The sequence below is a fragment of the Amphibalanus amphitrite genome, unplaced genomic scaffold (genome assembly GCF_019059575.1).
Source record: "Amphibalanus amphitrite isolate SeventyFive unplaced genomic scaffold, NRLGWU_Aamphi_draft 001587F_arrow, whole genome shotgun sequence".
Classification (NCBI taxonomy): Eukaryota; Metazoa; Arthropoda; class Thecostraca; order Balanomorpha; family Balanidae; genus Amphibalanus; species Amphibalanus amphitrite.
The window spans coordinates 30,531-138,845 of NW_024883080.1; the positions used below are offsets into that span (position 1 = coordinate 30,531).

Sequence of the window (108,315 nt, forward strand, 5' to 3'; positions counted from 1 at the left end):
TCAGCGTATCCTGTTTGGTCTATATGCCCATTTTGAGCCGATTTGAAATTGTCCGGAATCCGCATGCAGATTCGGAATTCGGAAATTCCGGGAAAAGTTTCATATGTGCCGCGGAACAGACTGCGGATTCGTGATCAGCGTATCCTGTTTGGTCTATATGTCCATTTTGAGCCGATTTGAAATTGTCCGGAATCCGCATGCAGATTCGGAAGTCGGAAATTCCGGGAAAAGTTTCATATGTGCCGCGGAACATACTTCGGATTCGTGATCAGCGTATCCTGTTTGGTCTATATGCCCATTTTGAGCCGATTTGAAATTGACCGGAATCCGCATGCAGATTCGGAATTCGGAAATTCCGGGAAAAGTTTCATATGTGCCGCGGAACGGACTTCGGATTCGTGATCAGCGTATCCTGTTTGGTCTATATGCCCATTTTGAGCCGATTTGAAATTGTCCGGAATCCGCATGCAGATTCGGAATTCGGAAATTCCGGGAAAAGTTTCATATGTGCCGCGGAACGGACTTCGGATTCGTGATCAGCGTATCCTGTTTGGTCTATATGCCCATTTTGAGCCGATTTGAAATTGTCCGGAATCCGCATGCAGATTCGGAATTCGGAAATTCCGGGAAAAGTTTCATATGTGCCGCGGAACAGACTTCGGATTCGTGATCAGCGTATCCTGTTTGGTCTATATGCCCATTTTGAGCCGATTTGAAATTGTCCGGAATCCGTATGCAGATTCGGAATTCGGAAATTTCGGGAAAAGTTTCATATGTGCCACGGAACGGACTTCGGATTCGTGATCAGCGTATCCTGTTTGGTCTATATGCCCATTTTGAGCCGATTTGAAATTGTCCGGAATCCGCATGCAGATTCGGAATTCGGAAATTCCGGGAAAAGTTTCATATGTGCCGCGGAACGGACTTCGGATTCGTGATCAGCGTATCCTGTTTGGTCTATATGCCCATTTTGAGCCGATTTGAAATTGTCCGGAATCCGCATGCAGATTCGGAATTCGGAAATTCCGGGAAAAGTTTCATATGTGCCGCGGAACGGACTTCGGATTCGTGATCAGCGTATCCTGTTTGGTCTATATGCCCATTTTGAGCCGATTTGAAATTGTCCGGAATCCGCATGCAGATTCGGAATTCGGAAATTCCGGGAAAAGTTTCATATGTGCCGCGGAACGGACTTGGGATTCGTGATCAGCGTATCCTGTTTGGTCTATATGCCCATTTTGAGCCGATTTGAAATTGTCCGGAATCCGCATGCAGATTCGGAATTCGGAAATTCCGGGAAAAGTTTCATATGTGCCGCGGAACAGACTTCGGATTCGTGATCAGCGTATCCTGTTTGGTCTATATGCCCATTTTGAGCCGATTTGAAATTGTCCGGAATCTGCATGTACGAGATTGATATCAATCTGCATGCAATTATACGAACGTGAATCATGGAATCATGGAATCGCGCGTAACCGGACAAATCTTCGTATGGCAATTCTTCGTCGCGCAATTCCTCGTCCGCATTTCTTCGTCCGCAAATCTTCGTCGGCGCATTTATTCGTGTCGCATAACTTCGTCTCGCATTTCTTCGTAAGCGCAAATATTCGTAGCGCATTTTTTCGTATCCGCATTTCTTCGTACGCGCATTTCTTCGTCAAGCATTTTTTCGTCCACGCATTTCTTCGTCTACGCAAATCTTCGTCCGCATTTCTTCGTCCACGCAAATCTTCGTCTGCGCATATCTTCGTCCGCAAATCTTCGTCCCCGCAAATCTTCGTCCGCAAATCTTCGTCCGCATTTTTTCGTCCCCGCATTTCTTCGTCTACGCAAATCTTCGTCCGCATTTCTTCGTCCACGCAAATCTTCGTCCCGGCAAATCTTCGTCCGCAAATCTTCGTCCGCAAAACTTCGTCCGCAAATCATCGTCCGCAAATCTTCGTCCGCAAATCTACGTCCGCATTTTTCGTCCACGCATTTCTTCGTCCACGCAAATCTTCGTCCGCAAATCTTTGTCTGCGCATATTTTCGTCCGCAAACCTTTGTCTCCGCTATCTTCGTCTCCGCAAACATTCGTCCACAAATGTGGTTCAATAAAACCATAAAGAAATATCAGACCATCAAGTGATTGACGAATTTAATGCATGGAATGGATGATCGAAACTTTTGAAGTCAGGTAGATGAGGTCTGTCAGGTGAAGCTATTGTATTTGAGAGCCGAGAATTGAAACATTTCATATCATTTGTGTCCCGGACATTTTTTTTCGCGGTCGATGAATGACAATATAATCTCTTGTACCCTCGCCGGCATAGGCGGCGAAACGGGGAGCCGGGAGGGCACCGGGGCACCGTTCCCCTCTTTGATTTTGGCATTTTAACAGTAGCCCTATGGGCGTTGCATGGAAAGAATGGGACTAAAAGTCGGCAGTGCCGTGCCGTGCCCCCCCCCCCCCTAATTGAAGGTGTTCCGCCGCTACTGCTCGCCGGACCTATTTGTTTTCTACATACACACCGGCCGAGGGGGGGCGGGTACGACCCCCCCCCCCCATCGCCGTTTCGCCACTGGTGGAGCTAGCGCGTCGCGGAAAAAACGAGCGTGTGCGCCGTTACGAGACGCAGAGGTTAATACCCGATTTTAAGGCCTTCTAGGTCAGGGGTCGGCTTACAGCCCGCGGGCCGGATCCGGCCAGGAGGGTGACGGTTGGATCCGGCCCGCGACCATCTGACGTCCGGCCCGCGGAAGTTTTGTCTAGAAGTAGAATTAGACAAAAACACCCGCAAATGGTGTTTATAAACTCATGAAGTGTGCGAAGGAAGAACTATTGTGCCAAAGCACATTTAAGTCACTTTTATATCGGAGTCGATTTCTGAAGGAACCGCGGGCCGGAACACGATGTAAGTCGCTGATACCAGCCGCGGGCCGGACGTCAGCTGGTCGCGGGCCGGATCCAACCGTCACCCACCTGGCCGGATCCGGCCCGCGGGCCGTAAGCCGACCCCTGACCTAGAAGGCCTTAAAATCGGGTATTAATCTCTGCGTCTCGTAACGGCGCACACGCTCGTTTTTTCCCGCGACGCGCTAGCTCCACCAGTGGCGAAACGGTGATGGGGGGGGGTCGTACCCGCCCCCCCCTCGGCCGGCGTGTATGTAGAAAACAAATAGGTCCGGCGAGCAGAAGCGGCGGAACACCTTCAATTAGGGGGGGGGGCACGGCACTGCCGACTTTTAGTCCCATTCTTTCCATGCAACGCCTGTAGGGATCATCTATGCGATTTGTCATTTCATGTTGTCATTTTCATTTATGTCACCGCTTTATCAATCAATCTGTTACCTCTTGTCAATTGCGCGTCAAGTTTGTTTGTCATTTGTAAACCGGCCTGCCGCTGGCCTCAACCTTCCTGCTAACCGCTGTGCCATACGCTATAGAACGTGTCGTGCAAAGGTCACGGCGGCACCCCTGAGGCGGCCGCTGCCCGTACGTTTAGGAGCCCATTGTCGTGACGTCATGACTGTGGACAAAGGTCGCGGTAGGGGCTCTCCCGGCAGCCGGACGGTGACTCATACGTTAAGCTTGTCTCTCGCCGCGCCTGCGGGCATATTGGTAGTACTAGGGACGGCCAGCATGTGACCGCGGTTTTCGGCGACATTGTCAATTCGTTTCTCGACTCTGCTGTTCGCTGCAAGACCAATACACATAGAAAACGGCTCGGGCATTTGGAGAAGAGCGGCTACTCTGAGGCAAGGGAAGAACACGGAGATCACGTCGGGGTCACCAATTGTCGTACTGCGCTGTGGGTAGCGCGTGGCTGGACGGACGGTCTGTGACAATCTATTGATCTGTGGCTGATCTATTAGAGTGTCCGTCCGAGAGCCGTACGACGGCTGACAGAGCCTGGGGGTCGCGAACTGGTGTGGTAACCGTTACGCCCACCTGGGACGCCCGAGTCGGTACGGCACTTGCGGTGTCGTAACCGGATCGGCGGGAACCAGCAGAACGCTGTTGGACCGGCGGTGAAAGTCGGAACCGAGCACTCGCCCACCAGTGGGCGTCTGGTCGAGCAGGTCTACCCGCTAAGGCAGCCTGAGCACGAACCAGTGGCAGGGTCCGATCAATGACCGTGGTCCGACCAGGGTGTCAGCGCAATGGCCAGTCAGAGGCGTCTTTAAGGGCGCAGAAGCCCACCTCGGTCGACTGTGGCCGGTGCAACCTAGTCAGGTCGTTTGTGTGAATCTCCGTGTTCTTCCCTTGCCTCAGAGTAGCCGCTCTTCTCCAAATGCCCGAGCCGTTTTCTATGTGTATTGGTCTTGCAGCGAACAGCAGAGTCGAGAAACGAATTGACAATGTCGCCGAAAACCGCGGTCACATGCTGGCCGTCCCTAGTACTACCAATATGCCCGCAGGCGCGGCGAGAGACAAGCTTAACGTATGAGTCACCGTCCGGCTGCCGGGAGAGCCCCTACCGCGACCTTTGTCCACAGTCATGACGTCACGACAATGGGCTCCTAAACGTACTTCCTTGAGGCCAGCGGCAGGCCGGTTTACAAATGACAAACAAACTTGACGCGCAATTGACAAGAGGTAACAGATTGATTGATAAAGCGGTGACATAAATGAAAATGACAACATGAAATGACAAATCGCATAGATGATCCCTACACGCCCATAGGGCTACTGTTAAAAGGCCAAAACTAAAGAGGGGAACGGTGCCCCGGTGCCCTCCCCGTTCCGCCGCCTATGCCGGCGAGGGTAAAAGAGATAATATTGTCATTCAACGACCGCGAAAAAAGAATGCCCGGGACACAAATGATATGGAATGTTTCAATTCTCGGCTCCCAAATACAATAGCTTCACCTGACAGTCCAGACCTCATCTACCTGACTTCAAAAGTTTCGATCATCCATTCCATGCATTAAATTCGTCAATCACTTGATGGTCTGATATTTCTTCATGGTTTTATTGAACCACATTTGTGGACGAATGTTTGCGGAGACGAAGATAGCGGAGACAAAGGTTTGCGGACGAAAATATGCGCAGACAAAGATTTGCGGACGAAGATTTGCGTGGACGAAGAAATGCGTGGACGAAAAATGCGGACGAAGATTTGCGGACGAAGTTTTGCAGACGAAGTTTTGCGGACGAAGATTTGCGGACGAAGATTTGCCGGGACGAAGATTTGCGTGGACGAAGAAATGCGGACGAAGATTTGCGTAGACGAAGAAATGCGTGGACGAAAAAATGCGGACGAAGATTTGCGGACGAAGATTTGCGGGGACGAAGATTTGCGGACGAAGATATGCGCAGACGAAGATTTGCGTGGACGAAGAAATGCGGACGAAGATTTGCGTAGACGAAGAAATGCGTGGACGAAAAAATGCTTGACGAAGAAATGCGCGTACGAAGAAATGCGGATACGAAAAAATGCGCTACGAATATTTGCGCTTACGAAGAAATGCGAGACGAAGTTATGCGACACGAATAAATGCGCCGACGAAGATTTGCGGACGAAGAAATGCGGACGAAGAATTGCGCGACGAAGAAATGCCATACGAAGATTTGTCCTGGAATCGAATCGCGCGATGGAAAAGAAAGGAAAAACAAGGAGCATTAATTGTTTATTGTGTGATGGGAATCTTTTCTATTTGCTGACGTCATAAGAATAACGGAATTATGAAAAACATCTGGTTTAAGTTTTTAGTTTTTACTTGCTTTTTTCCTGGCTTTTTGAACAGTTTCCACATTTTTGATTAGCTCAAATGCACTAAATCAAACGCAAATACAGAAATTAGCTTTCTCATTTCAAACGTTATCCACAGGATGAAACTCGACATTTCATTGGTGACTATTTTGACGTAATACATTTAAAAGAAATGGCTACTATCCTGGACAAAAATGGTGGGAGCGTGACAAAACAATGCTACCATATCACAAAGAAACACAGGAAATTTATATTGCATAAAAAGCTCTCGTCCGATAAACAGCGTAGCCATAGATATATATCATGTAAGATAACTGACCAGTATAACGCCTTTGGGGGCGACTAACGGAGCGAGCGAGAGGGTGGGCCTTGCACGTGCGAAATTGCGAGGGTGTACCTCCAACTGACTTGTGCACGGCACCCTACTAACCGGTCTCTAGCGATGTGCCAAATTTGGGCACAATCGGCCCAGCCGTTCTCGAGATCTGGAAGCGGCACCCTGCACGTGCGCACGTGCAAAATGGGTTCCAACTGACTTGTGCACGGCACCCTACTAACCGGTACCTAACTGTGTACCAAATTTGAGCGCAATCGGTCGAACCGTTCTCGAGATCTGGAAACGACCCCTGCACGTGCGCACGTGCAGCAGCACCCCAACTCTGGCACATGGATATGCAGTGCCTAGTGGGTGCCTACCTACATGCCAACTTTCAGCGCAATCGGCCAAGTAGTTACCGAGATATTGCAACAATTGCAAAACTGACACCTCTTCGTTTTGCACGTGGCACGTGCATAAGGGGTCACCCACATGCATCGGGAATAGTCCAATACTTGGTAGAAGGAATGAAGCTACCCTACAAAAATTACCGCATGTAAATCGGTCAAGTGGTTGCTGAGATATAAGCCTCGCAAAAGCGTCCGCACGGCCGGCCGGCCGGCCGGCCGCTCATACTCAGAAATTTCCGTTAATCTAAGGAAAGACTACGCTCGCTTCGCTCGCTCCGTAATAAGACCAGTATAGCGCCTTTTGGGGCGACTAACGGAGCGAGCGAGGGGGTGAGTCTTGCACGTGCGAAATTTCGAGGGGGTACCTCCAACTGACTTGTGCAGGGCACCCTACTGACTGGTCTCTAGCGATGTGCCAAATTTGGGCACAATCGGCCCAGCCGTTCTCGAGATCTGGAAGCGGCACCCTGCACGTGCGCACGTGCAAAATGGGTCCCAACTGACTTGTGCACGGCACCCTAGTAACCGGTCCCTAACCAGTGGTCGATAAAACTTCCAACGTGCCAACGCTCGTTGGCGCAAGATATTAGCAATACTTGGAAGAGCTGGAGACAGTCCGCCCGTCTACATGGATGCTTCCTTACGCCTAAAATGCAGCATTGACTTATGACTTTCTAATCGTCCGGTGCTGTTATCGGCTGCTCGGTACCGCGTGTATGTTCCCTCATTCACTCCTGGTCACCCTTCGGTCACCCCTCGCTGGTTCGGGCCAGTCGGCTATTTTTATCCTCTTTCCGGCTAGGCCACCCGCTAAGCTCCCGCCGTGCCGCGCCGTCTGCGAGGGACCTGACCCTTCTGCCGGCAGAGGTTTCTCCAGGTGTCTCCAAGGAGCCATCGTAGCGCTAAGGGTGTGCTCCCCATACACATGCATTGATTTTCGCCCTTACTAGCAGGGCCGCTGGCACGCGTTGGCAGCGCCCCGCGGGCATTTTTTCGCTTAGGGTCATTTTGTGGTAAGGAGGATCAGAAAATCACCCTTCCAACTTTCTCCAGGCCTGGGTGTTTTATCGAGCGCGCCTGAAAACGCACAGTGGACCGGAATCACACTTCGATTGCGTTGCTTCGTAGAAGGTAATACGATCAAAAGTGCGCTCTTTTCTCAATCAATAAGGACAAGTGCGTTAAAACACACTTATAAAGTTTTAAGTTAAAAGCTTTAAAATGCTAAATTTCAACATTTCTACGCTGATGATAATCGTTAGTTGTTTCAGACTTTGGCATGAAAACGTAGGCATTCAGATCCACCGTGTGACCGGTCACCGTACGCAGTAGTGTGATGGTGTGAGTTGGGGAGTCAAGGCCGTGTGGGGAGAAGGTGAGGAGATGCCGGTGTGCCGACGCGGCAATTGGCAGTGATTAGACAGTTGTGCATGCATTGTTCATCTAGCATATCATTTGCTTGGGCAAATTTATAGGCATGGCGCCTGTTTATCCGTCTAATTCAAAGGAAAGGTGTGAGTACCAATACTGGTCGTACTTTTCATAGTCATAGTCCAGGTCCTGAAATGACTGGCACTTGAAATTTTCAGGATATGTCGCAAGAGGCTCATTCCCAGACGTTGTGCCAAATTTTGCGGCGCTACGCGACACCACCTTTTACAAAAAAAAAAAACTTAGGGAGGCTGCATCCCCCCTCCCGCCAGGCGAGGGCTAAGCTGGAGACAGTGATGGGACTAAGATGTTCGTTGGAGCAACTCCAAGCATTTTATCGACCTCTGTCCCTAACTGTGTACCAAATTTGAGCGCAATCGGTCGAGCCGTTCTCGAGATCTGGAAACGACCCCTGCACGTGCGCACGTGCAGCGGCACCCCAACTCTGGCACATGGATATGCAGTGCCTAGTGGGTGCCTACCTACATGCCAACTTTCAGCGCAATCGGCCAAGTAGTTACCGAAATATTGCAACAATTACAAAAGTGACACCTCTTCGTTTTGCACGTGGCACGTGCATAAGGGGTCACCCACATGCATCGGGAATAGTCCAATACTTGGTAGAAGGAATGAAGCTACCCTACAAAAATTACCGCATGTAAATCGGTCAAGTGGTTGCTGAGATATAAGCCTCGCAAAAGCGTCCGCACGGCCGGCCGGCCGGCCGGCCGCTCATACTCAGAAATTTCCGTTATTCTACGTAAGACTCCGCTCGCTTCGCTCGCTCCGTAATAAGATCCAATGCCTACTATGCATTTCAGACCCCATGAGACCCTGTTTTTCGGCGATTATTTATTTAATATTTGTCCAATTTGCTTCAAATTTTCACAATGCACATTATAGCTCAAGCGCCAATTTTTGTCAATATGGTCTCTTAACAAAATATCAAATTTTAGGGTACTTGTCGTTGCCTCGTAATGTTAAAATCGGCCCCGTAAATCCGTCAGTGGAGTAGAGGCTATCCGTGCGTAGGTGTGACGTCACAAACACGTGACCATTAAGCTCCGCCCTCCCGGCGGACGGGGCGGTGACCTTGGCCGGTCAGTCGACTGCGTGGAGCGGGCGGGGCAGTAGCTGTCGCACCGGGGCGGCTCGCATGGAGCGAAGCTGCCGTGCAGTTGTCGTTGCAGCCGTAACTTCATCGAATGAGCTAAATAGTTAGCGCGCATAAGTAACGCACTAGCTGAAGCCCTTGACTTTCCATTTATCACAAATGTATACGTACACCTTGTTCAGTCACAACAAAATATCTATTTCCACACAAGATTCGGGGCTTGTGAAAAAAGCGCACATAAAAAACGCTGTTGATTTCAAATGATTGCGTAAAATTATGTATCGTGTCAGACTACGTTCAAATTGCAAAATAGAATCACCATTAATAGGATGCAATTTATGTGTTTGATATATGAAATTTGATTAGGAATGTATGCCGGTGTGATCGATTCATATCATCCCGGTGCAACATAAGCATTGAACACCTTCAGGAGTAATCCATTTTGTCATCGACTTCGGTTGAGGAGGTCGCCGGACTAACTTTACCCCCAGATATTATGTGTTGAAATGCAAACATGAAAAGTAAAAGCCTAGAGAATAGAGATAGTTACCTCACCATTGAGGACATACCTACTGCTACATAAGTTTTGCAAAAAAAAAAAGTTTTGTGTTTCTTGATGATCGGTCTCGTGTAGTGCCCAACGTCCGCCTGCCACATTCCTATTTCTTTCTGTGCACGCCTTAACAATATAACACACACACATGACATTCTACCATACGACACATTACGCTTCTGCCCCACCCGGCGCCCCGCACCGCTTCACGAATCACGAATACGGTCGTCTCGCTGGAGCGATGCCCCAGGCAATCGGCCGTGCCCGAGACTCTTCATCCTACCCTGTTGCTTTCTGCGCCTTCCTCAGAAACATCTATTGACGCTGCCAAATATATCAATATTTTTTGGTCATGCAGAGGCTTACGCATGATCTTATAGGTAATCGGGTAGTGACCTGACCCAACCTGACGATGAGATAGGTGCAACTCCGGCTTAAATAAATATTCAGAGTTCAAGAGTCCATCTATCTTTCCTTCTACGGCCGGTTCCGTTCCAATAGATCCTAGCTTTGATTCTGATCATTCTGAATATTCTGAGCTGGTTCGACGTTTAAATACCAAAATAAGGAGAAGAGGACACCAAATGCCCTCGAACGGATAATTTTTTGGCTTTCGTCCCGAAACAACGTTGCCAGCTTAACTTGTCTTCATTATGTGGTCCCGCTGCGACCTCTTCGCGGTGCTGACACCGACTGAAGCCATAGGCGGCGGAACGATTTGAGACAAGGGGGGGCACCATGGCTCAAGGAGCCAAACCTAGGGTACCCCCAAATCCTGTTTTCTCATCGGATTTAGGCCACTTATTTTTCGTCACAGCCCTGACACGATGATTTTTTTTTTTTACTAAACGAAAATTGCAGTTCACCCCCGTATGCAGGGGTGTACCTAATTTTATATCTCTTTGTGGGGGCATATGCACCCACAATCCTGAATTATGCCCCCACAATGATGAAAAAGCACCCACAAGTCTTTTACAAGGCTGCAAGCGTCCTTTCGAGAGCACGGTGCCCTTCGCATGCTCTAACGGCGTCCTCCTAACCGTCTCGCGTTCATGTACCGGGGTTACATGAGCAAGTAAATGCGTATCAGGAACGGATTTTCCTATTCGCTCACCATTGTAGTCCGTTTGTAATGCGTATTAACTCTGCTCATGTAACCCCGAGCATGGATAGCGTTTTTAATCATCACTCGGCGCCCTTCTGGGAGAATGGCGCACTTTTGACAGCACCGCGCCATTCTCATGGTCTAACGGCGCCCTCCTGACCGTCTCGCGTCCTTAGGTCTCTGTTCACCGTGCATCCCTCGACTATTCGGCGCCCTTCTGGCCTCTCAGCGCCCCTGAACCACATATAGCGTTTTCAATCACTCGGCACCCTTTTACGAGAATGGCGCCCTTTTCATGATCTCAAGGCGCCCTCGTAACCATCTGGCGCCCCCACGTCCCCACCAACGTAGCACTACTGACTGTGCGGCGCCCTTCTGGCCTCTTAGCGCCCCTAGACCACATAGCGTTTTCAATCACTCGGCGCCCTCCTAAGAGAATGGCGCCCTTTTCATCGTCTCACGGCGCCCTCGTAAGTCGTAACCGTCTGGCGCCTCCACATTTGGTGCCCCTCCTACTGGATGGCGCCTCTCTACATATTTTTTACGTCCTTCCGGTCAGTTTCCACTTTTAAGCGTGTATTTGCTTAGTCAGACACGTCACTTGAAGCGCCATTCGGCTAGCAATGTTATCAAATTCGGTGTTAATTTAGGCTCCCACATAAAGAATATCTATCGCGCCCCAAAACGGCCTGGCGCCGGGCGCCCCTACAGCTGGGCACCCACAATCATTTTAGGAAAATTACACCCCTGCCCGTATGTGTGGTTAACTTTAAGCTGATCCTCAAGTACCTATGTGTTTGTCTCTTCCTTATTGTCGTTTGATAAATTCCATTTATCCTACATGTATAATTCCCAAGAAGCCATCGCAGTACTAATCAGTGGCGAATCCCAGGGTGGAGGTCACATGTGTCATGACTTAGGGCCTGGGGTCACCACATGCCTGCCAGGAGCACCACAGGCCTGACAGCCGACAGGGGCACCACAGGCCCGCCAGGGGTGCCAAAGGCCTAGCAGGGGCACCACGGGCCTGTCAGTGGCACCACAGGCCTGTCAGGAGCACCATCGGCCTAGCAAAAGCACTACAGGTCTTCCAGGGGCACCACAGACCTGCCAGGGGCACCAGAGGCCTGTCAGGGACACTATCGGCTTCGCAGGGGAACCACCGGCTTCTCAAGGGCACCATGGGCCTGTCAAGGGCACCACAAGCCTGTCGTTGGCAATTTAGGATTGTCAGAGGCACCACAAACCTGTCAAGGGCACCTACGTTCTAACAGGGGCACCACAAACCTGCCAAGGCCCAGGGACACCACATGCCTAGCAAGGACACCACAGGCCTGTCAGGGGCACCACGGGCCTGTCAGGGCCCATGGGCACCTAAGTCATGTCAGGGCCCACCGTAGGCTTGTCAGGGGGCAGGGTAGGTAGGTACCACAGTCTTTCCAGGGGCACCAGCGGCTTAGCAGGGGCACCAGTCATCACATGACTAACCAAAAATAAAGCAAAAAAAAAAAAAACTGAAAATAGGGCACCACCAAAATTAAGTGGGCGAAATCCGTTGAGGTTTTAATTTTGGGCATAGGTACTAGGTAGGGGCACCACTTCGATTCATGAACCTCCCCTTTCCCGAATTTCCCGAGTTTTCCCGAATCCGCCCCTGGTACTAATACATCAAATTTAAGGGGGGGCACCTTGCTATTGGTGCCCCCCTTGCAGAATCCAAGGGGGGGCACGGTGCCCCGGTGCCCCCCCCCCCCGTTCCGCCGCCTATGACTGAAGCGGCATAGACCCATCGCGGTCACGGCCGGTGGGCGGAGTCAAGTTGAGCACGGCGTAACGTGATTGGCCAGCGCTCCTATCCAATCCGGTGCGGCAACGAGCGAGCCTCTATCCGGGTGCAAAAACTGATTAACATCACGAGCCAACGACAAGTGCTCTAAATTTTGATATTTTGTTAAGAGACCATATTGACAAAAATTGGCGCTTGAGCTGAAATATGGTCTGCCAAAATTTCAAGCTAATTGGACAAAAATTGAAGAAATTATCGCCGAAAAACAGGGTCTCATGGGGTCTGAAATGCATAGTAGGTAGGTACTACAAACCACATGATCTCTCTCTCGGAGTGCAGGAATCAGAGATCAATTCGAATTAACTCGCCGGCACAAGGGGGGTGATGCAACCCCCCCTTAAGGTTTTTCGCGAATAACTCGCGTAAAAAGCGGCCGATCGCGACGAAACTTTCAGTACCCTCGCATTGATCAATTTTACACCTACCCTCAAAATTTCATGACCCTGACCCAAATGACCTTTGACCTGCGACCTCTTTTCCGAGACCCTGTTTGGCCGGAATCGCGATTCGGCGTATGTCGGCTCGCATTAGCCGCGCGTTTGCAAGCTTTTCGTGGTTTCAAACGTTCAGACATGTGATTTGATGTTGCTCCCATACATTAGGGTGGGTGTCAAGGTCACCTGAAGGTCAGGTCAGGTCATTGACCTTTGGTGACCTCGGGTGACCTCGGTTCACTTTTTCGAGTTTTACATGTTTCTAGGCTAGTTTTTGGAGCTGAATTCGAATTTAGCAACCATTTGAACATTTACGAAGTAGTTTTGGTGTCTTCGTAACATGTTACGAAGCTGTCAGAGGCGGTTGACACGTATTACGAATACCCGTCACAACCCCTACCGGTTGACCTGACCTGACCTGACCCGACCTGGTCTAAATGCTTAAAGATATCGTCTCTGATCAAAACTAACACGATATTCGTGATCAGCACCCCGGAAAACCACATAGCGGCCACACTTTACGACTTCTAACAGGTCCCGATTTTCCCGGTTTTCGGGTCATTGACCTGAGCTGGAAGGTCACCCGATGAGTGATGACCCAGGACCTTAAAATTGGGTATATTGGCTTCCTCTCGTGACGGGCAGCACGCTCGTTTTTTTCCGCGAAGCTCTAGCTCGATCAGGGGCCAAACGCGAGGGGGGGGGGGGGTCGTACAGTCGTGTACCTACAGGTTGATGGTCCCCTACTCTTTATCCACCGGGTTCCATATGGCTCAGCATTGGCAGCAGCCGCCTGGTACCGGTAGGCTGTGCTGCATGACCCGAGAGTGAAGCGGCACAGTCTACCCACGCCGCTTGACATCGGCTCGGGTCGCCGGGTGGAGCGCTTTGTAGACCAGCTGTCGCGTCAGACCAGCGCGGGGGGAGGGGCTCGTCTCGGTGGTTGGCGTTGGTTGGCGAGTGGTGTGGGGCGTGCTGGTGGACCATGGGGGCTGGGCGGGTGTGCGTGGTCACTTGCTGCATTGCACATTTTGCGTCGCTTAACAATTGCATTCCTGTTTTTGCTAAGCAAAATGCACGGAAGACCCAGCGAATATAATTTACTTGTGCAATGTGCAATGTGCATTGTGCAAAACGTGATTTGGCACGGTATCGAGGCAACCATAGGTCTTGTGCCACATATATGCATGATATTTAGCCCGCGCCCCACTGGGGGGGGGGGCTATTTATAGCCCCCTCCCGTTTTTCTTCAATAACTTTCAAACCGCTTGACGGATCGACGCCAAACTTTCAGTACCTTTGGCTGCATCAATTTGAAACCTTGTGTCTAAATTTGAACTTCGTAGCTGCCATAGGTCGGCCGGAAATGACGTCAGAGTGACGTCATGTTCGTCCGATTTCGACGCAAAACATTGAACCACGGCAATCGCTCCCAAGAGCTCAGTTTTTAAGCTAGATCCAATTTCTTTGCATGAAAGGACTCAGAATTGACCGCGCTATCAAACTGCTATCTCGGATTTTCAAAATTTTGAAAATTTTGAAAATTGTATATAATAATATTCAAAATTTATATTTTTATATTTTTTCAAAAAGTTTTTGACTTTTCGGAAAAACCGGAATATATGTGACAACACGCATGATTATGACTAACTCTAGCAAGTTTTAGCTAAATATCTTCAAAAATGGCCAAGTTATACGCATTATTGCAAAAAAATTCACAATTATTAATTTTTTCAAATCAATTTTTCAGTACGTATTTGGCATCGTACACCAATATAAATGGCACCATCGTGTTCCTGAGCTCAAACTGCATCCAATAGACACCTTTTTTGTTGAAAAATCTCAACTTTAAAATTTGACCTTTTTTGACCTGAAAGTGACCTGACCTAAGCTAAATTCGACTCAAAATGACCTCGAATGACACAGACGACATCAAATTCGAAATCTATGGCCTAAATGGACCATAAAACATGTGTCACGTGACCGACGCATGATATAATATTTTCGTGACCTGTGATGACCTGACCCTGACCTGAAATTCAAAGTACAAGTTTGGTACCCTCAAGGTATCTAGAGCATCTGCTCACGAGTGTGGAAACCAAAAATGAGCCTGATCTGACTTGTAAGACGGCGGCCAGAGCCCAAAATGTGAACAAGCCAAAGTGCTAATAATATTTACTTTGACCTGACCTGTGACGTCATCGATGACCTCGAGGTCAATGAAATTAGGTTTCGCTCGACAGTTTTTCCGGGGATATCAGACGCCGTTTGAATTTTGACGATCGGCCCAGTAGTTTCGGAGTTAGGAGGGGGGCTATGAATAGCCCCCCCCCCCCCCAGTAGGGCGTGTTATACACAGACCCCAGTGGGGCGCGGGTTAGGCAATACGCTTATGAAAATGGTAGATTGATCGGATTGATCCTGGATGTCAATTCGTATGTTAAATGTCGACATGTATTAAATGAACGAATGAATGAATCAATCAATCGACAATCGACATGTAGATATAAAACCGTATAAATGGCTCACAACCACTAAAATCGAACCAGATCCTAACTCGGAAAAGTAGCCGGAGCCCCGATGAGGCTCGAACCGGGACTCCACGTTGAAAGTTTTGCCAATGATCCATCATCATTCCACCAAGCTAGAGCGACCGGTACCCGGAACCACAAAAACATTCATCGACTTTGCTGCCGACCCCCGGCCCCGCCGCCCGCCCGGCCAGACTTTGCCCCGGCCGTGGCCACCATCCGGTGTAGCTCAGCGTAGGAGTGCTAGACTGTCAAACTGACCGGTAGTGAGAGGCCCGGTTCGAGACGCTTCGCGTGCTGGATGTTTATTTCTGTGGCTATGCGATTTGTCCACTTTTCAGAAAGATTATTTTGGTGACAGGTCTGTTTTCTTTCTTTGCTCCAATTCATGAGGAGACCGCATGGACCCTTACCTGTCCTTCCGCACTCCACTTGGGAGATGAGTGTTTGAACCCTCCTGGGTTTTATGAATATCTCTAAAGCGAATTTTTGGAGGGTGGATTACGATCGGTTCTATGCAACAAGTGACCACACACACCCAGCCCCAGGTCCGCTCACTCCCTCCCCACATCACCCACACCACACTCCAGCCCGCCTCATCCACCGAGCCGAGCCAAATAGACAGGCCTGACCCTTACCCCCACCCCTCCCCCCAGCCGGTGTAACGCGGCGTCCGGTCAAATCGCTCTACCAGGCGACCCGAGCCGGTGTCATACAGTGTGGGTAGGCTATATGCCGCTTCACTCTCGGGTCATGCGGCACAGCCTACCGGTACCAGGCGGCTGCTGCCAATGCTGAGCCATAGGAACCCGGCGGATAAAGAGTGGCGGACCATCAACCTGTACACGACTGTACCACCCCCCCCCCCCCTTGTGCCGTCGAAGGACGCAAAATGGCCTGTGCCGGCGAGGGTTAAACAGCCGTCTGCAAGAGTCTGGTTTCGAAATTTGTGTCACTGATGCTTTGATTATTGATAGGGTTATGAGATCAATCTCAAATTTGATCGGGGAGTCAAAATTTGTAGCCGTGGGTGCGTGATGCCTAAACGTCCATAAGGTCTCGGTCACTGGATCTGAAAAGTGAAAACAAAGCTTAGTCCTTAGGGTAACTAAGGTAACTTGCTTTGGCTCAATGTCATAAAAATGACGGAGCAATGAGCATAGCCCCTTCCCCGCAACCCGTAGCGTCCAATCCACTCGTCCACACTAGTCCACCGTCCGGAGTCCACACTACTTCCCAGAACCGTCGGGCCAGGCTGCCTTTGGTGAAAGTGACATGCAGGATCAGACGACACTATCAGCGGTCAGGTTCAAGACGGGTGGGCCCGATGCGATTCCGATAATGTCTAGTCAGTAGTCACTAGTCACAGCCCACAGGGACCACAGGGAACCGGTTTAGTCTGCGGAGTCCCGTGGGACAGCGACGTTTGACACAGCGGCCATCGTTCCCACCGAGAGGACCTGCTGTAAAAGATGCATGACGCTCACACGATCACGTTCTCACGGCTCCAGCAACGCCCGTGTGTTGTGACAACCCAGCCCTGAGGGTGAACCGAAGTCGTTCCGTTCTGCTGACGGTCGTGTTCGCCAAACAGTCACTGCCGATATTCGCTGGAGATCAGAACACCCGAGCGAACCTCTGCATCAGGTATGAGTATTTAAAGGGACTATCCCACCTTTAACATGGGGTTTGAGTTGAGATAGCCAAGTTTGCGGCGAGGTTCAGAAACCACTATCTATCTAGGTTGCAACCCCCGCGGCCTCGTGGTGTTGAAGAAATTCGTTCCCTTCATTTGAAAATGGGCCTTGTACAGCCCTCTGCTCACTGCGTGGTAGGTTATAGTTGCTTCAGCGAAACCGGCCAATATCTCAAAGGCTCTGCTACCGAGTGCGCAGAAGTCCTGACGGAGGGACGCGCAATACCACACAACTTTGTTTGAACCCCTTGTTGACTAGACCTACCTCTCTGTGTCGCTTCAATACACAGAAGTCTGTATTTTCCGTCCTTAGACTAAGTTTTTTTGCCCCCCTCCTAGAACCGTCCCTGCCATGCCTTCAATGAGCTCAGCTGACAGCCGCTTACTACGGAATGGTAGTGCGAGTTGGGTGCGTAAACAGGCATGAGTCGGTGACCAGCGCAGAGGCTAAACCGGTCGGCGGGTCAGTCGACCGGGTGCGGTGGGGCGGGGAGGTGGACGCGGGCCGGGGTCACTTGGGTCAATAGCCCGAAGCTATGTCTCGGCCAGAAGCCGATCCAGACAGTCTGGCGCGACCCGACCAGGCCGTTCTAAAGCACAGGGACTAGGAATGAATTAGCCATTTTGCAGGATTGTTACAGGTTGGTGTCAAGGTTGGTGTCAAGGTCACGTGAAACTCAGGTTAGGTCATTGAACTTCGGTGACCTTGATTCACATTTCGAGTTTTACACGTGTCTAGGACAGTTTTTGGAGCTCATTTAGAATTTAGCATCCATTTGAACATTTAAGAAGCAGTTTTGGTGCCTTTGTAACATGATGCGGAGCTGTGAGTGGCAGTTGACACCTACTATAGATACCCGGCAAGAACCTACTGGTTGACCTGACCTGACCTGACCCGACCTGGCCTAAATGCGTGAAGACATCATGTTTGATCAAACCTAACATGATATTTGTGATTAGCACCCCGAAAAAAAACTAGCAGCCACACTTTACGACGTTCTAACTTCTAACAGTTTCCATTGTTCCGATTTTTGGGGTCATTGACCTCAGACCTGACCTGGAAGGTCAACTTATGATCTAGGACCTTAAAAATAGATATTTTTTGTTTCCTCTCGTCACAACAACACGTTCGTTTTGTCCGCGAAGCTCTAAGTCCATCAGAGGCCAAACGGCAAGGGGTATCCAACGAACCCCCCCCCCCTCCCCTATACGTTCGTGGCTGGCTAAACAACAATACGGGCGAGGGTTAACTCTGTCTATGGGCCACGTAGCAACACACGGTAAGCGACATTTGAAACAACGTTCAAAATTAAGACGAAAATATTTCGATCAGTTTATAGGTCAGGTTAACGGTTAGGTCACCAGATGTCAACAAAGGTAAAGTGGTGCATATATAAACATTTTCTGAAACACCGGCGCATAACTTAAATGAATCAATATTGATGCAGTGCCGCAGAAAAGCGCGTTCGATAGACCTTTAAACACTTTTGACTCAAGCAAGGAACGTGCAAGTTCAAGGTCATGACCTGTCCGGAAGAGGTCATGTTGCGCATCAGTCAATGCGCATCGTCGACCTAAGCACATCGAAGGTGTTTTCATTGCTCTAATCAAAGGCAAAAACCGCCGGGGACCTTTCATGACCTGCGATGGCCTCGGGGATATAAGTAAGGTTCCCATGTGCTATTGTCTTATTCAGTATGTCAAGTTTACTGGTGTCATGATATTTGAGAGTGTTTAGCATACCGTTTGTCTTGTAATACGTATTTCAATTTTCTCCAACTGACCAAAAATAGAGAGGTCGCAGATTGCCCTAAACTTAGCTCAGCGATATCAAAGTTACGAAATCAACATTTAATGCACACCGCTCTTATCAATCGCTCAAAGTTTCAAGGCGATCGTTCAGTCAATGTGGCTATGACGAGCATTTTAATTTTTTTCTGAGGCGAGGTCACTTTACGTGACCTACCTGGTGACCTGACCTTGAGAGGCATGGGCTTGAAACTTTCACAGCATGTGCGGGAAACTTGCATTAAGAGGTGTGCCGAAAACGGTTTTGCTCTGCGCTGCCGTTTTTTTTTTTACTCAATATCTGCGAAAAACGCAGGATACCTACGTCCAACCCCCCAACCCCCTTTCCCCAACGCTGGTAAGATATCTAATAATCTATATCCTTTTGAAAGATCTTTACTATAGGTCTTTCGAAAGCTCTATACTTAAGGAAAAGAATTTGAGCACCCTTAACTTTTCACATGGCACGTGCCACGACAGACGCCTTTAGATTTATAAATATACAGGGCTGCGGAGTCGGAGTAGGAGTCGAAGCCGACGTCGGAATCGGTTGGAGTCGACAGCTGTGACCGGAGTCGCAGTCGGAGTCGTAGTCGATTTTGGAAACCGAGACCGGAGTCAGAGTCACCGAAAATCTGCCGCCTCCTCGGCCCTGCCAGGTCTGCGGAGCCGGAGTCGGAGTCGGTCCTAAAAAATTCATCGACTCCGCAGCCCTGTCAATAGAAGTTAATTACGGCGTAGAAGGGATATTAGGCTGCCCAGCAAAAAAGAAAAAAGAAAAAAAAAACAGACCGCAGGGCAATCAGCCCAGTGGTTGCTTTTATATAAACCTCTCAAAATCGTTACAGGTCGGGCCGCTCATTCTAAGATTTTTTCCGTTTTAGTGAAAATACTTTGCTTCGCCCGTTAGCTCATAATCAGCGGACACCACCTCAAAAACACCAACCACTGGCCGTAACGCCGGCGCCCCGCACACCCTGCCGGCCCCGAGGGCACGCCGCGCCCCGTCTCGGGTCAACTGAGGTAGGGGATGGGGAGAGGTCCGAAGTCCAGCTGTGGTCCGCAGCTCAGGTGACCATCATTGTGCCCCGGCGGCCAGTTTCTGTGAACTTTGACCTACCGCTGGATACCCGAGGGCTCCCCTCCCCTATCAGCCGTAGTGAATAGCCTCTACCCAGGCAGTGCGAGCTATCACAACAAACGTGCGTATCTGGGCAGCGTGCGTAAAACTCCGACCTCCCCTCGCCAGGCTCAATTTGGACTTTCCCATTGGAAGTGGCGCAGTCAGGCTCAATCTGATTCGGGGCAGAGCAAATAGCTGAAAATTAACATTTTCCCTGATATCTGGAAATATAGCGAGCTTTCGAACGTGCCACTTTTAGGACGGGTGCAAAAAGTTGTTGTGGACATTTCCAGAGTATCATTATGCATCTCCGTCGCTTTACCTAAGTAAGAACGTAGGTCGATATTGCTGTGTGTAACGTATACCTACCACGCAGTGAGCAGAGGGCTGTACAAGGCCCTATCTTCAACATGGAGCGACCGTTAGTGTGACGTCACCTCGTTTAGTCATTCTGATTTAACCCGCGCCCCACTGGGGTCTGTGTATAACACGCCCTACTGGGGGGGGGGGCTATTCATAGCCCCCCCCCCCCCTAACTCCGAAACTACTGGGCCGATCGTCAAAATTCAAACGGCGTCTGATAGCCCCGGAAAAACTGTCGAGCGAAACCTAATTTCATTGACCTCGAGGTCACCGATGACGTCACAGGTCAGGTCAAAGTAAAAATTATTAGCATTTTGGCTTTTTCACATTTTGGGCTCTGGCCGCCGTCTTACAAGTCAGATCATGCTCATTTTTGGTTTCCACACTCGTGAACAGATGCTCTAGATACCTTGAGGGTACCAAACTTGTACTTTGATTTTCAGGTCAGGGTCAGGTCATCACAGGTCACGGAAATATTGTAATGGACACTGAATGGGTGTCATACTGAAGTTTGGTGATTGGAGTGCGGCGACGTCCCATATATCCCCGATAGCCGAGTGGGTAGGGTGTCTGGACGTTTGGCCGGCGTGATCAGTCGGTGGTTGCCGGTTCGAATCCGGCCCGGTCCTTTGCTTTTGTACCGTGCGCCGAGTTTCTGTCCGTGCCGCGCTGTGATTGGTGGTGGCATCTGACCCGAGGTCACGACCGGTGCGTGCCGGCGGTGGCGGTCAGTTTTTTGCGTGGCGGTGGCCGGGTAAGTGCGGGGACTCCTGTGCGGGGGACTGTTTGGGGAGGGCTCCTGTCCCGTCCGCTGACCGGTGCTGCTGCCTGGGTTGATCCAGAGGTGCTGCCGGGCCCAGCCATCTTGCCGCTCTGCTGCCCGTGTGCTGTGCGACCTGAGGTAGCGGCTCAGACGTACATCGCCCGGGCTGTGGGGAGCGAGATTTGTGCCGCGGGTTGGGTTGTCGGAGGTGCCTCGGGTGTGGTCCGAGAGCCACCGGCGACTGATTCCGCCGTTCACCATTCTTGCGTCGGCCGGCCTCGGGTAATTCCGGGACGTCCGACGTGGGAAATCCACGGCGGCTCTGTTTGGTGGGAACCAGTGGGTTTGGGGGGGACTCGGGTTTATTCCGGGCCCCGGGTTAAGCGGAGGGACTGTCGGCCTGACTGGCATTGACGGGGCACAAATACAGGCACAAAGAGCGACACACTTTTTACTGCTGAGGCTGGACGGCGGGGTCGTCGGATTCTCCGACAAAGCGGAACGACCGAGCACAACACTGGTGTCAGAAGTGGTCGAACCTCCGCTGCCCCACCATGCCTCCTGCAAAAAGGAACGCTCAGGCCGCTGCTGTTGATGAAGTGGATGGGGACACAGAAAGGAAAATGACCGACCAAGGAGCGGAATCTGCGCGACTAACTGCTCTTGAGGAACAGATGGGAGGTGTGACAGCAGCACTGGCCGATATCGCTGGGTATATCCGTGAACAGCCTGTGAAGAGTCAAAGTGCCGAGATTTCTGAGTTGGTTGACTCTAACAGGGCGAGATCATCAGCCACCAATCACTTTGCGCGGCCCCGAGAGTTCGATGGTTCTGTACCATGGGCATCCTACAAATCGCAGTTCGAGGCCATCGCATCTGTTCACGGATGGAACGACTCAGACCGGGTGGGAGAGCTGGTTGCCTGCCTGAAAGGACCAGCTCTTGAGGTATTCACTCACCTATCGCCTGAGGATCAGATGCAGTATGGTCGTTTGGTGAGTGCTCTCGACCAGAGATTCGGGCAGACGAGCCAGCATCTGTGGTTCCGTTCTCAGTTTCGAAGGAGAGCCCGGAATCCAGGAGAATCGCTACCGTCGCTGGCCCAGGATATGGAGCGGTTAGCGGCCCTGGCGTATCCGGCGGCAGAGCAATCCTTGAAGGACTCTCTGGCATGTGAGCAGTTCTTGGATGGCCTGACTGACGTGGAATTGCAGATTGCCGTTCGTCAGTCGCGCCCTGTAAACTTACAGGAGGCGCTTACCACTGCCATTGAAATCGAGGCGATCCGAAAGTCTGCTGAGGCTGGTGCCGTTGGTGGATCGGGTTTCACAGCTCGGCAGGCTCGCACTGATGAGAAAGTTCTGAGTGATAACTCTGTTCCAAAGGCCAACAACACGGATGAGCTGCTGCAGGCCATCCTGCAGAGAATTCAAGCTCTAGAGGCATCGGTTGCCTCTCCCAATCCAGGACAGCGGCTCGGAGGACAGCGACGAACCTGGAGGAACTCAAATCAGTCAGATCCCGAGGGTTGCTGGCACTGTGGCAAAACGGGTCACATCCGGAGGTTCTGTCAGGAACGACGGACTCGAACACCAGGCAACTCGTACCAGAATCAGGGAAACTGAAAATGGCTGCCCGTGAGGGACAACGGTCAGCCGAACCGCAAAGCGAGTCCCCTCGTATTGTGTCCAGAGGAACAAGAGGCGCGGACAGCATCCAGGTGAATGGTTTTATCAATGGCAAGCCACAAGCTCTGGTAGTTGACTCTGGATCTAACTGCACACTCCTACGAGCTGATGTGTTGGAGAAGCCTGATCTGCCGGTGGTGAAAGAAGGCCTCTGTGACGTCACTGGTCGGCGCTCGCCACTCCGAGGTCCCACCACAATAGAGTTGGACATTGGTGGGCATCGCTTGCAGCAAGTGGTGTATGTAGCGGATGCAATTGAAGAACCCTGCATTCTCGGATTGGACTACCTGATAGAAAATCGATGCGAGCTCGACTTCAACAGCCGGACGCTGAAAGTCAGAAACACATTGGTGCCGCTTATCGTGGGTCCTCTGACGGCTGGCGGGCCACGAGCGTTCAGGGTCAGAGTAAAGGAGCCGTTGACACTCAACCCCAGTACGGAGATGATGGTGCCCTGCAAGCCGGAAGGCGAAGTGTTCGGTGCTCTTGGAATGGTGGACACACACGCCTCTCTACCGAACGGAGTAATGACTGGCCGAACATTGATAGACACCACGCGGCCCTCATTCCACGTTTTGATGGCGAACCTGTCGGACAAGCCTGTGAAGCTTCACAGTGACACGTTAGTTGGGATGTGCACAGCCGGTGGAGGTTATTGAGGCTGATGTAGATATGGTGAAAACGGAAACACCATCTCAGACTCGCCTTCCGGAACATCTCCAACCACTGTTGGATGGTGTCAGTCCTGACGTAACAGAAAGTGATCGAGAGCAAGTGCGAAAACTGCTCGAGGAATTCTCGGACGTATTCTCATCCAATGACGACGACTTGGGAAGGACAAACCTTGCAGTTCATCACATCAACACTGGCTCCCATCCCCCATCAGAGTATCACCACGTCGCATCCCTGTGAACAAGCGGGAGGAGGCCACGAAGATGATTGAGGACATGGACAGACAGGGTCTCATCGAACGGTCAAACAGTCCATGGTCGTCCGCTCTCGTTCTCGTCAAAAAGAAGGACGGCACTCTGCGTTGTTGCGTAGATTATCGTGCACTGAATGAGGTCACAGTCAAAGACTCGTACCCACTGCCTCGTATCGATGACACATTGGATGCGTTAACTGGAGCCAGATGGTTTTCAACATTGGACTTGAAGTCAGGGTACCACCAAATAGGCATGGCAGAGGAAGACAAGGAAAAAAACGGCGTTCTCCTGTGGAGGACTTTGGCAATGGAGGGTGATGCCGTTTGGATTATGCAACTCTCCTGCAACCTTCGAGCGGCTCATGGAAAAGGTCCTTTCGGGACTTCACTGGAAAACTCTGCTGGTCTATCTCGATGATGTGATCGTCTTCGGGAAGACACTGGACGAGGAGCTGCAACGCCTCCGCGAAGTCTTTCTGCGCATGCGTAAGGCAAATCTGAAGCTGAACGCAAAGAAGTGTCGATTGTTCAGGAAGGAGGTCGAATACCTCGGACACATTGTATCGCAGCATGGAGTCCAGACGGATCCAGAGAAGACTTCATCAGTTGCGAGCTGGCCCACACCGAGGAACAAGAAAGAACTTCGCAGTTTTCTGGGGCTCTGTTCATACTACAGGAAGTTTGTGCGGGACTTCGCTACCATCGCAGCCCCGCTACACGCTCTCACAAAGGAGAAGCAGATCTTCATGTGGGATGAGTCATGTGATCAGGCCTTCGAGAAGATGAAACAGGCACTCACAAGTACCCCCGTCTTGAGGTACCCAGATCCAGAGAGGGACTTCCTGCTGGATGCTGATGCCAGCAATCAAGGAATCGGAGCCGTCCTCTCGCAAGTCGAGGGGGGTCGAGAGCAGGTGGTAGCATATTACAGCAGAGCGTTAACTGCTTCGGAGAAAAACTACTGTGCAACCCGGAAAGAGCTACTGGCTGTGGTGGATGCAGTACGTCATTTCCATCACTTTTTGTACGGCACCTCGTTCATCATCCGAACAGATCATTCTGCACTCCAGTGGCTGAAGAACCTGAAAGATCCTGAAGGTCAACTGGCCCGCTGGCTGGCAAGGATCGGCCAGTATGACTTCAAAATTCAGCACAGACCAGGCGCGAAACACCTGAATGCCGACAGCCTCAGCCGCCGACCATGCAGTCCTGACTGCACACACTGTCGAAAAAGGGAGCCTGATCAGGTGGTCTGCCGAGTTGTGGGAGCTGCCGGGACGAAGGAGGCTTCTGACAAGGCGTCTGAAGACGACCTCATGACCAGGCAGCGGGCAGATCAGGACCTCGCCCCTATCATCAACTACAAGGAACAGGGACTGGATAAGCCCAACTGGGAGGAGATGTCGTCAGTGAGCACTGTTGCCAAGCGGCTCTGGGCTCAATGGGAAATGTTGCGTGTTCAGGATGGAGTTTTTCAGAGATACTGGGAATCAACAGAGGGAAACACAGGAAGTGGCTGGTAGTGGTACCCGCCAGCATGAGGGAAGGCGTGATGCAGGAGGCGCATGGATCTGTCACGGGTGGGCATTTCGGGAGCAAGAAAACACTGCAACGCCTGAGAACCAGGTTCTACTGGATTGGAATGAGGCGGGATGTTCAGGAGTGGTGCAGGGTCTGTGAAACGTGCACAGCAAAGAAGGGACCACAAAACGCACCACAGGCCCCGCTGCAAGTTCGAAATACAGGGGCCCCCATGGAAAGGATCGCTATCGACGTTGCCGGGCCACTGCCGACGTCGGCGTCTGGAAACCGCTACATTGTAGTAGTCATGGATTATTTCACCAAATGGCCAGAAGCATTTGCAGTACCAAATCAGGAGGCAACAACTGTGGCTCAGGTGCTCGTAGATGAGTTCTTTTGTCGATTCGGTATTCCATATGAACTTCATTCCGATCAGGGAAGAAATTTTGAAAGCAGAGTCTTCCAAGAATGCTGCAACCTGCTCGGCATACGAAAAACGAGAACAACGCCGCTGCATCCGGAGTCGGATGGAATGGTTGAAAGGTTCAACCGCACCATGGGCCAAGAGCTCGCCAAAAGGTGCAGAAATGGTCAGGAAGACTGGGACAAGCATCTGCCGACCATTTTGATGTCGTATCGCTCAGCGGAACATGAGAGTACCGGCTATACACCTGCGCAGCTGATGCTGGGAAGGGACCTGCGTCTCCCAATGGATCTAATTCTTCCAAATCCACCGGACGTGGATGAACAGGAAACGACAACACACTATGCGATGGCCCTCAGGGATCGACTCAGGGAGGCTCATGCCCGTGCACGATGTCAGCTAAGAATGACCTCTGAATCGATGAAGCTCCGAAAAGATATCAGAGCGACGACAGAGGCACTGGCTCCAGGTGACAAGGTGTGGCTGTTCAACCCGAAGCGCAAGAAAGGCCAAAGTCCTAAACTGATGTCTCCATGGGACGGTCCCTACGAGGTCGTTCAGAAGTTGTCTGCAGTGACATATCGGATCCAAAGGAAGAAGGGATCGGCCCTGAAGGTAGTACACCACAATCGGTTGTGGAAGGTACGAGGACCACCACATTTCAGCTGGCAGAACAGTGAGAAGACCAAGAGAACAGCGAGTGCTCCCCAGATGCCAAAGGAGCAGGAAGACCAGAGGCCTAAGACTGAAACCACGCAAAGCCCGCTGACGGCTTCAACGGCCCCAAGCAGCGTTTCTTCTGATAGACAGCAGGAGCACCAGGCCAGGGATGTGTCGAGAAGTGTGACTTCAGAGGATGTGGTTGAGCGGCCCGTTCATCGTCGAGAGCTTCGACGAGACCGTCGCCCTCCCGAACGGTTTGGGGATTACGTATGCCACATGGGTTTGGTGTAGATCTGGAGTTCAGTGGGAAAGTGGGAATGCCATTTAAAGTGATAGAGTTTCGGCAAAGCATAGCCCATGGGAATCCCCTGTTCGCGTAGGGGCTGGTGGTGCTGCACTGGGTGATATCTAGTCAGCCTAACTTTGGGGGCAGTTTTTTATCTTCGGTCGGTTTTCTCTATTGATGTTTTGCATAGTGAGTGCTGCGTCGGGTATGTTCTGACCAGCAGGTCACACCTCAGTGTGGTTCTGTCTCAGTTCAGCTATTACTAGGCATGTCTGTCTCACCTGTTAAGAAGTGCTAGCCACGACGGGTAGTGCCTAGACACTACCGACGGACGCTGGTGCCTAGACACACACACACAGTGATACTGATGTGAACGGACGCGATAGTGTGCTGGTTGTGAGGTTGTGTTTCGCATATGTTGCCGTCTGTTCCGAGGGCGGAACTTTTTGGGGGGAAGGGGGGTAGTGTAATGGACACTGAATGGGTGTCATACTGAAGTTTGGTGATTGGAGTGCGGCGACGTCCCATATATCCCCGATAGCCGAGTGGGTAGGGTGTCTGAACGTTTGGCCGGCGTGATCAGTCGGTGGTTGCCGGTTCGAATCCGGCCCGGTCCTTTGCTTTTGTACCGTGCGCCGAGTTTCTGTCCGTGCCGCGCTGTGATTGGTGGTGGCATCTGACCCGAGGTCACGACCGGTGCGTGCCGGCGGTGGCGGTCAGTTTTTTGCGTGGCGGTGGCCGGGTAAGTGCGGGGACTCCTGTGCGGGGGACTGTTTGGGGAGGGCTCCTGTCCCGTCCGCTGACCGGTGCTGCTGCCTGGGTTGATCCAGAGGTGCTGCCGGGCCCAGCCATCTTGCCGCTCTGCTGCCCGTGTGCTGTGCGACCTGAGGTAGCGGCTCAGACGTACATCGCCCGGGCTGTGGGGAGCGAGATTTGTGCCGCGGGTTGGGTTGTCGGAGGTGCCTCGGGTGTGGTCCGAGAGCCACCGGCGACTGATTCCGCCGTTCACCATTCTTGCGTCGGCCGGCCTCGGGTAATTCCGGGACGTCCGACGTGGGAAATCCACGGCGGCTCTGTTTGGTGGGAACCAGTGGGTTTGGGGGGGACTCGGGTTTATTCCGGGCCCCGGGTTAAGCGGAGGGACTGTCGGCCTGACTGGCATTGACGGGGCACAAATACAGGCACAAAGAGCGACACACTTTTTACTGCTGAGGCTGGACGGCGGGGTCGTCGGATTCTCCGACAAAGCGGAACGACCGAGCACAACAATATTATATCATGCGTCGGTCACGTGACACATGTTTTATGGTCCATTCAGGCCATAGGTTTCGAATTTGATGTCGTCTGTGTCATTTGAGGTCATTTTGAGTCGAAGTTAGCTTAGGTCAGGTCACTTTCAGGTCAAAAAAAGGTCAAATTTTGAAGTTAAAATTTCTCAACAAAAAAGGTGTCTATTGGATGCAGTTTGAGCTCAGGAACACGATGGTGCCATTTATATTGGTGTAGGATGTCAAATACGTACTGAAAAATTGATTTGAAAAATTAATAATTGTGAATTTTTTGCAATAATGCGTATAACTTGGTTATTTTTGAAGATATTTAGCTAAAACTTGCTAGAGTTAGTCATAATCATGCGTTCTGTCACATATATTCCGGTTTTTTCGAAAAGTCAAAAACTTTTTGAAAAAAATATAAAAATATAAATTTTGAATATTATTATATAAAATTTTCTAAATTTTCAAAATTTTGAAAATCCGAGATAGCAGTTTGATAGCGCGATCAATTCTGAGTCCTTTCATGCAAAAAAATTGGATCTAGCTTAAAAACTGAGCTCTTGGGAGCGATTGCCGTGGTTCAATGTTTTGCGTCGAATTCGGACGAACATGACGTCACTCTGACGTCATTTCCGGCCGACCTATGGTAGCTACGAAGTTCAAATTTTAACACAAGGTGTCAAATTGATGCAGCTAAAGGTACTGAAAGTTTGGCGTCGATCCGTCAAGCGGTTTGGAAGTTATTGCGGAAAAACGGGAGGGGGGGCTATAAATAGCCCCCCCCCCAGTGGGGCGCGGGTTAAATGGGTTTGTTCGTTGAAAAATCGCTTAAAACTTGGTCTGAACTTTGTTGTGGTGCCTACAGAGTAAAAAGAATCAGCTTTATGACAGTAATGTGGCCTGGGGAAGGAGGTAATTTTGGGCTGTGACGTCACATATTTGAAAGTTTGTGTTTGGAATATGGGAAGCCTAAGATGTTTAATGAAAAATAAATGCCAGAACCGTGTTCCTGGTCATCCAATCTATAAAGTCGGGCACAATTTAACTGGTTTTAACAACATTTTAGAAGGTGGGATAGTCCCTTTAAGACCAACAGCTGACCACTGAGTTGAATTATTATTCCGTGTCAGTGTGGTCCAAACTCCAAGCAAACGTCATCAGGGTACTTTGAGCCAGGAGCATCACCTACCAGAACAGCATTGCAAAGAGTGACGGCCGGGGGTTGATGCCTAATTGATACGGACCTTGCATAGAATCATCGTCTTGTTTATTGAATTGACAATTCCGCGCTATGAAGCTGGCATGAAGTACGAAAATAAAATATGTTAATGAACGCGTGCTGCTCGCTCATGACATAACAAAAAGGGATCGATTAACATTTTGAGCCCCTTAGGTCACTATTCGTGAGCTATGGGATTAATGTCGATGGTCAATATGCACCTTGAGAGGACGCGGACGTCGAATGGTATTCGGGCAAAATGAGTGCAACTGACGAGACTAGAGTCAATCAATTCTTATAAACAAATGCCGTATCATTACCTAAATATCATATATTGGGTCACGGTGTCATCCTAGGCCATATTCGTTACCCTGACTATATTTTGATGCAAATAAAGTTTTTGCGTAGGTATAGGCTAATTTGACAAATTTGGCCGGTCGCCGATCGGCACCAAAACATATTGTCACGTTCTCATTAACTCGTCGAAAATTGCTTGGGTGTCGATTGTCATTATCATTTGTCGTGCCCTCTATAAAGTTTTAGCTTCGTGGCTTGACGTAATCCGACAAACTTTACCTGCAGATGCGTCCTAAGGATGCTAAGGACACATACCTATGACTTTACTGAAGTCTTTAGTTCAATACCATTTTTGGGTCATCCTCTGTCGCATACAAAAACCCATGACAGGAATTACATCATGTTCTGGCCGGACTTGCTTCAATATCGATGTTTCAATGATCGACCTTCAATAGAACGTGTAAGGTGTATTTACGTAGGTAGATTATTTTTCGCCGTAGGCATACCTACGGCCGAAATACATAGTTACTCGATCTGTGCCTCAATTGTTTATGCGGCCAAAGATACTTGTACACGTTAGACTTTGTTCGGAGACTGGTTTTCTGTATGAACAAAAAACTGAGTACCTACGTATTGCAGGCGATATATATATTGCAAAATGTCACGTCCCGAGTCCCGACCGCCTTTCCAGCGATGTCGCTGAGACCAGTCCTGTTGGCTTGTACCCTTCTGCTGGCGCTCGGTGTCGTCCGAGGCCAGGGCAGCTGGTTCGCTGCAGATGACACGGACACCCTCTCAGAAATCGACTACGAGGAGGAAACCGACCAGTTCAGGAACAAACGACAGAGCATCTTTGATGTGAGCCGGGGTGAAAAATATACTTAAAAATCAAGCTGTGTTTTACCAAGAAGCAGCACACAGCTTGAACGTGAAATGTTTTTTTTTTGCCGGAACGTGAAATGTGTTTTCAATTCGCGGAAGTCGTTCAATCAAACTAAAAAAAAATTAAACTGTGCAATTCACACGTCCAAAACATACCTAAAGTATACTATCTGAAAGACGTGAGAAGTCTAAACAAATTCTATACTGTTCGTGTTTCTCATGTTCTCATGTACACCACCCTTTTTGTCCCATTCCAGGAAAAGGAGGAATTGCGCAGAAACTGCCTGAGAAAATCTCGGCAGGCGTGCTGTCCCCTGCTGAAGAAGGACGCCGTCAAGTTTGCTGCCTGTGTGAAGGACTACAGCTGGTCCAACAAGGACAAGGATCGGCCTGGCTGCCCTAACTACCCCCGCTGTCCCGGCTTCACACGGGGATGAAGCAGCATGGGCGTGTGAAGGATTAAAAATAAACGCAACCTGCCACCTGGGCACCGTTATCCCGAATCGCCCGACGTTGTTTTGTTTGGGTGTTTTCTATGATTGGTAAGATAAAACCACGAAGAGTCGAGGACATAGCGAGACATGAGTCAGGATATCTTGAAATAAAGGCTTTGGATTGAACATGCGGGTGTCGCAACTTTTGCGGTGGGTGGTAATGCGGCGCTCGACATTACCATCAGAAGTCGATTCGGCTGATGGTCCAAGTGACACGTATTAGGTAGGTAACCCAGTTACGCCAGCATGCAGTAAAAGTTATACCTAACATTGTTTACATAACATGGTAGTCCATTGTTTGTTTGTTTTTAAGCACACTCCACCGTCCACAGCAAACCTTGCTGCTGGTATGATAAAGTACGTACCATAGGCGGCGGAACGGGGGGGGGGGGGGCACTGTGCCACCCTTTGATTGTGACATTTTAACATTAGCCTTATGGGCGTTGCATGGAAAGAATGGGACCAAAAGTCGGCAGTGCCCCCCCCCCCCAATTGAAGGTGTTCCACCGCTACTGGTACGTACTACTTACTACTTAGGACTAAAAATGTTTACTGAAAGTAAACATACCTACTCCTAAGAGATGTCCTACTAAACTGCTCCTAAAAGATGGTTTAACCAAAACCTATTGCAAAATGTCCTACACTGGGTAAAATTAGAGAAATATTTCAAAAATATTAGGAAAAATATTTTTTTTTCATTAAATTACATGAAAAATATTGTGCACAATGTTACGTCGTACACTTAGTGACTTAGGTGTAAAGATGGTACCCGACAGGTGTAGGATGTTTAGCAATAGCTTTTATCACTCTTATTTTATCAAATTATCCTTCACAATACCCAAGGCATCGACAAAATATGGGAAACTGTGGCCTTACCTACGTATCCAGTTCTAAACCCAAACATATTCGGAACTGTATTAACCATAACTCCATGGATTTCCGCTATGCTATACCGTAACTTTCGTTATTTGAGGTTACCATATAACTTCGATTTGATGAACAGAATGTGATCTTCACGTAGATACCTATGCTCGGAGCTCTTTTGAAATGCACTGTGTTTCTAATTTTTGTGATGCTTCTCACTTCTTCATGTGGTGCCACCATTGCACAGGAGCTCTTGCACGGCCTTTTTACCAGTCGTTGACTGTCACGTGGTCAAATAAACCTTTATGTATGTATGTATGTATGTATGTATGTATGTGACACGGTTCACGGAACATATGGCTTCGGCTTCGCAGCACAGCATAACGTCATGCGCCTTCTGCTGGCGCATTGCGGTACAGCATATCTTCAGGCGCCTACTGCCAGTATATTGCGGGACAGTATAACTTCAGGCGCCTACACTAGCGTCATCTCGCGACAGGAATAATAATTTTGAGTAGCGTCATCAACTTATGGCGTCGAGACCTGGACAATGGACATGCTGTACATTTGCTGCCGTTCTAGGCTTCGCAGGGGCTTTGCCACGTTTTTGGGATTGCGGGCCGGGGTACAGAGTCCAGACCTCTCTCAATATATCTTATCTGGTCTACTTAGACCACCGCGACCCTCGCGGGGTGGCGGCACCCCAGTAACCGTCGTAGCTATAGGTATTAACCCGGCAGGCGGTGGGCCTACCAGCCACCTTCCGCGCGGTGGGGGGGGGGGCATTTTTTTGCCCCCCCGTATCTCCGAAACTACTGGACGGATCCGGAAAATTCAAACGGCGTTCGATAGCCCTGTCAAATTTGTCTAGGGAAACCAAATTTCATTGACCTCGGGGTCACCGATGACGTCACAGGTCAGGTCAAAGATAAAATGTTTCACCGTTCACGGGGCTTCTAGGGAAAGCGCTATAACACCGAGTAAAACGCATGTTGTCGAAAATCAGCGATAAGGCGTCAGTTGTCTAGTACATATGTTGCTATTAGAGGTCACTGGTCATACCAGGTCAGGTCACAGGTCAGGTCACCAAAGGTCACCAAGGGTCACCACATGAGCCCAACTTTACTAAGGTTATGCGATGCATGTTTTATGGCCAGTTTTTCATTTCCAACTCAATGGTGTTGGTTATAAGACCATCAGGTACGGTTTAGGTCACTGTCTGGTGGAGGTCAGGTCAAGGTCAGGTCAAATTTCCAAGTTGATATTTTTGCATAAAATGGGTATCGATTCGATGCAGCTCGTCACGGGGAGTCTAATGGTGGTCTTTGTTTTGCGCTACGAGGTCTAGAATTGCTAAAAATTGAGTTTGAAAATTTGACGTCATCAATTTTGAACAGTTTTTTCGCTATAACTTGGCCAAAAAAAGAGGTATCGATCTCAAATTTGGTATGTAGATAGAAGGTGGTAGGGACTATCACATATATTCCGTTTTTTTATTCAAAAAACTTTTTGGATTTTTTGGCTATTATATTCAAAAAATATATTTTTTATTTTTGGGGGTTAAAATCCAAAAATTCGAAAAACCGAAATAGCAGTTTTGTAGCCCTTTTCATTCCACACCTTTTATGTCTGAAACATTTTTCTGTATCTCTAAAGCTGTAGGCCTGACAGCTCTTCCTGCGAAACCTTTTTTGGGTCGAAAATGGCAAAAATGACGTCACTCTGACGTCATTAGCGGCCAACCTATCATAGCCTTTGGAAAAAATTTTGGTCACCATGTGCGCTAGCTGCTCTCGGGAGGGTACTGAAAGTTTGGTGACGATCGGCGCAGTGGTTCTCGAGATATATTGAAAAAACTAAAGGGAGGGGGCAAAAAAATGCCCCCCCCCCACCGCCTGGAAGGTTAATTGGTAGAGGAACACACTACACAGAACGATTTGACAGTCACCAACGCCACGCGCAGTGTGTGTATGCTATAGATATGTAGCCCGACCCTTCCAAGCTGTATGCTTATAAATCTTCGAATTAATTTCCATTATGATAGACCACACATCCAAAAAAAAGTTTACGACCTCAGAGCTGTAGTATAGATAAGAATTAAGACGGCACATACTAGAGCAGAACTTAGGCACATAAAATACACCGTGACGATCCAATGATTGACTTTTCTAGCAACTGGCCCTATATCATGTTTTTTTCCATTAGTTATAAGAAAAGAATGGGACATCACCTCATTTCTACATACAGTCCATTATGTTCACTTGCTTCTAGCATCTTAGATTTATAGCCAATGTAGCCATTTTTTCGATCGGTGGGCAGTAGATAACTTTTCACGATGTCGCAGCTCAGCCTGCTGTCATTGCGAAACTGCTGTCATCAGTTTTCCAGTCGACTCGACATCCAGATACCGATGGTTCAGTAACAGAGACCAGTGAGATGGTTTCACCGATTACCCTGTTCCAAGAAAAATGTGCAGTCCAATTAGCGAATTGGCCAACGCCTTTCAGGAATGAAACCGTGCGCCGCAGGTCTACTGTGAAACGATACGAGCTTCAGGACGGTAATACACATTAGACCTCAAATGATTTGAATGAGATGTCAGCACGTTTTCAATGATGTCTCATTTTCACGCAAATCACAACACCAGAACTCACGATTGTCGATTACGGTTAAAATAATATATTTGCCGTCCGCCATAAACTGGATGCATTCCACCAGCCGCAGCGGTTTAGCCTTGGTCGTAGCCATGGCAACCAGACGACGTAACCATGGTAACCGTCCAGAGGCTTCACATCCTCCTCAAACACGTATACACACTAACGTAGCAGCACCCCAAATAGTCCTTACCCACCCTCCCTCTCCCGCTCATCTAATTTAAATATACACAAACAACAAATATAAACCACTGTATATACGACTCGGTGTATCACATTACGCACCGAATCCATGTTCGAATCCACGTCGTATTCCGCCTTCGTCGAGCATGCATACCTACACGCTAGCATATCTGCAGTCTGCACTCTGCAGCTCTCATCTTTTAATAGAACATTGTGGAAATACTTTCTCCGCACCCAAGGAACGGAATCAAATCGACCTGGGATGGATTCCCTCCCGCAGCAACCGAGCAACAAAGACCACGGACCAACCGACGCACAACAGCTGACGTCATTGGATTGAACGGATGATGACGTCATCGTCACTCCCTCAGCCGAGTCAGTCGCCAGGAGGTATGTCTCTATTCTCGCACGTGGATGTTGGGGTTGAAGTGCGGGTCGAACATGGGGTCGTCGTCGGAGCTTGTTCCGGCCGCCAGCCAGCGCATAGCCGAGACAAACGTTACCAGCGCCACCACGACCAGAACTAGAACCATCAGATAGCGCCGGTAGATGGCACCAGCGCGCGGCCGTGACGGCGGACCGCTCATCAGCCTGCCAGCAAGGAACGCGGAGACTGAGTGGAGAGAACGGCGAGACCATGACAAGCGCTAGCGGATACCGAAATAAAGACCAGTTACTCCTGCCGCTGCCCAATCATTCCCTAATCTCTCCTCAAATCTTACTGAGCTTTAAAATTTAGCCTCTCCCTAGACTCCTTACTCGCCTTCCTATCTCGCCTTCCTTAGATAGGTCTCGTTCAGATCTGATACGGAGCCTTACTCACGACAGTCCCGTCCCTCTACCGTCCCTTAGACTGCCGTCTCGTGTCGCTGTGATTCAGCCCCTTTACGACAGCCCCGTCCCCCTGATCTGGCCAGGTCTTATCCTGCGACATTTCCCATCTTGCTGTGATTTAGCCCCTCTACCAAATCCCTCCACCCACCGCCAACTCCCGAGACGCTGCGATACAGTATTTACTGACCTCCACCAGCGCTGGAACCATTCCAGCGCCGAGCGGCGGCGGTACTTGTTCTCCGAGCTGTCAGAGTCCAGCAGGCTGCGACTCTCCTCCAGAAACCGGCGGTTCTCGGCCGCTGAAAGGGGACAGAGCGGCGTCACACAGGACGCTCTGACATGGGGGGAGGGGAGAAACTGAGCGAGGAATCACAAACGCTACGCTTGCATGGAATGGGAGGTAAGGAAAACACTCATTATGAACGTTTTCAGTTTCAGTTCAGTTTCATTCGATTATGAATTTCATGAACGTTATCTTTACTTTTTCACCATTTTGTGTTAAGAACGAGTCTAGTCGAAAATATTTGGCAAAGGTGAGCTTATGCACAGCTCGATTTCTAGGATTAACCTAGAGCAGCTTAGGTACCAGTTGAAAAATACCTCAGAGCTACCCTAGTTACTCGATCACAGAGCGCGCTATCAACTATAAATCACATAACCATTTCCACACTGCGGCGCGCCCTACGTCACCTGCGGCGCTGAGCTCGCGGTGGAAGGCGCTGCCCGACTCCATCTGTACCACGCTGCTGTCCTTTCGTGCCGGCGGCTCCTGCTCCCACGCGTGAGCTGGCGACAGGGAGAACACGGGTGTCAGCGAGCGGATTAACGAGGGTGACGGGTTGAGAGGGACGAGATGCAGGTAAGGAACCGAGTCAGGAGAGTATCATACTGACACAAATTACCAAACCAGTATAACGCCTTTTGGGGCGACTAACGGAGCGAGCGAGAGGGTGGGCTTGCACGTGCGAAATTGCGAGGGGGTACCTCCAACTGACTTGTGCACGGCACCCTACTAACCGGTCTCTAGCGATGTGCCAAATTTGGGCACAATCGGCCCAGCCGTTCTCGAGATCTGGAAGCGGCACCCTGCACGTGCGCACGTGCAAAATGGGTCCTAACTGACTTGTGCACGGCACCCTACTAACCGGTCCCTAACTGTGTACCAAATTTGAGCGCAATCGGTCGAGCCGTTCTCGAGATCTGGAAACGACCCCTGCACGTGCGCACGTGCAGCAGCACCCCAACTCTGGCACATGGATATGCAGTGCCTAGTGGGTGCCTACCTACATGCCAACTTTCAGCGCAATCGGCCAAGTAGTTACCGAGATATTGCAACAATTAAAAAACTGACACCTCTTCGTTTTGCACGTGGCACGTGCATAAGGGGTCACCCACATGCATCGGGAATAGTCCAATACTTGGTAGAAGGAATGAAGCTACCCTACAAAATTTACCGCATGTAAATCGGTCAAGTGGTTGGGTTGCTGAGATATAAGCCTCGCAAAAGCGTCCGCACGGCCGGCCGGCCGGCCGGCCGCTCATACTCAGTAATTTCCGTTAATCTAAGGAAAGACTCCGCTCGCTTCGCTCGCTCCGTAACAACCACGTTAAAGGAAATAGTTCACTTTTTAACATGGGTTTTGAACTGGAATAGCAGTTCCGTAGCTTGGGCTGAGACGAGCATAAATCAGGAGCTTTTACAGCCCAACGATCACCCTAGGCAAAGATATTCTATTTCTCGTCCCGAAAAAGGTGTCTTGCGTTGAGGATGTGTGCCTTGCATATATTTCCATCCAGTATGAAAAGAGCATGGGTCCCGAAAATTTTTCAGAAACTAGAGAAATTATCTACGAGAACTCTAGAGAAATTCTCGTACTGATCAATTAGGACATTCAGGGGAACATTATCAGATCGAGCAGATCGCCCAAATGCCGGTGGCTGCGATAATTTCTCTGTTTCTGAAGAATTTTCGGGACCCATGCTCTTTTCATACTGGATCGCGTGTGCCTTACAGAAACTGAAAAGTTCTTCCTATATCAAAATATAGAAAATAATATTTTGTTATAAAAAGGTTTTATTTTCTTTGCTGATTATTTTGAACATAAAAAATCATAAATCCGTTGCAAAAAAAAAAAATAATTTCGTGAAAGTGAACTATTTCCTTTAACTGGGGATAAGGGCGCCGCAATAGCAATTTTATATGACAAGGCGATACCCATACACATTACACAGCTTCGGAGCATTCAACGAACATGCGTGGAATTGATAGCGTTAAGCTGAATTCTTTCATAAATTGCAAGGCATGAGTGAAAAAAGTCAAGTTAGCTCATAGATTCGTTTTTTTAGCCGACTACGATAATGATCATCGACCAGTAGGACCAAAATGCAGGACTAACATCAATTATAGTTGACTTGGCACAGAATCAGCAAACATGAGATGTAAACACCGTTCCCCGTTACCCTTTTTATTACCGATTCCCCAGTCCCAGTTACCCGTTTATCCCTTCCCTCCCCCCTCGTCCCGATCCTCACGTGTGGCTGTTGGCGTCGGAACACTGGCGGCCGGCTCAACCGGTGGCGGCTCACTGAAGCTGGCCGGTGTGTCCAACTGGGGAACACGGGACGTGGGGGAGCGCGTGTTACCAGTGAGCCGATACGGCGAGTGGTGAACTTGGGGTAACGAGCATTCCGACGGAATACAGGGTTGGGCAGATAAATTGGGACAAATTGTATAATTGTATCGTCAAATTGTATACATTATACAACAGCCGGCGATGTAGTGCGATATGGACACATGTCTGAGGCCACACTGGTTTACAATCATAAGCTTACTAGAACAAACTTTAGTAAAATGCGCCTCACTGCAGAAATAAATCACCTCCAAAACGTGATGAATAATACCAAAAGCTGAGCCATACACACTGCGAAAGGGAGAGGGATCGCGCTCACCAGCGGGAGGCCGAGTCCGGCGCGCGCCCAGTTGACCTTCTGCAGCTGCTCGCGCAGCACGTCCGCCACGGGGGAGACCATGTTGGCTGGCGGGAAGAGCGGCGCCGGGCAGCAGGGACATCGGTAGCCGGCCGGCGCAGTGTTGGCCGGCAGCTGCAGAGCCGCCGCGTTCAGACATGACCAGTGAAACACGTCTGTGGAGCAGACAGGGGACTGTGGGTTACTGGTGTGCTGGGTTAGAGCCTAGAGGGTGGGGTGGTGGATAAAGGACATAGATCAGTAGAACCATGGTATATCAGTGGTAGATAAATGAAGGAAGAGATGCAAAGAACATGGTGTCTGGTTTCACTGGTTTCTGAGGACAACTTTGTAATAGGCACCAAACTTCATTCAAATACTACTACACAGTTCCTTCATTTGTTAATCCTGGACATTCTTATCATGCAATCAGTATTCCCTGTTGCAAATTGATGGTAAATATGTCAAAAGTGGCATACATTGCTTATATTCCAAATGCTGTCTTGGGCTAAGCTAAACGTGCATAAAGAAAGGAAATGAGCCACATTGATGACATATAAATGATAACTTTGCTGAAAAGAAAGTCCTCTTTTGTTGGTTGGTACTTGGTACTTGTTATTTAGCTTCCCTAAGACACTTACGGTAGCAGGTGAGCCGGACACAGTGGTGGTCCTTTAGGTCTTCCTTGCACAGTGGACATTTGGGGTCACAGTCACTGTCCTCTAGCCACTTCAGGTAGGACTGCACTATGCACTGAAACCAGAAAAGGGGAAAATGACCATCCATGCCATCATTTAGCTGTGGTACAGGAATGCTAACAACTGTAGAAATGAGCAGTCTAATGAATTAAACAGTGAACAACAATAGTCGTAAGAAGGCAGAATACTTAACATTAAATTTGTTTTAGCTTTATACTAGAAAATGCTTCATATAAGATAAGAGCCACATATAGACATAAGCAAACAATCCAGGGGTCAGGAATATCCAGACATAGTGAAAAACAAATAGGTAGTGCTTTTGCATTTTTTCTTTAACATATCTGAGGAAAAAGTATAATAAGATTAAAAAAGGAGGAACAAATCAACAAAACTGCTTTCCCTTACCTTTGGGTGGTTGTTAACCATACAATATTCACATACGTTCACTCGATGCTCAAAACAAAACTGATTAGTAACTTTCCTCTTACTACATTTGCATAAACCCATCTTTCTGTCTCAGAAGCAAAACAAAAATCAACCTGTTATTCAACCTCTGCTTGAGATGAATGGCATATAATCAACAACTAGCTTTGGGCAGGTTGATTTAATGCACAAACTCACTTACTAAGAGCAAAAGGCTGAAACGTGAGAACTTGAATAAAAACATGAAACATGTTCACATAGTCAAGTCGAGGAGTTAGAGTGAGTGCTAGCACAGCTATATCAATAAGTGTTGACAAGCAAAGACAATCGGCCGCAGCCACCCAAGTAAATTGAAATAGCTTTTTATTTTTGCAGTAATATGATGAGGTTGCCACAAAAATTTTTGAGAGCAATCTTGCGAATCAGTTGTCAACTAGGTCAAGGTACCTACTAATCTGTTGACAATATAATGAAAAACGAAGTTTTACCAAATAAAAATAATCCATAGATACTTTCAGCAATTAATATCAGAGTGAATGTTGACTGAAATCTAAGACGTCAAACCAATATTGGCCTGGTGAAGCCGAAGGTTCTGATAAAATTGAGCTTTCGATTGGGATCAGGATATAACATTCTGACATTTGAATGAATGAAACCTAATTCCTCGCAAAATCCTCTATTGCATGCATTCCACTAGTGAAAATACCATGAACTCCCAAATATCTTGCAAGCACCCTTGGCAAGCACCAAGTGTTATATCCAAAAAATGGCATGCAATTGCAATGTTCCCAACTTCAATACGTAATTCACAACTGTCGACAAGGCTGGCGCGAGAGTGTCAAATACGTGTGGTTGTAAACAAATCGAAAGACTGGTCTAAAATATAGCTAAAAATTATTGAGAGCTGAAAATAGAATCAGCGTTACAGCCACACCAATTGAACGATCGCCTTGAAACTTTCAGCAAATGATAAGAGTAACAGTGTGTACAATTTTTTTTTTATCTTGGTTTTTTGAAATCGATGACATACACTGTAAAAAATGATAGCACGTTTTGTGTTATATGGCCAAAAACGACTCGGTACAGCCGTATCTCATAACACGCCACCGTGTTTTCTCATAGGTACACGGTAAATCCGTGCTACATAACTCGGTATGAGTTTTGACTTTCCAAAAAGTGGTGTTCCGGAACTCGATAAAGACGTGTTACCGAGTTCGATAACTCGCCAACATGTTTCTACCGTGTCGAATAACGTGTAAAATAGCTCGCATTAAAGATGTTAAGTGTTCAATAACACGGCACTGGTGTTTCTGGGCTCGGATAATTATCGGCTACATAAACTTATTTGTGTTAACATATCCGGAAATTAGATGTTAGTAAACTCGCCATAAACGTGTAACGTGTTTCGTAGCTCGGTTCGTGTTCATATACTTCCCGTCCAGTACCTCCTTTTAGAATGTATATTAACGCAAAATGAGCTGCATTACACGATTCAATGATCACGTTGAATGAATATATGAATATATAATTCATGTGGACTTATTGCGATGAAAGGCGTACCTTCTTTGATGCAAACGGGGCTGTAACAGGCCCAGCCGCGTTTAAACAGAGGTAACGTTGTAATAGAATTGTGTTATGAATTAGTAGAATGTAGCGTACCTTGTGTGTGTATTGTGCGTGTGTGCTTATGACCGTGTTTGTGTGGGCGCGCCGAGACCGTGGGACCGGCGGGCCGCATTTCCTGCGCCTGCGGCGCTAGTTTTATGGCGCACAGCTGTGTGTGCACTGTGGACCGCCGGCCGGGCTCGGGCGCGCGGCGGCAGTTGGCGCCGCGACACGATGACGTAAGGAATACAGCGTGTGAGAGGTGGCTCGGTTTTCTACAAGCTATTTCGGCTTTGTGTGAGAGACAGAGAGTAAGAGCCATGAAGGACGAGAAAAGTGCGCCTGAGAGTGGAGTGAAGCCGGCGAGTACGGCGGACGCTGCAGCCGATCTCCGACTCATACCTGAGTTCGACGGAGCGACTCAGCCTGTCACAGAGTGGCTGGAGAAGGTGGAGCTGGTGTGCCGTCTACGTGGCATCGACGCGCTGCACGTCGTCGTTCCCCTCCGCCTAACTGGCGGGGCGTTCGCTGTCTATCAGCAGCTGGACGAGCAGGACAAGGCTGGCTACGAGACCATCAAAAATGGCCTGATTTCGGCTTTCGCAGAGGATAAGTTTGACGCCTATGACCGGTTTGAGAAGATGAAGCTCCGTCGAGGTGAGCCGGTGGATGTCTTCGTTGCAGAGCTGCGTCGCCTGTCCGGCCTGTTTGGCGGTATGTCAGACGGCGGCCTAGCCTGCGCGTTCGTGGCAAAACTGCCGGAGACCACCCGCCGTGTGCTTCGTGCAGGAAGCCGCGTCGAAAGCATGACGCTGAGCGAGCTAATCAGCCGGGCCCGAGCTGTGCTCGCCGATGAAGAAGAGACTGCCATGGCAGGAGCGACGGGAGCAGCAGCGCGGACGTCGGCGGCGCCGCCCCGCGTGACCTGTCACTCATGCGGACAGCCCAACCACCTGTCGCGGGATTGTCTCGCTGCTCGCGGTCAGCGGGAGCGCGGCGGGGCCCGCGGCGGTCGGCGCAGTGTGCGCTGCTTCCGCTGCAACCGGCCCGGTCATATCGCCTCGTCCTGTCCGGAAAACGACGGTGGAGAGGAGGGCTCGGCGCCAGCCTCCTCTCCCGGTCTCCAGTGAGCGGGGCGCTGCCCGTTGTGCGAGTATCGGTGGACGGCGCCACCTGTGACGCCCTGCTGGACACGGGATGCAGCTTGTGTGTAGCGCACGTGTCGGTGTGTCGAAATTGGAATCGAGACGCAGTGAGCGTGATGACGGTGAGCGGTGACCGATACTGGTGCGAGGGAACGGGTGTCGTGGAGGTGCGATCGCAATCTGGCGAATCGGTATCAGTGCGCGTGCTTGTGGTGTCACGGAAGCCGCTGGGCTTTGAGTTTATCCTGGGGATGAACGGCGTGAGTGCACTGGGTGGCGTGACGGTGAGTGCGGAGAACCATGTGAGGTTCGGAGCTGAAACGACCGGGGTGGCGGCGGTGGCCGAGAGACGGGTGCCCGAGACGGCGCCGGCGGCAGCAGGGGCGGTGGCGGTGGCCGAGAGACGGGCGCCCGAGACGGCGCCAGCGGCAGCAGGGACGGCGGCGGTGGCCGAGAGACGGGCGCCCGATACGGCGCCGGCGGCAGCTGGGACGGCGGCGGTGGCTGAGAGACGGGTGCCTGAGGCGGCGCCCGTGGCAGCTGAGACGGCGGCACTGGCCGAGTCGACTGCACCCACCGAGGCGGCGGAATCTGGGTCAGCGGCAATTGGGGCCCTGACAGTGACCGAGACGCGGGCAATGGCGGCGCCGGAGGCGGCGGCGGGTATATGGCGCGAGGAGGAGAAGGACTTTATTGTGAGCTACGATGAGAGCCAGAAAAAGTGGTCTGTGCAATTGAAATGGTGTGGGGATGAGCCAGGACAGTTGTTCAACAAGGCGGAGGAGTACTCAATACCATCAGAGGCCAGGCAGGAGTATGAGCGACAGCTCACAAAGTGGGTGACAAACGGATGGCTTGTTCCCTATGACGAGCGTGTCCACGGACAGGCAAAGGGCACAATACCGCTGATGGCGGTGATTCAGCCGAACAAAGACAAAGTGCGCCCGGTCATGGACTTCAGAGAGCTGAATGAGTATTTGGACTCGCATACGGCTGCCGCAGACGTGTGTAGCGAGAAAATTCGCGAGTGGCGCCGGTTCGGACGGAACGTGTCGCTTCTGGATCTCAAAGACGCCTACCTGCAGGTGCATGTGAGCAAGTCTCTGTGGCCCTACCAGACTGTTGTGTTTCAGGGCAAAAGGTGGTGTCTGACGAGACTAGGGTTTGGAATCGGCTGTGCGCCGCTGGTGATGAAAAAAGTGCTCAGCATGGCTCTCGGGCTGGACCAGAGAATAGACAGCGCGACATCCTCCTACGTCGATGACATATTTGTGAATGAGGAGGTCGCCACCGCAGCTGAAGTGAAGGCCCATCTAGAGAACCATGGCTTGGACTGCAAAGCGCCAGAAAGTGTGATCGATGGTGCCCGTGTGCTTGGCCTAAGGGTCTGGGGGGAGCGAGACGGGCTGTTCTGGAGGCGTGACAGAACCGACATCAGCCCGCCCCCTAAACTGACGAGACGGGCAGTCTTCTCTCTGTGCGGACGACTCACCAGTCTTGTTCCTGTGGCCGGCTGGCTCCGCGTGGCCGCGTCATATCTGAAGAGGCGTGTCACCGCTGTGTCCAGTGGATGGGATGACGAGGTCACTGACCCGGAGCTCTGTGCAATGGTCATTGAGATGGTGGAGCGTGTGAACACATCTGACCCCGCGCGGGGCCGGTGGGATGTCTCTGGAGACGGCGGAGGTGTGGTGTGGGTCGATGCCAGCTCCCTCGCCATCGGGGCCGTGCTGGAGATCAACGACTGCGTCGTTGAAGACGCCTGCTGGCTGCGGAAGAGCTCGGACACCCACATCAATCTCGCAGAGCTAGATGCTGTGATTCGAGGGCTCAATCTGGCACTGTCCTGGAATTTGAAGAATGTGACGATCATGACCGACTCGCGAACCGTCTATCACTGGCTGTCCGACGTCCTGTCTGGCAGAGCCCGTGTAAAAACCAAGGCAGCGAGCGAGATGCTAATTCGGAGGCGTCTTGAGACAGTGAAGAAGCTGGGTGAAGAATATGCCATGCAACTCTGCGTGAAATTCGTCCCATCGGCTGAGAACCGGGCCGACGCGCTCACGAGAGTGCCAAAAAAGTGGCTGACCCCGCAGGGCGCGTCGATGGTGTGCAGTGCCGTCGTCACAAAGCCCGACATCGCACGGATTCACCACACCAGCGGCCATCCTGGCATCACACGAACCCTGAGACTATGCAGGAGGCAGAGCTCTGACGTCACCAGAGCTCAGGTGCGTGCCGTGATCCGCCAGTGTCAGGCGTGCCAATCGGTCGACCCTGCGCCGCAGCGCTGGGTGCGCGGCACGCTAGGGGTGAACGAGTGCTGGGAAAGAGTGAGCATGGACGTCTGCCACGCCGACAATCAACTCTACCTGACCCTAGTGGATTGTGGGCCGTCTCGCTACGCGATCTGGAGGCGCCTAAAGCGACAGGACGCTGAGAGTGTCATCGCGCAGCTCGAGTCAATCTTCCTGGAGCGAGGCGCTCCCACTGAGCTGCTGACGGATAACTATCCATCGTTTCGAAGTGCCGTGTTCAATGAGTTCGTCAGTCGGTGGGGAGTCTCCGTTCGATACCGAGCAGCTCATGTCCCGTCCGGTAACGGCATCTCGGAGCGCAACCACCGCTCCATCAAAACGTTAGCGGCCAGAAAGAAGTGTTCGGTGGTGGAGGCGGTGTATCGCTATAACGTGATGCCACGCGCGGAGGATCAGAGCTCCAGCCCCATGGAAACGCTGTTTAATTACCGAGTGAAAGTCCCAGATGTAGACACGCCAGCTGATGCCGATATCAGCCGCTTTACGGTCGGGGACAAGGTTTGGGTCAGGGACCCGAGCCGCCGCTGTGACGTGGCCAGTTCACTTGGGACGGTGAGCCGTATTGTGTCTGTACAGTGTGTTGAGGTAGATGGAGTGCCGCGCCATGTGCGGGACCTGAGGCTGGCTGTTCTCCCACAGCCGGCCGAGGGCAGGAGTCCGCCGATCAGTGAGAGTGACGACGAGGGCGCCCCAATTATCTTTTATGAGCAGCGTGTCACTCCCGACGCTGCGGCTCGAGGCGAGTCGGAGGGGGCCTCGCACGATGGCGAGGAGTCGGCAGCTGCTCGCAGGAGCACGCGGGAGCGGCGTCCCGCTACACTGACGCAGTATGGTGATTTATAAATCAGGGGGGAGTGTAATAGAATTGTGTTATGAATTAGTAGAATGTAGCGTACCTTGTGTGTGTATTGTGCGTGTGTGCTTATGACCGTGTTTGTGTGGGCGCGCCGAGACCGTGGGACCGGCGGGCCGCATTTCCTGCGCCTGCGGCGCTAGTTTTATGGCGCACAGCTGTGTGTGCACTGTGGACCGCCGGCCGGGCTCGGGCGCGCGGCGGCAGTTGGCGCCGCGACACGATGACGTAAGGAATACAGCGTGTGAGAGGTGGCTCGGTTTTCTACAAACGTCTTTAACCGCAATAAATCGACATGAAGTATACATTTATACAACTCATTCCGCATAATTATTGAGGCGTGTAACACAGTTCGTTTTGCTTTAACACACATCCTCGTTAGCCAAGTACATTAAGTCTCAGAGTACAGATCTACTCATTATATATTTCAACAGATTGTTCACAGTTAAACAATACACATGCGCTCTGAGCCTCATCAGAAGTAACACCACGGCGGACGAGCAGTGGACAGTGGTCCTCCGCGATCAGCAACACTAGAAAGACACCTATGAACAACACGTCTTTGGGCCTGGCGATGGGAGAGGGTGCCGTTTCACATGCATTCACTGGCGCGGTCTTCAGCTTGTCGAGCCGATCGTCGCAACGATTTTTTTAACGACTTTCCGGTCGACATTTGGGAGAGCTATTGCGTCAATACTAGCTGGGAGTTCTGGGCGCTGGGGCATTGAATTTTCTCATTGAACACGGGGAACATTGCCGCACAAACTAGGAGGCGCACACTCAGAGGCGTGTTGTCTTCGGAGATGGCAGCCTCGCTTCCCTCCGCCCATGACACTAGCGGTACGAGAGGAAATTCTCAAAAGCGTCCAACTTCTCTTGGTTCGTGTCTGAAATAAGAAAAAAATAATGTCAGTAAATGACGAAGTGCATGAATGAACGGCATAATGATACATACTCTAACCTTCGCACGGGTGGGGGGTCGGGGGGGAGCGTTGGCCACACCTGCCAGTTTTTTGCGAGTGTAAAAAAATCGGCGAGCAGCGCTGCGAAACTTGGTATACCTAGCTTATAATACATCAATTTCACATCGTGAGTAATATTTTCGATCCCGGGTCACATAAGGTCAGGTCACAGTCCAAGTTAAGTGATCATGCCTCTTTAAACTTTGTGATTCAGTCATTTCTAAAGTAATTCGTACATCCCAGAAGTTTGAAACTCATGCTATTGCATGTCCGTGAAGTTGGCGACGTCGCCAGCGACTTTTCCAGCGACGAGCACCGATTTTAGCCAAAACCTCGTCCAAGGTCAATTGGACCATGAGGATCACGAAAATCGAACCCATTCACCCCTAAACCTTGACCTTCAAGGTCAAATTCAAGGTCATAGGACGGGGAACTGAAAAAGTGCCACTAAATATTGTCCGATCTTCAAAATTTTGGCACCAAAATGTAGCGCGTGCAAAGTTCTAGCCGCACATCGAAAACCATTTTCATCAAGGTCAAACTTCAAGGTCAAATTCAAGGTCAAAGGACGGGGAACTGAAAAAGTGCCACTAAATATTGTCCGATTTTCACAATTTTGGCACCAAAATGTAGCGCGTGCAAAGTTCTAGCCGCACATCGAAAACCATTTTCATCAAGGTCAAACTTCAAGGTCAAATTCAAGGTCAAAGGACGGGGAAATGAAAAAGTGCCGCTAAATATTGTCCGATCTTCAAAACTTTGGCACCAAAATGTAGCGCGTGCAAAGTTCTAGCCGCACATCGAAAACCATTTTCATCAAGGTCAAACTTCAAGGTCAAATTCAAGGTCAAAGGACGGGGAACTGAAAAAGTGCCACTAAATATTGTCCGATTTTCAAAATTTTGGCAACAAAAGGTAGCGCATGCAAAGTTCTAGCCGCACATCGAAAACCATTTTCATCAAGGTCAAACTTCAAGGTCAAATTCAAGGTTAAAGGACGGGGAACTTTAAAAATGCTACGTCACCAGCGACTTTTCCAGCGACGAGCACCGATTTTAGTAAAAACCTCGTCAAAGGTCAATTGGACCATGAGGATCACGAAAATCGAACCCATTCACCCCTAAACCTTGACCTTCAAGGTCAAATTCAAGGTCAAAGGACGGGGAACTGAAAAACTGCCACTAAATATTGTCCGATTTTCAAAATTTTGGCACCAAAATGTAGCGCGTGCAAAGTTCTAGCCGCACATCGAAAACCATTTTCATCAAGGTCAAACTTCAAGGTCAAATTCAAGGTCAAAGGACGGGGAACTGAAAAAGTGCCACTAAATATTGTCCGATCTTCAAAATTTTGGCACCAAAATGTAGCGCGTGCAAAGTTCTAGCCGCACATCGAAAACCATTTTCATCAAGGTCAAACTTCAAGGTCAAATTCAAGGTCAAAGGACGGGGAACTGAAAAAGTGCCACTAAATATTGACCGATTTTCAAAATTTTGGCACCAAAATGTAGCGCGTGCAAAGTTCTAGCCGCACATCGAAAACCATTTTCATCAAGGTCAAACTTCAAGGTCAAATTCAAGGTCAAAGGACGGGGAACTGAAAAAGTGCCACTAAATATTGTCCGATCTTCAAAATTTTGGCACCAAAATGTAGCGCGTGCAAAGTTCTAGCCGCACATCGAAAACCATTTTCATCAAGGTCAAACTTCAAGGTCAAATTCAAGGTCAAAGGACGGGGAACTGAAAAAGTGCCACTAAATATTGTCCGATTTTCAAAATTTTGGCACCAAAATGTAGCGCATGCAAAGTTCTAGCCGCACATCGAAAACCATTTTCATCAAGGTCAAACTTCAAGGTCAAATTCAAGGTCAAAGGACGGGGAACTGAAAAAGTGCCTCTAAATATTGTCTGATCTTCAAAATTTTGGCACCAAAATGTAGCGCGTGCAAAGTTCTAGCCGCACATCGAAAACCATTTTCATCAAGGTCAAACTTCAAGGTCAAATTCAAGGTCAAAGGACGGGGAACTGTAAAAATGCTACCTCACCAGCGACTTTTCCAGCGACGAGCAACGATTTCAGCCAAAACCTCGTCCAAGGTCAATTGGACCATGAGGATCACGAAAATCGGACCCATTCACCCCTGAACCTTGACCTTCAAGGTCAAATTCAAGGTCAAATGAAGGGGAACTGAAAAAATGCCACTAAATATTGTCCGATGTTCAAAATTTTGGCACCAAAATGTAGCGCGTGCAAAGTTCTAGCCGCACATCGAAAACCATTTTCATCAAGGTCAAACTTCAAGGTCAAATTCAAGGTCAAAGGACGGGGAACTGTAAAAGTGCCACTAAACATTGTCCGATTTTCAAAATTTTGGCACCAAAATGTAGCGCATGCAAAGTTCTAGCCGCACATCGAAAACCATTTTCATCAAGGTAAAACTTCAAGGTCAAAATCAAGGTCAAAGGACGGGGAACTTTAAAAATGCTACGTCACCAGCGACTTTTCCAGCGACGAGCACTGATTTTAGGAAAAACCTCGTCCAAGGTCAATTGGACCATGAGGATCACGAAAATTGAACCCATTCACCCCTAAACCTTGACCTTCAAGGTCAAATTCAAGGTCAAAGGACGGGGAACTGAAAAAGTGCCACTAAATATTGTCCGATTTTCAAAATTTTGGCACCAAAATGTAGCGCGTGCAAAGTTCTAGCCGCACATCGAAAAACATTTTCATCAAGGTCAAACTTCAAGGTCAAATTCAAGGTCAAAAGACGGGGAACTGAAAAAGTGCCACTAAATATTGTCTGATCTTCAAAATTTTGGCACCAAAATGTAGCGCGTGCAAAGTTCTAGCCGCACATCGAAAACCATTTTCATCAAGGTTAAACTTCAAGGTCAAATTCAAGGTCAAAGGACGGGGAACTGAAAAAGTGCCACTAAATATTGTCCGATCTTCAAAATTTTGGCAACAAAATGTAGCGCGTGCTAAGTTCTAGCCGCACATCGAAAACCATTTTCATCAAGGTCAAACTTCAAGGTCAAATTCAAGGTCAAAGGACGGGGAACTGAAAAAGTGCCACTAAATATTGTCCGATCTTCAAAATTTTGGCACCAAAATGTAGCGCGTGCAAATTTCTAGCCGCACATCGTAAACCATTTTCATCAAGGTCAAACTTCAAGGTCAAACTCAAGGTCAAAGGACGGAGAACTTAAAAAATGCTACGTCACCAGCGACTTTTCCAGCGACGAGCAACGATTTTAGCCAAAACCTCGTCCAAGGTCAATTGGACCATTAGGATGACGAAAATCGAACCCATTCACCCCTAAACCTTGACCTTCAAGGTCAAATTCAAGGTCAAAGGACGGGGAACTGAAAAAGTGCCACTAAATATTGTCCGATTTTCAAAATTTTGGCACCAAAATGTAGCGCGTGCAATGTTCTAGCCGCACATTGAAAACGATTTTCATCAAGGTCAAACGTCAAGGTCAAATTCAAGGTCAAAGGACGGGGAACTGAAAAAGTGCCACTAAATATTGTCCAATCTTCAAAATTTTGGCACAAAAATGTAGCGCGTGCGAAGTTCTAGCCGCACATCGAAAACCATTTTCATCAAGGTCAAACTTCAAGGTCAAATTTAAGGTTTGAAAATCGGACAATATTTAGTGGCACTTTTACAGTTCCCCGTCATTTGACCTTGAATTTGACCTTGAAGTTTGACCTTGATGAAAATGGTTTTCGATGTGCGGCTAGAACTTTGCACGCGCTACATTTTGGTGCCAAAATTTTGAAGATCGGACAATATTTAGTGGCACTTTTTCAGTTCCCCGTCCTTTGACCTTGAATTTGACATTGAAGTTTGACCTTGATGAAAATGGTTTTCCATGTGCGGCTAGAACTTTGCACGTGCTACATTTTGGTGCCAAAATTTTGAAAATCGGACAATATTTAGTGGCACTTTTTCAGTTCCCCGTCCTTTGACCTTGAATTTGACCTTGAAGGTCAAGGTTTAGGGGTGAATGGGTTCGATTTTCGTGATCGTCATGGTCCAATTGACCTTGGACGAGGTTTTGGCGAAAATCGGTGCTCGTCGCTGGAAAAGTCGCTGGTGACGTAGCATTTTTAAAGTTCCCCGTCCTTTGACCTTGAATTTGACCTTGAAGTTTGACCTTGATGAAAATGGTTTTCGATGTGCGGCTGGAACTTTGCACGCGCTACATTTTGGTGCCAAAATTTTCAAAATCGGACAATATTTAGTGGCACTTTTTCAGTTCCCCGTCCTTTAACCTTGAATTTGACCTTGAAGTTTGACCTTGATGAAAATGGTTTTCATTGTGCGGCTAGAACTTTGCACGCGCTACATTTTGGTGCCAAAATTTTGAAGATCGGACAATATTTAGTGGCACTTTTTCAGTTCCCCGTCCTTTGACCTTGAATTTGACCTTGAAATTTGACCTTGATGAAAATGGTTTTCGATGTGCGGCTAGAACTTTGCACACGCTACATTTTAGTGCCAAAATTTTGAAGATCGGACAATATTTAGTGGCACTTTTTCAGTTCCCCGTCCTTTGACCTTGAATATGACCTGGAAGTTTGACTTTGATGAAAATGGTTTTCGATGTGCGGCTAGAACTTTGCACGCGCTACATTTTGGTGCCAAAATTGTGAAGATCGGACAATATTTAGTGGCATTTTTTCAGTTCCCCGTCCTTTGACCTTGAATTTGACCTAGAAGGTCAAGGTTTAGGGGTGAATGGGTTCGATTTTCGTGATCCTCATGGTCCAATTGACCCTGTACGAGGTTTTGGCTTAAATCGGTGCTCGTCGCTGGAAAAGTCGCTGGTGACGTAGCATTTTTAAAGTTCCCCGTCCTTTGACCTTGAATTTGACCTTGAAGTTTTACCTTGATGAAAATGGTTTTCGATGTGCGGCTAGAACTTTGCACGCGCTACATTTTGGTGCCAAAATTTTGAAGATCGGACAATATTTAGAGGCACTTTTTCAGTTCCCCGTCCTTTGACCTTGAATTTGACCTTGAAGTTTGACCTTGATGAAAATGGTTTTCGATGTGCGGCGAGAACTTTGCACGCGCTACATTTTGGTGCCAAAATTTTTAAAATCGGACAATATTTAGTGGCACTTTTTCAGTTCCCCGTCCTTTGACCTTGAATTTTGCCTTGAAGGTCAAGGTTTAGGGGTGAATGGGTTCGATTTTCGTGATCCTAATGGTCCAATTGACCTTGGACGAGGTTTTGGCTAAAATCGGTGCTCGTCGCTGGAAAAGTCGCTGGTGACGTAGCATTTTTAAAGTTCTCCGTCCTTTGACCTTGAATTTGACCTTGAAGTTTGACCTTGATGAAAATGGTTTTCGATGTGCGGCTAGAACTTTGCACGTGCTACATTTTGGTGCCAAAATTTTGAAGATCGGACAATATTTAGTGGCACTTTTTCAGTTCCCCGTCCTTTGACCTTGAATTTGACCTTGAAGTTTGACCTTGATGAAAATGGTTTTCGATGTGCGGCTGGAACTTTGCACGCGCTACATTTTGGTGCCAAAATTTTCAAAATCGGACAATATTTAGTGGCACTTTTTCAGTTCCCCGTCCTTTAACCTTGAATTTGACCTTGAAGTTTGACCTTGATGAAAATGGTTTTCATTGTGCGGCTAGAACTTTGCACGCGCTACATTTTGGTGCCAAAATTTTGAAGATCGGACAATATTTAGTGGCACTTTTTCAGTTCCCCGTCCTTTGACCTTGAATTTGACCTTGAAATTTGACCTTGATGAAAATGGTTTTCGATGTGCGGCTAGAACTTTGCACACGCTACATTTTAGTGCCAAAATTTTGAAGATCGGACAATATTTAGTGGCACTTTTTCAGTTCCCCGTCCTTTGACCTTGAATATGACCTGGAAGTTTGACTTTGATGAAAATGGTTTTCGATGTGCGGCTAGAACTTTGCACGCGCTACATTTTGGTGCCAAAATTTTGAAGATCGGACGATATTTAGTGGCACTTTTTCAGTTCCCCGTCCTTTGACCTTGAATTTGACCTTGAAGTTTGACCTTGATGAAAATGGTTTTCGATGTGCGGCTAGAACTTTGCTCGCGCTACATTTTGGTGCCAAAATTTTGAAAATCGGACAATATTTAGTGGCACTTTTTCAGTTCCCCGTCCTTTGACCTTGAATTTGACCTTGAAGGTCAAGGTTTAGGGATGAATGGGTTCGATTTTCGTGATCCTCATGGTCCAATTGACCCTGTACGAGGTTTTGGCTTAAATCGGTGCTCGTCGCTGGAAAAGTCGCTGGTGACGTAGCATTTTTAAAGTTCCCCGTCCTTTGACCTTGAATTTGACCTTGAAGTTTGACCTTGATGAAAATGGTTTTCGATGTGCGGCTAGAACTTTGCACGCGCTACATTTTTGTGCCAAAATTTTGAAGATCGGACAATATTTAGAGGCACTTTTTCAGTTCCCCATCCTTTGACCTTGAATTTGACCTTGAAGTTTGACCTTGATGAAAATGGTTTTCGATGTGCGGCTAGAACTTTGCACGCGCTACATTTTGGTGCCAAAATTTTTAAAATCGGACAATATTTAGTGGCACTTTTTCAGTTCCCCGTCCTTTGACCTTGAATTTTGCCTTGAAGGTCAAGGTTTAGGGGTGAATGGGTTCGATTTTCGTGATCCTAATGGTCCAATTGACCTTGGACGAGGTTTTGGCTAAAATCGGTGCTCGTCGCTGGAAAAGTCGCTGTTGACGTAGCATTTTTAAAGTTCTCCGTCCTTTGACCTTGAATTTGACCTTGAAGTTTGACCTTGATGAAAATGGTTTTCGATGTGCGGCTAGAACTTTGCACGTGCTACATTTTGGTGCCAAAATTTTTAAGATCGGACAATATTTAGTGGCACTTTTTCAGTTCCCCGTCCTTTGACCTTGAATTTGACCTTGAAGTTTGACCTTGATGAAAATGGTTTTCGATGTGCGGCTAGAACTTTGCACGCGCTACATTTTGGTGCCAAAATTTTGAAGATCGGACAATATTTAGTGGCACTTTTTCAGTTCCCCGTCCTTTGGCCTTGAATTTGACCTTGAAGTTTGACCTTGATGAAAATGGTTTTCGATGTGCGGCTGGAACTTTGCAAGCGCTACATTTTGGTGCCAAAATTTTGAAAATCGGACAATATTTAGTGGCACTTTTTCAGTTCCCCGTCCTTTGACCTTGAATTTGACCTTGAAGTTTGACCTTGATGAAAATGGTTTTCGATGTGCGGCTAGAACTTTGCACGTGCTACATTTTGGTGCCAAAATTTTGAAGATCGGACAATATTTAGTGGCACTTTTTCAGTTCCCCGTCCTTTGACCTTGAATTTGACCTTGAAGTTTGACCTTGATGAATATGGTTTTCGATGTGCGGCTAGAACTTTGCACGCGCTACATTTTGGTGCCAAAATTTTGAAGATCGGACAATATTTAGTGGCACTTTTTCAGTTCCCCGTCCTTTGACCTTGAATTTGACCTTGAAGTTTGACCTTGATGAAAATGGTTTTCGATGTGCGGCTAGAACTTTGCACGCGCTACATTTTGGTGCCAAAATTTTGAAGATCGGACAATATTTAGCGGCACTTTTTCAGTTCCCCGTCCTTTGACCTTGAATTTGACCATGAAGTTTGACCTTGATGAAAATGGTTTTCGATGTGCGGCTAGAACTTTGCACGCGCTACATTTTGGTGCCAAAATTTTGAAAATCGGACAATATTTAGTGGCACTTTTTCAGTTCCCCGTCCTTTGACCTTGAATTTGACCTTGAAGGTCAAGGTTTAGGGGTGAATGGGTTCGATTTTCGTGATCGTCATGGTCCAATTGACCTTGGACGAGGTTTTGGCTAAAATCAGTGCTCGTCGCTGGAAAAGTCGCTGGTGACGTAGCATTTTTAAAGTTCCCCGTCCTTTGACCTTGAATTTGACCTTGAAGTTTGACCTTGATGAAAAAGAATTTCGATGTGCGGCTAGAACTTTGCACGCGCTACATTTTGGTGCCAAAGTTTTGAAGATCGGACAATATTTAGTGGCACTTTTTCAGTTCCCCGTCCTTTGACCTTGAATTTGAACTTGAAGTTTGACCTTGATGAAAATGGTTTTCGATGTGCGGCTAGAACTTTGCACGCGCTACATTTTGGTGCCAAAATTTTGAAAATCGGACAATATTTAGTGGCACTTTTTCAGTTCCCCGTCCCATGACCTTGAATTTGACCTTGAAGTTTGACCTTGATGAAAATGGTTTTCGATGTGCGGCTAGAACTTTGCACGCGCTACATTTTGGTGCCAAAATTGTGAAGATCGGACAATATTTAGTGGCATTTTTTCAGTTCCCCGTCCTTTGACCTTGAATTTGACCTTGAAGGTCAAGGTTTAGGGGTGAATGGGTTCGATTTTCGTGATCCTCATGGTCCAATTGACCTTGGACGAGGTTTTGGCTTAAATCGGTGCTCGTCGCTGGAAAAGTCGCTGGTGACGTAGCATTTTTAAAGCTCCCCGTCCTTTGACCTTGAATTTGACCTTGAAGTTTGACCTTGATGAAAATGGTTTTCGATGTGCGGCTAGAACTTTGCACGCGCTACATTTTGGTGCCAAAATTTTGAAGATCGGACAATATTTAGAGGCACTTTTTCAGTTCCCCATCCTTTGACCTTGAATTTGACCTTGAAGTTTGACCTTGATGAAAATGGTTTTCGATGTGCGGCTAGAACTTTGCACGCGCTACATTTTGGTGCCAAAATTTTTAAAATCGGACAATATTTAGTGGCACTTTTTCAGTTCCCCGTCCTTTGACCTTGAATTTTGCCTTGAAGGTCAAGGTTTAGGGGTGAATGGGTTCGATTTTCGTGATCCTAATGGTCCAATTGACCTTGGACGAGGTTTTGGCTAAAATCGGTGCTCGTCGCTGGAAAAGTCGCTGGTGACGTAGCATTTTTAAAGTTCTCCGTCCTTTGACCTTGAATTTGACCTTGAAGTTTGACCTTGATGAAAATGGTTTTCTATGTGCGGCTAGAACTTTGCACGTGCTACATTTTGGTGCCAAAATTTTGAAGATCGGACAATATTTAGTGGCACTTTTTCAGTTCCCCGTCCTTTGACCTTGAATTTGACCTTGAAGTTTGACCTTGATGAAAATGGTTTTCGATGTGCGGCTAGAACTTTGCACGCGCTACATTTTGGTGCCAAAATTTTGAAGATCGGACAATATTTAGTGGCACTTTTTCAGTTCCCCGTCCTTTGACCTTGAATTTGACCTTGAAGTTTGACCTTGATGAAAATGGTTTTCGATGTGCGGCTAGAACTTTGCACGCGCTACATTTTGGTGCCAAAATTTTGAAAATCGGTCAATATTTAGTGGCACTTTTTCAGTTCCCCGTCCTTTGACCTTGAATTTGACCTTGAAGTTTGACCTTGATGAAAATGGTTTTCGATGTGCGGCTAGAACTTTGCACGCGCTACATTTTGGTGCCAAAATTTTGAAGATCGGACAATATTTAGTGGCACTTTTTCAGTTCCCCGTCCTTTGACCTTGAATTTGACCTTGAAGTTTGACCTTGATGAAAATGGTTTTCGATGTGCGGCTAGAACTTTGCACGCGCTACATTTTGGTGCCAAAATTTTGAAGATCGGACAATATTTAGTGGCACTTTTTCAGTTCCCCGTCCTTTGACCTTGAATTTGACCTTGAAGTTTGACCTTGATGAAAATGGTTTTCGATGTGCGGCTAGAACTTTGCTCGCGCTACATTTTGGTGCCAAAATTTTGAAAATCGGACAATATTTAGTGGCACTTTTTCAGTTCCCCGTCCTTTGACCTTGAATTTGACCTTGAAGGTCAAGGTTTAGGGGTGAATGGGTTCGATTTTCGTGATCCTCATGGTCCAATTGACCTTGGACGAGATTTTGGCTAAAATCGGTGCTCGTCGCTGGAAAAGTCGCTGGCGACGTCGCCAACTTCACGGACATTGCTATTGCATGAGCTTGTCAGTATGAACAATTTGCATTTCTCGGAATTTTGATATCTGTGACCTAAGGTCAGGTCGATTTTGTGACCCCTCCATTGACTTGTCAATGGAAGAAAATTGAAATCCGCTTCTTTTGGCCGTAAATACTAGTGATGTCAATTACAGAAAATCAGGATACCGATACCAAACCAAGTACCAACCCAAACCATGGGAAAATACCGAAACCGAACCAACTTAACAATGTTCGGGAAATACCAACTTTTTACCAAATTCAAAGCCTCTTATACATTAGCGAGCATTCATAATACCAACAAAATACCAAAAACATTAGGATTGAAATATCAAATACCAAGTTGGTATCGGTTTGGTATCGGTATACCAAAAAGTTGGTATCCGATTGACATCTCTAGTAAATACCCTCAAACATCGGGACACAGATGAACATGGCATTGGCACAATGAACCGGAAAATTGCACCTGTGACCCCCTTTAATGCCTCTGAGGTCATCTCAGGTCACGAAACGAACCGTCTCAAACAGTTTCTGAAATTATGGGCGTAGGAACGGCTGGAACATTGTGGGTGCATGGGTGCAGAAATCCAGCCATGACCGGTGAAGCGGGGGGGGGGGGGGGGGCGACATCCGAGCGAAGGCTCGTTACGAAGGCTCGTTAAAGAAATCATCTGTGATCAAAACTAACATCAGATATTTGTGATCAGCACCCCGAAAAACCCGATAACAGCTTCACTTTACGCAGTTCTAGCAGGTCCCGATTTTCCCGACTTTTGGAATATTGACCTGACCTGGAAGGTCAACCAATGAAGTAGGACCTTAAAATTGGGTATCATCGGCTTCCTCTCGTCACGGGCAACACCCTCGTTTTTTCCGCGAAGCTCTAGCTCGATCAGGGGCCGAACGCCAGGGGGTCCGACCGACCCCCTCCCCCTCCCCCTACACATTAGAAGCTGGAAAACGCTGCAGACATTCGAGGGCTAATATTGTCAATATTGACTACCGCAAAAAGTAAAAGCGGCCAACTTAGCCATTTTCGAAGATATCGGGCTAAAATTTTTGACAGTGGGTCATCGGTTCGGTATGTGTTCAATCACATGCTCTATTTTCCTTTTTTCAGCACAAATGTAAGTTTTGAAGACCATCACTGATCACAGTAGCAAATGCTTCGAAAGATGGATAGTAGGCAACATATCCTGAATTTGCCGTGCTGCATGGGAAGTAGTGTTGATGAAAAAGGGGTTTTTGGTTCAGATTATTGTGGGTGCAGAATATATTGTCTGCGCCCACTGGATAAATATTGTGGGTGCAGCTGCACCCTTGCACCCATGGTTCCTACGCTTATGTCTGAAAACACCAGGAATGTGTTCAGCTTAACAATACGAATCGAATGACTTGCAACATGACCTTTTCCGTGACCTTGACCTGAGGTCAAATTTTTAAGTTGACCTTTTCGGGTCAACTTATAGGTTATTCGACGCGTCTCCCCGACGTCATTTTTCTTTGACCTATGACATCACAGGACGGCAAGCAAGGTCAAATTGTAGCAGTTTATAATGACAAACATTTCATTAAAGTGACTTATCATTTAAAAGAGACGACAAAACGTTGATACCTATTTAGTCAGGAAGAGAGGGGCAAGTATCGTAGATATTACTCTAGACTACTTTCAGTACCTAACAAGTGCTGAAAAAAAAAATCGGACGTCACAAGAACAGTCGCTTTTTATTTTTTAGTCTTTCAAATAACTATATCACTGGCAGTTTTACAGACACATATTTTGTTAATTTTTAGGATGTGTATGGTTACGAAACGGGAGATGTTCAAAACCGTGACACTTTTTTGAGACACCCTGTAAAGGCAATAAGGAATAAGGATCTCTCCGACATATGCTCCGTTTTTAACTTCCCTAAATTAAAAAAAAAAAAACTGGAGGAGTTTTGAGTGTAGAAATATCAAAATATTGATATTTCTTTTTCGGAAATTTTGTGGTAGCAGTTTCCTTTGCCATGCATTTTGTACCTAATGTGCGATTTTTGAGTCTTTTGATTGAAAATCTATTTTGTGATTTATTCCCGTGAACGACTTCTTTATTTTTTAGACGGAAAATGTCCGAACATGACCTCAGTTTGACCCCCATAACTCATGACCCGAGGTGACCTAGGACGCATTTTTTAGGAGTTGAGTGAAATTAATGTCCGGAGGAGTACTAGAATCGGCGAGTTAAAAATCGCGGCCGTTTTTGAGTTATCAGCGTAAAACAACAGGGGTGCCTCCCACTCCCCAGCGGGTCGCGGGCGTCGCGGGTTAAGCTCGCACCCTTTACTGAAGTGACCGTCCCTTGACCTCTAAATGGCCATTCCCTGCCATTATACTCTACACGAAACGAAAGGCCAACGTTTATAAACTAACACATACTTGACGATTAGGTAAGTTCACCATCGACTCTATAGTTAATACCTATTATCGGTAACGTCCAATATCAACCCTGATCAACCTAATAGCCAATGCACATCAAAACAAGATACCTATAAGAACCATCAAAATACAGACGGCTGAGTTTCGGCGTCCGGATCCGTCCGCCGGATGAGGCCGTCAGCCGTCGCTATGGCAACGGCCTGGCGCTTGGACAGCGGGACAGCTGACCACGGGAGCGGGACGAGAGAGGGAGAGCGCAGGGGTAGAGCGGGGCGCCCGGGCTCTCGTCGGATTTGGGTAATCGGTTATGCTTTTGACGATAATAAATATGTTAAACATGTGATTTTAATTTTCAATATCGGCTTCATATTATAGAAGGCAAAACCCTAGTCTACTAAAATACAACAGAGTCCCATGCAGACACTAATTGTGATTTGTGATATGTGAAATAATAAATCGGCAGAAATAGGACAATACCTTCTTATCCTGTTAGCAGTTGAGCCGCATTCATCAAGGAATGAAGTCCTGCCTCACAGTCTTGAGCTCTGACTGTGGGACTTGGAGATTTACCTTCATTCTGCTCATCTTGAGCCGTATTCTGAAATAAATAAATTGTGTCAGTTCGCAGCCAAACAGATGTCTACCTACTTCTTATCCACAGACAAATAGAAAAGCAGAGGGAGATACCATGGAAAAAGAGAGAGAGAGAGAGAGAGAGAGAGAGAGAGAGAGAGAGAGAGAGAGAGAGAGAGAGAGAGAGAGAGAGAGAGAGAGAGAGAGAGAGAGAGAGAGAGAGAGAGAGAGAGAGAGAGAGAGAGAGAGAGAGAGAGAGAGAGAGAGAGAGAGAGAGAGAGAGAGAGCAAGAGAGAAACCAGGCAGACTAATTATAACTAGCTGGTAGATACATGGCAAAAGTTGAAAAGGTACAGTCCAAATTATTCATGTAAGTAGCATGTTAACAAACGCACACATAGCCACCAGTGGTGGAGTGGCAGAATGAGAATCAGGGTCGAGGGCTCCTCCTTTCCATCCATAACGCCACACTAGTCACTACACGGATAATATTTATGTAACCACGCCTAAAAGGCCACTGATGTTATTGCTAAGAAAAATTTGGAGCAAGCATCACTTGTACTTACCAACAAGACGTCACACGCAGCACAGACACGACCTCCCTGGATCGCACAAAGATGGCGACTGAGGCCCGCGCGGCGCTGCATTTGGCGCGAAACTGAACCGAGTAAGTTAACAACTCACAGTGTTAATTGGTGTTAATGTCCCTCAAGATCGCGGCCCAAATAACCCCATTCGGATTTTTAAACTCGACGCAGAGGGGTAAAACACAGCAACAGGGGTGTCGTTTTCCGAAAATGATTGGTAGGGCCCAAAGGCGGCGGCCGGCCATATGTGACGGGGCTTAAAAGGTAGGGTACCCCCAAATCTGCCTTTCTCATCGGATTTCGGCCACTTATTTTTTCGCCCTGGTCATTGACAAGACAAACCAAAATCTAAAAAAAAAACATTTTGGAAGTCTAGGTCCTCAACGAGCTCCATGCACAAAACATGCAGTTAAATAGGCAGTTATAATAGGACACGCCTAAGAGCTGGACTTTTTGATGACGTCTTCGGATGACGTCATGTCGTGTGTGACGTTTCGTGAGCAGGTAAGGAAAAGTCACCACCGCTGGCGAACATATTGGTGCGGTAAATGGCAAACACAAATGCTGCGCAGAAAAGACAAATGTGTAACTTCAGACAACATTCGTTCGGACGACAATGTCAAGGCGAATCAAGAAGTTGTTCATGCGATTGTTAGTTATCTGTCGTGCTATTTAAGTATGATTGTTATTAGCAGTTGATTTGTGAAACGTATTATCAAAATCAATGTTTATTGAACGCAGATTCAGTTTATTTTCAGCTGTACCTAGGTACCCTTACACTTCACTCATCTCAAGCTGTTCAAACACCCTTGACAAAGTCGATTAAGATGAAATGTTCGGTATAATTTATACTGTGTTTTCTCTGCATTATTAACATATTCATCATATATACAATATAAGGGCCACATGCTTTTTACAGGGAGACATGTCAGACAGCCGAGTAGGATGAGGCTTCGTCAAGCGTCATTTTTAGCAAAGCTTTTCTTGCTTAAAATCCAGTCTGCAAAACATGGCAGGGCTTACACTTTGGCTTACACTTGATTCCCAGCTGTTGTGTCTTTGCTATGCGATGTTAAACATATAAAACATCTTACTATTCATGTATGCGCCATGACTCATGTAATCTTTTCACAGCCAAGACGCTCCTAAGGTACTGGGAATGTGGGGAGTGCAGCAGCATCAGTGCAGCACCGATGGTCGGATGCGACGGCTGCGATAAATGGTACCACTTCCGTTGTGCGGGACTGACTAAAGAGCCAGGTAAGCGCAAATGTTTTCTGTCTCAGTATTTTTGTTGCAGCTATAGTGATCAATGAAATATTTTCTGCACTGTTCAGCTAAACATGTATTTCAAACAATCTGCTTCCCAACCAAGGGCGTCGCCACGGGGGGGGGGGACGGAGGGGATCTCGTCCCCTCCACTTTTTAAAATTTTAACATTACGCCTATGGCGTTGCATGGAAAGAATCGACTTGAAATGGTCCTCGTCCCCTCCAAAATGGTCAATGTCCCCTCCAGTCGTCGCACCGTGGCGTCGCCCCTGTTCCCAACTACACAAATTTAGTCAAACAATGTGCCAATATGGAATTTTCAGGTTCAGTTGAATGAAATAGGAACAATGATAATTGTAGATTACGTATACCTGCAAGAGAGGAAAACAGAATACATTGTATTGCTTGTCCTTCACCGATACTGTTATTTTTCCATTTCTAGAAACACCGACATGGCGATGCAGGTGGTACTGCCTGGTGAGGCCGCGGTCTCCGGAATCGCCTGCAGACGAAGTCACCTGGCGTCCATCTGCACATCACTTGCAGCAGTGAGGCCTGCTGACAGCGTCTGGCAGTGTCGGCAACGTGCCAGACAGCTATCTGGAGTCCTGCTCACCGCAGGTCGCCGACAGGAGGGGCGACGCATCGTCTCCGAGGTCGCCTCAGCAGCAGTGAGACCCCACTGGCCGTCTTCTTAGGCTTCAACTAGATTGCGAACAACCTATGCTCAGACAACGCCCATGACGTGTGATCCGGTACCGCTACCGCACTGCGTGCCTGTGCCCGCCGTGAGCCGCTAGTGCATGGGTTCGACCATGAGAATATGTGTTTGTGTTGCTTTTACTATTGTTTATACGTTGAAGTGACGAATTGTTTATTTTTCGCAAGCCTCCGCTGTCCGGTTGCCTGCAGCTCCATGCAACGCCAGCTGTACTGTTGTTTTAATGTTGTCTCTCCGCTCAGCTGTACTGTTGCCTCTCCGCTCCGCTCATAACAACCTATGCTGAGACAACGCCCATGACGTGTGATCCGGTACCGCTACCGCACTGCGTGCCTGTGCCCGCCGTGAGCCGCTAGTGCATGGGTTCGACCATGAGAATCTGTGTTTATGTTGTTTTTTATACTATTGTTTATACGTTCAAGTGACGAATTGTTTATTTTTCGCAAGCCTCCGCTGTCCGGTTGCCTGCAGCTCCATGCAACGCCAGCTGTACTGTTGTTTTAATGTTGTCTCTCCGCTCAGCTGTACTGTTGCCTCTCCGCTCATATATGACACCCTCTATATGAATGGCACTACTGATTGTCACACCCACTGCCCGTATTGTCCGTAGTGGTGTCTACGTCCATGTTAATACAGCGTGCAGAATCCAGATTCTATTGAGGAGAGTTTAGCCAAGTCACCATAGGCTCGAGAAGAGAGCAACGTGGAGGCCCACTGCCCCTTCCCCGGCCCCCACTGGGGGCGCCAGCCACTCCAACTTTTGACTGGATGTCAAGAGCGTCGCCACGAGGGGAACGAGTCGCCGGCCAGCCAAGGTAGCCAACGGCGTGTGAAGGTTGCCTGACCTCGAGGAAACTGAGATGGCACCAAGGGAGGTTTTGTTAAGTAGGCGACCAAAATTCGAGCGGCAGCAACCTGGGCACCTTCACAGATAGCAGTGCCGCGTATCAGGGCGCCTTCGGCGTTGAGCTGGGCGCCGATCATCAGGACGCCGGGGGAATATGACCCAATATCCCCCGTAAATATGTGCCTGGGAAGGGAGACCCAACCATAAAACTGAAAGCTCGCCGTATTTTATCCACTATTTTTCGAGCAGGTCCATAGATTTCCGTCCTCAAAAGTGCGGGGATATTCCCCAGTGTTTGAGTTGGATGGGACTATAGTGGCGTTTACACCGACAGGAGATTCCCATTGCCGGCTGTGGGAAACTACTGTCGGTGTAAACGCCATTCATATTTCCTGCGTCACCCCTGTGGGGACGCTCTTACTCCATGGTGCCGAGCTTATCAATTTGGATATCAATGGAATCAAAATCTTATCGATCGATGAAGAACTAAATTACCCCGACCCGGAGAGCGTCTTTGGAATCAAAGCAGTAGCACATGACGCAAGACTTTAGGCAAATAAATCCTTCTTGTCTGAAATAAAACATTTGTGTATTGATAAGCACGTTTTATAAGCAATGGTAGCAAGATTCTCTATGTATTTGGTTAAAGTGATAATTTAGAAGCAGATACTTACCGTCGCATTTCGTTATTTTTAATTAATAATTTATATTGTCAGAACTAGCAACATGTCTCTTCACTCAACAATAATTAGAAAAGTGAAAAAGAAATGATAAATTGCTTATATTTTGGTGAAACTAAAAATTAATTCAGCACATATTTTTTTTACAGCGTTGAAGTCCAGCTCCAAAGGACAGCTGACGATCGTAGCCGAGCAGGCTGTTTGGTACTTCTTCACTACTTCTTAGAAGTACCCGTTAGTACCGATCATGTCTCACATAATAAGCTATTGGAACAAAAATATCCATGTTCTTCTAATTATTCTCCTTTCACACTTTAAATAAATACTTTGAAATGCATTTACTAATTAATTTCACAAAAACGGCTTGAAATTTTACAACGTAAAAATACTTCTTCCAATTTCCACCATGAAACCACCACTATATTACTTGCTTACAGAACCGTGCGCACAGTGCGCGCAATTTTATCGTGACGTCAGAGGGTGCTTCCTCAGTGGCGCCCCCTGGCGGGGAACGCGTGCAAAAAGTCCAGCTCTTAGGCATGTCCTTATAATAGTGTCGGAGGAATGCACGCCATTCTGAAAGAGGCCCACGCCGACGGCTGTGCTGAAAGGGGCCAGGGACGGTTTTGATGGTCCAAGCCGAATGAAAAAGACGGCTGCGGGGCCAGGAACGGCTTTGAAGGCCCACGCCAATTGCAGGGTTCGACAACTAACGAGAGGTCTCGAAACACCACGATAGTTAGAAAGACCTGCTGGCCAAAATAAAAGGATGACAGTACGAGCTGGCATTCAGAAACTTACATGCCCGACCATGACGAAGCAGAGAGATACGTCATCGACTTATTAGACCAAAAAGTTCATTTATTCAAATAACCACCGCTAAGACAAACACATTTCGCGCAGCGCTTCGGCCTTCGGGAGAGCCCTCAAAGTCTCCATAATCAAGTGGGTTTTGGACCCATCCCACGTCCAAGACGGCTGCTTTAGTCTCCCTGCAGTCAGCGAAGTTGCCACTGCTAATTTCCTTATGTTGGGGAAGAGGTGGCAACCAGAGGGTGCAGGGTTCGGAAAAAGTGGATGCGACAACAACTCGAAGCCACATTTCATCGCTTCACTGATTGTCACCCCGCGCATGTACGGCAGGTGCGTGGCCGTGGGTCAGGTGCACACTTTATGTCAGCTTCCCTATAGCCTCTCCTCGATGTCTATCGAATGGACGCACATCATCAATTGTGCGCCCCTGTTTTAGAAAGTTGACAAGCAGAGCCCCGTCGGCATTCCAAAATGTAACCACTATCACTTTGCCGACTAACTTCAACTCGTACCACTCATTTGGTGGCCGTTACTCGGTGTGCACTGTGCTTCCACTTGCGCAACTCGGCACGGTGTCCCTTAGTGTCAACGTGTGACACCCACAATTCCTTTACGGTGACAAGTCAATGACATCTTCCAGATATTCGATAAAGTGGCCAAACATGCGGGCCATTCGTGCGGCCCTGGTGGCGCAGTCGGTTAAGGCGTCGACCCGCGGTGCGGGCGGTGCCGGATTCGGGTTCGATTCCCTGTTCCGCCCGTTCCGCGGGCGTCGTCCCCGGCTGTGTCACCAGGTGTGGGGTAGGCTCCCACTTCAGCCGTAGCCTGGGAGGTGGGGGTTCAAGGGCCAGGAGGAGGAGGAGCCCTCCTGTAAATGGGCCATAAGTGCCCGTTGGAGGGAGGCCTGAATAAAAAAAAAACACCGCGCTAAGCCTCCTTTAGAGCTTGCCTTTTCTCTGCAGAGTCAGCAAACGGGGGATACATCTTGCAGAGATCTTAAACATAACATGATAGATTCCAGTGGCGTAGCGAAGTGGGGGGGGGGGGCACAGGGGGCGCGTGCCCCTCCCATCGGGTCCAGGGGGCCCTTCGGTTCCCTGCGGCGCCAATCGGCCGCTGAGGGTCCACGCTGGCCATATTTCGTCTCAAAGGGACCCCACAGGGCTCGTCAGAGCATCTCATGGGCCCCTAAGTGGCGTATTAAGATCTCCGTAAGTTGCCCACGCCGGCTTCTTAGAGCCCTTGTCACCAATTAAGGCCCTAAGAGGCCGCCAAGGGCCCCTTACCAGCCTGCCCCTCACGGTCTCTGAGAATCTCTTGCTGACCTCTGAGGGCCCATTGGTGGCCTTGGCTCTGAGGGCGCATTGGTGGCCTCGGCTCTGATGGCCTATTGGTGGCCTCTGAGGGCCCTTACCGGCCTATTAGGAGCCGGCTCTACGAGCTGCATGCCCGCCTGTGATGGTCCAACACCAATTCTCATAGGGCCCCAATAACTGTGAGGAGTGCCTCTGATAGCCCACACCGGCGTTTCTGAGAGCCCACGCCGGCGTTTCTGAGGCCCCTTCTCCCCCAGCTCTGAGGGTCTTCATCAGAGGCTCCTAAGGCGACTCTGACGGCTCCACTGAGTCCACACTGGTGACTCTGAGGGTCCCAGTGGCGTCTGAGAATACTATTCCGGTCTAAAGGGACCCCCTCGGCGCTCCTGAAGGCACCACCGACCTCTGAGGTCCCCTTGTCGGCCTATGAAGGGCCCGCACCAGCACTCAGCTCAGCAGCTCTAAGGGTCCCACGCATATCTGTGATGGCCATAAACCAGTGTATCTGAGGGCCCCGAAACGGCGCTTAAGAGGGCCCTCACCGGCGACTGTGCAGGTCCCACTGCGGCGCCTCTGAAAGCCCCACACATATGCATCTGACGGACACCCACCAGTGACTTTTGCGTGGCCCACACCGGCAATTCTGAGGATCCCACCGGAGTCTGAGAGTACCGTGCCGTTCTCTAAGGACCCCACTGAACTTCTGAAGGTGCTGCCGGCCTCTGAAGACCCTTTGCCGGCCTGAGGAGTGAGGACACCTTGCCGTTCCCTAAGAATCCCCTGCCGGCTTGCGAAGGGTTCGCGACAGCAGCTCCTACGGCCCACAGGCCACACATCTGTGACGACTGACGAATGTACATACATATATGCTTCTTTGCTTATCTGTTTATTTTGATTTTTTTACCAACTGATAAGTAACAAAAGATTGGTAGGGCTCAGCGAACATTGGTAGGGCCCAAATAAACATTGGTAGGGCTCGGGCCCTACCAGGCCTATACAAAACGACGCCCCTGCACGGCAACGTGTCATTCAACACGGTAGAACCGTGCGCAAAAATGCTTCCACAAAATCGTATTCGTGTTTCGGAACACAGTGTCCGCCAATTGCGGGTATGAATACATGGCGATTACTCGAACAGTGTCATTGTACATGGGGAAGTCCGAGCTAGTTCATCCTGATTTGGACTAACCGTGTTTTGCTTCGCAATAAGGTTTAAATTACTCGATAAATACGGATTCATTAGCAAGTTAGTTGTTCGAACACATCGTTAAAGTGAGTCAGAAAACTCAAACTGTGCTAACATTTTTTTACAGTGTAAGGTCAGGTCAATTTTGCGACTTTTCCGTTAGGTAGGTATCCGTGGGTATATGTCAACGGGAGAAAATTGAAAGGCGCCTCTTTTGGACGAGCGTCATTCCAAACACTTTCAAACATCATGACAAGCTAAACCGAAAAATGGCACCCGTGACCTCTCCTCTCCTTATGTCCCTGAGCTGAGGTCATATCATGTCATGAGAGGTCCTCAGCAGTTGACAATAACTTTTGACAGCTACATGCTAGAGCGATGAAAACACCTCATGTGTTCAGCTCCACGATACGGATCGACTGATATGTAGTATGACCTCTTCCGGTCAGGTCATGTCCTTGACCTGAGGTCAAATTTTTAAAATTCTACGCGACGTGAAAAAATCAACGTGTCTTGACAACAGGAACATGGAACTTGCAAGGTAAATGACGTTACTTTCTGGAGTCAAAAGTTATTGCAAAAACTTTTTTCATGAAAACAGGCCATTTTTGGAGTTTTTGCCCTCTTAGAGTCTAGACTTAGAGGCTTAACCACTGACGTGAGGTCGAATCTGAGGACAATATCCAGAAAGGTCTGTGAAAGGGCTATCGAATGTGCTTTTCCGCAGCGCTGTAGCTCTATGATTTGTTCCCGAGTTGAGCGTTGGGTGTTTCAAAAAATGTTGAAATAGACAAAATTTGACCTTCAATGACCTCTGGTGACCTGACCTTTGACCTGACCTTAAAGATGACTGAAGTACCTATTTGATATTTCCGTATTTTTTTTTTGACCCTCTTTCGATTGCCAATTACCGCATGTCGCTACGTGGCCCAGGAACTGAGTTAGACGGTGGGGGTGGGGGGGGGGGTGGGTCAGACACCCCCGGCTCGGCGCGGTTGGTGAAGTGCACCGGCTCGGCGCGGGTAAAGATCACGGACACGATATGTTTGTAGGTGAGAAAAGAAGGGCCAGGGGACGGCGCAGAGTACCTTAGTGGACAGGTCTGTGAAGCTCATGACGGTAAGCTGCAGTCTCCACCGATATTGAAGAATGACTACCTATCAATAGTCAATCGGAGCGCAGGACAACACGGACGTTCAGCTACGTAGCATAGATGGTTCAAAATCTACTATACTATTTGTGAAATGAAACTCTGTCTGTCTGTTTGCACCGTGCAGAGGGGTGCTTTGACGCCGTGCACAGGTCAAACGGTGCGGTCGATGGGGCTGAAATTTTCACAGCGTGTTGATGACGTCACGGGCACGTGCAGTGGCGTGTTTCGGGTCTCGGGGGGTGGATGGTTTGCACGTGGCACGCCCTGGAAAAAGGTGCATTTTCTCCAAATTTTGCTCGGATCTCAAGCTTGCTTCAAGGCATCGGCAGCCGGGTTCAATCGCCTTTGACAGTAAAATGCATGACGATCGGCGGCGGGTGCCTCTCATTTGCGGATTGGCAGCTTATTTATTTTGATAAACAGAGGCGAATGAAGGTGTTGATTTTCGGTAAATAAAGACAGTTTTCAATGCGCTTACACAAATGCACCGCGTTTGACGCAATGCGCCACATTTGTCACGATGTGCCATTTTTGTCGCAAATTTTTGTCGATGTGCCATTTTTGCCATTTTTGTCCATTTTTGTCGCCATTTTTGTCGCATTTTTGGAGTAGCGGTAGGGGTAGTGGTAGTATTAGGGGTAAGGGTAGTGGTAGGGGTAGTGGTAGGGGTAGTTGTAGGGGTAGTAGTAGGGGTAGTAGTAGGGTAGTGGTAGGGGTAGTGGTAGGGGTAGAAGTAGGGTAGTGGTAGGGGTAGTAGTAGGGTAGTGGTAGGGGTAGTGTGATAGTGGTAGGGGTAGTAGTAGTGGTAGGGGTAGAAGTAGGGTAGTGGTAGGGGTAGTGGTAGGGTAGTGGTAGGAGTAGTGGTAGAGGTAGTGGTAGGAGTAGTGGTAGAGGTAGTGGTAGGGGTAGTGGTAGGAGTAGTGGTAGGGGTAGGGGTAGTGGTAGGGGTAGTGGTAGGGATAGTGGTAGGAGTAGTGGTATGGGTAGAAGTAGTAGAAGTGTGGTACAGGCCGATCCAATGTAATGTGGTGACCTATACGACCTGGCCTCACCGAAGGTGACCTGGCCTGACCCAGTGTGACCAGGGATGACCATCTTGACCTGACTTGACCCCGTATGACCCAAATTTCATCCAAGTAAGCCCTCAGAATAGTTATTATGTTCAAAATTTTCCTCTGTACGTTTCCGTCCATATCTCTGCTTCCAGACGACAGACCGATTTAAATCAAACACCATTCGAAAGCAAATTGGCTGGTGCGGCATTTTCTGGCTACGCCGCGAAGCAAGTGGCGCAGCCGCTTGTCTATATTACTATTTGAGGAGGGCGTAGTTTCTGTCTATTACGAAGGTCGCGACATGGTGCTACGTAGCGCGGGTTACAGATCACACCGTTGCACCTACCGCGCTGAAATTTGCGCAAGTTATAGAACAAGGATGGACAACGTGCCTTTGAGCGGTCTCGGCTCGATCGGATCGATAGCGAGCGCGTGGCGCGTGCCCAAAAAGTGCAAATTCGCGTCATAGACTTTACATGTATAAATCGGCTGGCAAAAACGGGCGAAAATGGCTAAATTTGCCCGACACGGGTCCGTTCCCCGTGCAATATCTCGGTAGCCGTGCGCCCGATCGGCACGGGGAAAACAGCATCGTGTAGAGAATCGAACGGGCAATCGAATAGTGTGCGGTGCAGGGGTGGCACGCGCCACGTGCAAGTGTGAGGGCAATTTCATTTCAAAAAGTGCCATTTTAAACGGATTTTGGAATTTATATTAATTTCAGGTGATCGTCAGACGGAATGAGTTGAAACAGCGCCTATTAGCAATAAAAATGTACCGTCTCTCATGGAAAAATTGTGAAAAGCTAATTGATCAAAAACAATGTGGAAAAAATCGCTGAATTAAATGGTATTTGTCCAAAATGTGCCACTAAAAAGTTACACGGGATTTGCTGCTTAACCTGATACGCTTGACAATTGAAAATGCTATCATTAGAAAGAGCATTCAATTCTCTCCAAGATCCAATCATCACGTTTGCATGACAAGCAACAGTATTCTTAAAAATATAAATGTTTTAAACCTCTGCAAAGCGATTTTTAGCGAAAAATATCTACGCCTTTCATTTGTCTGAAAACTACGCACCTCAATTATAAAGCACATTTGGCAGATTCTGAAGTGGAAAGCATGCTTATCAGACACGGGCACCTCGATGCGGTGGATATTTTTTCCACAAACCAAAACGTTTAGCCGTCAAAAAGCAATCGACCGAAATGGATAGATAACCCAACCGACACAAGAACAACCGAACACCCGCCGATCGAAAATATCCCTTTTCGCGTTGCGGAGCACGCGGGTCACCCTAGTAGGTACTAAGACACATACCTGCGATCGACACGGCGAATCTGACACGCAGTCACCTGACACTGACACACTGACATTCACCGCTGTCTGTTATTGCATTAGCTGTCGTCTCGTGGACCGTCAGTTCAATGTCACCGGAGACAAGCCCCAGGGCCAGACCCGAGTGATTGACAGAGAGATACGGGGCCGCGGGGAACGATCGATGGTTTCCCCGCAGTTCCCCGCAACCGCACCAGATGCTAGCGACATACGGCGGTGTTTACACGAGATATGAAGCAGCCGAGCGGTACACAGAGGCTGAGTGTAGGTATCACAGAGTTTCGGGGATATACTGCGGAGAACCGCCCTTGTGTCTCGGTATCAGTGTCAGGTCATCGATGCAACCCAAACAACACGTTGCTACAGAACAGATGTTTATGTTTATTTTATGGGAACGCGCAGAGCGAACATCAATATATTTTTGTCTCGGCAGAGTAATAGTGTTATCGAAAGATGTTGAAACCAAGAACCGTTCAAATGGAAGTGCAAAAACATGTACAACATGTCGTGTGATATTATGTCGTTTGATAACATGATATCATGTCGTTTGATAACATGTCGTTTGATATTAAAAACATGTCGTTTGGTATCATTTTCAGTCACCTGCATGCAATAACACATATTTTATGCGAGTTCAAAATGTTTCCATCCTTTTTGGTCCACCCTGTATTGCTCCAAGTGAAGGTGTTTCAGTTGGGCTTAACCCAACCGTAGCCCAAGTTCGATTATAATTATCACTTTTGCTGTGTAACTATTGGCCATTATATTTCATAGACAAGGGTATGTTCATGCACATTGCACACATTCATGCGACCAGTGGAAACATGTTTCTTCTGTGCCAGATTGAGTCTGGCAACAGTCAGTGGCATGCAATACGATGAGGCTGCTGAGGGGATCATAGCGGGATTGCGTGGTCGGCGTTGACGACATTCACGGGACCACGAACCCAGGCTCATTGCGCTGCACACAGAAAAATATTAACACCGTTAGCGGTGTAATTGCACAGTACATATCTGAGCACTTGAGGAAAGTTAATTTAGTCCCTTCCCCGCTTAAATTACTCGCGCTTCTAAATGAACACCAGGAAGAAGGTAATAGAACACTGTTAGGAGGGTTGGGTGTTTTACTACATGTAGCAAAACACCCAACCCTCCTAACAGTGTTCTATTACCTTCTTCCTGGTGTTCATTTAGAAGCGCGAGTAATTTAAGCGGGGAAGGGACTAAATTAACTTTCCTCAAGTGCTCAGATATGTACTGTGCAATTACACCGCTAACGGTGTTAATATTTTTCTGTGTGTGCCTTCGAGACCCATTTGGTGCCGCAGCTCCATTTTTTCTGTGTTAAATGGTAGAATAAAATCCCCTGTTTTATCATTATGATGACTGTTGCGCGTGGTCCACGGCATCTAATCGGCAGAGGCAACCTTTAGTCCCGGCTCCCGGCTGGTCCATTTTGCAGGTCGGAAGTCCATTTTATTTCCTCATATTTCTGTTCAGCTCGGACTCCTAACTTATTCAGATCGGGTTCGTGGCGTCGGATGGTCGGTGCGATCGTTGTTTGTTTCTCGCATAAGCTTACGATGTAAAACTATGCTATAAAATGATGATACTCCACCAGCACAACGCACAGCATGCATTTATACTCTGGCATGATCTATAATCATGATGTATGCGTACATACAAAAAAAAAAACTATGTCGGTATGCCACGGCATACATGTATCACTTTCTTTGTACAGTCCTAAAACAAAACGAGTACCTACATATCTATCGGTAAACCTGACTCGTATGCATTAGCATCGCCGGCATCAAACGTTTGACCAGCCGACAGCTCCGCGGAAGTACCCTGCACCACCAGGGCCGCAGTCTGAAGTTCCAGTCCCGGCTCGAGCCAAGGACACGGTCACGGTTCATGACCGCCATCCCGTCCCGATTATCGAGTGACGATCGCCGATCGCTGCGGGTTTATACGGGCTACCCGCGGCGGCGGCGGCGCGCATATTCGATAAACGGGACGCCGCACGCGACGCTGCGGTCCCGTGGGCGGTGTGGTGCGGCCGGCGGCCAGTCAGTGCCGGGGCACCAGTGGTGCCGGGTGGGCAGAGGAGCGGAGCGGCAGCTGGTGAGAGGTGGGAGCGGTGGTGCCGTTCTTGGTGCCGTTATAGTTCGTTCGTAGTTTGTGGAGTGGTGTATAGTGATTGGTGGACTGATACGTATAGTGATCCCTTGTCAGAGGTGCTTATATGCAGAGCCTCGTGCCGCTTACCTATGCGTGCAAGAGGCAGCTGTGGATTAACCCTCGCCCATGTAGGGGGGGGGGGCGCTAAGTGCAGCTACATTTCTTAGCTACACGCCGAACCGTTTCAGATAGCCTGCTCAAATTTTCAATACCCTTTGGGGCATCCTTTGCGCAACTTTTGGTAATTTTTTTTTATCAAGGTCATGTCAGGTCACGGAGTTATGACGTCATAAAGGGAACAACCTCCGGCCAGATTTACGCTAAATTGGAGATTGCTTCACATTGGTATAAATGCCGACTGACCTGACACACTGATGGATTGTTTTAGAAACACAACTGGCTGATTTGACATTGGCACAATGTCCGTTGACATTTTGAAGGTTACTAAAGGTCAAGGTAAGGGCAGTGACCTCGGTTGACCTGTAATGACTTCTTGCACTTGTATGCCTTTTCGGGGTATTTTGATGCCCTGAATTCGAATTTGCTATCCATTTCAGGCATCGTCGGTTGTTTCTTGTAGTTCATTTTGGGTCAGGGTCAGGTCAGTGACGTCACACGCCTGACGTGACCCAATGCACAAGTGACCTTGCAGACTTCCGGTGCTCCCAACGCATCATTTTTAGAGTTATGACATCGAAATATATACCAAACGATAGAGAATTGATCAAGGATCACGATAGTGAAGGTTTCAAGTCCATATCTCTTACCCTTTTGCCGCAATCAGCGCGGAACTCTGAAAAAGTTGTATTTTTCCGAAAATTTGACCTTTGACCGGTCATAAGTAGGTCAAATGTTGACCTAGGACCAAAAATATACCACCAATCGCGGGATCTCGTTGCGAGCAATCCGTTGGTCTTTTCCGCTAAGCTCTACGACGCTCCGTTTTCAAACGGCAGGGGGGTCGCACCAACCCCCCCCCCCCCTCTGCATGGGCGAAGGTGGCAAAACACCGTTTACGGGCGAGGGTTAATTCTTGCATTCATAAAGGTAGTATATGTATGTATGTAAATTAGTTATACACTAGGGTGACCCGCGTGCTCCGCAACGCGAAAAGGGTTATTTTCGATCGGCGGGTGTTTGGTTGTTCTTGTGTCGGTTGGGTTATCTATCCATTTCGGTCGATTGCTTTTTGACGGCTAAACGTTTTGGCTTGGAAAAAATATCCATCACATCGAGGTGCCCGTGTCTGATAAGCATGCTTTCCACTTCAGAATCTGTCATTATAGTTCAATGAACCTGTGAAATATGTTTTATAACCTAGGTGCGTAGTTTTATGACAAATGAAAGGCGTAGATAATTTTCGCTAAAAATGGTTTTGCAGAGGTTTAAAACATTTATATTTTTAAGAATACTGTTACTTGTCATGCAAAAGTGATGATTGGATCTTGGGGAGCATTGAATGCTCTTTCTAATGATAGCATGTTCAACTGTCAAACGTATCAGGTTAAGCAGCAAATCCCGTATAATTATTTAGTGGCACATTATGGACAAATGCCATTTTCTCCAACGATTTGTTCCACTTTGTTTTTGATCAATTAGCTTTTCACAATTTTATCATGAGAGGTGGTACATTTCTCCTGCGAATAGGCATTGTTTTAACTCACTTATTCTGACGGTCACGTGAAAATAAAATAAAATCCAAAATCCATTTAAAACGGAATTTTTTAAAATGAAATTGCCCTCACGGATGCACGTGGCGCGTGCCACCCCCTGCACCGCACACCATTCGATTGCCCGTTCGATTTTCTACACGATGGTGTTTTCCCCGTGCCAATCGGGCCCACGGTTACCGAGATATTGCACGGAAACCGGACCCGTGTGGGGCAAATTTACCCATTTTCGCCCGTTTTTGCAAGCCGATTTATACATGTAAAGTCTATGACGCGAATTTGCACTTTTTGGGCCCGCGCCACGCGCTCGCTATCGACCCGATCGAGCTGAGACCCCCCAAAGGCACGTTGTCCATCCTTGATCTATAAGTAGCGCGAATTTCAGCGCGCTGGGTGCAACGGTCTGACCTGTAACCCGCGCTACGTAGCACCATGCAGGCCCATGTCACTCCACTTTTGATGACATCATAAGGGGGTCACAGGACAATTAATGGCGCGGTGCGCCACAATCGCTCCCAAGCTACTGGCCAACAGCTGCCATTTTTGAAAATATTATTTTGAAATAAAGTTTCGAGTAATGAAAATATTGTAATAAAGTTGTAACTTAAATCTATACCATATCTAAAAACTTACTGAAAAATGATTTATCCATAGTAAAAATATAAACTCGATGCGTTTTTACGTTGCTTTCATGCTGTTGCAGAGGGTTTTTAAATCGTCTATATCTTCAAAACCGGCCATTTCTTAGCATATTGCTGCTCTTTTTTGTCGCTGGAAAATTAGTTAAGCTTTCCATTGACATCAACGGCTGAGCGGTATGTGCAGAGTGCCATCAATAATCTTCAAATGAAGTTAGTCATTTTTACGTTGCAAAGGAATGGAGTACCCCTTGCGAGCATCAGGGATGACGTCACTCAGGATCTGTCTCTGATTGGTCGGCGGGGGAGTGACTGTACCTTCTATAGATGGCCTTGGCACCATGTCGCGACCTCGGTAACCCTAGAGAAAAAAACATTAGAAACCATTAGGATTTTCTAATGGTTTCTAATGGTTTCTAATGGTTTTGAATGGTCTCTAATGGTTTTTGATGGTCTCTAATGGTATTCTAATGGTTTCTGATGGTTTTCTGATGGAAATTGATGGTGCTCTAATGGTCTCTAATGGTGTCCTAATGGTTTCTAATGGTCTCCAATGGTGTTTGATGGTTTCTAATGGAATTTGATCTGATGGTCTAATGGTCTAATGGTTTCTGATGGTTTTCTAATGGAATTTGATGGTACTCTAATGGTCTCTAATGGTTTCTAATGGTCTCCGATGGTGTTTGATGGTTTCTAATGGAATTCGATCTGATGGTCTAATGGTCTAATGGTCTCTAATGGTATTGTTATGATTTCTGATGGTCGCTAATGGTTTCAAATGGTATACTTGGTGGTCTAATGGTTTCCAATGGTTTTCAATAGCTTTGATTTTGGGCTCCAAACGGGTATTCTTATGGTTTCTGTTGGTGTTCTGACGGCATCTTTTCATTTATGATGATTTCAAAATTGTGATGGTCTAATGGTGTTCTAATGGTTTTTAATGGTCCTGTAATGGCTTTTTATAGATCTTGAATATGTTGTCAAACTCTAACTGTGCTTTATTATGTAAGGAGTGCTGCATCGACAGCGGACTGAACGATCGCTTTGAAACTTTCAGAGTTGGATTTAAGGGTATCAGCAGGCATAAAATGAATATCTCGGAATTCTGCTATCTGTGACCTATGGTCAGGTCAATTTTGCAACCTTTTCAGAGATAGAGACATGCTATATCGATTAAAATCCCTCATACAGATGTGTTCAGCATGACGATAAGGATCGACTGCTAATGCAACATGACCTTCCAGTAAGGTCATGACCTTGACTTTGTCAAATTTTTAAAATGACCTTTCAATGTCAACTTCGAGTTATTTCGATGCATCTCGTCGAGATGAATACGATGCTGGCAAAATAAATGTGCCTTCCTTGAGTGAAAAGTTATGAAAGAACACATTTTTCATAAAGATAGCTATTTTAGAACTTTTGCCCTCTGGAGCCTTCATTTAGTTCAGATCTGAGGACACATTCCAGAAAGAGGGTTAACCCGGCGGCTGCTGGGCCTCTGCGGCACCGCCCAAGATTACTTTACTCCTACTCTACTAGTGATGTTAATTACGGAAAATCGGAATACCGATACCAAACACCAACCAAAACCATGGGGAAATACCGAAACCAAACCAACTTGGGAAACTGAGGGAAATACCAACTTTTTACCGATTTCTTAGCCTCTTATACGTTAGTGAGGGCTTATGATACCAACAAAATACCAAACACATTACTGAGTACGATTGAAATACCAAATACCAAGTTGGTATCATCGGTTTGGTATCGGTATACCAAAAAGTTGGTATCCGATTGACATCTCTACTACCTACTCGAAAAGAGCTATCGAATGCGTTTTCCTGCGGCGTTGCAGGCTTTATTGGCTCCCGAGTTCTGCTCCGGTTTGTCAAAATTTGTTAAGAAATGGTAAAATTTGATCTTCTGATGACCTCTGGTGACCTGACCTTTGAACTACGTGTATTAGTATTTTATTATATAACTGGCCTATTATATCATTGACCTATTATTGACCTATTAGTATTTTAGAAGCATTTTCTCCATTTTTTTACGGTTATTCGAATGCCGCGCCCGCATACCGCGTTTTGCGGTAACTTATGCGGTTTTCCTGCCTGGGAGATCATGAAACATCATTGTCAGTAACTCACCAATAAATCACCTGATTCAGAGGAACCAGTGTGTTAAAGAACACAACTCGCCTAATTCCGAGGATGCTTAAGGAATAATAAAGAATGAATAGCAACAATGGGCAAATCTTTTCAGTTTTATTTGCCGCTTGTGAAATTTTTGTTTACAATTCGCGTCCTTCTGTGCTGCTTTAATGATCGGTGAAACGGTGTTACCCGAGAAAGATTCCGCCGTTTTTTACCGCCATAAGTGTTATTAATTATGTAGTGCTTTGTAGTTAAAGTGTGTTTACTTTGTGTGCGTGAGAATGTTTGGAGATGCCTCTCTGTGCGGGCCAAAAGGACTCGGGATGCGAACGCCGTTGCCCAGCGCCATCGCCGTAAAGCGCTAGCGCAGGCGCGGCGAGAGGCCGAAGCGTTGCGGAACGCTGAGCGTCGCCGTGAGGTCGTAGAGAGACAGGGGTAGCCAGTAACAGTTGGTAGCATTAGGCCAAATGGGCGCTCAAAAACTACTACCCCGTAGGGTTTCCATGTTAAATCGACCTTTTTCAAGCGAGCCCCATACGTGAGTTAAAAGAAAAAGTGCCAATATTATTGTGGAGAAAGGTAGCCTCAAGCTTCCTCTACAACCTTTCTATCTAGCGTTTTTCGATGCGGAGGCCATAACAGGTCCAAAAAGCATTGGGCGCTGCCCGAGGTACCAAAAGCCCCTCCATGAGAGCAAAAGTTCCTGCGCATGCGCACTTTGCCTCAACCCTGTACTAGCGTAAATTAGTGATACTGCTCACGGACTCGATCGGCCAATCAGCATCCCCGATTGCATTCATAGATGTCGCTAGCATCACGTAAATCCTGCTTGCGAACACGTTTTAAAAATGAAACAGCTGCGCCATTTCTGCCTTCCATTGATTCCTTCCATCTTAGTATCAACTATACGCTTTTCGACTAACTTTAGACTAAGTTTTAAACTATGGTTGGTATGTTATTTCTGGTACATATAATTAAAAAATAACTGCTTTATGAATTTGGCTTTACTCGTCAGAATGGAATACTCTATTTATTCCATATTCAAAAAATATATCACCTTCCATGTAACTCATCCAGGTAAAATGGGCGCTTTCCGCGTCGTTGGTGTACCCGTTGTTCTATATACCCTGGTAGAGAGACCCGAGAGACCCACCGCCAGCAGGAGAGGAAGCGCCACGAGAACCGAGAGGAGGGGGAAGAGCAGACCGGTCAGTCACCTGCACACCTACTTGGAACCGGATTCAAGGGTGTGAGACGAAGCAAAGGCTCACCCCCCAAAAAAATTGCCATCAGAACTGAGAAGTAAGTAATGTTTAATGTGCCTAATATAGGTACAGTCTGTCTTAAAAGTACCGCGCAAAGTGACGGTGGATCCATCAAGCCTGACTGAGGTAGGGCCTGAGCAGGCAATTATAGCACTATAATTTGAAAGTCACCGAACCAATTGACCTAGGGAATGGACGAGGATGTGAACTGCTTCGGTGACTCAAATTTAATAGGCCCTTCCTCGGTCAGGCATGGTGGATCCACCGTCACTTTGCGCGGTACTTTTAAGACAGACTGTACATTGTGCATATGTTACAGGCCGTATGAAAATTCGTGTGAGACTTTAAAATTGAAGCTTTTTTCACGCGATGTAGGTGCTTGTTTGGGATTATTCATCCAATTTTCAAACAAATCCATTCACTTTCAGCTCAGTTGTGCATCTTGACGTGACCCCATCGTTTTCAGTAACTTTCTCGAGGCGCTCGTGGAATGCCAGCGCGGCTTCCTTGCAGTTGCGCATCTGATCGACGGCGATCCCTGGGAAGGCGGCTCTAGCCCGACCTTACAACTCCAGAATGTTCGCTGACCACGTCACGTATACCTTCGACTCCACAAACCCCTACATGAAAAAGTCACGAGGGGTGAGGTCGGTCGGGCGCGATGGGCTGGGGCAGGGCAGATTCGGCAAAGCAGATTGGGCAAGCGCGGTAACCAGGGTAGAGCCAGGGCAGGTTAAGTAAAGTCCGACCTCACCCCATGTGATTTTCTAATATAGGGGTTTATGAACTCGAAGGTATACGTGACGTGGTCGGCGAGCATTCTGGAGTTGTAACTTGTAAGGTCGGGTTAGATCGCCGCCTTTGCAGGGATCACCGTCGAGATGCGCAGGGAATATACGCTGGCATACCACGAGCGCCTCAAGAAAGTTACTGAAAACGATGGGGTCACGTCGAGATGCACAACTGAGCTGAACGTGAATGGATTTGTCTGAAAATTAGATGAATATAATCCTCAACATGTGCACCTACATTGTGTGAAAATATCTTCCAATTTAATTAACACTGAAGGAAGTTATTCAAGCCTCAAATCAGGTGTTTTACGTGAGCCACCCTGTGCATTTACCAGTTCTCCTTTTTATAGAAGATTAAAAATTTCAACTAATGATCAAATAATCAAAAGTATAAAAAAAGTATAAAAAAAAACATTTAAAGATCAACTAGCAATAAGTAAGACAACCATGTTAAGGTGCACTTTTGTTACAGGTTAACTACGGACACAGATGATGAAGCGTTGGGCAGAAGACACAGGCGGAGCATACACTGAAAATGATCCCGCTTCATAATGAAACAAAATTCCTAGACCTTCATTGGAAAAAAGACAAGGCTCCAAATGTGAAAATATACACGGCTGAAAAAGATCCGTGCCTATATACATACATGGGACCGAACATGGCAGAGAAAAATGAATGCTGGGGAGTCGGGGACCGTTATGTCATGTATTACCATGTGGAATGCCAATGTTAATAGATCGGATCTGCACCATATGAATGTTTTAACAAGATACCACCAGAAACCATTGTTACCATTGACCATTGGTAACCCATAGACCATCAGAAAACATGTCTAATGGTTTCTTATGGCCTAATGGTTTCTTATGGTCTAATGGTTTCTTATGGTATGGTGATCATACCATAAGAAACCATTAGACCATAAGAAACCATTAGGCCATAAGAAACCATTAGACCATTAGACCACTAGCCCATTAGACCATCAGACCATTAGACCATCAGACCATTAGGCCATAAGAAACCATTAGACCATTAGCCCATCTGACCATCAGACCATTAGACCACTACAAACCATTAGACCATTAGGGTTTCAATTTCCATATAGACCATTAGACCATTAGACCATTGCTAATGGTTTTTTCTCTAGGGAACAGACAGAAACTACGTTACCACAAATAGTAAGTTAGATACGCGCACTATAAAAAAAAACTTTCTGACCCTGTTGCAAACGACATTTGATATGTAAGCGCCTTCAAAACCACATCAGAGGCCTGTTTCACTAACAAATAAAACTAGTAATTACAAAGAAAAAGCTTGAGATTACAAGAAATAATTACCAACATTTGAGATTTGGATTTCACAAAACCTTTGAACATGAATTTTGAGTTTAAAATTTGCAAACTTTTTTACAAGAAAAAGTTTGCTAGAAAACATGGGAATCGCAAACTTTCTGTTTCACGAAGACCAGAAACTTGAAAGAAAACATCGTAATTACAAACCTGAAATTCCAGTGGTCCTGACGTTCGGAATTTTGATACTTTTTGTGCAATAATGCAAAACAGTCATATATTTAGAACAACTATGCTTTGTTGAGTCGTTTCATGCTCAATTTTTACTTAGCACACACCCTAAGAAGCAAAATGATCGGTACTAAAATATCGTCATGTTTTGTCATTCGCGCGCCATAATTGCATTCAACAGTCTTCTGCTGTCAAATGTTTTGCGTGTTATTTTCTTTCAATAATAGGACAACGTTAACTATTATTTATATCTTTTTCCAACAGCATCATTATTTATAATTTAATTAGGCAGCTTTTGACATGAATACTAGACTTTATTTGATACAAAGAAACAATATTTTTAACATGCTATAGTTCTTGATTAAAAACAATTTTACCGTTTACAAGTTTATTTGCAAACATTTTTTTTCGGAGGTGCCACTGGCGATGAAGCTTAGTGAAATCGGTTTTTACGTAGTTGGTAAAAATACTTATGAATTGTAAACTACAAACACTTGTAAATACAAGTTTTTAGTGAAACAGGCCTCAGACCAGAATGGCGATTCGACCTTATGTTCGCCCGTTTCTAATTTGTTTTGTGATTTGAAACGAGAAAACATGTTTATTGATGTTTGCTACGACTCACGAAGATTATAGTGTGTGTCCAAATCACCCCAACTTCTAGTTCATAAAATGTTATTTGAATCGTGGAAACACGTTACAAGATGTTTGTCACGTGCCTTCTGGTATGTGTCCAAATCACGCCAACTTCGAGGTCATAAAAGGTCAAGGTCATAGCTATTCGCATTGATTGTAGTTAACTTGATCAAAATTTGAAAGAACATACATAAATGTCAAGCAAAACAGGTTATTGATAGATAAAATGTTATCTTTTTTCTGAAATGTATTCCTAAGAAGTGTAAACCTTCTTACCGAAAGCGAGGTTATGTAGCGATAATTCCAAGCTATAATTCCAAGCATGAAACAACCATTGAATTGCTAGTGGCAGCCAAAGTCATTGCGTATGCTTTATGCTATATCAACATCCATCCATCCTTTCCATTTTTCCTGAATCACACCCCGAACACCGACGAATCGGTGATCTGTTATACGGCGCCTGGCATGCGAAAGCATGCTATATCGTTATCGGGCATGATGTCACACGTTTATCAGTGAATCAATCGCCAGATGTAATAGCTCTGGGCTAACAATAAGTGTGAAGTAGCAATAAACCTCGGTAAACATCGATAGCGATATGGTCTCATGGGGCTGGATAGTAAGCTTGCTCGATCTACTTTTTTGTGTGCGTATTTGCCCCCTGCAGAGGGCTTGGGATACCTCGCTTTTTTGCTCCTTATATGTTCTCGGAAACACTGGCGTAGTTGTAAAGCAGGGCTTTAGATGATGCGAGACACAGATAAGTTTTTAACCAGCCATCAAGGCTTTAGGTCAACTGGTTACCGCATAATTTAGGTAAAACACCCAAATGATGGGTTTGGTCTATGGGTGTGTAACACAGATTGTCGTTTTTTTTCGTTTTTGCTACAACGGCGTGGAATGTCCAGCAGCGTCGATTGCTTGGCCGGTATGCGTTTCGTTTAGAATCGGTCCAGTGTTGCCCTATCTAGGTCAGTTCAAATACAGTACCTAACTATAGTCACAGACTCACAACCTATCGTCGGAATGGCAAAATAGTTTGTGCTGCATATGCAATGCGATTCAGCAGTTCATTCGGCGCTCATTGGTGTTTTCCCGGTTCGCTTGCGCTTATATTTCGATTGTATTTTGCCCACAGCTGAATTGGACACGACCAGAGTAGCAAGATGAGGGTCGCCACCGTCGCCCTCGTCTGCCTGACGGCTGCAGGTTGGTTTTTGGTCTACTTTATTTCATTATTAGAACGATGAAGAATAACCTGTTGCTCATTTCTATCAGAAATAGAAAAATAAAACAATATATATTCGGGCGCGGCCCTTCCTCAGTAACACCCATCGTTCTAATAATCATCGTTCATCGTTTCGTTTCGTCGTTAATCATCGCTCATCAACCATGCCCAACGCAACGTTCAAATACCTGAAATCATACTTTATTTCAACATTATATCAGTGGTATGATAGAACGTAAGTGTCAACTGAGGGTTAACTGATCCGTCCATTACTCCAGCTTGTAAATGTGGCGTGCATGTGTTCAACCCCTTGTGATACTTCATACTTGGGCTGAATGGCGGGACAACAGCGAACAGAAAACACATCACAGTTCACGCATACACAAGCAAGCGACTTTTTAGTCTATCAGTGACCGGGCAAATGTATGGAGAGTCTGAATCACCGTGTTTACAAGGCAGGAAGTTGAAATGACGTGATGCTGACGTCATCACTCCGCCCTTGAGTGCCCGGTTTAACAGCAGCAGCGCTGCAAAAAGTGAGAACTGAGTGACGTCAGCGCGAGACATTCTGATGATGTGCTGCCTGCCATATAGGTCCATATTCGCTCGAAATAACGGTTATAGTTAAGTTATTCGGCATTGTCTTCGGCGAAGTGTTGTCGATTGACACAGAACCTAGCAATAGTAAATGGTGCATGTATCTAATGCGCTCACCGCCCTGCTGCAATATAATTTGTTTGTCGTAAGACATCATGGAATCGACTACACTACCGTTCTTCTGATAACGACATCAGATGATAAACAATACATCTTGAATAGATGAGGTAGCACGAGCCACGAGTCAAGCCAATCTCCTTCGACTTCTGGTTATCTCCTCTATTCGATTTTCACTGGAGACGAACGTTCTTTGTTTGCGTTAACGGAGAAAGCAAATAACCGACCTCTAGGAGCTTTCAGAAGAATAACAAATAGGTGTCCAACGTCAACATCTCCGCTCACACAATGATATCATATTCAGTACAATATGGTCTTGAAGTTCCGTGGAAAGAAGTAAGAACGATGCCGGACCTCGTATTTATATAGCTTCGAGGAGCGCATTATATCGTCGGTTCCTATCAAATAGCCTACGACTGTGACCGTGACGATCAGGCAATCTCAGCCTAATGCCTATGTAGTAACTTAGTTTAACTTTATATCACCGGTAGCCCGTAAAAGTGAATCTCCTGTTGGTCTGTGAGTTGTGACCATCTTTTCCAACCGTGACCTCTATGACCTGTCGCCAGCCGTGTGCACCGGGTCTCGCTCCCCGATCTCCGACCGCGAGATTCTGGAGCTGAGCGCACAGCTGTTTGATTCCGACACCAACAATGTGTACGACCACCTGGATGTGAACACCGGCGGCCGCGTGCCCTACGGAAAGTCCACCGACTACGCCCAGGCACCGTGAGTACGACAGCCAGCGACGCTGCCGGGTCTGTAGTGACTGATTGGATAGTAAATAAATTGGGGTCTGAGGTAAAGAAAAAATGCTCAGTCCTCGGTCACGGCTTGTAATTGAGTATTTGTGTGCTGTCTGGCATGGTGAAGGCATAAATTGTCTCCCAGTCCCTACTTCCATTGCATTGCAAATGTTTCGTCTCTTGCAGCCTGCTGGAGCCCTTCAACGCCACCCGCTACCTAAGCGCCCCCACCTACACGGCCCTGGTCAACTTCTACAACAACTATGAGCGTGACGTCAACACCAACGAGCGGCACACACCCGAAGAGCACAACGAACAGGTCCACTTCATCAACAAGATCACAGAGACGCCCGCCATCAACAAGGTCAAGCAGTTCCTCTCCAGAAAAGGTAAGAAAACATTTTTTGTAAGATACCTTTGCATGACTATTGACTATGCGCATATAGAGGCATGCACAAATTTTACATAGTTGCACGTAGGTATATTTATGCTGCGTATCGTAAATCTTTCAAGGTCGGCAAAGTTAGCAGAAAGAAGCTGAGACATGACATCACTCTGCGCTAAGTGCAGCTACATTTATTAAATGATGGGCGATGTCCTTATCCACCCAACGAGCTGACGTTCTAGCGGTGCAGCCGCGGATCTGGGCCGGCTGGGCGGCCTCTGGCCAGTGTTTGGTTTAGCCCCGCGCCTTGTGAGGGTCGTTGTGTAAACATGTTCTGTGCGATGACGAGCGTCCACGCCCGTCAGCTACTCAGACAAAGACGCTGAAACAAGCACGCTTGTTAACGAGTTATGATTAACAGCCTGAGCCATAACTTGTGCTGAAACCCCTGAACTCCTTGTGTTTTTAGTAAATAAAGCCTTTCTGTATTCAACTTTTTTTCAAACTTGCCCCGTACGGTGACGTTTGTCGAAATCCTTTGCCACGGACATGACATACTCAAAGAGATTTAAGCACGTCGAAGCAGTTATCCGGGATATTAGTTTACAGCCACACATCTCTGAGACTGCTCGTCCTTTGCCCATAGGTTACGTGCCAAGCAGCGTGAACTCCTTCAAGCGGACGATGAAGGCGCTCTGGTTCGACTTCTACGGCCGTCGCCGTGGCAAGCTGACTTCATCCGGGTTTGAGCACGTGCTTCTCGGGGAGGTGAAAAATAGGTGAGCACGTGCTGCTACATGAGAACTAAGATTCGTTCCGGAGTATTAGCTCGGCCGGACCCAAGATACCTATAAGAAACAGGTAGATCCGATGTTTGAAAGTAAAGCCCCAGTCACAAATTTGACGCACCTGTGACATTTCCTGACACCCACGTGACTAGGGGAAGCGGGGGTAACACCGCCCCCCTAAGCTTTTCGCCAAAATGAGAGAATATGTGTGAAGTCTCTTGGTAGTTATTGTTTTGGTTACAATATTTAAACATTTTCTCACGTGTTTTAGGTACTTATTTTGCATGCTCCTAAAAGGTTTTCATGTATCACGACTTTTAAAAATACCTTGCACATTTGCTGCCTACAAATTGTGTGGGTAACCCCGCCACCGGTGCTGATGTTAACCCAACCATAGACCACTATATATCTGGACTGTGCACGGATTTTGCCGACTGCTATTAGGGCCCTGCTGGGAAATTCGACGTAGCACGCGGAATTGTGTATTGACGCTCTAGTAAGCCCATTTAAATGAAAGTAACTTCTTAAATGTGATGTATATTTTAATAAATGTATAATTTATAGCATGATTTTTAACACGATAAATAAATAAAAGCACTTATAGACAGGTATATCACACTGTATTAAGTTCAAAGCATCAATAGACAGGAACAATCCGTGATCGGTCGTTTTTGACAAGAGACAGTCTGACGACATATTGGACACACTGCAGATTAATTTGCCTGTCTAAATCAGACACGCACCCGGCTCAATGCTTTGAAAGCCCACACGATCTGCGCCACGGAATTACGAAGATTCCTATGGGTAAATAACAAAGCTGCCGGTGCTGCGTTTTTAGCGAGACCGTCCGAGGTGACCTGCTGGGCCACAACTGTTCCCTGCTTCCACTGAGGCCGATTTCATGCTCAAGTCAGCATAGGGACAGACGGGTTCTGTCATCTGTCCCTCTCGAGAGAAGGGAACTTTTGAACACCGTTGTCATTGACGGTGGCCGCATTTTGCAGCGGGTGATGGCGATCGAGATTCGAGATTTAGACGGAGTCACGAGATCTCGGTTCACTGGACACTGCAGCAGAGCTTCGCACTTAGGAATGCACTTTCTTATAGTTCTTGTGCTACATTTGCCTTTAGTTACTATTCGAATTGTAAATCCACATCTGAAATTCTCAGCCATGTAGGTATCTTACACATCGACGAATAGGATCGTAGTTATTGATTGCATAGACAAACTGATCCCAGGAATGTTGCATTGTGTTTACGTCCTGCGGCTCAACCTTTCTCATTTTCATGAAGCTTTCTTATTTCATGAAGCTCTGTTCGCGCATCGCTGGTGTTGAGTGACGGTATACTGTCCATATTGACTCCATGAATTGCAATGTTTGTTTTTCGCTCAACTATACACATCAATGTGTTGAAGGAATGCAGGTCGTAGCGTTGTAACTTGAGGTGCTTCTCGACAGTGTGACTCCCTCAGCGAGCAATGTGAAGAAAGTTATCGTTTTCCTTTACAATGGTAGTCGCGCTGTCTTGAAACACACGTTTGAAGCTATACGTGTGCCGAAGAGAGAGCGACTCGGCAGCTGTTACCAGAGCAGGACCCATTGCTTGCATGCAGGAGCGTAACACAGATTGCTGATGTGGGCACGCCAGCTCTCCGCAAGCCATAACATATGTGACCATCACTTGACCAAATTGCAAGACTTTAGCTAGTTTTGGGCCTCACTTGTGACTGATATTATAGGAGCCGCCAGTCTGGAAACGGATCCGCCACCTCTCCTTACAGTTGTCTTCTGCTCAATTTTTCGGTCTCGGCCAGCGTCACAGCATGTAATAAAACTCACAGGGAGCCCAGTGGTCAGAATTCCAAGACATTTTCAGCTTTAGGGCATATAGAAATTGACTTCATATTGACGCCTTAGACAGGAACCGGAAAACTGACATTGTTGCATGCACTGTCTTGGCTCTTTGAATATGCTCACTCCCTGTTCTGTTCATAGGATATTCAGAAGTGATTATCACTAGCGGCACATTTTACTGTATTTCAGTGGCATGTATGCATTAAAAGGTTTCATTTTATTTAAAGACAAAAGAGAACTATCCCGCATGTCAATGATAAACAACAAACAACAATAATCTTGCAAAAATCTTCGCTACATGTCTGTGAAAATTTGCTAATTCTCGTGAAAATTAGCTGGGAACCATCATCCACACCATGTTAAATCATGGAAGAAATGGGCAGAAAATGCCCTTCTTTTTTCGATGATTGCGCTAATATTATATATTTTTTGCTCAATGTAAGATATAACTCAGATTACAAATGGACTAGTGGTGATGTTTCCCAAAGCACATCATCATATGGCGAATAAGTTGGCTGTGACGACCTTCGAAAGTTAGGGCCCTAATGGCAGGGCCCTAATTTCCGTGCACAGTCCAGATATATAGTGGTCTATGACCCAACCCATTCCTACGAAAGCTTTTAATTGTTCAGAGATCGTGTGCGATGAGTTTCCTGTCGGTAAGTGGTAATTTTCGCAAATAATCGGTAATGGACACCTAAATAGGTATAGGTTCATCAGCTGTTTGCCAGTTTTATACAGCTGGCAAGTGCTTGGTCGGGATGCATGAAAAATATAAAGTAAAAAATCAAATAAGCTGCTTATTCCCGACTTAGGAACATCTACGAACATAAATAAAGCGTGTCTTTGGAGTTTCATCACTTATCACGCTACAAACAGGAAACACCGCAACCTCAATTGGGGTAACACCGCCACGGGGTGGCGGTGTTCCCCAATAAGTGATCACAAGCAAAAATCGCCAGCGGTAAGAATGTACTACACGGTTCAAGCAAACTTATCTCACTGGACAAAGCCGATCAGTTATTTTTCGATGTAATCAAGTAAATCAAAATGAGTCTCTACTTAAAGGTATTATCAGGGTTTTTTCCAAAATTTCGGACTTACTCAGTGAAACGTGTAGAAGAAGGTGACTGAAGCCCCAATCCAAAGTCATTCGTCTCAAAATTGCCTAATTTTCCAATGGTGGGCCTCCAAAGTTTTCGCGGCTGCCAGCCGCGTAAACTTGCGAGTACTTGGTGGTCCATCTCTAAACGCCCATAGGGTTTACACTAGCGGAGACTTTTCTAAATATTTCTAGGGAAAATATAATGGATCTAGGGAAAATATAATGGATCTAGGGAAAATATAATGGATTACATGCTCCATTATATTTTCCCAAGACAAAATAGGGAAATATAGCATAGGTCCGTAACACAACGAACACAACCTTCTCATTCTTCTCAGCTTCTCATTCTAGATATCCTGTGGGTTATCAAAATAATTCAAATTGAAAAATTGTGTTGTGTGCGTTCAAACTAAGCTCATCCCGAGTGTAATTCAAGAATGTCTTAGTTCAAGTAATTAAACTTGAAAGTGATATAGCTCAAGCAATGAAGAAGCTTGGATGGAACTAGTGTTGAATCAAAGTTACCTATCATTTTTAATGCTAAGTGCTGAACGTTACCAATAATTCGAGACATCCGTTGTAAGATGTATGACGCAGATCAACTTTGATCAAGTGAAGAAAATAGATTTCAGATGAAATAATGTCAATGCTCAAGGCTGAGCGACTGGCAGATTTCGGAGTGAGCACGAGTGGCCTTGAGACATTCTGTTTCTGTAGGTACTCAAAATAAATAAATTATCATGTTGTGTGCTTTGAGGTTAAGTGTTATCAGTGGTGCTTCATGGTTGTGCTTTGTTGTTGGTGTATAGGCATGTTTTGAGCACATTGCAGCATGATATTGGTGGTGTGTAAAGCAACTGATCTCCGCAGACTTTGCACTTACTTGCAAAGCCTGCGGACTGACTTTGCAGACCTTGGCTGACAATGAGCAATGCATTGCTGACTGATATCATTTATTCTGTGTTTGTAGCACAAAGTACAGAAGTGGCACATACATTGTTACTTTGAAAACCTGATGTGAATTTTGATGTAGAAAATTGGTGGCTGACGTTGAGTCCTGACGTATTGTGAGTAGTGTACATCTGGTGCATTGAGCGCAGACTTGAGACCAGTGACGTTTGTATCAGTAGACTGTGTTTGAGTCTACTTATATGGGTAGTCATAAAGCAGGCGTCACACTTCTTTTTGCAACCAAGGAGATGCGCTATACCCAGAGATGCTTTCTCACCAAACCTTACCAAACCAAACCTAACCTACAGCGCCTCTCTTCGTTCGTTCATGGTTGCAAAAAAAAAACAAGTGTGACGCCTGCTATACTACTACCCTTATATGGCCTTGGTTTGAGTGTGGTGACTGAGTAAGCTGGTGTGTATAGCCATGCAATAAGTGTTTTGAAATATATTTTTGGGACAGTATAGAAATGGTGTGTTTTGGCCATCTGGCATGGATGATGGAAAGTCACTAACTCAACTTCAGGAACGCTTCTTCATTATGCTCATCTAAAGCTCAATGATCTATTTTCTCTTCGCAAGGATTGATTCCTAATTCACTGTCAATTATAACCTGGGCCAGAAGGTTTCGCTGAGCCACAGGGTTCATACAGATTCATCCACAGTGCTCAGCAGTGTATATTTTCAGATTTCAACAGACTGTATTTTTTTCTGTATGTACATATGCATCATGCAAGGGTACAACAGATGCGGTATTTGGTAAGCAGTTGGCAGCAAGGTGGTGTTTGTACTTATTGGCAGAACTAGTTGAGCAGGACTAAAACTATCCTAGTTTCTCTCCAGTTTACTCAGATCCGTCTCAACACATTGAACATATTGAAAGCGTTCATCCATGAAATGTCTGCATGTATACTCATTTCCGAGAAGGCACGCTCGTCGCTCATCCATTGCCGAGCAGGCACGTGCGTGCCCATCGCCGGCGCGCATTAGCGCGCGTCCATGGCTGGGGCGCACGCGCGCGGCCATAGCCGGCATGCACGCGCGCGCGCCCATGGCCGGCATGCACGCGCGCGCGCCCATCGTCGGCACGCAAGCGCGCGCCGCGTCCTTACCCGGCGAGCACGCCGCGTCCGTACCCGGCGCGCACCCGCGCGCGTCCACAGCCGGGGCGCACCCAAGCGAGTTCGTACCCGGCACGTACCGGCGCGCACCCGCGCGCGTCCGTACCCGGCCCGCACCCGCGCGCGTCCGTACCCGGCCCGCACCCGCGCGCGTCCACTGCCGGCACTGACAGACCCTGACAGACGGGCGTGCTGCCGTCGGCGGTCCTGACAGATGAGCGGCGGGCCCGGCTCCCGCAGCTCCGGCAGCGGGCGGCAGCCATGGTCGGCATACACGCGCGCGCGCCCATCGTCGGCACGCAAGCGCGCGCGCGTCCATAGCCGGCGCGCACCCGTACCTGGCGCGCACCCGCGCGCGTCCACTGCCGGCACTGACAGACCCTGACAGATGGGCGTGCTGCCGTCGGCGGTCCTGACAGATGAGCGGCGGGCCCGGCTCCCGCAGCTCCGGCAGCGGGCGGCAGCTCCGGTGACTGTTCCGGCAGCTCCGGCAGCGAGCGGCGTCTCCGGCAGCGCTCAGCAGCGGCGCCAAGCAGCAGCAGCGGCTGAGCCAACAGGCGGCCGCGGAGGCACGCCCCCCCCCCCCCTTGCACATTGTTCGTCCATGGAGATGTCTGCAAGCACGCCCATTGTTGAGAAGGCACGTGCATCCATGGCTGAGCACTGAGCAGGCACGTGCGACCCCTTTGCACATTGTTCATCCATACATATCAATATAATTTACCTTATGATTAGTGTGAGTCTTACAAAATCTTAAACTCAGAAATACCACAAGGCAGGCTGCCTGGGTGAGTTGCTAATATGAACATAATGAACATTATACATTAGTGCAGTACCTATAAGCATCCATGCTGTGTGAAGGACTTGGCCCTCACGTTCATTCGTTTGGTGATTGCACATGGTGGCATGTGTACCAATTGTTCTCCCTAACCCTTCTTACAACTTTGACTAGCAAGTAGAAGCTGGCAAAATGCAAGGAGCTTACAAAGCATGCCTATATGTAGATAACTGAGGATGATTCTCTCAATTGAAGCATGATCCGCACTCAGCAGCTTCTTCTTCTGTTCTGTTCCACAAACTAAAACTGAAATGCCTCAATTTTCCTCAAAATATATTCATTTATCACTCATAAACAACAAAAATATACATTAAGTAGGTACCAGGGCAATAAAAAACATACAAGTTACATATTTTTCATGTACCGTCCTTTCACAGCAGCAATATGTGGAAACGCACCAAGACGTTCACGGAGAGCCCACCCATAACAAACTATAGTTGAAGCCGGGGCTCTGCTGCAGCAGCAGGGGTGACGTACAGGACACAGAGGTCATGTCACAACATCATGTTGTACAACCTGTTGTTTGAAAAAACAGATCAACATAGATCTTGAAAAACTGTAGGTAGCGCTTTCTTCAGTCACTTAGGTAAGCTTTCTCGCAAGACGTTACATTAGATTGACCACTCTTGACAAAATAATCAGATTGAAACTTAGCTCTTGTGCCTGATGCACTTACATTTCAATTTATTGAAATAAAACACTCAAATTTACCCTTGAAAATTGTTGACATTTAAATGATATTAATCAAGATTTGATGATCAGCAAACAAGCTCAAGCTATTCAAATCACACCCAAATCAAAATAATAACTTTGGCAATGTTGATAACTCTTGCTGTCTTATTGAAAAGCAAATCTTCAATTTGTTCATATCCAAATTCAATGCCAAGCACTGAAATCTTGTTGCAAGGCCCTAAAAACAACAGACAAAAACAAAACAGACAAGGCCCGTCTTGTGGAAATCGACAGTGCGGTGCGGCGGCCTTGGCGAAATTTCCCAAGGCTGCTCTTTGTTTACATTCTAGTGATGGGCCAACTTGGCCGCCCAAGTACTTGTTTTGCGTGAGTAAGTACAATTTTGTCAATTTTGAAACGGCTATATCTCGCAAATTTTGGTACCGATTTACATTTTATGCATATATTTAGAATCGGCAGAGTCTGGGGAGTTCATTGATCGGAAATTTATGCCGATTCCTGTCAATTTTTAAACCCTGATAATCCCTTTAAAGACATTCAAAAGTGCTCCCAACTCATCGAATTTTTATAAGAGAATGTGCATTTTTCTTTAAATGCCCACATTGAGCTTCGATTACACTGAAACACCGGAACACAAATCAGAAGACGCTTACCTTCGTGCGGTCAATAGGAAATAACGGATTTTTACACTTCACATTTCATACTTTCGCCGCCAGATGGGGTGGCGGTGTTTCCCACAGTGGCGGTGTTACCCCCGCTTCCCCTATTGTAGGGGAGAGCGGGGCCAGTTGAACCACTTTTTATATATTGACATGCACAGCGAGATCTAGTTGTTATATCGAAAAATGCACAATACTATGAAAAAATATGCTCTTTTGGCTTTATTTTAACCCTCGCATGTGTAGGGGGGGGTCGGATGGACCCCCCCCCATGGTTTTTCGCGAATAACTCGCGTAAAAAGCGGCCGATCGCGACGAAACTTTTAGTACCCTCGCATTGATCAATTTGACACCTACCCTGAAAATTTCATGACCCTGACCCAAATGACCTTTGACCTGTGACCTCTTTTCCGAGACCATGTTTGGCCGGAATCGCGATTCGGCGTACGTCGGCTCGCATTAGCCGCGCGTTTGCAAGCTTTTCGTGGTTTCAAACGTTCAAACATGTGATTTGCTGTTGCTCCCATGCATTAGGGTGGGTGTCAAGGTCACCTGAAGGTCAGGTCAGGTCATTGACCTTTGGTGACCTCGGGTGACCTCGGTTAACTTTTTCGAGTTTTACATGTTTCTAGGCTAGTTTTTGGAGCTGAATTCAAATTTAGCAACCATTTGAACATTTACGAAGTGGTTTTGGTGCCTTCGTAACATGTTACGAAGCTCTCCGAGGCGGTTGACACGTATTACGAATACCCGTCACAGCCCCTACCGGTTGACCTGACCTGACCTGACCCGACCTGGTCTAAATGCTTAAAGACATCATCTGTGATCAAAAATAACACGATATTCGTGATCAGCACCCCGAAAACCCCCTTAGCAGCCACACTTTACGACTTTCTAATAGGTCCCGATTTTCCCGACTTTGGGTCATTGACCTGACCTGGAAGGTCAACCAATGACCTAGGACCTTAAAATTGGGTATCATCGGCTTCCTCTCGTCACGGGCAACACGCTCGTTTTTTCCGCGAAGCTCTAGCTCAATCAGGGGCCAAACGGCAAGGGGGGGTCCAACCGACCCCCCCCCCCCCCCCTACACATTAGAAGCTGGAAAACGCCGCACACATGCGAGGGTTAAGATATGTAAAATTATGTTTCAAACATATTTTGCTGCCAAACGCATGCTTATAAAACAGCTCTACGCCCGTTTCAAATGAACCCGATGCGAGGGTCAATTGAACCAGCCCATGGGGTCAATTGCACCTATCCTTAACAATGGGATGTTTTCCTCTTTAAGGCCACTTTTTTAAGGAGATATTTTGTCCGGTTTACTTTTCCAAATGCTACATTCAATAGGTCGTTGGAAAGCTAAAAGTGCAAAGTTCCTCATAAAAGGTGACATAAAGTACATAGACTATGGTAAAATGGGCGGATGAGGAAAATGAGAAATATCTCAGGCTATAGTGTGCTTTCAAGCAAAAAGCTGGAGAAAAAGGGGTCAAAAAATGAGCTCTATTAAACTACTATTTCAGTTTAAAAGCTCATTTCAAAGGTGGACTATTTCCTTTAATGTTTACAGCCCCTGAACAATAACCATTGCAAAGGTCACCGGGGTCCATTGAAACGGATTGTGGCCCTGTTTCAACTGACCCTCAGAGAAGCGTTTCAATTGACCCCATCCGCTCCCGCCATCTCGCACGCGCCGTAAAGCACATGTCAAACGAGCTGGAGGGACGGCATCATGCTGAATGAAGGGACAAATAAGGTGTTATTCCGGAGCCAGGAGTTCTTCTTTCAGCAAACAAAGGTATATGAGATATCACAAAATATTCATAAAAACGATTTCTCCCAAACGCCCCTCAAAAACACAAAAACAAGTGTCAAATCAAAATTACCGTCCGTTTGCCGCCCAAACGCCGTTGACAAAGGAAGTGGTCGAGCGCGGATGCGCAGTGGTGTCGGCAACGCCATATGTTGCATACTATTGAAAATAAAGCCATGTTTCATCTGACCCCGTGTTTCAACTGGCCCCGCTCTCCCCTATTAACTTTTGTGTTTTGCGATGTTTTGACCTTATTTAAAGTACTGAAAGCTCAAAATGTATGATTAATGTTGTTTAAAGCAGCATATTAATAATTATGTTTGTAAATTATCGATAAGCTGCTTATAGCAGGTCACGTGATTGCTACCAGATTATGTGCTCAGAAAGCATCTTTTCAACTTCGATTTTGAACAATTTTTACCTCCTTTGAGGCCAAATGATGGACAGTTTGAGGCACACGATGAAATGCTGAATCTATTGATGCCAAAATTTGTTCATTTTTTGCATTTTTAGACTAGTATATCCTGGCTCAAACTTTGACCAGTTTGTGTGTAAACCCTATGGTGAAGGGAAAACTTCACGCCCAGCAGGCGTCATTACAGTGCTGCCAAATCGTGTTTGGTGGGGGTCGGCCGGACCTGGGGTTATTCAAATCACTGCAACCTGAAGGGAAGAGGGCGTGCTCGATCTCCCGTCAAACTCCGTAAATAGATATACCTAAGCTATGGGAACAAAAGCGGTACCTACCAAACGAAACGTCTACATGAGACGATTCTAAAGCATCTAAATTTCTTACCTCGGGTCAAATAAAAAGGTCAAGGTCAAGCACAAAACCAACACATGAGTGACCTCAAACTATGTGTTCCAAGAGGATGACAGGATGCATAGCATCGGTCAAAACTGTTCGGAAAAAAGAAATCCGAGGAATCCGGCGATGTGAGCAAAGTTCAAGGTCAAGATCAAAGTTATACTCGAAATTGACCTCAATTTTTTTTTTTTTTTTTTGTGTATCTCAGGTCTCCGAAATGTTTTGAAATATTTTCAATCTTGCTAAGTCCCCATATGTGGTCCTCCTACCTAACGATGCAAGGCTGTCCTAGGGTCAATGTCATGCAGAATCGTCCTTGCTAGAAGCTGTTTCACAGATCCAACTCAATTATTATACTATGTCATAGACCACTATATATCTGGACTGTGCACGGAAATTAGGGCCCTGCCATTAGGGCCCTAACTTTCGAAGGTCGTCACAGCCAACTTATTCGCCATATGATGATGTGCTTTGGGAAACATCACCACTAGTCAATTTGTAATCTGAGTTATATCTTACATTGAGCAAAAAATATATAATATTAGCGCAATCATCGAAAAAAGAAGGGCATTTTCTGCCCATTTCTTCCATGATTTAACATGGTGTGGATGATGGTTCCCAGCTAATTTTCACGAGAATTAGCAAATTTTCACAGACATGTAGCGAAGATTTTTGCTATGTTTTACTTGATTTTTGCAAGATTATTGTTGTTTGTTGTTTATCATTGACATGCGGGATAGTTCTCTTTTGTCTTTAAATAAAATGAAACCTTTTAATGCATACATGCCACTGAAATACAGTAAAATGTGCCGCTAGTGATACCTAATCACTTCAGAATATCCTATGAACAGAACGGGGAGTGAGCATATTCAAAGAGCCAAGACAGTGCATGCAACAATGTCAGTTTTCCGGTTCCTGGCTAAGGCATCAATATGAAGTCAATTTCTATATGCCCTAAAGCTGAAAATGTCTTGGAATTCTGACCACTGGGCTCCCTGTGAGTTTTATTACATGCTGTGACGCTGGCCGAGACCGAAAAATTGAGCAGAAGACAACTGTAAGGAGAGGTGGCGGATCCGTTTCCAGACTGGCGGCTCCTATAATATCAGTCACAAGTGAAGCCCAAAACTAGCTAAAGTCTTGCAATTTGGTCAAGTGATGGTCACATATGTTATGGCTTGCGGAGAGCTGGCGTGCCCACATCAGCAATCTGTGTTCCGCTCCTGCATGCAAGCAATGGGTCCTGCTCTGGTAACAGCTGCCGAGTCGCTCTCTCTTCGGCACACGTATAGCTTCAAACGTGTGTTTCAAGACAGCGCGACTACCATTGTAAAGGAAAACGATAACTTTCTTCACATTGCTCGCTGAGGGAGTCACACTGTCGAGAAGCACCTCAAGTTACAACGCTACGACCTGCATTCCTTCAACACATTGATGTGTATAGTTGAGCGAAAAACAAACATTGCAATTCATGGAGTCAATATGGACAGTATACCGTCACTCAACACCAGCGATGCGCGAACAGAGCTTCATGAAATAAGAAAGCTTCATGAAAATGAGAAAGGATGAGCCGCAGGACGTAAACACAATGCAACATTCCTGGGATCAGTTTGTCTATGCAATCAATAATTACGATCCTATTCGTCGATGTGTAAGATACCAACATGGCTGAGAATTTCAGATGTGGATTTACAATTCGAATAGTAACTAAAGGCAAATGTAGCACAAGAACTATAAGAAAGTGCATTCCTAAGTGCGAAGCTCTGCTGCAGTGTCCAGTGAACCGAGATCTCGTGACTCCGTCTAAATCTCAAATCTCGATCGCCATCACCCGCTGCAAAATGCGGCCACCGTCACTGACAACGGTGTTCAAAAGTCCCCTTCTCTCGAGAGGGACAGATGACAGAACCCGTCTGTCCCTATGCTGAGCATGAAATCGACCTCAGTGGAAGCAGGGAACAGTTGTGGCCCAGCAGGTCACCTCGGACGGTCTCGCTAAAAACGCAGCACCGGCAGCTTTGTTATTTACCCATAGGAATCTTCGTAATTCCGTGGCGCAGATCGTGTGGGCTTTCAAAGCATTGAGCCGGGTGCGTGTCTGATTTAGACAGGCAAATTAATCTGCAGTGTGTCCAATATGTCATCAGACTGTCTCTTGTCAAAAACGACCGATCACGGATTGTTCCTGTCTATTGATGCTTTGAACTTAATACAGTGTGATATACCTGTCTATAAGTGCTTTTATTTATTTATCGTGTTAAAAATCATGCTATAAATTATACATTTATTAAAATATACATCACATTTAAGAAGTTACTTTCATTTAAATGGGCTTACTAGAGCGTCAATACACAATTCCGCGTGCTACGTCGAATTTCCCAGCAGGGCCCTAATAGCAGTCGGCAAAATCCGTGCACAGTCCAGATATATAGTGGTCTATGACTATGTATATTATATTGCTATGTAATGCAACCATTTTTGCTATCCTGAGGCCCCAAATGGGCGTTTTGAGCAAGATAGATGTAAACTTCGTGATCGGCGGCTATAGCAAGACCTATCATGTAACAAGGTCATCCAAAGGTCAATGGTCATTCAAGGCCACATAAGGTCAGCAATCAGCGTAAACTAAAACTTTTCCCAACAAAATGTATGTCATTCGACGGATCTCGACACTACAAATGTGGTGGTGCGACTGTCGGATTATTTTTGTGACAGTTATTTGCGAAAAGCTAAAAACCCAGCCCGGGTTCGTTGACCTGACCCCTGATCTCAGGACACTAAAATTATTTTTGTGTTTCTCTCGTTCATATGCTACAAGCCGTGCTCATCATTTGTGGTTACGTTCACACGGTGAAGAGCCGATAAGCCACACCGTGACGCAGAACACATCGAATACCCTGTCAAATAGCCACACACAATGACACACAATACCCCAAATACCGCGTCAAAATAAATTGAGCCGAATGCCCTTCACCAGCCCGATCGAGGATCCTGAACATCGCCTTCCATACAGCGCTCATTGGCAATGTGTTTACGCTTCCGGCTATGTAAGCACTGCCTGCGGTAAATCAGTTTGTACATTTTCAGGCAAGTGAGCGGCTTCCACAACTGGGTGTATTTCTACTTCCTGGAGCGGAAGAACCAGGTCAACTACCTCGGCTACAAGAAGTACAAGCTGATCCGGGGACGAAATGTAAGTCTTCTGATCATTAGAAACGAATCACTCTATTTGAATATACCTAAACCAGTATAGCGCCTTTTGGGGCGACTAACGGAGCGAGCGAGAGGGTGAGCCTTGCACGTGCGAAATTTCGAGGGGGTACCTCCAACTGACTTGTGCACGGCACCCTACTGACCGGTTTCTAGCGATGTGCCAAATTTGAGCACAATCGGCCCAGCCGTTCTCGAGATCTGGGAGCGGCACCCTGCACGTGCGCACGTGCAAAATGGGTCCCGACTGGCTTTTGCACGGCACCCTACTAACCGGTCCCTAACTGTGTACCAAATTTGAGCGCAATCGGTCCAGCCGTTCTCGAGATCTGGAAACGACCCCTGCACGTGCGCACGTGCAGCAGCACCCCAACTCTGGCACATGGATATGCAGTGCCTAGTGGGTGCCTACCTACATGCCAACTTTCAGCGCAATCGGCCAAGTAGTTACCGAAATATTGCAACAATTGCAAAACTGACACCTCTTCGTTTTGCACGTGGCACGTGCATAAGGGGTCACCCACATGCATCGGGAATAGTCCAATACTTGGTAGAAGGAATGAAGCTACCCTATAAAAATTACCGCGTGTAAATCGGTCAAGTGGTTGCTGAGATATAAGCCTCGCAAAAGCGTCCGCACGGCCGGCCGGCCGGCCGGCCGGCCGCTCATACTCAGAAATTTCCGTTATTCTACGTAAGACTCCGCTCGCTTCGCTCGCTCCGTAATAACAACACAAATCACAATCAGTATTCATGTCCGTTTCTGTCGAACGCAGCGAAACGGGGAGGCACTGCTCATTAGTGTTTGACACATTGCTAAGTAGGTGTGTTGGCTGGCCGTTTCATTTGCGTGCATTCGCTACAAAATATCATCGGGGACTTCCTCGGTGTCCTGATTGGACTCGAAGACGGACTCGACTCGCGGCAGGGCATTTTCCAGATCCAGCTCATCCAGACAGTCGTGGAACATGGCGAAGAGCATCTGGAATGCACGATGATTGAGGTCCTTCATCTCATCAGTGAAGCTGTCTGCCGGCAACCGCTTGGACATGACAGCCAACAGCAGCGTGAAGAACAGTCTGAAGTGGAGGGCATTCATGCCGCGCTTGTAGTGGTTGGTGGCCACGTTGACCACGTAGTTTCGGGCCAGCTGCGGATCGCCCAGCTGGGACACGATATTTGCAAGCGTGTAAGCTATGTATTGTCCGTGAGCTGCTAGCTTCTTGTGACGAGCTACCTGACTGAGTTCCATGCCCTCGAATATCTTGAATTTGGGCAGCAGAGAAGGCTCGCGAGTGAGTGCACTGAGGAGCACCTCAGAGCCAATCTTAGCGCACAGTTTGCGGTTCTCCATGAGTTCATCCCAGAATTGGATAACCGCCTGTGTCTCGCGCTCGTTCAGAAGGTCGGACACCCTGGAGAAGTGCGGCGAGGTCGCCATGGTGCAATGTAGATGGCTTGTGTGGCACAGGCACCGCGGGTCGGCTAACCCGGTGTGAATTTGGAGGCCAGCAGACATGCCTTAGATATTCTTAAGCGATACCTGGGGCCATTATGCGTTCGATGTAAGTCTATCGCTAAATTTCGTGAAAGCAAACACATCAGCAAAATGATTCGAACCGGGTTTGTTAATGTTTCTTGCAAGAGCCGCTTAGTATGTATCTAGCCAGCAACCAATAGTATGTCTGCACGCTACTGGTTCGCTGTTACTTTTACTTCACTATAGCTTCGCGATAGTTTTGCGTCATCGTAACACTACATACCTATGACCCTCACGGTCCCGACATGAGCGAGGCTGATGCAGGGCGGCTGATGACGAAATTGGCTGAACTTTTTGGGAACTTTCCTTGATTTTATGTCAGCTTCACGTGAATAGGCAGCGGTGAACTCTCTTGCAAGGGGCAACTTCACCGAGGTGGTATGCATTCATTTAACGGCAATACCAATTTAAACCAGTGAAAACCGGACTTCTACATAGAAACCTATGTAGAATCGAATGCGAGTAACTGTAAGAATATACAACCTTAGACTTGTGAAGAAAGTTCCTAACGTTTTAATTGTTCAGTGTAATTTATGATCATGTGACAGTGTATCGGTGGCCTGTTCGGCTTCAACGGCACCTGCTCGATCAGTCATATTTTACACGATCCTTACTTTTGCCCACAGACCGCCATGGTGATCAAGTTCCCGTTCAAGTGGGATAGCTACCTGAAGCCGGTGACGAGCATGCTGGTGGGCACGTCTCCGGAGGTGGAGATCTCTCTGTTCACGCTCTGCTTCTACGCGCGTCCCGACCGCAACTGCCGAGTGAAGCTGGGCAACCAGCAGCTGGTCCTCAAGACGCACACCTACAGGAGCGGAGGCAGGAGCATGATCGGCTCCGCCTACGTCGACCTGTGACCTGTGACCTGTGGGCTGTGACCTGTGACCTGTGAACCAGATCGGGTCGATAGCTGCCCCCTGCAGTTGTCAGACGGGCTACCATGGTCGCCGGGATTAATTAGATGATGTGTGGCGATGTACTGTTGCTTGTTTTTGAGAGATTCGGGGCATCAGGGTCAATAGCAAGCAACGCTTTAGAAAATGTAATGAACATATTGTTCTAAGATGATATGGACGTGTCATTACTTATACGTATGTCATTTGCTTTTTGAATCCTCTTTTTATCTACTGGGCTGCGTTCAATACAAATTATGTAGTTGGGATTTTGCAGTTTGCTTATCGTCTTTCAGTTTGCCGACCGTAAGTTCAATACCGTTCGAGGAAAGCGTCAACGAGCCGCTACATACCTAGATAGGCAATTACCGTGCATTCGTGAGTTTTTCCTTTGCTTTACATAGTTTTGAACAATTCGGCCAAGTTCGACCATTTTAGGTTCGCATGCATGGATACCTATAACCTACATATGAATGCATCGGTCGGCATCAGGCCATCCTGGCAACGTCCGATAGTAGCCAACTGGAGCTTCTCTTGCCGGCCGCCAGACGTCACCACCAGGCTTCTGAAGGAGGCCACTGACAAAGGCCCCGCTAGCTGATCCAGCGTCCGCTGCCTGCATAAGAGTAGAGAAATAGGCCATTTTAATGATGGTCACTGGTGAATGTGCTGTTTACCTCTCGCCGGAGCTATCGGTTTTCTACATACCGGTCGACCAGGGGTCACGATCCCCTCGTTGTCTCACCCCTAATTAAGCTTGAGCCTCGCAAAAGATACTTGTGCGCCGTTATGAGAAGCAGCGATTGGCACCCGATTCAGGAATCACGAGGTCTCAGGACCAGTGATTCCTGAAGCCAGGTCAAGTGCTCCATGGTACGGGGTGGGTTTTGGTCAACAGTTTCGCCAGAAATGGTCGCAGCCAGGGATGCGGAGCCATTGAAATTTCAGACGGCTCCGGCTCCGGCTCCGGCTCCGGAGAAAAAATCGGCTCCGGCTCCGGCTCCGGCTCCGGGTGAAATGTCATGGCGGCTTCGGCTCCGGCTCCGGCTCCGGCTCCAGTACTCAGTACCTACATCCCCATGCAATTAACCCGCGCGGGGCTGGGGGGGGTAAATTTTACCCCCCCCCCCCTCGCGAATTTTTGCAATATCTCAAAAACGGCGGCGCGCAGCGCCGCCAAACTTTCAGTACCTTTTCTTACATCAATTTGACACGTTCCCTGAAAATTTGAGCGAAATCTGTCGGAAAATTTTTGAGAAATTGACGTTTTAGTGACGTCATGTTCGTCATTTTCGCCTCAAAAACGGCAAAAGTTCAAACGCCGCTAACATCTTCATTTTTAAAGGAATCAAGACGTAACAAAAAAGGTTATACGTAATTTTACTTTGTCTATCAAATGGCTATCTCGGTTTTTTGAAAATTTTGGATTTTGGCCTAAATTTTTTCAAAAAACTGACTTTTTTGGGAAAATCATTATAAAATCCAAAATTTTGAGTCTATCGAAAAAACCGGAATATATGTCAGAGAAGTGGTCTATGTGCACCTATATACCAAATTTTAGAAGAATCGGTTCAAAAATGTGGGAGTTATTCAAAATTTTGTGACGTCACGACACACAAATTTTTTGAAAAATGACTTTTTTGGAAGTTTTAGACCTCGTACGGAAACAAAAATAGCACCATTCGATTCGCCGTGAAAAACTGCATCAGATAGACACCTTTTTAGGCCTTAACAACCAACTTCAAAATTTGACCTCACTTGACCTGACCTTGACCTGACCTCGACCTGAAATTCATCCAGAGGTGGTCCATATCACTTATTGAGTGTGCCTATTGAGTTCTATGAGTAAAATGACCCATAAAACATGTGTCGCACATGCCCTTTTCTATATTTTGTTTTTTGGTGACCTGACCTGACCTGACCTGACCTTGACCTTGACCTCTGAATGATATTGTATGCAACGAATATTGTCTTGGTAGCCTAAGAACACGTTTTGGGCGATCAGTCTCAGTCCATGACTCCATTCTTCGGCAACTACGGTGCAAGGCCGATACTGTAGAAACTTGCAATTTGTACCCTTGACCTGACCTTGACCTTGACCTCAAACTTTAAATTAAGTACATGTTTTTAGTAGTTCGTGATGAGAGCTTTCGATTGGCGTTTGAATTTTCCAAATCGGACCGTTAGTTCGGGAGATAACAGGGGGGGGGGGGTAAAATTTACCCCCCCCCCCCCCAGCCCCGCGCGTTCGGCTGGAGACCCCAGCCCCGCGCGGGTTAAATACGGGTGGAACAAAAAAGACGGTGGGATTGGTATTGGTACACGCTGCTTCTGTATTTGCATAACAAGGCTATTTTGAATACCACATGTACTGTCACTGCCTTGTACTGTCAAACCGAACTAGGTCAATCATTTTTTCCTCTTCCAAAAAAAAAAAAACAGGAGCCGGAGTCGCCCCCTTTTTTGACGGCTCCGGCTCCGACTCCGGCTCCGGGCTATATTGTTTCACGGCTCCAGCTCCGGCTCCGGTTACGGGAAAAATATGCCGGTCCCGGCGGCTCCGGTTCCGCACCCCTGGTCGCAGCACCGCGATTTCGTTACCATCATATTCGTAATGCTTAGCCGCGTCGAATGATATACGTTTTATATGGATGAGGTGACCTTAAGATGTTGACCTCAGGTCAGGGTCAAGTCTCAAAAGTGGAAAGAGGTCATATCGCATATCACTCAGTTTGGCAAGTCCTCGTGACCCCATTGGTGGCTTTTCCGACGCACTTACATTTACAGGGATCACGTTAAATTGATATATGAGTGACATATGTATAACACGGTACACATAGTTTGAACTAGCCATTTTTTGACCTAGCTAGCCATTTTGACCAGCTTTTATAAGATAATGGAGGAACACGGAAGGGATTTGTGAGCAGATTCTGCCCCTCCCCCTCCCCCACCCAGCGCGGGCGGGATGCAGATGAAGCCAAATCAGTTATCTAATGAATTGGCGCTTGGTCATCTGCTTTATAGTGTACTTACAATGTGAAAGTGAGAACGTGATTTCAAACAAGTCAGATTTCGATCAAGCTTTGCTACATATGTGGTTGGTAACGTTGCTTTTATGGTATGGGAAGCTGTACCTAATTTACTGGTCACTCACGCATTCCCAAGAAACCCGCTCAGTCTCCCTTCTCTCTCTCTCTCTCTCTCTCTCTCTCTCTCTCTCTCTCTCTCTCTCTCTCTCTCTCTCTCTCTCTCTCTCTCTCTCTCTCTCTCTCTCTCTCTCTCTCTCTCTCTCTCTCTCTCTCTCTCTCTCTCTCTCTCTCTCTCTCTCTCTCTCTCTCTCTCTCTCTCTCTCTCTCTCTCTCTCTCTCTCTCTCTCTCTCTCTCTCTCTCTCTCTCTCTCTCTCTCTCTCTCTCTCCCCTCTCTCACACTCTCCTCTCTCTCCCTTCCTCCTTTTCTCCCTCCCTATCCCCCTCCCCTCCCCCTACCGTTGCGTCGGCGCGCGGCTGCGGTCGACAGTCGGGTCTCGGGTCGTCGTTGGCGACGCTCGCCGCTGGCGACGGTCAGTGACGGCCGGTCGGTCGGTGGCTGCGTGACCTCAGGGGAAGCCGAGAGTCAGACGAGTGACGCCGTACGGACGTCGGTGCTGGAACGCAGAGTCGTGATTAGAGTGGTCTAGGAGTGCGTTTAGTGCGTGGTTGTGCTAGTGCACTGAAGCGGTTGTAGTGGTGAATTGCCTGTTGATGTCAGAGTAGTGCAGAGCCGTGAGGGATTGGTAGTCAGTTTGGTGAGGTGATTCGGAAGACGGTGTGTTGAGGGAGACAGACGAGTGCAAGACTTGTCAGGCTTACGGGTTATAGCTGTGCAAGTGTTGGATACCTATCTCGAAAAGCTGATCGATTTCCTGGATGCTGCATTTCGGAAGCTCTCTGAAGGTAAGCTTCAAACATTGTGATGGTTTGTGCGAAAACATGAGCAACATTTTCAGTCTGTACCAAAGACAATGTGTGATCAATGACTTGCTATGGCTACAAGTTATAAGGTACTTAATCTTTCTTTAATGATGCCTACTAAAGATGCGTATCGCATACCATATTTGTTATTAACCGTATACGTCCCCTGATGATTCCCTCTAACATCCCTGACATCTAAGGTTTCACCTAAGACGCGTCATCCGCCGCTAATGCACACACAGATCATGTAACTGATCAAAGAGTTTGGTCGATCTCCGCTCACATTCCGCATTTAATGTCATACATTTCGACTTTGTAAAGATAGATGATAGCACAGCGATGACTTCAGAGGTATTTGGTCAACGCTGAAGAGTTACGGTGCTGTATGAGAGCTGATGGTCGTGTCTCAGTGTGATCAATAACTCGCCTTTTGAATCATCCCAGTACACAAAGCTGTAAATCACTTACACTGAAGAAGTTTCAATTGAATCATAACAATAAATATGATACTGTCTAGTGTCTGACAGTAAATAAACCTCAGCCCGACCATTGCATCACAGAGTTAAATTTCATCAATTGCAGAAACTGTCGCATTGCGGGAAGAACTACCTTTTCTGCTCCTGTTCCACACCTAAGAACCTTAACCCTGCACGGCTGGTCGGGGTAATGTCAACCCCTGAACTTGATGGTCCCGGGTTAATGGCGTAAACCGAAATAATTCCTGACTTAATAGCCAGCGGGAGAGGTGCAAAAGAGGAAGCCAACAAAAGCTCGTAATCGTTATAAAAAGTGTCTTTTACCTTACTTTAAAGTTGGCAAACCGGGGGCTAGGTCAAGCACTCAAATAAATACGGTTTCAGCAAAATGAATTTTGATACCTTGCACTTCACATATTTTCCTTGCATTAAAGATATCTTTGTGAGTTTAAAGGCCAAAATCGGGTGAAGGCTAGCTTACCATTTCGCAAAAGAGATAAAATCAACGTTAAAAGACACACGGAACCTGTACATGAAAAAAGAGTCCGGCGATAAAAGTGTGAATATTTATATCCTCCCCCAGAAGATTCGAGGGCACACTCCCAAACGGCGAAGTTCTTAGTTCATGGCCCCTTTCATTTGGGCCTTTGACGGTGGTGCCATTTTCGCTCCTCTCAATTGTGGAGGCGTAACATGTGGATTGATGTAGGTGCCCATTTTGGGCTCGTTCTGTTGAGCATAAATCAAGTCGATCGTGGCTTGTCTCATTTATCGGGGACCACCAGTTTTGTGTAGGTTCAATATGATTTGAGTCTCAAGATCAAACATGGAAATCAACTCTAGAAACCCAGTAGGTGACGTTGCATAGCATGGCAATATAGATCTGACGATTCGATTCATGCTTTACTTTTCGGCATGGTTTATATTGCATCCAATTATCGTGAGCTATTTCTCAACTTTGTTAACGAATATACGAATTTTACTGGTTGAATGCTTTTTAAGTCAAGTGTTCCGAAGCAGGACTTGATTGAATCTGCGTTCTGCATGTTTTCGTCACTAAGTAACTAATTCGTGACCTACCTAATCGTGTGAAAAGTCGGATTGGGTCGTTTTATGGGATTAATTTCCAATGTTGACTTTTCTAGTCAATGCGCGTCGGCTTTGGCATGACGTTTTATTCCGAGTTAGCACGTGTCCTTTGACAAGAATAGTTGTGTAAGCCATCCAGCTGGCATTCGGCTCACCCGGCACTGCTCAGCCGACATTGGACATAAAGCCGGCGCTATTGAGTGTACTAAGAACACGGCTAATGCATAATCGGTACTACACCAATACATGTGACAGAAAAATCCGACAACAGAACCACTTGCCATCACTCTCACATCCTCCTTATACCACAGGAATAGGCCACACGCACCCTCCCCAGGCCCTTATGTCTCGCTCCGCGCGGCCGGATAAGTGCCTCAGGCGACTGAAGACCCGTCAGAGCCGACCTGGCATGCACCTGAGGTCACCCGTCACCCGGGGTCATTAACCGCCTGAGGCATTATGGCGAGCTGCCGTCGCCGCCGGTGGTCGACCATTAGCTGTGCTGCCGGGTATTTGTAGGCGTATATAAGTACAACTGACGGCTATTGGTGATTCGCCTTATTGACAGACGCAGACAGACACACTGACATATTGACAGACGCAGGCCGTGTTGTCGCCACACGGAATTTAATGCAGTCGCAGCGAGTGATACGATACTCCGCCTGTCAGTGTGCTTGCTCCCGTGATGTCTTCCAGAAACGTTGGCTATTATTAGCTGAAATCAGAGCAGGGTTGTATACGACTCAATCAATAGCAATCAATTCAATCACGACAAATTTGGGAAACCAATCAAATCAATCAAGTCAGAGCAGTTTTCGGGAATTGATTCAATCGACTCAAACGCGACAATGAAAGGAATCAATCAACTCAATCAAACGACTCAAACCAAGATATACATTAGGTTTTTTGCCCCACCAACTTGGAAAAGTGTCCATAGCAGTCTGGTGTACCTACCTACCTACCTACCTACCTACCTACAGAAGAAACAAAAATATTGTCATTTAAAATTATAAATTGCCATGCCATTCAAAGTTTCTATGTAATAAGGAAGGATACCTAGTGATGGACAGGTGGATCATGATATTGAGGTTCAATGGGTAGAATTGGAGCAGAAGTTTCAATTAATGGGTGCAAAATGACCCAGTAGTTGACTTCAACAAACGCCCCTTAACCCAAATCACCAACTTTCACCTAAAAGTTGTCAATTTAATTTTGGCCATATTCCAGCTAAGTCATCAGGCCATCTACCCCATGTAAAGCCCCCGTCTGTCTCTTATGTGAGTTATGCGGAGCTCTTCTGAATTGAACCCTGAACATAATGAACCTAGCTAGGCTACATGCCACACTGACACCATAGAAAGTGTTGAAAATGTGCTATAAATTTGACAACTTCATTAGGTATGCTTTATGAAGACAGCAGGAAAGCAGGTAGGTACCTACTTACCTGCCTAGATGTGTCACTGGCTACCAACAGTACCAACGAAGGTAGATAGGTTATATGTGAAGAATTCAAAACATTTTATTGCAATACAATTTGAAACTGTTAGGACTGGGGGATAGGGATGAGCATTAAAAATATATTTAAAAGGAAATGGAAAGGACAGGGACTCTGGAACCACAGGATAAGTTAAGGACAAAGGAAGAAGAACAAGGAAAATTAAATGCCGTTGGTGCGACTGCGAAAAAACAAAGAAAACGTTTTGCCAAGAAGTGTGCCAGCTTTTATAAATCCTTATTCTACATCTTTTGATTTTTTGGTAAGATGACGTCATTGATTATCATGTAGTATGGTAGATCATCATAATAAATCGGTTGTACACCAATTTCTTTTTAATTATTATTTCATATCAATAAAACCACTTAATAATATTCGGTAAAATATTTTAAGGAAAATGAAATATATTAAATATGTTATGCCTAGGCTCTTAGGAGAAAAGGATCAACAAACGTTCTGCTGCAAATTAAACAATGCAGCAAATTAGCTATTAATGTAACGTAATTAGCGAGACGAAAACGGCCGCTTGTTTCAGTTTTATTTTGTGGGTTTCAGATATTTATAGAGTCAGTGGGTTGTTTCTGAGGAGATGTGGAGATGTGAATTAGTAATTAATCACACTTTATTAGTATATAGGGCCTTGCACTTATCATCTGGATTAAAAAAAAAGTTTCCTGCTGAGTGCAGAAAGGTAGGTAGGTGCATCGCAGGTTCTATCACAGGATTGGAGCAGTTATTGCAGTTGAAAGTCAAAGTTGGCTGTTCATGTTTAGGCCTGTCTTTA

The 108,315-nt window shown here is 47.3% G+C and overlaps 4 protein-coding genes and 1 long non-coding RNA gene across 14 annotated transcripts; 3 read left to right on the top strand and 2 right to left on the bottom strand.

Moving 5' to 3' along the window:
- Window positions 1–17,033: 17,033 nt before the first annotated feature.
- Window positions 17,034–32,020, top strand: LOC122374009. Its single transcript, XM_043352506.1, has 3 exons — window positions 17,034–17,083; window positions 30,158–30,324; window positions 30,606–32,020. The coding sequence occupies exons 2-3, from the start codon at window positions 30,160–30,162 to the stop codon at window positions 30,783–30,785; spliced, it is 345 nt and encodes a 114-aa protein (XP_043208441.1). The 5' UTR covers window positions 17,034–17,083; window positions 30,158–30,159; the 3' UTR covers window positions 30,786–32,020.
- A 2,349-nt stretch (window positions 32,021–34,369) lies between these two features.
- Window positions 34,370–40,285, bottom strand: LOC122374018 (zinc finger protein-like 1 homolog). 4 transcript variants are annotated; one of them, XM_043352520.1, is made up of 8 exons: window positions 40,259–40,285; window positions 39,448–39,680; window positions 38,986–39,097; window positions 38,327–38,520; window positions 37,910–37,985; window positions 36,068–36,163; window positions 35,565–35,676; window positions 34,370–35,134 (listed from the first exon to the last, which is right to left on the bottom strand). In XM_043352520.1, exons 2-8 carry the CDS (start codon window positions 39,547–39,549, stop codon window positions 34,942–34,944), a joined length of 885 nt encoding a protein of 294 aa, XP_043208455.1. In that variant the 5' UTR covers window positions 39,550–39,680; window positions 40,259–40,285; the 3' UTR covers window positions 34,370–34,941. The 4 variants fall into 4 exon arrangements, with proteins under 4 accessions (XP_043208455.1, XP_043208457.1, XP_043208459.1 ...); XM_043352522.1 differs by lacking the exon at window positions 40,259–40,285 and adding an exon at window positions 40,172–40,246; XM_043352524.1 differs by lacking the exon at window positions 40,259–40,285 and adding an exon at window positions 40,213–40,244.
- Window positions 40,286–42,853: 2,568 nt separating this feature from the next.
- Window positions 42,854–45,376, top strand: LOC122374015. The gene has a single exon (XM_043352519.1). The coding sequence runs from the start codon at window positions 42,854–42,856 to the stop codon at window positions 45,374–45,376; it is 2,523 nt and encodes an 840-aa protein (XP_043208454.1).
- Window positions 45,377–45,790: 414 nt separating this feature from the next.
- On the bottom strand, window positions 45,791–60,166 carry LOC122374017. Its single transcript, XR_006255138.1, has 3 exons — window positions 59,917–60,166; window positions 59,255–59,375; window positions 45,791–46,273 (listed from the first exon to the last, which is right to left on the bottom strand). It is a non-coding gene; the product is annotated as an uncharacterized LOC122374017 (long non-coding RNA).
- Window positions 60,167–72,256: 12,090 nt separating this feature from the next.
- On the top strand, window positions 72,257–100,789 carry LOC122374012 (poly(U)-specific endoribonuclease-C-like). 7 transcript variants are annotated; one of them, XM_043352509.1, is made up of 7 exons: window positions 72,257–72,443; window positions 82,306–82,376; window positions 83,679–83,838; window positions 84,042–84,244; window positions 84,887–85,019; window positions 97,962–98,067; window positions 100,251–100,789. In XM_043352509.1, the coding sequence occupies exons 2-7, from the start codon at window positions 82,334–82,336 to the stop codon at window positions 100,482–100,484; spliced, it is 879 nt and encodes a 292-aa protein (XP_043208444.1). In that variant the 5' UTR covers window positions 72,257–72,443; window positions 82,306–82,333; the 3' UTR covers window positions 100,485–100,789. The 7 variants fall into 7 exon arrangements, with proteins under 7 accessions (XP_043208444.1, XP_043208446.1, XP_043208443.1 ...); XM_043352511.1 differs by having other exon boundaries at window positions 72,322–72,450; XM_043352508.1 differs by lacking the exon at window positions 72,257–72,443 and adding an exon at window positions 78,123–78,260.
- The last annotated feature ends 7,526 nt before the right edge of the window (window positions 100,790–108,315 follow it).

Coding starts and splice junctions, on each gene's coding strand:
- LOC122374015 (XM_043352519.1), top strand. CDS start 42,854: ATGGCGGCGCCGGAGGCGGCGGCGGGTATATGGCGCGAGGAGGAGAAG.
- LOC122374012 (XM_043352509.1), top strand. CDS start 82,334: ATGAGGGTCGCCACCGTCGCCCTCGTCTGCCTGACGGCTGCAG. Junction 82,377..83,678: donor CGTCTGCCTGACGGCTGCAG/GTTGGTTTTTGG, acceptor ACCTGTCGCCAG/CCGTGTGCACCGGGTCTCGC. Junction 84,245..84,886: donor GCAGTTCCTCTCCAGAAAAG/GTAAGAAAACAT, acceptor CTTTGCCCATAG/GTTACGTGCCAAGCAGCGTG.
- LOC122374018 (XM_043352520.1), bottom strand. CDS start 39,549: ATGGGTTTATGCAAATGTAGTAAGAGGAAAGTTACTAATCAGTTTTGT. Junction 36,164..37,909: donor TCCGACGCCAACAGCCACAC/GTGAGGATCGGG, acceptor CCCTGTCGCCAG/CTCACGCGTGGGAGCAGGAG. Junction 35,135..35,564: donor TGGTTCCAGCGCTGGTGGAG/GTCAGTAAATAC, acceptor CCTTGCTGGCAG/GCTGATGAGCGGTCCGCCGT.
- LOC122374009 (XM_043352506.1), top strand. CDS start 30,160: ATGTCGCTGAGACCAGTCCTGTTGGCTTGTACCCTTCTGCTGGCGCTC. Junction 30,325..30,605: donor AACGACAGAGCATCTTTGAT/GTGAGCCGGGGT, acceptor GTCCCATTCCAG/GAAAAGGAGGAATTGCGCAG.